Below are 144,179 nucleotides of genomic sequence, written 5' to 3' on the forward strand. Positions count from 1 at the left end.
ATCAACGAAGGATTATCAAGAGCCACTACTCCCTGAGATAATTGGGCTTCTATGGCCTGGGGAGAAAAAGTAGGTTCACCCTGATTAATGATAATACCGAGCAGACTCGCCACCCTACCAGGCGGACTACTATATATAACCCCCTTAGTGTCATCAATGATTCCCCTAAAAATTTCTTCGCTCGCTTGTTCCCTATTCAGAATAGGTGTCTGGTCATTAATCACGTCTCCCTCATCAATTTGCGGAGTTTGGCTGCTAGAAGTTAGTCAATCTACTTGATCTAAACTACAAAATCTATTAGTTAGAGGGAGGACAAAGGGTGAGAGAGTATCATAGTTACAATGTCTATTGTTTGCTCTTTCCACCTGTGGCATAAAATCCCTACCTTCCCTTTGTTGACCCCGACTATCTTAAGTGAGGTGGGGAAGGTGAGGGGGATAAAAATATGTGAAAGAAAGGGACCTTATCCCTGTAGCCACCCACATCTGATACCAATCGCATATATGATCAACTATCCGACTATCTCTAAAGAAGTTAATCAAAATGCAATCGCCATCAATGAGTTTCTTTCTTTGCCCCACCCAACTTACTCTACGAGCAAATAAGATTTCACTGTAAACCTGTGATGGAAGTGGTCTATTAGTGTTTAACCAATGGGTACGAACATGAATATGATTCCTCTTTACCTTGATCCAACCCAGGGACCCCAACCAAAACAACAACATACGGAATTGATTCGGGTGGCAAATCTATGCGTGGCAGGCTAAATCTCTTTAAATCACAACTTGGAAGGTGCCTATGGGAATGATTAACTTTATCTTTTCTCATTGGTTCTGGCCTTGAACCACCCTCCTGGGTAAAAATCGCTAGATTCATGAACTCATTGGATACTCCTTCACTATGTATTACATTGCCAAGATTCCCAATGGTACCAGACTCAACAAGCCCCCTTAAAGGGGCTAAAGTTGTATTGGTAGGCAATGGGAGTGATAAACCAGTAGGGGCAGGGAGATTGGTGATTGAGTTAGAAGTTACACCAGATAACCCAGAATGGCCCCCCCGTGGCAAATTATTGTTCGAGTGATTGTTTGTAAGACATGATTCAAGATGCGAGAGTTTGTCCTCTATTAAAGAGAGTCTTTCAAGGAGTGGTTGAAGGGATAAAGTGAATAAAACTCGCATTTTCGCCAAAAAATCCTCTCCAACTAGATGTGAGTGGGCATCCATTGTATCTGAATTTGACGAGGCCGTCAAAAGAGTAGGTAATCGAGCCTCCATCCCAGGTGGTATTGCTGTATGCTCCGTCAAACCAATTCTAATAGGTAACTAGATCTTCGCGTTTTTAGGATTTTTATTCCTTTGGGGGCGCCCGCCCCGCTTTCTCTTTGTGGCAGGTTCCGGGAGTTGGGCCGTAGCTTGCAAAGAGGAATTACAAATTGACCTTGTTAAAGGATGGGGAGGTGAGCAACAAACAAGCTCTTTAGATGCCGGAAGAACAAGCTTCACAGTAGGAGCAGGCTCCGATAGAGACAAAATGACAAAAAGGTTCTCTGGGACCTGCAAAGGCTGATGGCTTCCTCCAGACAAGGGGGGAGGGTTGCTGTCCATGACAATATGTTGCTCTGGTGACCTTGCATGCATGAGCTCACCCAGAGATGATCGCTTTGATAGAGTAGGGTCCAGTGATAAACGCCGTTCAGTCAGGGCAATTTCGTGGTCCAGTACAGATGTTGCTCTATTTAGGAACTGATCCAATCACCCCACCACTGACCCCCCTGTGACAGAATTCCTCCCCTTTCCTCCTTTGGTGGCCATCGATGGATTCCGACACTACAACTGAACCATGGGTCGAAAGGCCAGATGAAAATAATGGCACAACAGAACAAATCAACTAACAGGCACTGACCTTATAGTAGTAGTTGTGTCAGAGGGGAGACCCGACCCGACCTTTTACGATCTCGAACGGGCTCAAATGGGCCCGCCCTTGGCCCGGGCTTTGCCCGGCGCAAGCCAGGGCGCGTCCCACGCAGCGGGTGCCGCGAGGCGTTAAGTAGCGGCTGACGGGAGGCGGGAGGGGCTAAAGTGCCTCCGGTGATGTGGCAAGTGGCTGCTGGGTTCTGGAGTCCATCTCTGATGCTCCCAATCTCCCTCGATAAAAGTCACCTCCTGAAACCTTCTGCGATGCGCGTTAAGTAGCGGCTGACGGGAAGCGGGAGGGGCTAAATTCTCCTCAGGTGATGTGCCAAGTTGCTACTGGGTTCTGGAGTCCGTCTCTGACGCACCCAATCTCCCTCGATAAAAAGACACCTCCTGAAACCTCCTGCGATGCCACACACCTCCTTATAGTGGAGGATGCCAACTCCTCTTTCCTGCTCCTTATTTGGCAAGAGGAAAGGCAGAAAATTTAGTTAGATGAGAAATGCCCAAATGTAGCCAGCACCACCTCTAAGGTGAGGCAGGTGATGCATATACTACTCTTGCAAATCCACTATTTTTATATGATGGGAAATCAACCTTTCAGGGCTAGGGTAGTGCCCCTTCCCCCTTCCCTTAGTGGATGTAGAACCCTAAAGATAGGTAGCACATTGGTTACTACCTTTCTTCCTCTTTAACCTCCCTACATTTAGTATTTAGGTGGCATTCCTGGACCTAGCAACTTAGATTCAATGGACACAAAGAAGAAATGGACCAAGAAGAGTTGATGCTCGCAAATTGAAGCCCGGCTGCAGAGAAATTGGCTCCTATCCCTGCCTGCTGCTATAAGGACTCGGCCATCGTGGTGTGTTGCCTCGCCTTGCCACTGTGAGGACTCCAAGACTGCCGAAACACCTCTGGTCTGCCAAAGAAACTCTGTTGTGGCAGAGGTTCTGAACCCTCATGAAAGCAGCGAACAAACCGGAGACTCCGGTCTTACCGACTTAATGCTCCCCAGCAACACCAATGCAGCACCTGGACCAGGAGTTGTACACCAGCTCCGAAGGGTCAGATCTGTGTCCCCACACAAATGGAAGACACCAGGATCTACTGCAGTTGTGCCGTACCAATACCCAGGGTACCGAACCCCATGCAACCTGCACCAAGACAAAGAATCCCCTCTGGACTCCAACTGCCCAGGAAGCAATCACCCATTGAGGGCCATCAAGACGCCTGAGACCCACTTTGTAAGTGGCCCAGCTGTCCTGAAATCACCCCGCTAAGGTGCCTACTCCTGACCATAGGGAAATCTTGATGCACGCTGCCTGGCTCACCTATCTACTCTGCACCCGGCCCGACTGACCACATTAAGAATGATCCAGCTGTGCTTCCATGGTCCTAAGGCCCTTGCGACCTCCTTCTTTTAGTGTGCCCCCTAAAACTTACCTTTAAGTCTCTGTTAAGTGTGTTTTCAGGTGACCCACTCTCATGTAGTACTTTAGCTACCAACGACCTCAGCTTCCTGCTCCTAGCTGAATCCAGTGCTCTCCTGAGAATTGGTTGGTGGTTAAACACTGGCCTGGCCTGGCCAAGCTAACTCCTTAGATCAGAAGGATGAACCTTGAAAGTCGACAATAATTTTATATGCATTTTTGTATTTTTTCCCATTGATTTCAAGGGTGCGTAATGGGGCACAAATGCGATTGATTTTTCAAACTGTAAGAATTGATAAATTTCAAAGCACTTACTGTAGAATGAAGATCTTGGTCTGAAAATATATATAAAAATATATAACATTTTTGCAATATGGTCTTGGATTATTTTCGAGTGTGTGTCTCATTTACTGTCTCTGTAAGCACAACGAATGCTTTGCACTACCATCTGATAAGCCTAACTGATCACCCACTCTGCCACAAATAGATCATTATTATTGTCTACTTTTGCCTCTGTAAACCAATAAGGGTAAGTATACTATATAGACAGCCAGCTTCCTACATTGGTGGATCAGCAGTAGGATAGAAGACTTTGCAATTGCTGATACCACTCTGTCAATAAGTGACGACATAAGAAATCTATATATTGTAGTTAGCCTGGTTGTAGTTGTCAATTGGTCTAATTTTTCTACGTTTCTAAAATTTTACTGCTAAGGTCTTGGTTACGTCTCTGAAACTAAGTGGTTAGAAATGTAAAGGTTTCTTACTGTAGTTAAGACAAAGTACATGTGTGTAGGTTTTTTCTTCCTTTCCAAAATGGTCCCAACTTTAGTAAAATAATGGGTGAAACCAATAACCAGGCTCAAGAGCTCGAACTGACCCCTTACATGGAACCGTCCTATGCCAGATGCATAGACATCTGGCATTCAGAAATGGAAATATATAGAAGTATCCACCTAGATTTAGACATAAAATTATACACTTCCTCAAATGAAGGGATGGAAACTCCTACAACCGAATTCACAACCATAAAGTTAAAATTTTAAAAAAGTCATCTGTTTTTGGAGATGTCCACCTATGGGTCAGATATTACTGTAAAACAAAAATAACAGGGAAAATAAATAAAGTTACATAATAATTAATTATACATTAATTTAATGAAAACTATAAAAATATCTTTCCCTAACTCGTTTGTATCTAGGACACCTAGCACTGACCAGACACAACAAATCAGTTTACAATGTTAACGTCCTATTTAAATATATTTGAAGATATTGTTTATATTCAAAATATTTTTTATACAATATACTGTTAATTCCCATCATCAGTCCTAACAGTATCAGTTAAATTCCTTGTATTACAAGCTTTTAACAAGTTATTGTATTGTTATTATTTTTAAATAATTTGAATTTGTTATATAAATTGCTTTAAATTAAATGCAAGTTAATGGTTAAAAATTGTAAATCATGAAAAAGCATTATTTTATTATAAAAACATATAACATTTCTAACATTTAAATAAAAATGATGCAATATATTATTATTGTTTTAAGTGTGTTTTACACTTGTTCTTCTATGTTGTTTGGTCTTTCAATTACCATGTGCACCTGTGCAGAAAACTCAGTTATGAAATCATAGGAGAAGTGGAGGCAGATATCTACATTAGGAGATTTGAAAATTGTATTTTGGAGTATGTAAAGTAATCAAATTTTACACACTAAAAATTACTTTTTGCATACAGGACCCCTAGTGTTATATCTTTAGGTGACACATGACTTGACTGACCATCCCTTACTTATCTCTAAGCTTGCCAAATGTAACACTAATATTTCATTACATTTCACATGTTCTCATTGATGAGGTGAGACATACGTGTACAATATAAGTTAAATATAACATTTGACTAATATATTTATTGGAAGAAATTGGAAATGCAAATTAACTGATCAAGAATGGAATTATTCACTGAATGTTTTATTGTTGCTTTGATATTTTCTGTGCTTCATAAGTAAGGTTTACCAGAATATTCTGTAGCATTAGGGACATCATATTCCACTCCTGTGTTTTCCTTTTAAACCATATTTGAGTCTAACCGGTTTTGCTGACCAGGAATACAACTCCCAAAATGCAACAAGTGACTCCAAAAAAAACCATGACTTGAAAATTGTTCCCATGATAACAAGGGCCTTTCTTGTAAACCTTGTTTATAAAGTTAACCAACACCCTTTTCACCTTCTCAAATCCCTAGGGCACTCTTAAATTGACAAATATTCTGTGATCTTCAAAATTCACAGATCTACATAAACACAAAAGTATGAGGCATAGTAGTACAGGAGAAGTCTTTTACATACTCTCACATGTCTTCGCGAATCGGTTTTGAAACTTCCAAATGCCTATTTCTAAAAGTGCAACATGGGCAAAGTAATTCCTATTTGTAATGGGCTAATATGACTTTTCCTTGGATAGGCTCTTTTTATTACCATTTTCGATGTTTTGGGCCCAATTCACAAATGCAGTAATATGGAAAACAGTACTAGAGGAGTATACTACTTTCCATAATCCCAAAAACAAATTGTCACTAAAGTGTGGTTTAAAAAAAGATATTGACTTGTTTTTGCAACATTTTATGGTTGTGATATATATGACAGAGCTTACACATTAAAATCTTTACACACACGTTTTCAACAGACTTCAAGGTTTCTCTGCTTTTATCAAGGCAAATGTCAGGAAAATCATGGAGATCAGGCTTCAGACTTAATTTTGTGTTTATTTTGCAAATCACAATATTGCAAAAAGCTGGAGGGTCTGCAAAATTCTTTTGTGAATGATTCCCTACTGATCTCCAAAGTAACTGTGTTCACTAGCTGTTTAAGCAAAATCACCTGGCCTACAGCAATGTCTCCTAGCTCTTTTCTAAGTGATCTGTTTTTAGTCTGCAGTATTTTCACTCTCATTCAAAATCTAAGAGTAACGTGTTTATCCTTGAAGAACGCCACTTAGCAACCATTATGAGAAATGTAAAACCTTTTAATGTACCGATGAAATTCATTGATGTTAAATGGGTCCACACCTTTTCAAATGCAACAATGAGCATAATAAATGGAAGGGTAGATACTGATCCTTTTTCTAGAACTAAAATAAATCTAAAAAGGACATGATGTTGACAGAGAAAACATTATTTTGATATGCAGCAAGAAACAGATGAGAGCTTAATGCCGGCCACTGTAAAATATGGCTTTTATGTTGTGTAACATTATGCGTATTTGTATGCTGCACATATCATCCGGGGAGGTATCCTGCAACTCTAGAAGGAGGGGCAGTCCTAGATGGGGCTCATTAAAAGAGCCAGGTTTTCTCTTTCTTGAAAATTTCAAGCACAGCTATGATGGGTAGTGGAGTTGCTTCAGGCTTTAGGAGCCTGGTATGAGAAAGTGCACCCGCTGGCTCTGGCTCTTTGGAAGCAGGGAATGTGGGCGAGTAGAAGGACAACCTAGCAAAGGTTTCTAGTTGGAGTGTGGGAATTGATGTGATAGTTCAGGTGAGTGGGACATAGATTGTGCATGGATTTGATTGTGTGCTAGGAGCTTGAATAGTGCAGAGATTGTTAACTGGGAGTAGATGAAGGTTTGTGTGAAAAGTGAATATGTGGATGAAGGGTATTAGTTTGAGTGTGAGTCTGGCTGCTGCATTTTGGATGACCTTCCGTCTCTTGGTGAGTTGAGTGTTCATGCCCACTTACAGTAAGCTCCTGTAGTCCAACTTGCTGGTGATCAGGGCTTGTGTGATGGTACTTCAGGTGTTGGGCGGTGGCAATCTGAACATTTTTCTAAGGAACTTGATGGTGTGAAAGCAGAAGAGCTATATTAATCTGCCTGGTCATTGAGAGTTGATCATTCACCACTATCCCTATGTTTCGAGCTTAGATAGATGGGTTGGTTGTAGGCCCTTGTACAGATTGCCATCAGGCCGAGATCCAGAGTGAGGTGTCTTTACTAAAGAGTGCCACCTCTTTATTTATGGATATGAGCTTCAGGCATTTGGCCTTTATCCAGTTAGAGACTTTGGACAAGTAGGCGGTGAAATTCGTCTGAGTGTTGGGGGCGTCGTTTGAGTAGGAGAGGATGTGTGATCCCATGTAGATATTGAACATCTTTGTGTTGAGCAAGGATCCTTTGGGGACTCTGCCAATCATTTTGGCATGGTAGGGATATGCAATTCAGACTTACTGGTGAGAATGACCAGTGAGGAAGGAGTCAATGTATCTTAGAGATGGTCCACGCATGCCAGTTTCATGGAGGCATTGGATGAGGATCCTACGTTTCACTATGTCAAATGCAGCTGAGAGATCGAGCAGGATGAGTGTTGCTGTGTCTCTTTTATCCATGATGAGCTGGATGTCATCAGTGGCAGTAAAGAAGGTGGTCTTCGGGTTTTGATTGAGCTTGAATCCCATGTGAGAGGATCCAGGAGGTATTTTTCATTGAGGTGGTCAGCCAGTCATTAGTAGATGAGTTTTTCCAAGACTTTAGCTGGGTAAGATAGCAAGGAGATTGGTTAGTAGTTAGCCAGAGGCGTCAGGCTTGCTAATAGTTTTTAAAGAAGGAGTATGGCGGTATTTTTCCAGGTATCTAGGATAAATGCAGTGGTGAGGGAGTTTTAAGCATCTGTGTGAGTGTGGTGGTGATGGGTTTGAGTCCTTTGTTTAAGATGAAGTGTGGGCAAAGATCCAATGGGGCTCCCACATGGATGGAGTGCATGGTGGAGGTGGTTTGCATCAAGGTGATGGTTGGCTGGAAGGTCATGGCGGTGTTCGGGCTGTCCTTCTCATCAGTTTGGAGGGCAATGAGGGTGAAGAGGTCCAATTGGGTAGCAAAGTTGTTGTATATCATGCTAATTTTGTAAGTGATGTAGTTGGAGTTCTGGGTGCAGGAATCCTGTGATAGGTGACAGTTATGCAACAGGACAGAGGGAGAGGAGAAGCGCTTCACTATTGTGAAAATTTCTTTGGTGTTGTTGGAGCTGTTCTTGATTTATTGATCAGGGATGAGCATTTGGTGGATCTGAGTCACTGGTCGTGGAGCTGGAAGGCTTTTCTGTAGGGTTTCTTTTAGTACATGTCATGCATGTGTCTCTATCAGTGTTCTAGTTCCTTGCAATGCCATTTGGTTAGTTTTTGTTCTTCTGTGTACCATTTGGCCTCCAGTCTAGTCCTAGGTGTGAAAATGGTCTTGAGAGGGCCAGGATGTTTGTCCAGGAATTGAAGCTTGTGACAGATAAAAAGGGTTCTCAAGGTGTAGTGGGTGAATAGTTTGGAGCTCTGTGGACCAGGTCTCCTCTAGGATCTTGTTCCAGTTGGTCAGACCACGTCTGGTGCAGTTCTGTGTTGTTGGAATAGGTGCATGCAAAGCAGTTGAGGGAGTGGTCGGTCTAGATGAAGAGGAGCGGCATGTCCAACATGATGTCAAAGAAGGTGGTAAAGATAGGGTTGAAGAGATTGCTGTCAGTGTTGATGTGGTCCTTCACTAATTATGTGAGACCAAGTGTATTCAAGTCCTTGGCATGGCAAAGTGGTGAGGGTGTTGTGCCTGCGAGTGCTGTATGGGATTGAGTCATGTGTGCAGGTTAAAGAAGGGAGCTAGGGGTTGCAGTCAGGAGACTCACAGAAGAAGCAGCTTGCAGCAAAGGAGAAACCATTGCCAGTGCAAATTGATGAGACTCAGGTGCAATGCCAGGAAAGTCATTCTGTGTTCAAGGTGTTGAGGCTTTTGGGCAAGTGGTATTTTGGGCTGCGGTGGGTGTAAAGAGAACTATGGGTCCAGGTGCTGGCGTGGGTGGGGCATGGAACAAGAGCAGATGGGCTATCTTTGGTGTGCCTTCAGTGTGCCAGCGAGAAGTTCTCTGAGCGTGTCCGCACTGCTGCAGCCATTAAAAGGTTCGAGGAGGAGGAGATCCTGGGGGACATGACTGGGGGTGGGGGTGGCAGGAACAGGTTGCAGGACAGCACAGGCAGATTGGAGAAGCAGAAAAAAGGCAGCAAAGGAGGGAAAGAGGCAAAAAAGCAGCAAATAGGGAAAATGCAAAAAGACGGCAAAAGAGAGATACAAGGTAAAAGGTGGCAATTGAGGAACGAAGCAATAAGAGTCAGAAGGAGGCAAAAAGGAGAACAAAGAAGAAAAAGATTTTGGGGCATATTATCAAGCAGGGCGTTAAAATTATCGCCGCTTTGGCGGCAGAAAACTGCCGCTAAAGTGGCGATAATGGGCTTGATAATATACCTCAGAGAATTCCAATAGAAGCCCATGTTGACACCAGAACATGGGCTTCTATGGGTATTCTCAAGGGCATATTATCAAACCCATTATCGCGATAATTTTAATGCCGTTTCTTGATAATATGCCCCTTAGAGTGCAAGAATCCCAAGCGGGGCATAATGAGAGTGATGGTGAGCTGTTTGAGAGTGGTTCAAAGAGGTGAGCGAAAAATAGGTGTACTAAGAGACAAACAGGTGCAGAAAAGAGGCAAGAGAAAAAGAGCACAAAGAAGTAAAAAGGTGCAGAGAAAAAAAGAGTTAAAAGGAAATTAAAGATACAAAGAGCCACATGGTGCAGAAAAGGCAAGCATGTAAAAGAGAAAAAGGGTAGAAAAGGGGTGCTGGAAGTCTCAGTATGGAGCAGCATGAGCAAAGGGGTCTGGATGGCCAGGGACTGGTCAGAGGACTGAGGCACAAAGTAAGGTAGACAGGCAGTACTGCCTTAATTTTGTCAAACTGCTTGTGCCTAATAGGAACCAAATTGTCACAGCAGCAGCTGATTCCATGGAAACGGGAATGAGACATGTTTTGGCCACATGAAGTATGACTCAAGTAGATACCTACTTTTCATGATTTGGGTCAAATGAAACTCTGAAAATTATCTAAGACCGCAGATTTTTGGCCAATCAGAAGTTGGTATCTATATGGATTTTAGTTGGTGACTACTGTAAATAATATGTCTTAGCAGGATAAATGAATATGAAATATGGATTCTGTAAGAAGTATTCTGCCAAGCTGCATGGGGCCTGTATCATCTGCATGGAGAGAGATGAAAGCATCCTGATTGTTCGGAAAATATGACTTAGTAAACAAAGGTTGTTAGCTTGAGGAAATTAATGTAGGGGTGAGATGCAGATTCAATAGGGCAGAGGCTGCTTGTTAGATGGCTGAATAGCCGTTGCAGGTGAGGTAGGTAAGCACCTCGTTCCCATTAGCAGGTTACAGTTCAAAATCGTATTTGTTGCACTTAAGCTAATGCCCTTTGTTTGTTTATTGAAGCAGGCTAAGAGGGTTATATGCAAAATGTAGGCTTTGGTTGAACTTTGCATGAATGCTTTTCAGAGATGTCATTTAGCACTACTGAAAGAAAAGCACAAATCGAATAGGCTGGTATGGCATGCATCAATGTCTTTTTGCCAGCATATCTGTATTGCAGAACCTGGGTAACTCAAGATTTAAGGACATCAAAGCCATCTTTGCAGATAATGTGGCATTAGCATTGTTTGGGCAACTTAACTTTATACTCATACAGTGCCGATTCTTAATCAGTTTAATATAGGTTATTATTCTGCATTATGCGATGTAGTAAAAACACTCCTCAGAAGAGTAGTGGCACTAATTCAGAAGGTATCAATGTTGTTTAATTGATGATTGTTGTTATAATAAAATTAATTTCTGTTAATGTGGCGGAATTTTATTGGGTGATTTATTGGCTTGGTCAAATGTCCTATTGGATGATCCTCAGCAAAATAGAGCCTTTATGATTGTTGGCAGGTCCTATGCTATAGCATCTCTCAATACTATATCATGGCAGATGTACAATGAGCATCTTGATGTGTACTGTTGCTGATCACCCTTCAGGACTTTTTCCTGCTTAGAGGGAGTTGAGCAGTTACTCTGAGTTGGTGGGTAGAAAGGGTAGTTCCCTGTATTGCTGATTGTCTGGTTCTCTACCTACATTCTGGGCCCAGTTAACAATGATTTAGCATCAGGGTTATATCCCTTTTGTGACATAGGCCTGATGCGAAATCCCTTTTGGCATTTACTAAGCCATGCACACTTAGCCTGGATTACTCATCATACATAGGGTCTAGCATCCTCCTCCTGTCGATTTCAAAATACCAAATTTTTTTTGTGGATGAGCACTCCAATGGGGTTTAAACCGTTATTACCCCTAGTCATTAGTAAATTGAAGGCAAAGTAAGAGTGTCTTCCCTTACAGAATAAATCATAGTAGCACAACACCAATGAAATCGTTCAAGAGGGATTCAACCCATGGACTCAGATAATCATAGAATCTTCACTGGTTTTTAGTGAAGACGTGATTGGATTGGCTTTCTCTCTGAGCTTTGAGAAAGCCCCGGGCATATTAGCCTCAGTAGGCGAAACAAGTGTTGGCTGGTCTCAAATTTTACATCAAATGGCACACACTACTTTCTGAAAATGTATTTATTCATCTTAAAATAAAGAAGAGAATGTCAAACAACAAATGGATGGTCCTTTAGTTTATTTTCTAAGAGAAGATACTCCTACTTTGCTTTCTCTTTGCGTGTATTAGTACATAAAATGGAGCACTAAAGAGCACATATGGCTGCCTTGCGCTACTTTGCACCGGGTAGGCATGAATCCCATGCATCCACCAATGTATTAAAAAACAAACCCAGTTTTACAAAGACTTGTAAAGCTGGGTTTTCGCCAAAATGGTGTGCCTAATAATAGAGCATAACAAAGGGAAATGTTGTTATTTCTCCTTGTTACTTAAAAGCGAATTGCCTCTAAGGATTATTTTTTGTGCGGGAAAGTATCCCTTCCTGCAAAAAAACAGCCCTTCCCTTATTACAAGCACTCTCGCACCATTGTGTAAGGGTGCCTGTGTTGGCGCTAGGCAGACACAGTGTACCAGCTCAAGCGGAGAGCAAAAATAAACCATATCTTTGGAAATATGTTTTTGCTTTCTCCCTTTTCCCGAGCACAACACAGTGCAGCAACAGTCCTTGCTGAGCTGTATTGCCGGAAATAATAGTAAATGAGCCCCTTGATGACTTATGTTTGCTGTTAGACCTGGCACCATTGGCGTGGGTCTCCCCTGCATTTTTTGCCTATGCCTTCTTTTTTTTGCTGTGTGTTGGACTCTGTTTTGCTGGTCTAGGTGCTTTGGGCACTTTGCCACTGCTGTTCAGTGCCAAAGCGCAAGTGCTCCCTTTGTAAATTGTTGTGATGGATTGGTGATTCCATGATTGGCAAATTTGGTTTACTAGTCAGTCCCTAGTACAGTACACCAAGTGTGCCCAGGGCCTGTAAATCAAATTCTGCTATGGGGCTTGCAGCACTGATTGTGCCACCCACAGAAGCAGCTTGTAAATGCAACTCTGGCCTGCCATTGCAGGTCCTGTGTGAAGTTTGGTACTGCCATGTCGACCTGGCAAGTGCACCCACTTGCCAGGCCCTAACCTTCCCTTTTCTTAAATGTCACCCTTTAGGGAGGCCCAAGGTACCCCTGTGAGCAGGGTGCAGTGTCTGTGAAAGGTAGGACATGCCCTGGTGTGTGTGGCATGTCCTGATAGTGAATTACTGCCAATTTCGTTTTTCACTATTTCAAGGCCACTTGTTCCCATGGGCTATAATGGGGAGTTTGCTTATAACATCGTACACACATAACTGCCCTGGGAACAAGGTAGGAAAATAAAGTTTAGTATGCCTGAACTCAGAATGTTAAAATGCATCATTTAGTGAGGGTGATTTTTACATTCTGTGTCTTAAAATACCACTTTTAGAAAGTAGGTATTTTCTTGCTTAGCCATCCGGTGTGCCTCTGCAAAATTTGTGTATTGCATGTCTGGCTTTTGGGTGACAGGGACTGGGAAGGAGCAGTGGCACCAGAGAGCCTGATGAGTCAGGGCTGGGCTGAATAGACCTGGGTTGCATTTAGAGTAGGGGGGGGAGATTTGCTTTCACCTGAATGGGCCTGGTCTGCCAAGGACAATGCTGTCTCCACCCCCTGCCAAGAAGCTGCACCAGATAGGACAGAACCGGTTTTGACCAAGCACAGGCCTTCTCTGCCACCAAAGAACAAAGGGTTTTGTGATATAAATATTGGGGCCCAGACGCCAGAACTTAAGATCATTTCTGGGAATCAAGAGGAACCTTTGCCAAGGAGACGAGCCGGAGAAGCTGAGGAGGAATATTGCCCCGTGCTGTTCTCTTTCTAGGGTTGGCCTGCAGTGTCTATTTGCTGTCAAGGAGAGGAGAAAATAACTTTGCTGTTTGCTGTGTCCCTGTTTGAAGAAGATCTCCAAGGGCTTGAAACTGAGCTTGCCTCCTGGTCTGAAGCCTCAGGGACACAAAGACTTCACCACCAGCCCCCCTGAACTTCCTTGCTGGGAGTTCTGACCTGCAAAGAGGTGCCTGCTGTTGTTTTGGATCTCTAGAGACTGTTTTCCGCTGGGAGCTGGAAAATCAACGCAACATCGAGAAGCGTGACGCATCCGTACCTGTTTCCAACACATCATCGAAGAAACCGTTGCAGCTCGTACCGCGGTTCAAGAAATCGCCACACACCGCATCAAGTGCAAAAATCTCTGAAGTCCGAGATCACAGCACCGATTCTAATGCAAGCCCTGCTGTGAGGCTGCAAGAATCCACGCATCGTCCAGAATAATTGAATCGCATTGAGGCGCCATGTCTGTCACAACATTGGGGGATGCAGTAAGAAACCTACACATCAACTTTCCATGCAGTAAGAAACTGACTCATCACCTCCTCTCCGGTAAGGAACCGATGCATCATCTCTCCTGCGCAGCAGAAAGGAACTGATGCATCACCTCCCCCGCAGCAAGGAACCAACGGATTTCCTTCCCTGAGTGTAAAGAACCGACAAATCACCTTCCCTGTGGCCCATTTTGTTTGTTTGCATGACACATCCAAGATACTTTGTGTGAAAAGTGTTGCTTCTGCAATTTGCTTTGAACTGAAGTATTTCTACCATCTGAAATGCATATTTTTATTGCTGTATTGTGGAATTCTGTTTTTTGGTCTTGTTTTGGTTTAGATAAAGATTACTTATTTTTCTAAAGTGGTGTGGTGTCCATTTGTAGTGTTTTCACTGTATTACTGTATGTGTTCACAAATGCTTTAAACACTGCCTCTGAGATAATCCTGTCTGCTCATGCCAAGCTACCAAGGGGGTGAGCAGGGGTTATTTTAGAAGTTTTTCCCCCTTACCCTGACTAGAAGCAAGCGGCCCTATTTGGACAAAGGTACCTACCTCTGCCAACTAGATACCCCAATTTCTAACAGTTCCTCATCTATTTTGTAATTTAATTTACATTTTATTCATCTTCATCACATTTCCACACACTACAATAGATCATTTTATGTATTTTTTTGTTTCAAAATGCTTTATTGAATAGTCTAGTAAAATACATCATAAACATAATATAGAAATAAACAATAATTTCTATTTGAGTACATTAGGAAGAAGAGCTATTGAAATTGAAGGATATATAAAACAATAAATCAGAAGTAATTTACACCAAATTCCCATTATTTTGTGCTCAATTAACCTTACTTATGGAGAAAAGAAAAAACTGTGGTATGTTATACTATATCTATGTAAAAATCCTACAATCGGTATTGATTAATGAGATAGGGCGATAGTTCCTAGACTGAACTAAATCGTTACCTTTCATAGGGATTAAAAAAAGTTTTTCTTCCGAAAAGGTACCATACACCTTTTTTACAGAAAGTATCGAAATAATAACAACAATTTTGTAAATGAAAAGTGGAGATAATTGAGAATAGAATGAAACAGTAAAACCATGTGGGGCATGAGCCTGATCTTTGGGCAGTTTATGGAAAGCAGCCTTAATTTTGGAAATTGAAAAGTCTGCTTCCAGAGCTGAAAAATTACTTGAGCTGTGCTGGAATTTAGGAATAGAGTCAAACCATTTGTCCAGAGCATCTTTTGATAGAGAATATTCCGGTGTATACAGTTAGGTGTAATAAACCATAGAACAATTCAAAGGTCCCTGATCAGAGATTACCTTGTTAATCATAAACCATAATAATTTTACGTTTTTGCGTTTTGACTTAAAGGTAATTTGTCAGTAATTTACCTGCCCTATAATGTGCACCATAATATTTAGCATTTATTTGTAGTAAGGTCCCCCAAGCACTTTCAGCAGGCATTCTATTAAACTACATTTTGGCCCTAGTTAAACAGACGAAAACATTTTTTTATGATTAGAGGTAAAGTATTTGTGTTCAAAATCTTTAATATGTTGCAACAAAGCAAAGCAGACATCCCAAATAATGTTCATATATGTAACTGCACTTTGATTAATAACAATATATTATGTGGCAAACTGTTCAAATCTTTACACAACTATAGGCTCTTTTTTTAAGGTATTATTAAATCACCATTGTTTAGGATATGTAACATTCCACAATACATCAATATCAACAGTGACTGGAGCATGACCAGAAGTTAGAATAGAACCATTTTCTGCCTTAACTAAGGATTGTAAGATATGCTGGGTTAAAAAATGTAATATATCTTAGATCTGGACAGATGTTCTGAGGAATAGAAAGTGGGGAAACGGCTTTGAACTTGGGTCGGGACTATTCCTATGGCATCGTAATCTACTGTTTGGATAAATATCCAACTGACCCATTTTGATGGAGTCAGTCAGAAATTAATCCAAACAGGATTTACGAATGGTTTATGATGGGCATGGAGGACCCATCTGCCATTCAGAATGGGGCCTTTAATCCCAAGGGCGGCTCTGTCCACCCGAGGGATTGCGATGGCAGATTCATATAGCATTTCTGTGCCGGCCTTTCCAACACAAACAGGCTGTGAGAATCCAACTTTGGGGGCCCCCAGCAGGGTCCCCTTGGGTGCAAGGCTTCTGGATGTTGATCCCTGCACCTGGAGGCATGCCATGGGGTGCAAGGATGAACTGCACCACAGCTCTTTACAATGAGAGCATGCATTCCAGTCGGAATGCATGCTCCCATTGTAAAGAATAGGATTGAAACCAAACAGTGTTAGGTCGCATAAGGGGCATAGCTACGCGGGCTAAGATGGCAGACGTGCCTTGTTAGTGCTCTGCCATCCATCTCCCGAAATTCACAAGTTTATCCCGCCCAAAGGGGACCAGAAGAACAGAAGCAGCCACAAGGAGGCAGGGAGTGCCCTGCGGACCGAATAGGATCAATAACCCACCTGCGACTGACAAAAACAATCCAGATTAGACCGAGGAATGCAGCGAGGGTCGAGAGGCGTGGCCCAGATGGACTGCGCAAGTCTGAGGCTTCGCATGAGAATCAGCGGGCCGCACTGAGAGGCCGAACAGCAAGTACACGATAACCTTCTGTTGTGCCCACAAATTCCGTAGGAAGGCATAAACGCCTGCAAAGGTGCGGAGCAGCCAAAGATGGGACATCGGTGGGGAGCCGTTGCATGCCGGGCGGCATAGCCCAGCTGATCATCGATGAGCAAGCCCACCACTGAAAAGTGAGGCTAGGTGAGATTGGGAGAAGGGGCTCAGACGGATCAAGCAAGTCCGAGCCCTTGCATGAGGCACAGCAGGCCGCACTTAGAGGCTGACTAGCAATCAAGTCAGCAACCCTCTGGCGGGCCCGCAACAAACGGCAGTAAGGCAAAAATACCTGGGCAGGAGAGGAACAACCGGAGCTGGGGCGGCAGAGGGAGGCTGTTGTGTGCTGCGTGGCAGGGCCCTGCTAATCGTAGAGGATCAGGCCCACCTAGTATGACAAGCATCAGTGGAGAGCTGGAGCGGATGAGCCAGGGACTGCAAGGGATCTAAGTTGACTCAGCTTGCAAGGAGGCCACGCGCTGGAGTCGTGCCGCGCACTTGACGCTGGCTAGACACATGGACCCAGCCGCAAGAAGCAGACAGCTGAGAGGGGCCGTGTTGGAGAGGTAAACCATCCTCTCCAGCAAAGCGTGGCCACACGCACCAGTGACGTCTCCCGACAATCCAACAAAAGGGGGAAAACAGAAGGTTATACCAAATGTTCCATAGCACGAGGTTATGACCCAGACCAACCCAGAAGACCACAAGGTTCATAACCTCATAATAGGTTTACACTCTACATTTAGCAGAGAGCAAAGCTAAAATCCCCAAGCAGCGTTACATTCCCAAGGGAGAAACGTTGGTCCCCGCCTTTATACTGGGGGGGAAAAGAGATGCAGTTAACCACCTGGCAAGTACATCCATGTTGTAAGACAGGCGCATGCCCAGGCATACCAGCCAGACCCAAGCCACGGTGGGAGCATAGCGTACATACTGCTGGCGGGCATGAGACAGCCATTCATCCTGCTAGCAAATAGAGGCCCAATCAGGCACTGCTCCACAAAGTAAGGCACCCCTGGACACTTTCATGGGCCTATCGAGCAGAGGGATATACCTAGAGGGGCACTAGATAATAACATTAAGATCGGAGAGAGGCCCTGTAACTATATGATGCTAAGTACGCCTCTGGGATCCAGGACTAACAAGAGTGAACAGTGCCATTGTATTGGCAACATAAGCCTGTGCACCACAAAGCTACAGGAGCTCTTGTGGGGCTGAGGAGCATTAATTTACCATCATATATTCAGGCGGCTCATGTCAGACATGGGCCGACTTAGTTCCAGCGCTGGCGGGCCTGCTGGCCACCCACTTCTGTCCTGTTCCCAGATGGATAAAACATCTGGGGAGTTGTCTATAGACCCCAAGTCGAGCAAACTGGACACAGTATTGGCTGCCTTGAGAACAAGATCGATAAAGTAGCCAGCGACCTGAACCTTTTGCACGCTGACCACCGGAAGCTGGCAGACAAAACCCACAAGCTAGAGATGGCCATAAACGAGCTATCTCCCAAGTCTCAAGCAGCTGAAATGCGCCTGAAAGAGCGGTCGACCCAAGTGAAAATCTTTTAACACAGGGAGGAGGACTCCGAAGGCCGGTCTAGACAAAACAACATGTGAGTGAGATGCCTGCTAGAAGGCAAGGAAGGCAAGAATGCTGCCAAATATGTTGAAAAGTGGATACAAGGATTGTTACCTGAAGGACACTTCGCCATAGAAAGAGCTCACAGGGTCCCTGCAAGGTCACGCCTGTGGGAGCAGGTCCCAGACTCCTACTGTTCCATGTACTATACTACATAGACAGAGACACAATCCTAGGAGCGGTACAGAAACAATGACACTCTTCTGGAAGTGTAACGACATCTCTGTAGCCTTGATCTTAAATATTCACTGTTGTTCCATGCACGCCTGTGAGTAGTAGCGAAAGACAAGACACATTTCTTTGATACCCCTATTGCTGTATGGGACTGGCTAGACTCTAGCAACACAGGGGGCACCATCCCTGATAAGGACACACAGGGGAGACCGCATCTAGGAGCGAATTGGGGGCTCGCATGGGGAAAGGACGCAAGCAGCAAGAATCATCCATGTGCCATGGACTTAACTTGGAGCAAATAATCCAGGATGGGAGCAGTGTGCTGCAGGCAGCAGCTGAAATTAGGAGTCAGCACAGTGACTCGATGTATGAGGAAAGCTTCCCCACCTGAGTGAGCCATATGCAGTCAGTTGATACAGCCACCTACTCACAGGACTCAAGTGCTCTCCTGGAGGCCACACCACAAAGAGCAGATGAGAACATATAGCTGAACATTGAATCCTCTGTTACTATAATCACATGAACAACAATTAAGTTTATGCAAGTATAACAGGGCACAATATGTCTTGATCCACAACCTAGATCCACAACATATATAATCAAGTGTGCAGCTCTGGTTCCTGCAAACAGCCATAATACTGGGGGACATACACTTTTACATTTCATTGGCACCTGGCAAAAGCATAACCCGGCCCCAGAAGCCAATGTTGGCGTGACATCCTGTTTGAAAGTTTGGACTGATGAACATTGCACTCTCACCCTTCTGGTATTTCACATGTTAGTTTATATAAGTTTAGGTAACTAATACACATCGACCCGATTATGCACTCGAAGGGTCACACTACATCATATACCTTGGCCCCACTGCCGTGGCCCTTCCCACAAAAGCTAGCCAATATCCTGCTGCCAGTCAACTGTCGGACTCTACTCTCTTCCCCCACCATGACAGTCACTAAGGTATGCACCTGGAATGTCCAGGGAATACATACACCTTCCTATAGGTACTTAATATCTTCTTGTTGTAGGGGAGTAGGATCTAATTCTTATGGTTACCCCCCACTTTTTGCTGATGTAACAATGTTTTTTGACTTTAGTCTTGCTGGGGACCTGCTATTCAGGACCCCAGACTAGCTGCTTCCTCTCTAAGTTGATTCCTAGTACCTTAGGTACACAACAGGTTGGATTCTGAGGTGCCCTTATAAGTCCCTTGTATATGGTATACTATGTACCCAGGGCATAGGTACCCCAGGGGCCTACCAGGGGCTGCAGCATGTAGTATGCCACCCCTGGGAAGACATCCAACATGACACCACAGGTCTGCTACTGCAGCCTGAGTAAGGTGGTGCATGCACCCCTTACAGAGATATAGGTTCACTATATCTCACCTATCACTGCACATATAAACCTATCAGTCACCCCTATGGAAGGCCTTATCAATCCTGATGGCAGGGTGCTTGATTTTGTGGGAGAGGGTGCCCATGCATGAGCAGAGCCCAACTGCAGCCTTCGGAATCTCTTCTCCGGGGTTGTCTGTGATGCAGCCTGACCATATACTCTTAAGTGCATTATAACCAAACGGTAAATGCTAACTTTGGACTGGCTGCATGGAAACATGTCATGTTTGGTGTCAAACACCTTGGAATCATACCCCCACACCAGTATGATCCCACCCGTCTAGAGGAAGAGACATGACAGCACCGGTATACCCGGTTCCAGGTTGAGAGAGCCCTGGCATCACAAAATGGATGTTGCAACCACAGACTCCTACTTCTGACTGAAATTCTGGCAGGGGAGGCCTGGACAATAAGTTTCCTGTCACAGGTAGGTGTTACCACCTGCCAGACAGGCCTTAGTGGATTAGGGCTGGGTGGGAGCACTCCAGGAGTGCTTTGAAGTCCTGCACTTGGGGCACATGGGGCACTTGGGGCACATTTGGTGTCCCTGTGCATAGTCCAGCTCAAACCAGTTGCAGGGGCTACCAGCCCCTGCTCTGGCACGAAACTGGACAAAGGAAATGGGTGTAGCCACCCCTCTTTCCAAACCCTCCCATAGGTGGGTCCCCTGAGTTAGTCCAACCCCTTCCTTGGGAGTAAAGAAGGAACCTCTGTAACCAGAACTTTAGATATCCCTGGACAAAACTCTGAAACTGAATCCTGGAACTTCGACAATCTGTTCAATGCCAGATGACTGAACAATCTCCCTTGGAGTAAAGGAGTTACTCCCCTGCTTGTCAGGCAATAAAGACTTATCTGTCTGGTCTGCATCTCTAAAGCTCCCGCCGGACACTGAAGACTTTACAACACCAGAAGTAGATTTCCAGACTTTCCAGAGGCCAAACCGAGTCCCCAGCAAAGCTCAGACCTGTAGCCCTTGTGGTTACCGTGGAACCAGAACCCCTGGACACCATGCACATTTGCAAGTGCATCATCTTCCCAACATCTCTCAAGGCTGTGCATTGGGTTACCTGTAGCCCAGACCCTGAGCAAGGAATCCACTGAAGATTGTTGGCCTACCCACTCCGAGTTACCCGTGGGCCACCATTTTGTGATTCCTTTCGAGGTTCCTTCGCTATCCATGGTCCATCGACTGGTGGGTCCCTGTGAAGGCAACGCTTACATTAATTAGGCTTCTCTGGTTGCTCCAGATGTGCCCTGACTCTCCATTGCTTGGGGAGCCCCCAGGACCTTCCTGGTCCGCACCGAAGCATCTTTCTCCTTTCTGCGTGGGTTGCTGTTGCCAAGGCTTGTTGTGTCCAATATGGGCACTGACACTGCAGCACTCGACATCCCTTGTGGGACAGCTGGAATCCAGCTCCTGGTTGTCCTCGATGCCTCCTGGTCCTCATGGCTAAAGAGTCAAGCTTCACCTCTTTCACCTGAAACAACCAACATCGTTGGGCATTTGTTTATCATGCCCCTGATCACTGGCAAGTGACCCAGACTCTGTCCCCTCTGCTTTCAGGTCCTTCACATCTCCAATCCAGGCTTGGATCTTTTCGGACACTTCGCATCTTCCCGGCAGCAGCACATCTTCGCCAGCGGCCATTGAAAACGACGACGCGACCCAACACCATATGTCATCTATGCACCCGGCTTCCCTGGGTAAGGTAACTCGAGTACTCCGGTGCTCCCGTGGGTGTTGACCCTAGAACTGTCTGTGTCCAAGATGGTTTGGTCCTTGTCCATTTCTAAGTGTCCTTTATCTCTAAAAATCTAACTGTGACTTTCCCCATAGAAGCTAACGGGAGCTCGCTGCTGTGTTCTCACACTGCAAACGGCCCCCGTGGGTCCCCTGTGTCACTACCTTGGGTGGTTCCTTGGGGTCCCAGCGATTCTACTGGATCTAGACCTTGTGTCTAGTTAAGGTATGGTTCTTATACCACTTTCTTAGTATATGGTTTGGTCCGCCCCTAGGGCCTAATGTGTATTGTGCTACTTTACTGTAATATTTTGAAGTGTAACTTATGTGCTTTTGCCTCTAGCCTCATAAAGAGACTAGAGGGGTATGTTTAGTAATAAATACACATATTTTATATATATACATTGTGTGGTCTCCTTTCATTTAGCCACTCAAGAGATTATAGACTGGTAAAACAAGCTGCTTTAAATTCCTTCAAGACTTAGACTGAAGGCTCCTCTCCATAGCTACCACTAGGATAGCTTTCAATAAAGGTTGTCTTTAACCTATCATCAATAAGGGGTTATTTGGACTGGTGCAAGGTGCCCACTATAACTAGTGGACAGCATATACCAGGGCATCTTCTCAAACTTGTCTTGAGAGACACCAGGCACAAATAGTTCTCCTTCAAGAGACACATCATACAGCTTCTGAAACAGTGACCTCATAGAGAAGGTGGAGAGGATAGATATATGCCACTGGATATTCTGCTTTTGCCAGGGGCGCCTTGATATGGATTAGACCAGGTTCTTCCCTTTCAAGCAGGCGAATCAGTGATAGATGCTGAGAGGTGATATGCCCTTGTAAAGGGCCGCCTAAATGGGAGACATGTTGTACTGGGCTCAATATACACACCCAACACCGATCAGTCAACATTTCTAGACACACTGTCCAGCAAACTTTCTGACTGGCATGGTATATCCTGGCTGCTATGTGAGGATTTTAATTGTGTGTTAGATGTGTCTCTTGACCGCTGCTTTGCTGTCTTTCCTGGCACACCCAAAACAATTGCTATGAGGGCATTGAATGCCTTGATGACGCAGTAGCAACTTGCAGATGTCTGGAGACAAAGAAATCCCACAGACAAGGTGTACTCCTACTATTCAGGATCCCACGACTGACAAGTTCGGTTGGCTAGGCTTCTCAGCACAAACAATGTCTTAACGGTAGTGACTACAACCGAATATTTGGGGAGAACCCATTCTGACCATAATCTGCAGACACTGCAAATGACATGGGATAATATCGCTGCAGAAATCACCAGGTGGCGCTTACAGCCTGAGACACTGGAAGACAGACCATTTCAGGAGGCACTCAGCACCATATTTACAAGCTATTTCAATAAAAATACAGGCTCTGCGAAATCACCCCTAATCGAGTGGGATGCTTTCAAAGTGGTAATTCAAGGCAACTGCTTAGGTACGCAAATAGGACTTCGTAGAGTAATTGAGACAGTCCTTTAGAGGAGGAGAAAGGGCTCATCCACCTCGAAACACAGGTAGTTAAAGATCCGCTAATTAGTACATGACTTCAGGAGAACAGAGCAGAGCACCTTAGATTGCTAGAACGATTACGATTTCTCAATTATACATTGCACTCAGTGCATACCCACAGTACTGCAGATAAAGCAGGGTGCTTGCTCCCAAGGCTTATCAGACAGGAGGACGTCAGCCCCCCATAACATTGATCCGATCCCCACAGGGCACACTTCTATATACACAACAGAAAATACACTCTGAATATACACAATACTATTCAAAACTGTACAAATCCACCACCACAGCACTACCTGAGGAGATTCAACAATTCCTTGCAGAAACCACCCTTCCCAACATAACCCCTGAGCAAAGAATAGAACTAGACGCACATGTTGCCCATGAAGAAATCTTGGCTAGCATATGTGCTCTGGCCACAGGTAAGTCCCCAGGCCCAGACGGCCTTCCAACTGAATTCTACAAGGCATATGCCATGCTACTAATACCCCAGTTAAAAACGGTGTATGATGCTGCACTGTCAGCCCACACACTTACTCCAATAGGAAGCGCCGTTAATTTCTCTCCCCAACCCAGACAGAGGCCCAACTCAGCCAGGCTCCTACAGACCGCTGGTGCTCCTCAATACCGATTATAAATTCCTAGCCTCTGTACTCTCAGCAAGATTGGCACCGCTGGTACAGTCACTGGTACACCCTGATCAAAATGGCTTTGTGCCAATTTATAACAACTCCCTCAACATATGGAGATTCTTCCGGCTTCAAGAATATGCCACACACACATGGCCTAGTTCGAGATGTTTTGTCCTCAATTTGGTGAAGGCCTTTGACTCTCTTGAATGGCCCTTCCTGTTTGCAGTCCTCTTACACTATGGCTTCGGAGTCACCTTCCTTAGTCTGGTCAAGCTACTGTATACGCAACCTCTCATTTGAGTCCGCGCAGGTCGAACAATATCAGAGAACCTGGCCATAGACAGAGGCACCAGACAAGGGTGCCTGCGCCCCCATTATTATTTTCATTGGCCATGGAGCCCCTAGCTGTGTAACTCTGTCGGAGAGGAGGCGACTGGGGCATCCCCTTGGGAGATGGAATCCACATGGTATCCCTGTATGCTGATAATAATAATAATAATATTGGAGCTTATAGAGCGTGACAGCTACCCCAAACAGGGGTGTCCCGGCGCTGACAGTAGAGGGAGCTAGATAGCCATAAAAAGGTGAGAAGACCGGCCTCCAAAAAGAAAACCAATTAATCTGATCCAAAGAGCCAAGTTTTCATGGCTTTCCGAAAACAGGGTTCTGAAATTGCCAGCCGTAGATGGCTAGGTAGATGGTTCCAAAGTGAGGCCGTGTTGACCGTGAAGGATGTACCACCCCGCCGTGATTTTCTAAACCGGGAGGAGTGGAGTAAGTTGAACGAGTTGAAACGTAGCGATCGCTCCTGCTTGTAGGGACACAATCTGTCCTTCAGATAGCGTGGGCAGTTTCCATGCAAGGCCCTGTAGGCCAGGGTCAGGGCCTTAAAGATAATTCTTTTTTCCACCGGTAGCCAATGGAGCAGTCGGAGGTGCGGAGAGACATGATGTCGGAAAGGAATCCGGCATACCAGTCACGCAGCCGCATTCTGAACCAACTGCAGGCGTTGGATAGCATATTTAGGTAGGCCCAGGTAGAGGCCATTTGCATAGTCCAGTCTGGATGTGACTGTGGCATGGACAATTATTTTCCTACAGTCTTCCGGGAGGAGGTGCAAAAATGTCCATAAGTTTTTTAGATTTCTAAAGCAGGTAGCGGAAACCTGCTGAATTTGAGCCAGGAGAGAGAGATCCGGCTCCCATCTTACACCCAAATTACGAATGCAATTGGCTGGGTGGGGAAGCGGACCCATCTCCTCCGGCCACCATAAAACCGCATCGGGGATACAGCCCGCACCGAAGAACATAACTTCGGTCTTTCCTGCGTTAAGCTTTAATTTGTTGGTGTTCATCCAAATGGCTATATCACGCAGGCAGCCTTTGAAGTTTTTGAAAGCCTCAACAGACTGCTCCTTAAAAGAAAAGAACAGCTGGGTGTCATCTGCATAGGAGATCGCCTTCACACCCCAGTTGTTGATTAATGAGAAGAGCGGGCCAGATAGAGATTAAAAAGTAATGGACTCAGGGCAGAGCCCTGAGGAACACCACACCACAGCGGAAGTGGTGAAGACTCAAATGGCCTGAGGGCGACCTTCTGCGTGCGGCCACTCAAGAAGGAAGACACCCAGGCCAGCGCCTTTCCATCAAATCCAGCACCCTGTAATCTCTTGACCAGAATGGAGTGGTCCACCGTGTCAAAAGCCGCTGACAGATCCAGGAGCACAAGTAAAGAGGAGGCTCCTGAATCCAGCGACCATCTTATTGACTCAGCTACCTCAAGGAGGGCAGTCTCTCTACTGAAGCCTGCCCTAAAGCCTGATTGTGTGTCATGTAGAGCTCCACTTTGCTCAATAAAAGTGGTCATTTGTCGCTGTACTAGTTTCTCGAGCATTTTACCCGGGGCAGGGAGACGGGAGATGGGTCTTAGGTTACCAAGGTCATGCGGGTCACCATTAGGTTTCTTTTTTAGAGGAAGAAGTGTGGCATGTTTCCAAGGGTCGGGGAAAATGCCTGAAGACAGCGAGGAATTCCATAGGTGGAGAAGCGTGTCTGCTAGGGGGGCAGCGAGTATTTTCCACAATTTGGGCGGGCATGGGTCATCTGGAGCTCCGGAATGACAATTCTGAATCGCCGTTAATGCTTCCTTGGAGGTTAGAGGCAAAAAATGGCTAAAAGTTGGAACCATAGACTTGGAGAGGGGTGAGTCTGATTCTACGGTTGATGTCGGCAGGACAAAAGAGTCATAAACCTTTCGAATTTTGCTGTCAAAGTGATGAGCGATAGTATTACAAAGGTTGGGAGAGGGGGTCAACTTGAACTCTATTGCTGTGGGATGGAAAAATGACTTCACTATTTTAAACACCTCGCTGCTAGCATGGTCAGCATTTAGAATACGGTTAGCAAAGGAGTCTCTTCTACCAACTTTGATATCCTTATGGAAAACTTTTAAGGCCTTTTTGTAAGATGTCTTGGTGTGGTCATCATAGCTTGCTCTCCACAAACGTTCAAGTTTCTTGCATTTGCTCCTGGATTCTTTGAGGGAGTGTGAGAACCAGGGAGCCGTGGGAGATAGTCTTGCGGATTTAACAATTCTTGCCGGGGCTGCGGAATCTACTGCCGATGCAATCCATTTATGCACGGAAATAGCATCGGCATTTGGGTCTGAAGACAGGCTGGAGGGGGTAGTCTGTAAAGTGTCACATAAATCTGCATCGTTTAGATTTTTCAAATTTCTCTTAAAAATGAAACGGGGGCCCACAGTATGTTTAAGGACAGGTAGGGGAAAACTAAAAGGAATTAGATAATGATCTGACCAGATTAGAGGGGAGGGAGGCGCTATAGCAACATCGGCAAGGGTGGTGAAAACCAGATCCAACGTGTGACCGGCTGTATGTGTATTGGCAGACACCAGTTGAATAAGGTTAGCACCTTCTAAGGAGGATACCAAGTGAGCGACTTGTGAGCAGCCACCGTCATCCACATGTAAGTTGAAATCACCTAACACCATAAAGTTTGTGTACTTGACAGAAAATTGAACGACGAGGCTACATAGGTTCTGGAGCGCCATTGCCGAGCAATCTGGGGTCTGTAAATAAGGGATTTAAATGAATGCAGAAAAAAAGACCTTCATTGCCTCCTCCAAACGATGGGGAAGAGGACACCAAATCCCAAGTGTCTCTCAGGATAATGGCCACACCGCCCCCCCTCTTGCCCCCCACGCGGTTAGCATGGCTCATCTTGAAGCCCAATGGAATGGCAAGAGCGATGGATGTCACAGTGTCCAGGGTCAACCAGGTCTCAGTAAGAAAAATGGCATCCCAGGACCCGTCACTTAGGAGAGACCATATCTCCGGTGCATGCTTGACTAGGGATCTGCAGTTAATGAGGCAGGCATTGAAATTGGTCTGAGTTTTCGTCCGCGGCCCGCGGCCGCAGGGTGGTGAGTAGCCACATGTGTTGCAGCTCAGAAGGACCGGGACTTTAGCAAAATCGAGCCTCTGAAGGCTGGCGCAGGGAGGGCATCGAAGAGTTAGGAGTGTATCGCGAGACCAATGCAATGATTGAGATTGCTCAGGAATAGCAATATGGCCGGCGCCGGTCGCGGTCTGGGCGCGGACGGGCGCAGACGGGCTTGCCTTTGGCGCGCCTTTGGCTGCGCGGCCGGCAGGGCATCGTCCTTATGTGCCCCGTGACCGGAAATGAGGTCAAGAGTAGGTGGAGTCGCAAGCGTCCCTCCGTACAAACGGCACTTAATTGCCGCGACGGACCGGGGACTGCGACCCAGCAGCTAAACAAACAACTACCCGGTAAGGAAGAGCAAAATAAAACAAGCACAATTAATTACACAGATTGCTAACATTGATTTTAAAACGATGGGGAAGAGGACACCAAATCCCAAGTGTCTCTCAGGATAATGGCCACACCGCCCCCCCCTCTTGCCCCCCACGCGGTTAGCATGGCTCATCTTGAAGCTCGATGGAATGGCAAGAGCGATGGATGTCACAGTGTCCAGGGTCAACCAGGTCTCAGTAAGAAAAATGGCATCCCAGGACCCGTCACTTAGGAGAGACCATATCTCCGGTGCATGCTTGACTAGGGATCTGCAGTTAATGAGGCAGGCATTGAAATTGGTCTGAGTTTTCTTCCGCGACCCGCGGTCGCAGGGTGGTGAGTAGCCACATGTGTTGCAGCTCAGAAGGACCGGGACTTTAGCAAAATCGAGCCTCTGAAGGCTGGCGCAGGGAGGGCATCGAAGAGTTAGGAGTGTATCGCGAGACCAATGCAATGATTGAGATTGCTCAGGAATAGCAATATGGCCGGCGCCGGTCGCGGTCTGGGCGCGGACGGGCGCAGACGGGCTTGCCTTTGGCGCGCCTTTGGCTGCGCGGCCGGCAGGGCATCGTCCTTATGTGCCCCGTGACCGGAAATGAGGTCAAGAGTAGGTGGAGTCGCAAGCGTCCCTCCGTACAAACGGCACTTAATTGCCGCGACGGACCGGGGACTGCGACCCAGCAGCTAAACAAACAACTACCCGGTAAGGCAGAGCAAAATAAAACAAGCACAATTAATTACACAGATTGCTAACATTGATTTTAAAAGATCTTATTTCACCAGTTAAAAACAGAGCGTCAAGCGACCCTATGTGCAAAGTAGCAATGTGCAAAATAGAACTGTACTCAGATTGTCGTTTTTTTTTTAAAAAAGGGGAGGAAGGAGGGCTGGCCTCTCCGCGCGCTCTAGCAGGAACTGTAGCGCGGCCGGCAGGTCACCGTCCTTATGTGCCCCGTGACCGGAAATGAGGTCAAGAGTAGGTGGAGTCGCAAGCGTCCCTCCGTACAATCGGCACTTAATTGCCGCGAAGGACCGGGGACTGCGACCCAGCAGCTAAACACACAACTACCCGGTAAGGCAGAGCAAAATAAAACAAGCACAATTAATTACACAGATTGCCAACGTTGATTTTAAAAGATCTTATTTCACCAGTTAAAAACAGAGCGTCAAGCGACCCTATGTGCAAAGGAGCAATGTGCAAAATAGAACTGTAGTCAGATTGTCGTTTTTTTTTTTAAAAAGGGGAGGAAGGAGGGCTGGCCTCACCGCGCGCTCTAGCAGGAATTGTAGCGCGGCCGGCAGGTCACCGCCCTTATGTGCCCCGTGACCGGAAATGAGGTCAAGAGTAGGTGGAGTCGCAAGCGTCCCTCCGTACAAGCGGCACTTAATTGCCGCGACGGACCTGGGACTGCGACTCAGCAGCTAAACACACAACTACCCGGTAAGGCAGAGCAAAATAAAACAAGCACAATTAATTACACAGATTGCCAACGTTGATTTTAAAAGATCTTATTTCACCAGCTAAAAACAGAGCATCAAGCGACCCTATGTGCAAAGTAGCAATGTGCAAAATAGAACTGTAGTCAGATTGTCGTTTTTTTTTTTAAAAAGGGGAGGAAGGAGGGCTGGCCTCACCGCGCGCTCTAGCAGGATGATGATCTACTGCTGGATGTCATGGACATGAATAGTGTGCCAGACACTATAGCAGAGATCATACACTGATTCACAGGGCTTTCAGGCTTGAACGTGAACTGGAATAAGTTGTGCCTTTATCCCTTTAATGGAGTAACCATTAGATGGCAGCCAACTTCCTTCCGATACCTGGCATCTACGTGTACCACAGTTCAACAGATATATTAGAAGGCAACCTGGTCAGAGCCTTTTCCTCTATCCGGTCCCAAATAAAGTTTTGGAAAGTACTGCAGTTAAATGTGATGTGCAGAATAGGCTTGACTAGTACTATTACCAAGATTATTGTACTATTTCGTAAATCTACCTGTTTATGTCCAGGCAAAAGCATTCTGAGAGTTGGTGCAAGTGCTCCGAGATTTCACCTGGAATAAGGGGCACCAAAGAGTAGCACTTTGGAGACTGTGCGCACCCATAGACGGAGGCAGCCTGGTGGTTCCCATATGGAACTATACTACCTAGCTACACAGCTGCAGTGGGTGACGAAGTGGGTGGCAGGAATACAATTAGCCGAAACTGCCATGATGCATCCATCATGGTCATTATCTCAGATATGTCATCTATTTCACACAATGCCTAGGCCCTCCACACCGCCGCCAACCTCCCTGGCCCTACCTTATAGCTGCTACAGACGTAGCCTGTATCTCCCCAGACAGATGACTCCTTATGCACCGTAAATTCCTCTCCTTGGACCCCGAGGAGTGGAGTGGGCACATCAAAAGGTGCACCAGCATCCTGGCATGTCACTGAGGTGCAAGCCTTAGGTGATTTATACTAGGACGGCCTGCTGTTGCCTTTTGACAGGATGGCCCAAGACACTGACTTGGCACTAGGACAATTTATCTTTTACAATTCCATCATAAAGGCACTGACAATGTCATGGGGAGACATGAGCACTGAGCCCCTGTTTCACCTGGTGATACAATACTTACACGTAATGGGTACAGCAAGCCCTATAGTGTATTGGCAAACAGAAGCATTACCACTGCACACCCTGAACCCCTTAGAGACACTATGTGCGAAATGAGAAGAAGATAGGGGTAGGCCATGGGACGAAAAGGAGTGGGACTTGATCTTAGCTAGTGCTGTATAAATCCCACGAAATGCCAAATTTAGTATCATACAGTTTTATATTGTCCACAGAGCATACCTGTCACCGGAAAAGATAAACAAATACTTCTAACTTATTAGTGCAGCATGCCCTTGCTCCGAGCAGTTAGCAGGGGATCTTCTCCACATGTTGTGGTCCTGACCCTCATTGTGCCAATAATGGCAGGAGGTGACAGCTAGCCTGTTGGAATGCACGGACTGCACAAGACTACACACATGGGAAGAATGCATATCAGGGGTATTTCCCAGATCTAAAAAAACATAAAGCTATTTCCAGATTCATAGACCTAGGCTTCATTGTTGCAAAAGACTGGTTTCCCAGAGGAGGGAAAACAAACATCTTACCTCACCAGAAAGCTGAAAGGGATCACTCTTGGTTAGGGCCCAGGCAGAAAGTACTGCTCTATACAGAGAAGACATGGCCAGTCTCTGAAAATACCCTATTGCACAACATTGGGACACAATAGTGGTGACGGTACATCGGGCAAGAACTGGAGGGGAACATACCGCAAGAAGGGAACATCAGTGACGGTGAGAATAAGCAATGATGGATACATATCCTAGATAACAGTAACCACAAGGTCAGCACCAAAGACATAGAGGGGCAGTCAGGGAGGGGCCTGAGGTACAGGAAAATCTGAATCGCTGATATGAGGACCTAAACTGAGGGGCCTATGACAGGAGGAGAGGGACTCACGCAATAGGTTTGCCGGAGTTGAAATGGTCTGTTTTGATGTGTTAATTTGTTGTATTGAATTTGATGTTAGGACTGCATTGTCACTATCCTAACAATAACAGCAAAAAAGAAGATGTGATGCTTGCAGAGAATTAGCTGCTAGTTAATTTTTACATGTCAATGGATGCTGCATATATAATGTGAACCCCTCTTTTTTTCTACTCTCCCTTTTCTTCTAATACTGGCACCTCAGATATGTGTGAGATGCCTAGTAACTGCAAAACGTAAGATCAGTAAAGTCTATGCTGTAAAAATGTAACAGATACATGCCAAAGATTGAAATTTAATATGTACAAAATATCCTGTGGTTCATGTACTTAAATATAATACAAAATGCAAATAAAAATTATTTTTACAAAAACAGAAAAAAACAAAAAATAAGTGTTCGGTTGCATCCTAATTGCTGGTTTGGGACTGCCAACAGGAGGTCAGCCGATCCCTGTTCCAGATCCATGTCGGACTGACTCAGGTCCGTCCGACAAATAAATCGGTCCCTAAATTGTTATTAGGGCAAGAACATAGAACATTTTAAAAATTATCACAACACTGAGAATACGCACCGATGGGTCTGTACACATTACATTTGGAGAGCCATGTTTTGTTCACTTTGAGAGTCATGAGAAGTCATCTACCCTTGTCATCCATAATGGTAAATTCAGTGTCCAGATTAAGGGATTTATTTTAAAAAAATGAGAGCGATGTTCTTACTGTTATTAGCAGGTGAGCACAAAACTTAACCCATCCATTGTTCCTTACGTGAAGTAATATCCTTTTCCAAAAGATGAGTTTCTTCCAAGAAAGCTTTTTGCAGGTCAATCTAGGAGGTGTGTTCAAACTCTTGTTTTTTTTTAAAGGATTACAGAGCCCATTAACATTCCATGAAACCAACTGGAGCTGTTTCATGAGATATAATAATAAAAAAAGAAAGATGTACACCAAGGTTTTCAACACTTGTAATAACTAAAACATAAACTATATTGAGTTGTCAGAATCCCGCGGAGGGCGATGTACCCGTATTATCGGGAAATTATATGGGAGTACATTCCCCATCCATGTGCGCACAAAGCATTCCTGATGCACAGGTGACATGGTTTTGTGAAGTGGAAATTGTAGATTATTTATAAGGAACACTCTTCATTTTTTGGACTGTTACTAAGCCTGGGCAAAGCACTACGCTACGCTCGCGTAGTTTGCGAAGTTCGCACTTCTTCGCACTACGCGAACTGCACGTAGCACAGTGCGAACATGCGTAGCGTAGTGTTGCGTAGTGCTGCGGTCATTTTTTGCTTGCTCGCGGTCCTCAACGTCATGTTGGCGACCGCGAGCAAGCAAAATGACATCCCGGCGAGACTTTTTCCTTGTTCACGATCAGCAACTTCAAATTGGCGATTGCGAGCATGGAAAATAAACCTCCCGGCGAGATTCTCAACGCGAGGAGGTCAGGTTTCTCATTGCGAGTGGTCGCGTATGCTCGCGACCGCTCGCGATGAGAAACTACCAGTTCGCGTTTAGAAAGCTGAAGCTCGAGTAAAAATCTACTCGAGCAGCAGAAAACTACAGCTCGCACTGTGCAAGATGCCATTTTCAGTGATTGCACAGTGCCGGTTGCTTGTCCGCACTGTGCAATCATTGAAAACGACATCTAGCACAGTGCGAACAAGGTACTACGCAGTTCGCGAAGTGCTACGCGTAGCTCGCGTAGCTCGCGTAGCGCGAACTTCACTTTGCATAGCTTCGCGAAGTGCTACTTCGCGAACTACGCCCAGGCCTAACTCTTACCCAAGTAGGAGATTTGCCACTAACTTCAAATTGAAATTTATGAGCCCTGAGGAAGTTCCAAAAAATTGTTTTGCCTGAACGAAACACGTTGGCTGGACGACTTGTATTTTATATTTCCAATGCGAAAGAAGAAAATAAAGAAATAAACTTGTTACCAATAGACGCTTTGTTTTGAATCCTATTGAAAAGTGGATTATCTTCCTGGTGCACCATTCCATTTACAACAAATTGAGTTGAACAATATGTGTTCAATTCAAGCTACGGCTTGGGAAAAACCTTTCAGAGATTAAAGGCAAATAAAGGGAAAGATACAGAGAGAAAAGTGAGAAAAATGGTCCAGAAGGGGAGACTGTTATACTCCCCATATTAGTTGGAGAGGAGATGGCATAAACCAAAAAACTACAGCCAAAATCAGAAGGTGAGTTTAGAAAATAATGAAAACTGGAGAGGGTGGAGCACAAAGGGAAGACAACCAGCCACAGGAAAGCCCTCCGTAAAAAGAAAAAAGGATAGATTAGTATTTGAAATAAAGATCTCCAGCAACAAAGTAGATACTTACCACTATAAATATACATAACCATGATGAAGAGAAAAGAGAATCACTTACCAAACAGAACTAGTTGAACAGAATAGTGATGACTGTAAAGGTGGGGAGACATGGAGACACAGGAACACAGAACACTTCAGTCCAAACATCTCAAAGATAAATTCTGCAAAATAAGGTGGTGGAATAGTGTGTGTCAAAATGAGTGAACACAAGTAATAACAATACTGTAGAAGGAATTATGACTATGACATAACAAATACTAAAAATCAAGTCTTTCAAATTGCTAATACTTCTTTGTTATGTATGAAAATAAACATCTTCAAATCTTCAGGATTGTCAAAGGTTGTTGCTTTGTCAGTAAAAGTGACCTTAAATGGTCATGGATGAATCAGACCAAAACAAGGATTCCTGGATCTTAACTCCGGATGGAGATCCAGAAATTCCTTTCTCCTGCTAGCTGTTGCTTTTGACCCATCTTGTGTAAAGAAACTTTTCTGACCAGACAATAAAATGTGTTTCCATTGTATGGCATCAGAGAGAACTTTTAATAGATCCAAGTATTGTAGAAAATAAGGAATTATCCCTCGTGGCTTAGCTGAAGGGCTTTTTACCAAAGATTGTGGGCCAACATGATGAGCTCCGACAATCTTAGGAATATTCAGCTGAACAAAAGTAATCATATCTGAGCCCTCGGACTATTGTGCCTATTACGATTTTTTAACCCCTTCCATGCTCATGACGGAACGGTTCCGTCATGAGCCACGGTTGAGCTGTGCTCATGACGGAACCGTTCCGTCATGAGCCCGCCCGCGCTCGAACCCTTCAGCACCGCGGCGGAATTCGCCCAGCGCTGAAGGGGTTAAGACCTCAGTTTGTTTTTTTTAAGTTGAAATATTTCCTTTGACATTGAAAACATTTAGGTGCCGATTACGATCCGGTAAAAACCGGGTACAAACCGTCGGTCGGAGCGTTTTCCCCGTCCGACTCGTACCCGGTCGTAAAACTTTACAAACATGGAATTACGATTCGCACGGAAACACCATTTCCGTACGAATCGTAAAAAACACCGACCGACGAAAATATACATACGAATGTGATCCGGGAATGCTGCGACGTGACGTCGGTACGCTTTCAGGCAGCGTTTCACGACCCAGGAATTACGATTCGAACCGACAGCAGTCCGGACGGCAATATTTTCACGGCACCCAAAAAGTGCCACAAATGCGAAGTACGGCGCGAAACGACCAGAGTAGGTGGCCCGGTAAGCGCCGTACCCCCCCCAGCCCCCGCATGTACGCACCGTACCCCCCCCAGCCCCCGCATGTACGCACCGTACCCCCCCTGCCCCCGCATGTACGCACGTACGGGGGCTGGGGGGGGGTCGGCGCGTACGTACGGGGGCTGGGGGGGTCGGCGCGTACGTACGGGGGCTGGGGGGGGGTCGGCGCGTACGTACGGGGGCTGGGGGGAGTCGGCGCGTACGTACGGGGGCTGGGGGAGGGGTCGGGGCGTATGCGGGCACGTCTCCATGGTTGCTATGGGAGTTCGGTGCGGACGGTGTTTTTTCCATCCGGTTGTGACCTCGGACGCACGGGATGGATCTTGATTCCTCAGTCGGACTTGACTTTTCACGTTTGTACGGTAAATCGTCCGAGGACGTGTCGGACACATTTTCCGACCCGAGGACGTGTGGGGAATGATTCCCAATGCGGTTCGTATGGACTTTTTACCATGCGAATCGTGATTGCCAGTTCGTACGGCACTTGTACGATTCGTACGGTAAAAAGACCGGATACGAGTCGCACGGGGAAATTTTTTACCGGATCGTAATCGGCACCTCAGTATGTTATATCTTGAGCATCACATATTTTCGACTCCATTTCAGAGACCCTGGACTAGATAATTTCTCATTCATTCTCTGAGGAGTGTTATTAGTTTCACAAAAGAAAAGAACAAGGACCCCCTGAACAGCAAAAAGTTCAATTCCTAAGACAGGGTATTTTAGTATAATGAGAATAACTCCTAGGCAATCTTAATATAATGAACCAAATTGTATCACAATAAAATATAGGGAAACATGAAAGAAATTCATAAAAATACTGTAAGGATTAATAATTTATTTTTTTATTATTCATATTATGAAAAAGATTCATGTAACACATTACATTCGATTTTGTTTAAAAAAAGATAAATCAACAAATATAAAAACCAGTTGAACATAAAGTTAAAAAGTGGAAGCTTTTGAATAATCGACGCGCGTTTCGGCGTTCACAACGCCTTCATCAGGAGTAGCCACACAAGTATCTACAATAATAAAAAAGATATATACATATTCATTAACTAGATAAATGAATAAACGATCATAATTACCAATATAATGTATATTAAACATCATCAACATATTCTTAAAAAATATCTATCCTTACATTGTAAACAAATCCATAATAATAAATATTGCAAGGTTCCCTATATAAACAGCATATTTCACATCTTGATATATTATCTGTCATATTTGAGTGCTCATTTCGACTGATATATTGAAAACCAGAAACCTTTACTAGTGACTGGGAAGTAGAGGCAGTTGTAAAACAGGCTGAGTAGGACCATTGGATTTTTGCAGTATTGTTTTTTCCCCTTGTGATTGGAAAAATATATCTAGTCAACGTGAGCATGGAAGACTATGACCAGATCTATGGAGTACCGTGTGAGGTTGTGAAGTGATGATATGTTATAGACTAGTATGGCACAAGAAGCACAGCCCTTTTTACAGATAGAGCAATTGGAGAGGAGAGTAATGAGCGTGTTGCCTAGGGATCCAGTGACTGAAGCTATTCGCCTAAATGTTTAGCTATGTGAAATTTCTAACCAAAGACTAAAATCTTCCTTTCAGACACTCAATGGAGCCATTGATGAATGTGGAGAAGAATCTGGGTAGTTTCAAGATGAAGACAGTGAGAATCAAATGTTTGTGGTGGAAACTCTTTGGGAATACTTGTATAGGCAGATCATGCTCCCCACTGTATACTTGTCGTTACTGTAGGTACCAGTGAAGACCTCGGTCTGTGATTTAAATTTGATTGCTGTGGCAGGAGCGATGTCTTTCCTGACTACAAGGAGATCTAATTTGTAGCTTTCAGTTTAAATATCAGTAACGATGTGTGACATTTGATGTGGAACCAGAGGTTTGATCATGTGTATCTGTCTGCTTGTTAAGTTTAGATTCTGGTCTATTTTTGTCTTTTTTTTTTAAGAATGAGGTTGCTTCTATGTTTTTTATCAATATCTAAGACACGCTTATAATGTGTGGTCATGTAGGAATAAGCTGAAGATTATTAGTTGAAATGTTGAAAGGTGAAGATCCTGAAAGGGCCTAAAGTTGCAATATTTGGTTTTCACAATGTAGCATTTACTATACAGCACAACAGGGCATGTCAGAAAAGTGGTGTGTGGCTGTCCCATCTCAGAGTTTACCTCAAAAGAATGGGAGCCATTCCAACTCTTGAGGATTCACAGGAATATGTAGATAGCTAAGGAAAATGCATGTATGTGCAATATAATAGCTATCTTTGATATTCCATTATGTCAGCTGAGACGGTAATAATGCAGAAAGAACTTTACGCAGTATTTCAACAGTTTTATTAATATCTAATACCTAATCTGAGAGTGTGAGCCTTTGAGCTTTGAGTGTATGCGAAATTTAATCAGATGGCTCTGAGGTGAGTTTGACTAGATTTTTTTTTTAAGTCAAAGATCCCCTCTTTACATGATAACAGTTGCTGCTCTTTGGCTCTAAATTCTTAAAATCAGATAAAGGGTGACATTGTCAAGTTGACGGTCATGTAAACTTGAAAGGCAATTTTTACCATTACATGTTGTTGCATAGTTTATGTTTGAGGTCATCTGAAGCCATGCACTATTTGTTCCATCACCTGAAGGCCTGCCATGTGTACATTATGTACCGTGGCTTACCACACACCTGCACATCAGGAGCAAAAGAAATTAACTTCATCGTCACCTGTGAGGACTAATTACTATGGACCTTCATGGGCTGTTTCCATCCCCTGTATGTTGTATACAAAAAGCATGGTCTGAAGCTATGACTTGTGTGTGCTACATGCACTGATGCAATGCATTTCTAAATGTATAGTAGTGGCTGGGGTGATGGAGTATTATGTTTATTGTTTGTTGCACATACCACATTTGTTGGTGAGTTGGCATATCATTAATTGGAAACCCACAGACTGCTGTCCGGCTTCATGTAAAGGCTTGGCGCTTGTTAAAGATTTGAATGCTGGGAGGTTGTTGGAGCAGAAATCTATGGTTGAAGATCCTGATTTTGTGGTGCATCAGTGACACCATTTCAAGGAATGGTGCACCTGAGTACTGGCACAGTATGTGTGCATTTCAATTTAATTCATTATTCATTTATTAGTTAATAGAAAACATAACCATACACAAAATCCACAACTTATTCATCAATACAATACAATTATAAATCTCTGCTTCAGACTGTTTCCGCATCAATGGGTCCTACAAAAGTGCATAGTGCCAACATCGAAAAACATACTGTACAAGGACGCACAGGCCTAAAATCTGTGAATCTCTGCCTCTACCTTGATTTACACTAGTAAGTCATACTAAATGAATGCGTTGTTCAAACAGCAGCATAATAATAAGGAAACTTTGACAATTTTAAAATCATAGACCTGCCTGTATCCTGTAACAGTACACAGTGAGAACAAACAGAAAGTACATTTTTGTCATGTTCGAAGGAAGTATTGTGTGGAAAAGCAATTCCCTCTTGACAGTCAATGACAGTGCTGCCTCAAAGTAGGGTTACTCCTTACTAATGTTCTAAGAGTATATTACTAGCTACCCATGCAATCGTTTTGTCAATATAGCTTTATCATCCAGGCTGCTTTTCTGCTGTATGCATTTGTTAGCATTTTTCATAAAGTTATAGTCACTTGTATTCAGTTCCCATAGATCTAAGATACCAAGATTCTCTATTCTTTTCTCTAGTTATTTGGCAAATTGACCTTTTCCCTCTTGTCAGATGTATCTCTGCCCACGCAAGATTAGCCAGTGGTCCCTCTGGGGTGCTTTGCAGTCGATGACAACATTTGACGAAAGCCCGTCTCTGGCTAGTGTTTGTTTTATCAAGGCAAATTCCAATCTTACATGGGCAGGAGAGGCAGACTTTGCTATCTGAAACACTTGTTTATTCATTTGTATTACAAGCTTTTCCAGCAGATCCGCATCTTCACCCAAAATTATCTCACCTCTGTATGATATAGTTGGAATCAATTTTGATTTAATAATTATTGTCAGTGCCTTTAAATTGTGACCCAAACACTTTTCCTCAAATTAAAAAAAGGCAAAATTGAACCCTTCAGCTTTTGTAATAATAGCTTTTTTGTGCGGCAAAGGAACTCATTGAGTCCAGTTTGAACCCTGAGTACTTGTAAGTTGCAAGTTTATAAGTGTTGGAACCATTTAGGTGCCATTTCCCTTTTTTCACTATTTGTCATTTTAGGGGTATAACCTTTTGTTCTTTAAGGTTGATTTCCAACTGATTGTTAATTGAGTACCCAGAGAGCCTATTGATCACCCCGTCAGGCCTACTCGGGTGTTACTTAACAACAGTAGATCATCTGCATATAGGATGTCACTCAGCTGTTGAGTCCCGAGACATATAAGTCCTGGTGCATGTAACACCACTTCAGCTAGGGCCACAAGAGATCTGATATAAACAGGTGAAACAACTGTGGTACCAGTACACATTCCTGTCCAATCTTTCTGGATGAATAATACTCATCCCCCACCTTGATCTGTACCCTGGTTTTTGCATATAACTGGAACTCCCTCAGAACATTTTGTGGAATTCTCCAGCATTGTAGTTTCTGTCAAAACAAATCTCAAGGGACGCGGGCAAATACTGCACAAAACAGATGAACAGCAGCATACACCCTTTTCTTTAAGAGGCCCACAGCTATCAAGTTGGTGGTTCCTTGATTTTTGGAAAACCCTGTTTGATTCATTGGCAGCCTACTTGCCACCATCACCCACTCCTGTAAATCTTGCAATTGTACTGTTGAAAAATATTTGATGCCCATGTTGAACATTGATATCAATCTATAATTGTTACTAACTATTATTATTATTTGGGGATGCAGCTACCCCACCTTTGATAATGGGGTGGATTACTGAGCCTCTCCAGCTTTCCAGGATGTTTTCCATCAATAATATCTGTTTAAACATCTAATTCAGAAAACCAGCCCAGGCTATAACATTTTGCTTCGAAGTGCTCTCAATTATTTTTATCAAGGACTCGATTGAATGATCTAAGGGCTTCATTGAATGGTCTAAGATGTTGCTAGGGCCATTGCTATGTATTTTGGGGGTTGCCATCTCATATGGACCTGTACTGGGATCCTCTTTAGGAGGGACCGATCTGAGATCTGTACTTCCCTTATAATTAAGCCTGGGTGGAATTGGGGGAGCTCCACTATGCAGAACACCCGAAGTGACAAAAAAACTCCACCAAGCTTTGCAGAGTTCCGCGAGAGACAGAGTAAGTCACTTCGCACAGTTCGCACTGATTTTTAGTCCCAGGTGTTTGTCCCATGCTGCAAAATCAGCGTAAATGGCATCTCGCACTGTGCAAGAGGCTGCTGCTTCTTTCTGCTGTTTGAGTAGAAGTTCTACTCAAGTAGCAGCTTCCTCAACGCAAACAGAAAGTTTCTCTACGTGAGCAGTAGTGACCATCTGCGACTGCCCGCATTGAGAAATCTTGCAGGGAAGTGGTCTAGGGTTGAAATTTCCTCACTCGCGCTCTGCAACTTTCCATTGCCGAGCATGAGCAAGGAAAAACTCTGCTTCACGTAAACTCCGCAAGCTGCACAGAGAGCAAAAAACTCTGCAAACTCCGGGAACGGTGCGGAGTTCACCACTCAGCTTACTTATAAAGTGCTCTTAAGAAGGTAATCCATTCTGTCTCACTTATATTAGCATTGTTTTCCGCCCTGCGACCCTTGTCAAGCTTGCTGATTAGTTTACAAAAATTCCTATGATTATTTCGATTGGAGGAGTAGAGTAGCTTCACCCACAAGGCTTCTGATCTCTCTTTCTTTAGCAGCCACACTACTTTTTTTATTCTCCTGCCCTCCAATTTCAGGCACTTTAGTAATGCTGAATCTTGTGGTGAGCTCCAAAGTTGACAAAGTGCTTTGCTGATCCAGGACCTCATGAGGCGAACTTGCTTTGGCCAGTTGACAAACCTTTTATTAATAATAATATTTGTGCCATATTAGTGACATTTTGCCATTCTTTGAGCTATTGGCCAGATACCTTACTGCTGGGGTCTCTGAGAGATGCTCCCATTGCTTTATCAGGTTCTGTTCGCTGGTTGTTATTTCTTTCAGGATTCCTTTGGCTTCGCTTGACAAGCCTTCAATATTATCCAAGCTTAATTTTAGGCGTTTTAGATTTTCAATGTAAGTTTCTGCCTGCACTATCTGAACGTGACACAAAATAGTTGTGGCAGTGCTTAGCCAGAAGTTTTGAGGGTGATGGTCACTCTCTGGTCTATGATCAATTTTGAAATCAACTATCCCACTCTACAGACTGGCAAAAACCATTCTAGTATCACGGTAGGAAGTTATTTTGCAGAAGTACCTTATCCATGCAGGCGGAATGTTCCCTGGAAGGCATCCAATTAGCATTACCAGGCCAGCTGATTCACAAGACTTCAGGAGTTTTTTCCCAAGATTGTTATGTCGTCTAAGTGGAGCATAACTTTTGGCTGACAAAAGCTGTAGCATTTCATCACCATCCTCATGTCCATCTTGAAAAAGATTCTGGTTAAAGTCTCTGGTGATTACCAGACTTGCTATCTGTTTATCTCCTTTCAACTCCAGGAGCAGATTAATCAGCTTCTCCATTACCTTTATTTTTTTGCTCAAATTAAGATAAATATTAACTAGGACCAGTGGAGTTATCGACTGCTTGTCCCACTCATGCAGGAGTAGCACCAGTAACCAGGATTTATTTATATCGAGCATTGTAACCTTTGCAGTGAGTTTAGAATTCATGTAGGTCATTAGCCCACCTTTTGCTCTTCTGTGAGTCCTACTTTTATGGGCCCATCTATTGTATTCAAGGAAACTAATGAATGGGATGCTGTATTGTGCCCATGTTTCCTGCACTGCAATTATATAAAACTTTTAGTTCTAACGTTGAAGCATCTTCAATTTTTGAGACAAGTCGTTCCAAGTACAAATACTCAGCTTACCATGCTTTATTGTGTGATGCCCCATGGGTTTCTCATGTCATTCTTAGTGGCCCTCCCCTGATCAAAACCAATGGTAGCCAACTCCAGTTGTCCAATTCACCAAATTCTGTAACTTGTCTTGACCCATGGCCTTCCTCTGCATGTGCCTTTGCTTCTTGTATCTTCATCCGAGAGTTTCATGGACGAAGACCAACCCACAGCACCTTTTAGAATTGAGGGTACCTGTTGATCCAGACCTTTCTTTGTTTCAGGATGGGCGGTGTATGAATTCCACTGTCCCTTGCAGGTTAGTATGGTGGTAGGAGCAGGGGAGGATAACAACCTTCCTAGAAGTGCACTATTTTTATGCCCCAGCTCTTTAGCAGCTCATCACAGGCCATGACTTTACCTTGGATCTATGGGCAGTTGATCGTGACCAATGTGGCTTCAGATACTTGCTTTCGGTGTGATGCCAGGGATTAGATGTAGATGTCTTGAGATTCAACTTCCGCTGGACCTGGCGAGACCTTGATAGCTTTTATATCTTTGAATGATTTAAAATATCATGTGGTCCTCTGGATCTGTATCCAGGGATCCACAAAAGGCTTGCCTTTGGCCCAGTGTAGACAGCAGAAGCCTGAACATTCTCTAAGGTCTTTCGGAAGGGGCATTTGTTCTCTTCTTGGGTGTTAATCCCCTTGGGTGTATGAAGTCATCACATGATGCAACAGCCTTTCCTCTGGTTGACTCCTGCACTGGCAGCAGATCAGCCTAGAACCGGGACTGGATTCTGTTTTCTCGTTCATTTGCAATCAGATACTGTTATCCCCTTATGCGCAGTTCAATACTATGTGGTGGTCTGACACAGGTTCTCCTGGGTCAGGGGCCCAGCCATGCTGGCAAGAGACATCATTGCTAATCATTTCTGGTATAGAACTTCCATTTTTGGAGCCTACCAGGGGTGCTACTACTCTGAATAGGTCTCCTGTTTGCAGGGAAACTTTCTGCCACTTGCCCTTTGTTGCGGCATCATTTTTAGGGATACCATACACTCATTCACAGTCTCTTGCTGGCCCTCTTCATCCATAGCCAACTGAAAGAGCCGTGGGGGATGCTCCCTATCTTCACCCTGCATAAATCAATTAGTTGTAGCAGCATACCCCCAAATGGCAGGTATCCTCTGGCACCGCACCCAGAACACTTTCCCCAATCAGGTGCTAATCCTGTAAAGCGGGGATTCAAACTTGATAACAGTGCCACTGCCAATGTTCATTATTAGTGAACTGTCTTCGTCCCCTGGATAGCTAGAAGGAGCTAGGATGTGGAGGGCACCCCCCACCCACGTGTAAGAAATTATTGTACAGCCCTGTCTTCATTCCCCAGGGTGAAAATAGTAACAATGTGAGTGGACCCGATGACAACAGCATCATGTTTAAGATTCCCCAGTCTCTGTTGCAGCTTCTCCAGTAAGGAGGTCCAGCACATGCCTGGGTATCCTAGCCAGACAATGTCTGTGGCCGTGAGACTGTGTCTCCATTTCCTGCTCTCAGGCCACCGTGCCAATCGCAACACGCCCGAATGTCCAATCACCCAAACCATAGTCCCTGTTAATTAAAGAAATGAAAGTTTGCAAGGTTTTATTGACTCAATTCACATCTACAAATACAATGTACTGCACGCCACCGGCATCAGGTGCTGCAAAATAGTTCTGTATGTCCATCAATTGTTCACCAAACATTATATTGCCTCACTGACTTGTCTACAATCACGTAACCTTATATATCACCCTGCACACCACAGGCTTCAATAGCCGCAAATTGTTCATGCTGTTCCACGCTTGTCACTGTCAACCCCTTCCCTAGTCCCCAGTCCCAAACAGGTCTTCAGGGACGGATGTATTTTTTGTAACACTGGGACTCCCAATGCCCCACTTGCTTAATGCGTTCAGCTGACAGTCCTGCCCTAAACGCTGTGGTGGCTGCCCCTATGTGGAATGAATGGCTGCAGAAACGTTTACCCTGTACGCTGTTTCCTAACAACGATAAACATGCCTGCATGATCCTCTGTACTTGGAACTTGGTGTGGGGGGTACTGTCTTCATGTATCAATAGGTAACCTTCAGTTGCTGGGCAGAGCGCTAGGTAGGGAGACACCAGGCGCACTGGGCAGTATCTGTGAATCTCAAGCTGATGCAGCACAATTACCCTCCCCGGCTTGGTACGTCTTCGACCTCCTTAACCATATTGTGAGGGCGTCTCCGGCCAGGCTGGCATCCTGCCTGCTCAACGCAACACCAGATTTGTCCTGCTTGGACCTCGCTACCAACTCGCCTACTCTTAGGGCCCCAAAAAATGCCAGGCTGAAAGTGGCCGACAACAGTGCTGCTTCAAATGGAGAATTTGTGGCCCTATGCACACAGTCTAGCATCCCCTGCAGTGTTTCAAAATCAATCGGGGACCTAGTGTCTGGCAGTCGTGGTTCGCACCTGGCCCATCGCTTAAGCGCTGCCCTGATTAAGAAAGATTTTGTTGGATGATCCTGCCCCAGTAGTCTTGCATGGTGGCTTATTGCTGACAAATGGCTCGCTATCCAAGGGTGGCTCTTCCCCTCGTCCCGGGCCCAAATAACAAACTTCTGCACCCTGCACTGTAGAGATGCTTTCCCTACGTCCCAGGCTCCTGTTACTGTACAAAACTTTGCCACACACGCACGGCTGCGCTTACTGGTCCTTGGTGCCAGGGACAGCTCGCCCAGTCCCCTCAGTCGCCTTTCCACTTCAGCAGGAACCAGAGGTGAGGCGGGAAAGGTGTCATGTTCTCTCTCGCTCTCGGCCACGCCTCCCGGAACCGGCGCCACTGAAACCGAGAGAGAGAGTCAGCTGCAATGTTCTGCACCCCTTGGATGTGTCGCACCCTGCATTCTACATTGTTGACTAGGCAAACACGTACCAGCTCCCTCAACAAACACAAAACTAGGGGACAAGTCGCCAACTGAGAATTGATGGCCTGGACCACAGCCATGTTGTCCGACCAGAACACAACCCTTCTTGCTGATAGTACTGCCGGCCAAAGATGCAGAGCTAACACTATAGGGAACAATTCCAGGACTGTAATGTGGGCAGTGATTTTCTTTTTGTGCCAAGCATTGGGCCATTTCTGCATGCACCACTCCCTGTCTAGGATCACCCCAAAACCTTCTCTACCTGACGCATCTGTATAAAGCGCAAGTTCAGTGCTCTCAGCCCAGGGTGCCCTCCATATAACTGAGCCGTTGAAACTTTCCAGAAAAGTAGCCCACATGGAAAGGTCCTCCTTCATACCTTTGCTTAGCTTCACCATGGTATTTATTCTTTACCTTAGCCGTTGCCCTGGCTAGCCTACGTGCCAGCACCCTCCCGGCTGGTATCACCCTGGCTGCAAAGTTGAGTTTCCCCAGCAATCCTTGAATTCAACCCAGGGATGCCTTGTCCTGACCTGATATTGACTGAATCTGGTTCTCTAAGTCCTGGACTTTGTCAAGTGGCACCCTGGACTCTCCTTTTATGGTGTCATGTTCGATCCCTAGGAAAGTTAGTACCTGGGCCGGACCCTCATTTTTTTCTGGCGCGAGTGGAACACCCAAGTGATGAGCCAACTCCTCAAAGTTCTCCAGGGCCTCCCTGCAATCCTGAGTGCCCTCTCCTCCTATGAAAAGGATGTCGTCGAGGTAGTGCGTGACGCCTGCCACAACGTAGCTTGCTTGCAGGACCCATTGGAGGAAAGTGCTGAACGCCTCAAAATAAGCATAGGATACTGCGCAACCCATGGGCATGCATCTGTTGTAAAAGTATCTGTCATCCAGCCTGAAACCTTGCAGGTGTTGGCTGCTCGGGTGGACTGGCAGCAAGCGAAACAGTGATTCAATGTCCGCTTTTGCCAACCAAGTCCCCTTGCCCGCCCTCCTGACTAAGTCCACTGCTACATCCAGCTTACAATACGTGACAGAGCAAGATCCCTCCTCCAGCCCATGGTTGACAGATTCTCCCTCAGGGTAGGACAAATGATGGATGAGTCTGAAAGGCCCTGGCTCCTTCTTGGGCACCACCCCCAGAGGAGAGATAACAAAATTGTCCAACGGTGGCCCCTGAAAAGGTCCCGCCACCCTGCCCATAGCCCTCTCCTTTTCCACCTTAGCTCTGACTACTGCTGGATGTTCCCTTGCTGACTTAAGATTGTCTGCCTCCCGACTCCCCAGCGTGCCCACATAGGGAATCCTGAAACCTTCGCTGAAGCCTTGCAGCAGTAGCAAGCCGTCCTGCTTATTTGGGTACCATCTAAGGAGAGGCATGAGGTTGGCCAGGCTGACTGGTGAAGGGCCCTTGACTACCTGCCTGGTAACTGGGGTGAAGTCCCAAGGGAGGGGTTTACTGCTGGAGTTGACAGAAGAGACAAAAGGGTGCTGCTACTGAGAGGGGGGAGGATTGTGACATGGTGTTTGGTTGTGTCTAGGTCCTCAACAATCCTGCTTGCCCTTTGTGGCAGGCAATTTCTCCTGTTGAGTGTGACACTTGACCGCAGGGTGTGATCCACCACAAGAGTTGCATGCATGCTGGAATTTACACGTTTTGCCCCAAGAGCATGACCCTTTGTTGAACAATCGGCATGTCCCTGGGGAAAGCCTCCTAAAGCCCCCTCTCTGGCCACCCCTTCTGAACCCCCCCACCCCCCCGAAATGTCTGTTTAAATCCATGCGATTCCGACCAAAAAGAACTTTTGCCGGTCCCCCGCTCTGCCTCTGCCTTGCCTTGTGTCTCAGTGGTTTGGTGTGCACAGGAACCCATGTGGTCCAGCCATAGCTGGACCTCCTTCTTGTCCCACGACATTTCAGGACACATGAACATACTCTTCCTGAACTCTCTGTCGTAATTCAACCATCCACTTCCACGCCAGTTCATCGCCTCCTTGTGGATTAACCTTCCAAATTGCAAGAGCCCCTGCGCTACCTCAGGTTGTTTTTCTATGATGACTGCCGACAAAATAGAGAAAGCTTCAAGCCAATTTTCTATGCTCTTCTCAGGCCAGGTCTGAAACTTTACATTTTTGTCTTCTTCCTTTACCCCCGCTTTCCTGGCGTCTATGCCATCCTGGCCAAGTAATAACAGGGAGAAAATGTCTATCAGTTCACGCCTCCAAATGGCTTCCTTGGCAGCCTGGGGCACCTGCCATGCCAGAGAGCAACGGCCTAAGAGCAGTGGCACTGCTGTAACTAACTGTTTGGGGGCGGGAGGCTTGCACAACTGCTGTGGAGTTACCAAAGCGGGCACAGGACTAGGAAGAGACCCTGCAGCAAGGTCACTAGTTCCAGAAAGGGGAGTGACACTAGCAGCGCTAGTGGGCGGTAGCGCCCCCCCCGTGGCCGGAGTGTCCATGCCAGTACTAGCTGTCTTTGTGAGAGGCCGGCTGACTGTATTCGGTGCACTTACTTCTCCCCCCAATGCCCTAGCCGGATTAGGAGTAACTTGATTTGTCTCCCCTGTTAAAACCAGGGACGCAATAGCAGGGACCACTTGAGGTGCTTGGAGGCCACAACCCTGATTACCCCAGGCCGCCGCAGCCACCCGCGCCCCTCCTGTATCCAAGCCTGGCTTGCCCCCCACCTGGGGTGAGCTTGGGCCAAGTTGCCCTGCTCTGACCTCTGCCATGAAGTTCCTCATTGTGTCCAAGATCTTACCCAGGTCTTCCTGGGTGGCGAATTTCGCTGCGGCCGGCCCGCTGTCCGGGGAGTTAGACGATCGGCTGCGAACCGTTGTCTGTAGTTGCAGGCAGAGCCCTGGTCTTGGGGGGTGGCGGATCCGCCAGGAAGTCCTTAGTCGTAGGCTTGCATGCCCGCTTGGGCCTAGATGAACCAGACTCCAAAATGTGCTCTTGCTCAGGGATAGGGGCGTCGACGACAATCCCTGAATCTTCCGGGTACCTTGCATTCAAGAGAGCCGTGGCCCTTACCAAACGTTTGGTCTTGGCCATCAAGATAAATGCTGCCCTCTGAGCCTCCTGGGACGTTTCGGGCAGGGAGTCTTCGACCTGGGACGTCTGCAAAAATAGGGGGGGAGAACCCTGGCCTTCCATGCCGTCTCACTGGCCCGACCGGCACAACAATCTGAGGAGACAAAATAGGAGTCAGCAAAACCACCACTGCATTCCCCTTGTTCTCCGTTAGACCTACAAGGCCTGAACCGCCTGTCATTCATGTCCCTTCCCCTCTTAATATACACATGTTCTGAATAGTCCGGTGGACCTTATTCCGTGTGCCTCTAATCCAGATTCTGTGTGTTCTCTGCGTGCGGAGATGTAGAGAAGCAAGTTAAAATACGCCTCCGGGTTAAAACCGGAGTCATCCCCCCCCAAGTGACCTGTCCCCTTCCAGTAGTCGACCGCACTACATTGATAAGTCTGCCTGCCTGTCTCCCCCTTCAGTGTCACCCTATCCATACCTGTCCTTGATCTCTGTCAACGCTTCCCTGCGTGGTGACTGTCTCTCGCTCCGGCCAGATCTGAAATCATAATTAAAACATTAAAACACTCTCTGCATTATTGTATCCAGCTCCTTCCGACCCTGTCCGGTTTTCACTTGGAACCCATTGTCCCAGTTCCTGATCCCTGGCCTGCCCAGGCCGTGACGTTTGTCGCCATGCTTGTCGCTCTCGTGAAAGTGCTGAAATGGAAACCAACAGGAATTAACATCCCCCATACCTATTAGTTAGCCTGTTCCTTGGCACTTTCCCCTTCCACAGTTGAAAATAGCTGTACCCCTTAATCCCTGTCCATGCATACGAGTACACAGTTTTTAAAAAGTTTTTTCATAGTTTCTCCCAGTGTGGCCTTCTATACTTGCCCCTTGCCGGATGTCCCATGTGGCGCTGCGTGTGACCTGTCCTGCACACTGCCTCATGTAATGCAACGTTTGCCTCAGTGTCCCGAGTGTCTGCCATATATTGCAGGACCATACCTCCACTTGCACTCTGTATGCCCCTGCAACATGCACATCATGTCACCTCTACCTCCCGCAACGCAACACTTGCTACCTCTTGTACCTTGCCTGCTCTTGATACCTGTACAACTGCCACCCTTGCCTCTTGCAACAAACATTTGCCCTTGAAAACAGGCTCCCATGCAATTCTCTCCTCACTGATCAGTGCTGCCCCCACTGTGGGCGCTCTGACACCCCATGGCAAAGTCTGAGCGACAAAAAACGCACAAAATGTGTCAAACAAGGTGATTCAACAGGGCCACTGCCAGTTGTCGACACGGAAGAAATTGAAAACAATGGGCGCCTGTGATTCCAAAGTGCGTCGCTGCCACACAAGTACTACCCGGCTCACCAACATGGCACTCCCAAGGTCACAACATAGGAACATCTTCCTGTCACCAAACAAAAGGTCTTACCCCCTGACTCACTCACTTCAAGCACCCAATCCGCCAATGAAGTGAGCGCACACCGCCGCACAGAATGGACCCGCGGGGCTGCCTCGAACAGCGAGCGAGACCCCTGCTGAGGCACCGACGCCCATGCTCTCCTGGGAGCCCCGACAACAGCCGGTCCAAAGCCACCGATGAGGCGCTGCCTGCAGTCTCGCACTGGAAAGGCGCACGAGCAGGTATGCGGGCCTCAAACAACCCCTGAGGCCCGCAAGCGCTGGCAGCCCGCCGGTGCATCTCCTGCCGACGGTGAACGATTGACGGTGAGTAGGGGGCAGCGCTCCCCTTCGAGAGGAGGGGGTGGGCGGAGGATGGGCCAAAGCGGGCCCCTCACGCTCAAGGCCCCACCCGCCCCCCAGTCCCCAAACTCATCCGGTGCATGAACATCCGGCACAGGACACAGCAGATCCGGTTGGGCGCCCGCCGCTGCACCGGGGACCCACCATGCATGATCCCAGTCACCCGCACACGACCAGCACCTGTGCTGCATACACATGCCTCCCAGCCCCCTCCCCCACATGCGCCCTGCCTCGCGAGTTGTCCGGAGCAAGGCCAACCTTCCTGCAGGACCTCCCCTTGCGGTGAAACACATGGAGGGCCAGGAGCTAGAACCGAAGGGACACATGAAAACGAAAACGCACGGCCGACCCCGGGACTCCCTGCCAAGGGCCCCGGTGCGAGGCCCCGTTGCCCCAGGCCGAAACGAGTCCCCGGCACTGCCGCAAACCCCCTGCGGAAATGCGAGGAGCACGCGGGCAGGGGCCGGAGCCCTGTTCCCCACCTCTACCTAGCTCCGGGTGACAGTCCCCCGACCAACCCTGCACCCCCATGCAATCCCCAAAGCACTGCTTCCCCCGGTCCTACACAGCAATGCCTGCGGACTGACCCCGTCGCCCCCATGCCGCGACCCCACCGCACCCCTCCTCCCTCAAAATCATTTCACACAAAACACCCGCAAGGGGGTGGGGGGGGTGCGCAGCAATGCTGCCCAAAGCACCAAACCAACCTCGTGTTTCCAGCAGCAGCACAGCAGCGGTCGTCCAAACGGCGTCAGGGTCGTGGAAAAGAGGGCATCCTGTGGGCAGGGGAAGGTATAAATACCTCACCCCCCGCCCCTCTCCCCAGAAGTGACGTGACACCTACTTGACCCTGGAGGGTCCCAAAGACTGGGTGGCTGCTTCCTGTGCCTTCTTGTGGCACTAGAGCGGCCGCCATCTTATCGTGTCTCCTGCGTTGACCCCGGGCAGCCGGCATAGAGTTCATCCTGAAGCCATGTCTTGTGTATGTTACATGCATAGATGTAATGCATACTTAAATGTACAGTACACAGCATTGGTGGCTGATGGAATTTGAAAGGAGTGGGGTACCTCAAATGCTTTTAACATGTGGGAACATTCCAGGACCCTCCATTCCCCCCATGGTCCCACTTACTTGGTAAATTCTGATCTGGAACATGCACAGAGTCTTGAAACAGGGTGTTCTACTGCTGTCTAATCCAGGAGTGGAGGCCTGAGAGTACCAAGCGTGCCCTTTTTAGCCTCCAATGCCTACATGATACATACATATATTCTGTGTGTATGATAGCATGCATGGTGTATCTGGCGCCCTCTAATGGCAGCCGCTGCTGGTACACAGAACCTGACCTTTTGGACTTACCCTCTACCTACGTCATGCAAAAGTATAGGGCATACAAGGCATGGACTACAGCCAAGCTATTTAGCTATTTCAGAGAGGACTTAGGATGTAGTTGTGCCCGATGCATGCTGCATGCTGGTGAATTTAATGCCAAGTGAGTACTATACCGTCTTTTTTGCCCTAAATATTTGACCCCACTTCAGAGGAAATAGAGCATGACACTATGGATGCTGCGGGATGACATTTGTACACATTTGTGTCATTGGGAGGGGAAGAGTCAACAATTGATTATGCCTTTACCTCTCGGAATCTGAATTCATTGATAACGGGAAGAGGTTCTTGCTTCAATCTATAGTGATCACAACCCCTTTGCACTCCAAATCGTAATCCCCATAATGCTCCTGCATACAACTGTTGAGCATCACCAGGTATTAACTACTAATGATGCATGGCATAGGCTGGTATGGCACTCTGCTGATATGAAGTTAGTTATGAATTAGGTAAACAGTAGTTGTGCTGACCTGGTGAATTAATGTTCTAAGGGCATTAGAGGTTCCTATGTTGCCCTAAGCACCTTATTTGAACTTACTAACTAAACCTATAGGGAGGGGCCCAGTCCATAGTAAGTCTTAGTTTAACAAAGATTGTAGAAAAGTTAACAACAGTTTGCATGAAGCATTGAAGCAAATCCCTAGAGAACAAGGCACAATTTTGGTATGCAGGAAAGCCAACACTCTAGCTCTGAAAAAAAGGAAGTTGGCCCTCAAGGAGGAGAAATGAGAAGCTATTGTGGTCGCCTGTTAGAATAAAGATTCCCAGACTTGGTGGAAGGCTATTCATGCCGGTCTTGCCCCCGGGCCCCATTCAGACAAAGTTAGTGTCCACATCACTTCTGATGCATAGATAGAACATTTTTCGGGCATTTACATTTGTAATACTGCAATCCTAGAAAGGGGTATGGTAGAATGCCCATATCCCGCAAGCCTTTCCTTTTCTGAAGAAGAGGTGCTTAAATCTATTAATAATAGCCCCTCAAAGAAGGCCCCAGGCCCGGACAGAATTCCTTTAGATATTTTTAAAGAGTATCCTGGGATCTGGTCTCCTGTTCTAATTAGTTTTTTTAATTCGGCTTGTCAGGTGGGTGATCCACCTTTTTGGTATATGTATGTCGTTGTACCCATTTTCAAAAGGGGAAAAAGGCCATAATCCAAGGTGTTATCATCCAATATCTATACTTGATTCTACCAAAATAATCAGGAGAGTAATTTTGGATCATCTTCTTTCTTGGCTAAGCAAGAGTACCATCCTCTCCCCAGTACAACATGGCTTCAGGATGGGTCTTAGGACGATCAACCAGTGTCTAGTTCTGCATCACCATGTGGCCAAATACAAATATGCAAAGACCCCGTCCATACAACTCTCATTTCCTTTCCATACCTTGGGTTGGTATTTGACAACCCATGTTCCTGGCCCCCTTGTCTTACGGGTAGGTTGGCTTATTTCCTGCATGCTGTGGGAATAACTTTTGCACTTGCTGCCTGTATTGGGAAAAAGACCCGTTGCACTGATTTTAGAAATGTACAAAAGAAAATGCCTCCCCACCATTGCATATTGTATGGGCAGCTGGGGTTGTTGAGATGTAGGGGTCTATAAAAGGGGAAGAAAATCGATTTTGTCGGTACCTGTTGGGAGTACCCCTTTGACTCCACATATTTCCTCGCACTTGGAATTAGGTTTAGAATATGTACGAGATCTCATGAATTCAGCCCCATAGATACTCTTGTGCTTGATTTGGGAAAACAAGGATGCAGAACTTAATCGGGCAGCTATTACAGATTTTTTCTCCTGTAAACTTGGGCATAATACCCCCTGGTTAAAATATATAAGAGAAACAACCATAGCTTGGGTTGTGTGTATCTCTCTGAAACACGAGAGACCATCACAAAAAAGACAAAGGGGCATATTCTCAAGGACTCATCGCCAATTTAGCGACACTTTTTGGCCACAGGCTGACGGTACCAACACAGCGGACAACCAACATCCCTCCACAGACAAAGGTGCTGGCTGTGCGGCACATGTTGCCCTCTGGTACCTTCCAACCCACAACTGCCAGAGTCAGAGGAGTATCACAGCCAGCCCTATCAAAGTTCCTCACACCTGTCTTGGATGCCTTCATCAGCTTGATACTCAAGCACCTTAACTTCCCCCACACTTTGCAGAAACAGCTGGAGACCATGCAAGGCTTCTACGCCATAGCTGGGTTCCTGCACGTGTTGGGGGCAATTGACTCCACACATGTCCTACTTGTGCCTCCTGCCCACACTGCACACAATTACCGCAACAGAAAGCACACACATTCCATCAATGTGCAGGCAATAGTGGACCACCGGGGACTGTTCACCAATGTCGTCGCCAACTTCTCAGGCATTGTGCATGATTCCTACATATTCCGACAGTCCATCATCAACCAGTGCTTTCAGGATGGCACCTATGGAAATGGACTGCTCATTGGTAAGTACCAACGGAACATACCACACACCTCAACTCCACAATCATACAACTCACAACTGTGGAAATGCACACGTAACAAAATCACACTCAAAATGCCAAACAACATGCCCACCTACCAGATATGACAACACAAGTAACTGTGGTAACAGGGGCCAGACATGTAGACAACCCATCCACAAAGGCATAGCCCCTCTGCCACACAATTGCAGAATGTGGGGAGAGGTGGGAACCAAGAATGTGCGAAGGAGGCAAGTGACCCATGAATAAGAATGTTCACAATGCCAAGTGTGGTGGTGATGTGCTGGACAGTCTTGAGTATGCAGAGCAAAGACATGTCCATGTGAACATATACTGCTGGTGTCTGTAGTGTTGTTGACAGTGGACGCAACCATGTTACCTTAGACAGTGGGGAAGACCTTGGAGATGTAGCTATCTCGCCCACCCTGTAGGTGTACGCATAGTGGGCTGGGCCGGCGTGTGCCAGTCCAGCGTAGGAGTGTGAATAAATAGCCTGGGGCTCTGGGCGTGGTTCACTTCCAAGATGGCCACCAAAGTAACTACTGTGTGTCTCTGTATCCACCATATCCTGACCATAGGCCTACACACACGTGGCCGACCACCTTCAATGGCCAAATTTACACCGGTGACGAGGTGGCTACATCACATGCCATCTGGTGCTGGGGCGTGTCTGCCAGGGTGGTGCCCCTCACCCTGCCATGAGGCCGCCGCCGTTACCGGTGGTGCCTGCGCGATCCTGTGTGCCTGCTGTTGCCCAGCCTGCGGGACCCCAGACCCGTCGGGGGCCCAGCGGTGATTGCCCTCCCTTGTGCACCCAGGCCTCACTGCTCACCTGCCACCACCGGCGTGTCTCCAAGAGGGCTCACCACGTGCAGGTGCAAGCTTCAAGCCTGAGGCCTACGAGCTTGGCAGCCTCCTCAGCCGATATGCGCAACAGGCCCCCAGCGCACCCTGCACCGCGGAATTCTGTGTGTGCTACACTGCAGTTCAGCAGGTCTCAGACAAATCCATTCCAGTCCGGACCCACAGGCCCACTGCATCATGGCAGGCTGCACACCCGCTCAGCTCTTCAGGTGGGCCCAACTCAGTGCACCGCAAGTCATCGCCACATGGCGGTAGGCCGGTGCAGGATGCAGTGCCTCAGGTGCCACTACCTCTGTGCACCACAAATCACCGTCCCGTGGGGCTACCCCACAAGTCCGCCTCCAGTAGCCAACAGCATGTCCTCGCTAATGCCACTGGAGCCCTTCACAGTCAAGGGCCCCCCCCGTCCCAGGCAGGCCGCTGGAAAGCCTGGGTGGAACGTCTGGAGATGTACTCCGAAGCGCACGACATCCCAGTGGCGGCCCACGTATAGGCGTGTGAGGAGTGTGAAGAAATGGCCCGGGGCTCCGGGCGTGGTTCAGTCCTGGACTCTGGGCGTGATTCAGTTCTGGGCTGGCCACAAAAGTTACTCTGGCGTGTGTCTCTGTTGTAGTGTCAGCACCACCCGGACATTAATTGACAATGTTGCAATGTAGCATACGCCCAGGGGTGGGCTCACCTGAATGGATAAATAGAGGAGTGCAAGACCGCTCGGGGTCTTGGCTCATACATGCCAAATGTTGTGTGTATATCTTCATTGCCGCAGCATAAGCCAAAGGTCTAGCCTCAATCGGATACTTGCTTGATCATAGACATGACACATCTGTGTGAATTAGAATGTTCTAATCACATTCAGTGGAGTGTTGAAGCTGGACTAGTACATGGCCATGCAAACCCCACTTTACATTGTTGCCCGGTGGAGGGCCAGCCAGAGTGCTTTAGGGATTAACAAGTTCATCGGAAGAAGAAGAGTTCAGTCCGCGGTCTGATTGCTGTGTCATTGGTAACCAAACCAAATATGGCAGTCCATGTCGAGGGCCAAGGTGAGTGTTACAGAGTGTATCTGGGGACAGTGGAAGGTGTTATTCAATGGCATGATGCAGAGGGCAGCACCAAGCTGAAACAGGCCATATGGCAGAGATGAATGCTACTGCTTCCTTCTTACCACAAAGACAGAATCATCCACATCATCGTCCTCTGATGTGTGATGTGCCTCACATGTGGGTGGTGGTGTTTTGTCTGCAGCACTGTGTGGCACTGACACATCAGGGGCCGGGGGTGGAATGTCTGCCGCACTGTGTGGCAAAGGTGTGGATGGAGTAGTAGCAGCAGCATTCATCTGCGCCAGGCCTTGTGGCAGCAATGCCATGATGAGGATCTGCAGGGCATGGAAGATCCCAGCTACATCTCACTGGAGTGCATCCATGGCAGCCATTCTTTCCGCCTGCATCCGCTCCATGTTCTCCATGATCCTCTGCATGTGTCCCAACTCCCGGCCGACATCGCTGGAGCCCCTCTGACTAGATAGTTGTTCTTGTCTCAGAGTCAGGACCACAGCGATGTCAGCCATGGATCGTTGGAGAGCATGGAGCGGACCGTGGGTGTCCGTTACAGACTGTAAGTGGTCCCTGATGGGACTTAGACACCCACATATGCCATCTAGTTTGGCTGCCATGAGGACGAACCCCACCCGCACCTGATCAGCCATCTTCTCCTGGCACCCTAACACACGGCGTTGGAAGGCCATGTGTTTTTCGTGGGGGTCCTGGGAGACAGCCGTGGTGGTGGGTGCTTCCTGCTGTGTGGCCTGTGCAGGGGGTGGAGTCTCCTCGATGCAGCTAGGCTGCCCTGCTCCTGGGTGTGGGGTGCTGAGGGTGTCCATAAGCTATTGGAGGGCGTCGTGGTCGATGTTGGAGAGGTCCTCTTCATCATCAGTGAAGAGATGTTCGGTCTGCTCTGCATGAGGTGTTGATTCTCCCTCTGCAAGGTAAAGGGGAGATGCAGTTTAACAGTGTGTTCCATATATGTTCACGCATTGGACAAAGTTTACAGACAGACTGCATGACAATGTACATTGTGACTGTTTGGGAGAAGATGCCTATTTGATGCGGGACAGTGGACATTTCTTCACCATCAGGGATATGAGGTTGTACTTGTACATTATCATCTCACAGTTTCCTGCTATGCCAAATGTGATTGGCCAGTTTCTACACACAAGCGGCAGCAGTTGTGTCCTCTGTTCTGTTGTGTAAGTGTTGCAATTTTTGACCTCATTGTTGTCAATGTTGATGTGCTCTGATTCTTATGAGTGTGTACTGCATTGTGGGAGTGTTGCCCCAGCAGCTCTGATTTTACTGGCCCTTATCCATTTCAGGTGGTGTGCCTTACACTTCTGTGCTCATACAGTTCTGAGACTTGGGTAAATTGGGCTCTTGGTGGGAGTTGGGACTCTTGGGCATGGTTTGTCCACAGATATCTTGTTGACGACAGGGGTTGTTTGTGCACGTGGATGGGTCAGAGTGCGACCTGCTCCTTTACAGATGTAGTCCACACTCAGCCACTTCAGTGTCATGGCGTGCACCATGTCATGATGATTGGACTGCAGCCATGCTAATCGTCATGCAGTGTCACTTGCATTGTCAGTGTGGCTCATGGACCCGCAGATTTGCTGTGTTCAGCACATGTGCATGGGTTTGTTGTGAGATGAGTGATGTGTGGGGAGGGCCCCTTATGGGCACATTGTCAATGGGGGCCTGTTTGCTGTTTCTATGTGTGCTGCAGTATGCCAAGGAGATCAGGGACATGATCCTTAGTCATTGTGGGTTTGCACTGTGCTATACTTAATTATGCATGTATGCCATTGTGTCCATCTCCCCCCATCCCCCCAGTCCCTGGTCGTTACTCACCCTGTTGCTGTTGGGTCAGGTCATGTTGAGCAGTGTCCGGTTCCCTAACTCCTGCCACAGTCTCCCCACTGATGACTGTGGACACTATTTCCTCCATCTCATCCAGCTCCTGCTGTGGTGCTGGACTCCCTCCTCCAGTCTGCATTGCTGCTTTCCGGTTGTTAGCGAGTTTCAGCTTGGTTTTGCACTTCACATCATTCCAGCGCTTTTTGTAGACGTCCACTTCCCTTCTCTTTACTCCGACTGCATTCACCTTGGCCAAGATGGACTGCCATGTTGCATTTTTAGGTTTAGTTGCCAATGGCACAGTGGAGGTGATGAACAGTTGTTGGTGGTGTGCTATCACTTCCGTAATCAGGATCTTGTTTTCCTGCGGACTGACTTGCAGGTTCTCCTTGCCCTTCTCCTTCCCCAAGGTCCCTGGCTGGTCCTCTGGGGGGTTTGTGGGGTTCTGGTTGGCCTCTGTCGTTGCTCCAGCTTCCTCCATGGTGCTTCTCAGTTGTTTGTGGGGGGTTTTTTCTTTGTATTTTGCAGCTTTTATGGTGATTTTTTCCCAACCTAACGTCAGAATAGCAGGCCTGGCACTGATTATCGCTGATATTTTCATCACTGTTGGGCCCTTTGCAACTGTTTTCACGTTCGGGTTTCCTTTTTTTTCAGCGTCCTGGTAATTTTAACGTGGACATTTGACGCGTTATCGGGAAACTATCGCCTGTTGCCAGCGTGTTGAGAATACTCCGTTAACACGGAGTTAGTTTCCTGCGATAGACGGCATTATGTAAAATTGCGTTAACCTAGGTTGGCGATAATTATCGCCCTTTTCTTGAGAATATCCCCCAAAGACTGGTTTAAGGACTGTTTCATTAAGCACAGTCAGGCTAAAAGGGAGGACATGGAAGTAATGAAGCCAGCAGTGAGAAAATATTGCCTAATGTAGATGTCAGCTGGGGTTTCCCTTTATTTGCTTTTCATACAGAAAGCCTTGGAGCAAATGTTATTAACCTGGTTTACATTAGGATCCATTCGTTGGCAGACATGCTTCCTACAAGAGCCATTTTCCAAGGTAGATATATGTACTTGCCCATATGATGAGCAGTCTCCCCAGACTATCCTACACTTTGTACTATTTTGCAAATACTACCTCCTTTTACTAGGAGCTATTTATTGCCTACCTCCCTTTAGTTAGGAGATGTTTAGTGCACCTGTTATGGAGATATAGGTTTGCAAGTTCAAGGTCGCTTTGCTCTTTCTACAAAAGCTTGAAGATTACGGCACCTGCTATTCAGTTGGCTGCTATCTGAAAAGTATTTTAGGCCTGAGGAAAATCGTGTTGTTTTAATTGATGGCATCAGCATATAACTCTGTATCTTAGGTCTTGGCTCTAACCGACCTACCCTTTTTCTTAGTAACAAATAAAAAAATGTTGTACATTTATTGGTGATACAGTTTTTAATGTATAAGGAGATTTGCATTGAGGGAATGTTTTTAACACATTTAGTAAAAATTGTGACAGTGTCTTAAATTGTTTTATTTTCTGTATATATTTTGCTAAATCTATAGCTTCTTTTAGTGTCTTTTTAATATTGTGCTTTTTTTTCAAAATAAATATGCATCTCTTATGATCTACTTTTGTATGAGCGAATCCAGATTATTGACTGATTTATGTAATATTTGATACCATTATTAATGTTATCAATTATCTCATCTGTGATGCACTGTGAGAGGTCATGAGCAGGAACTTCGAGAATTCTGGATGACTAATTATAGCTCGGAACTGTAAATATGTTTTCAGGTTTTAGATCATAATCATAATGCCTTTTATTTGAAATGATTTCAAAGAGTTGTAAAGTTTACAAAAAATACTTTGGCGTGTGGTTTGAGCAGAGGAGCAAAATGTAAATTTAACAACATTCATTAGTAACTTGTTTTTTATATTGATATAATTTGACCGATTCTTACAAAGCACAAAAGAAAGATATTGCTGCCTCTGCCTCTGACTGTCTTGTTCCCAGCACAGATGCTCACAGTGCCTACGTTGCATTGCAGTAGTCATTCCCTGCAACAATAGTCTGACTGAATATCCATGCATACAGTGCCTGCAAAGCAAGATCTGCAGCCATAGTTTTCTTTTCTACAGAGGTATGGCCATTTTACCTGCCCTCTACACATGTCCATAGTAGCAGTGGCACAACGCTTATGTGAATGCCCTGCAGGTGCTTCAAAGAGGACGGACATTTCTTAGTGCAATGTGAGCACCGGTCTCCGTGGCAAAGCCCTTCTGGCAAAGGGAGCACAATGTAGCCTCTGGCCAAGCGCTTCACCGAGTCTTTTGCCTCAATAGCCCTCAAAACACACGCCCAATGGCGTGGCCTATGACCTTGTGCCCTGCCCCCTTTCCTGCTCGAGTAGTTAGATAGTTTGAAGTCCTGCTCCTCAAGAGCTGTATTTAACTCCTCGGACTGCCATATCGGACCTCTGTCCAGCCCCTCAGTGTTTAATACCCATGGTAATTGTCCTGTAATCACTCCAAGGACGGTCTAAACACAGGCCTAACCACAGCCCCCGCAGAGCATTGCCTGCAGTCAGACACAGTGTCCACATTTTCCTACCATTTCTAAGTCTTTGTGGTGGACAGAGTTATATGTTGTGATCAGCTATCAAGAGCAGTTTTGAACCTCCCTAGGTATGAATATGGATGGACGGTGCTACAGGGAGAATTTCCAAACATGAGATATTGATCAATTTTTTTGCACTTGGGAAGCATTCCAGAGTTGTTTTGCAGCTGAACATAAAAATAAGCCCGCAGTCAAACACAGGTGCTTTTAGGAGCATCGCCAGAGGCCAAACAATATATCTACCTTGACGGTAATTGCATGATGATAATTACCATGCTTGAGCCCCTAAAAGTGCTCTTGGAACCAGCTTTGCTCGCGGCGATGTGTGTGTGTAGCACCTGCCTGCAGGGTCCTCCTGGCAATCTAGCAGGCAGGTGCCCTACCGAGACCCCCTCACAGGGGAACCTGACTGCAAGCAGTGCCAGAGGCCGGCCAGTGCAAGTACTTTGGGGCAGATTTACAAGCCCCTTGCGCCACTTGTGCGTCACTTTTAACATGGTAAAAAGGGACGCAAAAGTGGCGCAAGGGGCTTGTAAATCTGCCCCTAATTCCTTCGGCCAGGACAGTGCTGGCGGCACAAGTATTTCTCGTTCCTCACTGCTGGGATCGATGACTGTTTGTGCTGGCAGCTTTCCACGTGAGTTCTGCTTCCTGTAATCCATGGCTAATGCATGTAAAACCAGCGGGAATCGATCGCTTTGCCTGAGGTTTCTAATCTGTTCACCACTGATTAAAAAAGAAAAATCGCCTACCCTACTACCCTACTAATGAGAGGCTGGTTCAAAACGAACAATTGAGGTTTGAAGACAAACTTAGTGGAAAAAATATATATACTTTGAATGCTTTGACCTCAATCCTAGCCTTAGAACAACTGTTTTCTAGTGCAAGAAGTCCAGAGGCCAATAATGCAATTCATCTCTTGGCAACCAATGAAATAGATCAATCAATCAATCAATCATAGCATTTGTAAAGCGCACTACATACCCGTGAGGGTCTCAAGGCGCTTGGGGGGGGGGATGCTGCTACTGTTCGAAGAGCCAGGTCTTGAGGAGTCTCCTGAAGGTTAGAAGGTCTTCGGTCTGCCGTAGGCGGATGGGGAGGTTGTTCCACGTCTTGGTGGCGAGGTGGGAGACTGATCTGCCGCCGGCGGTCACTCTTCGGATGCGGGGGATGGTGACGAGGGCATGGTCTGCGGAGCAGAGCTGGCTGGCGGGCGGGGGTGTAGAGGCTGAGTCGTCTGTCGAGGTACGCTGGTCCGGTGTCATGGAGTGCCTTGTGTGTGTGGGTGAGGAGCTTGAAGGTTACCCTCTTGTTGATGGGGAGCCAGTGCAGGTCTTTCAGGTGGGGTGTGATGTGGCTGTGGTGGGGGATTTCCAGGATCAGGCGAGAGGAGGCGTTCTGGATGCATTGGAGTCGTTTCAGGAGTTTGGCCGGGGCTCCTGCGTAGAGTGCATTGCCGTAGTCCAGTCTGCTGCTGACGAGGGCCTGGGTGACTGTCCATCTAGTTTCGGTGGGGATCCACTTGAAGATCCTGCAAAGCATGCGGAGGGTGTTGAAGCAGGAGGAGGAGACGGCGTTGACCTGCTTTGTCATGGAGAGTGTGGAGTCGAGGATGACCCCTAGGTTTCGTGCGTGGTTGGTGGGTGTAGAGAGTCATCCCAGGCCGAGGGGGAGGAGCCGAGGATGAGGACCTCCGTCTTGTCCGAGTTCAGCTTCAGTCGGATGTTCCTCATCCAGTCGGCGACGGCCTTCATTCCTTCGTGGAGGTGGTGGGGGTCCTTGGTGAGCAAGAGGATCAGCTGGGTGTCGTCGGCGTAGGAGATGATGTTAGGTCGTGCTGTCGGGCGACGTGGGCGAGTGGTGCCATGTAGACGTTGAACAACGTTGGGCTGAGAGATGAGCCTTGGGGTATGCCGCAGATAATCTCGGTGGCTTTTGAGCAGAAGGGGGGGAGGCGGACGCTCTGGGTTCTCCCGGAGAGGAAGGAGGTGGTCCAGTCCAGGGCCTTCTCTTGGATTCTGGCGTTGTGGAGGCGTGCTCTTAGTGTGCGGTGGCAGACTGTGTCGAAAGCGGCTGACAGGTCCAGTAGGATCAGGGCCGCGGTTTCTCCATTGTCGACTCGAGCATGATCCTGATGTCGTCGGTGGCGGCGATGAGGGCAGTTTCGGTGCTGTGGTTGCTGCGGAACCCTGACTGGGATGGGTCCAGGATGTTGTTCTCTTCAAGGAAGCTGGTCAGTTGTTTGTTGACAGCCTTTTCGATGACCTTCGCCAGGAACGGGAGCAGGGAGATGGGTCGGAAGTTCTTGAGATCCTTGGGGTCCGCCTTGGGTTTCTTTAGTAAGGTGTTGATCTCTGCGTGCTTCCAGCTCTCTGGGAAGGGCGCTGTCTCGAAGGAGATGTTGATGGTTTTCCGAAGGTGGGGTGCGATGGTCCTACTGGCTTTGTTGAAAATGTGGTGTGGGCAGGGGTCTTCCGGGGATCCGGAGTGGACGGTGTTCATGATCTTGATGGTGTCGTCGTCGTTGGTGTTGATCCAGGTGAGCAGGCGATTGGTGGGAGTGGTGGTCGTGGGAGTGGGGGTGTCGGCTGTTGCCGGGGTGGTGACGGCGTCGAAGCTGTCGTGGATGTCTGCAATCTTGCGATGGAAGAAGGTGGCCAGCGAGTCGCACAGGTCTTGTGACGGTGGGATGTCATTGGTGTTGGAGCTGGGGTTGGAGAGTTCCTTCACGATACTGAAGAGCTCTTTGCTGTTGTGTGCGTTGTTGTCGAGGCGGTCTCTGAATGTGGTCCTTTTGGCGGATCTGATGAGTTGGTGGTGTCGGCGGGTGGCGTTCCTGTGGGCTGTGTAGCTTTCCGGTGTTCTTTCGCGTGTCCAGTTTTTTTCTAGTTTTTGGCAGGTTCGCTTGGAGGCCTGAAGGTCTTTGGTGAACCAGCAGGCTCTCTTGCTGGTGTGGGTTTTGGAGGGTTTCTTGAGCGGGGTGAGGGTGTTGGCACAGTCGTTGATCCATTGTTTGAGGTTGCGGGCTGCAGACAGTTCACATTCAAATTTAGACTCTTAAACCAGTTTGGGCAATAACTTGAATTATGTCCATCAAATTAGTAGCATTCTGACAGACACCTTTAATCCATGTTTAGAGTCCTTCTGTTTTTTCTATTCTACATTAACCCCTCCCCTGCTCATGACGGAACCACTCCGTCATGAGCCACGGTCGCCGTGTGCTCATGACGGAGTGGTTCAGTCATGCCGCGGCCGTTGGCGACCGCTCTGCCCACGCGGCGCTAATTCCCCGCCTGTGCGGGCGATTAGCGCCGTGGGCGGAGTCATGACGGAACCACTCCTGTTTCAGTACTGTGCTTGGCCATACGTCTCCAATTCTGCAACGTGATTGGGGTAGAGCAGAGAGGATGGTGGGGATCTTAATCAGGTTATTTAATTTCACTTTCAGAACTGTCAATATAGGATTGTGGTAGCATTCCAATGGTGTGGAGGAATAATTAATCAAATTAATCTTTGTATCATATTCATCAAGCGATACCTACATACCCTCTGATAAAATAGGAAAAATTATGGCTGGCTTCGATTTTTTGTTAAACTTCCAAATCGTCTGATTTTCTTAGAAGCTCAGCAGGGCTGTTCTAGTGTTATTGACTTCAGTAGATAATTTCCCAAAACTAGGGGCAAGGTTTCTATTTTTCTATTATGGTTGCTTTAAGTCAGTCCCCTTCTCCCATTCATTGTTGGCAATGTAATTCGATTAGATATGAAGCATTTTCACTTCACAGCAAATGACCATTTTATTGACAAGTATGAGTCCACCATTAGAGTTTTTTCCTAGTAATGCATAGACTGTGAAATCTTTTCAATGGAAGCCCATTATTATGTAGCCTATTGTTGCATTTGTAAGGCCTAGAAACATGAGGCTATTTCCACCTGCGAAACGTTCGCTCGGTCGAGCTAGCTCCTATCAGTGCTGGCCGAGTACAGTCAGGCAGAAGGAACTATTGTCTGTCTTTTCACTTGATTGCTTTGCTTTCCAGGATTAGGTGTTGCATTTATTTCTGCGCGGAACCATGAAGTGGCATGTTTAAGATGGAGATAAATGAGTCAAATATAGACAGCTACACAGCATGGTGTAACGGGGCAAAGGGAGCTACATTAAGCCTTTCAACAGGGTTACCGTGATTGACCTAGAGCAATTCTATTTATGATAAAGGGCACTGTTTTACCTTTTTTCTGTTTCTTCCAGGCTTGCCCCATCATCTCTTATAGTGCCCATCTTACTAGCACGACCCTTCTGAGTGTGTTCTAAGATCACGGTGCCTCAAAAGCTGTTGTTACAAAGGCCTCGGGCATCGGGGAGAGGTGCACACCTGCCTTATGTAGCCACATCCTTAAGCTGCCAGCTCGTGCCATGGAAATCAGGTTCTGGGAGGCAGTGCCCCAGCAGACACCCAAGAATTGAATTAGCTGTGGCAGTAGACCACTGCCAGTGCCCCTCTACACCATACTGTGAGGCCATCCAAAGCAGCCGATATCAGTAGAGTAACCAGTACTGGTTCCAATGCTGATTGGATAGCTCCGGACTGACCAGAGAATCACTAACGCAACTTCAAAGTGAATGTATCAAATACCACAGAGTAAACCAGCGGAAGCTCGTAGTGACTCCTCCAGCCCATTTACCCACCCACCAACACCAACGAGTACAGCTCAGGGACCTGGGAATCAGTTTTGACAGTTCCCAGATAGGATGGGGCTGGGACTGTGGAAGAAAAGGAGGTTTGCTACCCCGTCATCTCTAAAAACCAGAGTCTGGCCAGTACTTTCAACAAGTATTGGTTTAAAGCACTTTAAAAGACTGAAGTAAAACTCAGCAGAATGCCATACAGAAAGGGCCTGGCCTACCCTATGGAAAGCAACCCCAAAACATTATTGGTAAGCAAAATAAAAATAGATTGCCCACAGGAAACAGGAATGATGAGTGATGCAGTCAAACAGCATTCTATTAATAGCAATAAAGCACAACATAGCGTTAACAGCAGCAATATAAATGACATAGACAGTACACAAATGATTCCATTCAGTTCTGCAGATGGGCAGAAAACAACAGAAGCAGATTTAATGGAGTTCAAATCTGAAAACAGTTAAAAGGAAGAAGTATGTAATGAAATCCACCAGGACATTCAAGTATTAATTTGAAATGCGACAGGGGAAGTTCAAAGTGGTTCACTGATTGAATATCGATTCCCAAAATATCTCCAAACACACATATCGATGCAAAAATATCGATGTAAAAAATATCAACAGCCTACATTTAAAATTGTAAGTGCAAAAATATCTAAACAAAAATATCGATGTAAAAACTATAGAGATACAAAATATTGATTTTTTATTTAAATAAAATTTTATGTTAAATATATTAAATAATCAAAAAATTGTTCAGATTTAATACACATTTGAACAAATATAATGAAATAAATGTAATTAAAAACATGTAAAGATACATATATAAAATGTAATATATATCTGTTTCCTTTAAAACAATTGTTGTTGTTGTAGTCACTTTATTCGATATAAAAACAATATCATAAAAGTATAATACAGTGCATATGAAACAATTTAAAACCCACAACAACAGTGACTTTGATCTATATACAATTAAAAAAGAGAACAAAAGCAGTATCTATATACATACAGAATTTACACAGTCCCCCGTTACGTGATTTAATAAACAGTAGTATTCGTACAGGGTCAAGAGGATGGATAGTTAGCTTATAATTGGTACATCTGTAAAAAGCTTGCGTCTTATCCTCCATGCCCAGCCCAGATATTTAGCTGTCCCACAGATTAAAACAATTAATAAACTATTAATCTTAATTTATTTTATAATTGTACAAATATACAAAAAAATCAAATAAATATATATATATTTGCATACACTTATAGCATACAACCTAATAAAAAAAATTATATTATAAATTAAAACATTAAAATAATTTAATAGTCTTTAAAATTTAAATTTTGCACTCTATTGAGTGCATAGTTGGGGAAGTGTTGGATGACGGAGGGGTAAAAATAGCTTTTCCCACTCCAGTGAATGCAACAGTAGGAAAAGTGTTGGATAGAGGAGGGTTAAAAAATACTATTCCCACTCCAGTGGGTGCATGGCGGCGGACCGCAATGGCGAAAGGGACCGCCCACCATAGGTGTAGCAGTCCCGCCATGCCAATCGGGATGCGACCGCCACCACGGTGGTCGCATCCTGCATTTTTTTACATTGCGACGGGCAGTGCTGTAAGCAGCACCCGCTGCAATGTAAAAAATGCATGTTGTGCATTTGCATGCACAACGTGACAGGCACCGCGCGGTGCCTGCCACCTTCTTCATGCAAATGTAGGGGGGTACCATGGGTACCCCCCAAGTGCATCCCCAACACCCCGGAGGCCCGCACCGTTCCCCCAATACAAAAGGCCGCATGCCTTTCCATGCGCCATGGAAAGGCATATCTCTGCCTGCATCATATTATGGATGGCGGAGTCTTGCAGACACCGCCACCATAATATGCCCCTTTTCTGCTGGGTCGACGCTGCGGACCCCTCAGCCATACTAATATGGCAGGGGGTCATTCAGGCATGGATGACGGGCGGATCCACCCGCCATCCTAATGGGCCCCTTCCTATTCCTACTCCAGTGAGTGCAACAGTAGGGAAAGTGTTGGACAGCGTAGGGGTAAAAATTACCATTCCCACTCCAGTGAGTGCAACAGTAGGGAAAGTGTTGGATGGCGGGCGGACTTCACCGTAACGGTGAACGGGCCCGACCGTGAGAGGTGCGGTGGTCCCGATGTGCCCATTAGTATGTGGCCGCCACCCTGGCGGTCTCATCCCGCACATTTAACATTGTGGCGGGCGGTGCTGTAAGCAGCACCTGCCACAATGTTAAATGTGCATGTTGTGCATTGGCATGCACAACGTGACAGGCACCGCGCGGTGCCTGTCACCTTGTGCATGTCAATGTATTGGGGTTCCATAGGTACCCCCCTAGTGCATCCCCATCACTCGGGGGGCCCGCAACGGGCCCCCGATGCCGCCATTGAAAGGCCTTCTCCGACAGGCATCCTGATATGGATGTATAAGGACGGAGTTCCACCCGGCAGGCAATTGGAACTATAGCCTGCCAGCGGAAATGCGGCAGACGGTATTTCCGTCCACTGCTGTAACCCCCGCCATTGTAATATGGCTGGGGGTTAATGGAGGGCGGGCGGGGAAAGATGTCGGGCGGATCGCCACCGCCAGTCGGGCGGTGGCAATCTGCCCGACATCATAATGGACCCCTTAGTTTCTGAATGTGTACCAGACAGTACTGCAATCCAGTTGCAGAGGAAATCCCTGCTAGACATTAGATGACGCTCTGATTTCAAATTAAAGCTTTTGGAAAATATGAGAAATAGAATTGTGCTCTTTTTAAAATTTAAAGAAATCTTGGAATCTGCCTCTCTATTCACAGTCTGTGAAGCCTGTGAAGTGACGATGCACGGAAAAATACTTACTTTCCAAGCAAACATAAAAAAGGTAGAAAAAACACAGGATGCTTTACTGTAGAAAGAAACCCAGCAGGCAGGATTAAAATCCAATCAGCTTAATAATAAACGGAACATTCAAGCAAGAGAGATTTCCAAAGAGAGAATGCAGAGCTTTTTGCTAAAAAAATAATTAGTCAACACACGCACATTCACGTATTGTATAGAAGGAGGGTGAATTTATTGGGAAATTATTGCCATGTCAAAACTAAAGTCTGAAAAACACATATTGCATAAACAGGGACTTGAATGAATGAATGAATGCAACTTAAACTGCGCACAGCAACTCCAAGGAGTGTCCCAGACCCAGGCATAGGTCAGAGGTGAAAGTAGATCTGAACATTTTAAATCCTGGGCAAAAAGCCATTTTTCTGCCATTTTTTAAACATTGTCACGTGGCTTATGGCGTGGCTCTCAAGAGAGAACTTATTCCAAGTGATTGCTCCTAGATGAGCAAGAGACCTGCCTCCCACTCTAGCATGACAAATTCTGGATTTCTCTGCTAAGAGTATATATCAGCGAACCTCAGGTTTCTAGATGGAACATGGAAAGTTAACCTAGTTCTGAGGTAGATTGCACCAGTCGGACACAGAGCTCTTTGAACTAACACCAGAGCCTTAAACAAGATCCCTTTCCTGATAGAAAGCCAGAGAAGGGCAGCCAGATGAGGGGAGATGTGCGTTCTGGCTGACAGATTCAAAAGAAAGTGAGCCCCCTCATTGCGGACCACCTGAAGCCTCTCCAGCAGATACTCTGGCAGACCAAAGTAGAATTCATTGCCATAATCCAACCTCGAGGTTATTAAGGCCTTGAGCCCTTAACACTGAACAATTGATTTTTGATTTTTTAAACAATGTGTGAAGAAGAGATGAATCCCACAGATACTCTATCGGTTCTAGTCCAAACACAAATCTCTTTGCTGTCTTCAACTGAATCTCTTGATTAAATACTCCATATCGAACAAGCAGAGGTAGTGAATGTAGTTAAACATCTAGCAAAGTGTAAAGCTGCAGCTCCAAATGCTATAAATGTTTTATCAAATAGTTGAAGAACCCATTAAATCAATAATTTAATGAGGTATTAAGACCTTTCCCAGCCTTCTTCAAAAAGGGAACCCTACTTTTTTCCTAAGAAAGAAAAGATGTCAAAGAAAACTCATACTACCCAATACCTTTAATAAATATCAATCTGTGGGAGATCGGACAACTTGGAAAAACACGGTGACACTTGGGGAACGCTCCTCAGGAGCCTTTTTAAAGGAGAAGACCACACCAAACACGCCAGGCGCAGATTACACCCCTGAGCATGAGTCCAGCACCTCGAGGACACTCTTAATAAGGCAACAGATCGCAAAAGGGAGAAGATAAGGGACCCCGGACTCGAGCAACCGCCCTCCGGCACTGTTCACTCCGAGGGCGGTGAAATTGGCAAGTGCCCTGCAACCTCTATTTTTGGATGTCAGATCACGGGGTAGGATTCCAGAATCATGGAAAGGCTATAGGATTGCCCCGATTCACAAATGCGGAGATAAGGACTTGCCGAGAAACTAGCATCTGGTGGAACTGATAGACCATGAGGCAAAATATTTTGCGGGCACCGTGCTAGAGGAACTCACAGCTTGGGCAGACGCAAATGAGATAATACCACTAAACCAGGCAGGATTTCGCCAAACGTCAGGCACAACAACAAACATCCTGGCAATTTCTATACTCCTTGATGCAGCAAAGACCACAAACCTTCTATTACACCTCTGCTTTCTTGATTTCAGTGCTGCTTTCAACTATGTTGACGGGGCAAGACTGTGGAGGAAACTGGCCCGATGGGGCATTCCACAAGCTCTTCCAAATATGTTGACACTTCTCCTCACAGACACGTGGGTCCATGTGAAATTGAGAGCAGGCACTCACCCCTCCAGAAGAGTGCTAACAATCAAAGGCCTGAATTAGGGCTGTGTGCTCATGCCCACCCTGTTTAATCTATTCATGGCAGACTTACCGCAAGAACTTAACACCTCTAACTCCCACGTGCCCAAGTTGGGAGGCAAAACCCTGACCATTCTTCTGTACACCGACGATGCTTAGTCACACCCAGATTGGCCTGCAACATCTCCTCAACAAAATGAAGAACTATGCTACAGAGAACAACCTAAAAATCAACTTCAGGAAAACAAGGACAATGTCCATTAACAACAAGAGGAAACAGCAGGGGGTCTGGCACTTGGGCGGCACACAAATAGAACCTGCAGTGGACTACAAGTATCTAGGAATCAGCATAAATAACGAAGGAGCCTTCACTCGACAGAAAGTTGAAATTAGAAGGAAATGGCTGGCATTAGCAATAACACTGAAAATCCTCACATCAGAACTGACTGGCCCACACTGAGCCCCCTCCTGAAGGTAGCAAAGGCCAACATTCTCCCTACAATAACCTAGAGCAGTGAATGAATACATGGCAGAGATGCCAAACTATTGGACAGCAACTTAGCTAAAGCGTTCAGAATCATGTTGTGTCTCACAAATTATACATCACCAGGTCAAATAAGGCTGGAATTCGGCCTATTAAAACAATCCTAGACCAGGCACAGCATCCACATCATCTGCTGGAACAAGATCAGATCCTCCAACCCAAACACCTTAAACCTATTCTTACGGCAAGAACATTAGCAGAGGGACATATTTCCTGCAAGAAGCTATCTTCAGAAATCTTTGACAGACGCCAGGTTCTCTTGTCTCTGGAAAACACAGATCCACCATTTAACCTTTAAGAAATCGGTTTTGAAATTGCTATAAGGATTCTAACTGGTGGAGGACAAAGCTGCCTTCTTGGCCAGGGCTTACGCCTGAATGACTATAAATCAATATCAAATGCTTGCATCTCATAAATACTTCAATCATGCCTATCCTAAATCAGTAAAAATAAAATTATTGAGGCATCGTCTGGTTCTACTCCTGTGCACCCAGAACATTCCACTCTAGTTGAGGGCGACCCTAACTTCTTGCTGCTTGTGTGACAACAGAATAGAAGACATTTTGCACCTACTCAGGAAAGGAGGCAGTTGCTGAAGGCCCACATCAATCAGAGGGGAATATGCTCAAAGAGGCAAGCGGTGCTGGCCTGCTTTGATCCAGGGGACCCACAACTGAACTGCAGACTGGTAAGATTTCCTATGCTAGCTGAGACAAAAAATGGCACTAGCCTCTGACCGGAGATGAAGCAGGTCACTAGTTGAAGACACACTAGTAATCCATTGCTGGGGCCTTAGAAACCAAACATACCCAAGCACTGAATCCACGGCCCAATAGCAGCCACACATACTTGAGAACTTAGCATCTACTACCCTATAAGTAAGAAGATGCAGGTAATCTGAGACTAGAACCTTAAACACTCCTGAATGCACGTTTTGCACAGTGTGTACCTAAAGCGAACCCAGCACAAGCCCAATTACAAGGACTCTGGCTTTTAAATGACAATGCTGCTTTTTTTATTACATTTTAAGCAACTACTAAATGTTTTCACGATGATTTCTGTAGGATGCTTTTTGTATTGCAATAGTTTTCAGTAACTATGCAAAGGAAAATAAACTCAAACTAATTAAATATTGAATGTTAAATCTTCATGAAATTATACCATTATGAGTGGTGGGAGCAATCCCTAAATTCATTCATAAAAAACTGAATTGCTTCATACCTGCTGTTAACTGCATGCTAATGCTCACTATTTAGTGGAAGGCATTGATTATTTTCATCAAGGAAGCACCTGCAACAATTTAATTTTAGATGCGTAAAAGACATTCAAATTAGTAAGGTGGAAGTTTTTATTTAAAATCCTTCAAGTGATGGGTTTCCCTCTACAGGTCGGTAGGCAAATTGGTAATATTTATAAAGGGTAGAATGATTCAGTGGTACAGAATTGTAAGTCTACCGAAACCATATCTATAACACATGGAACCAGACAGAGGTGCCCAATCACAATTTTTATTGAGCCTAGCCAGTGCACTAAGATGCAGTGAACACATAAGACCAGCCTTACCTGGCACCCCTAAGATTAAACTTTATCTAGACGATATGGTACTGTTCTTGCATTCTGATATCAAAGTTATTGAATACGATGAGGACGAGAAAGGAGAGCGGCCATGGCAAGGAGAAGTCAGCCACAGCAGGTAAGTGCCTTTTTTATTACTTTATTATTACTTTGGGAGAGGGGAGGGTGCAGAGCGAAGTCTCACGGAGTTCTTTTCCAACTCTGTGGAACTTTGCGTAGAGGCACTACGCCACCTCTGCCCAGGGTTACTCGAGAGTAGATGGAGGGGCAGCAAGACCTCAGCAGACCAAGCAGTCTTCAAAATCACCACACACCACCACCTCATCAGAGCCACCAAGAAAACTTCCATACTGGAACGTATCAATGCCAATGCACACAACAGCAAAGAACTCTTCACTGTGATCAAAGAATTCACCAAACCCAGTACGAATGCCACAGATTCCACAGACACCCCCCTCCCAAGGCCACCTTCTTCCATCGCAAGATCATAGATATCTATGACGGCTTCAAAACCCACCCAAATGCTCCAGATCACAGCAGACCCTGCTCAGCTGGACCACCCTCACCACTGAAAACACCCTAAGGATCATGGAAAACATTCACTCTGGAGCCCCCTCACACCCCTGCCCCCACTGAACCAGCGCCACCATCGCCCCTGAACTCAGCCACACCATCAACTGCTCCATCGAGTCTGCTACCTTCCCTCAAGACTGAAAACATGCAGAGATTGACCCCCTGCTTAAGAAACCCTCCACCAATTCGATGGACATCAAGAATTACACAGCCATCTCTCTGCTCCCATTCCCAGCCAAAATCATTGAGAAGGCCATCAACGCCCAACTCACTGAATTCACCAAAACAAACCACACCCTGGACCCCTCCCAATCAGGCTTAGGAAGTAACCACAGCACCAATACTGCACACCTCACTGCAACAGAAGACATCCGCACTCTCTTCGATCAAGGCGAAACCGCAGACCCCATCCTCCTGGAACTCTTCTGCCTTTGACATTGTCTCCCACCACAGCCTCTGCACAAGACTCCACGATGCCGGCATCCGCGGCTAAGTGGATCCTCTACTTCCTCACCACAAACCCTGAGAGTCAAGCTCCCACGGTTCTCCTCAGAACTTATAGAGATCATCAGCTGAGTTTCTCAGGGCTCCTCTCTGGTCCCCACCCTCTTCAACATCTACATGGTCCTGCTTGCAACCATCATCAGAAAACACAGACCTAAAATTGTCTCCTACGCTGACAAAACCCAGCTGATTCTCTCCCTCACTGACGAAGCAACAGCTGCTAAGAGTAACTTTCACAACGGGATGAAGGCAATCACCGCTGGATGAAGGACAGCTTCATCAAAATCAACTAGTAGGTAAAAGCTTATAGAAGTAAGTAAAAGCTTATAGATTACACAAATGCTGAGGCATCTTGGCCCTGTAGCTGGAAACAAGTTAGAGAAGATTGAGTGCATTATTTCTGTAAGGGGAATAGCCAGGTCTTCAGCATTTTCCTGAACAGAGGTCTGAAAGGTTGTAGTCTGATGTCGTCTGGCAATATATTCCATAACTTGGATGCTCGATATGTCAGACTGCAGCCTCCCCATCTAGCCTTTTGTATTCTAGGTATCTGAACTAGACCTTTATTTACAGATCTGAGATTAGGCTGTGGAATGTACCCACAGAATAGTTTCTGTAGATCTGCTGCTCCACCACAAAACAGTGCTTTATGTACCTGGCACAGTGCTTTAAATTCAATTCACTGTTGAACTGGCAGCCAGTGAAGTATTCTAATGCTGCTAGAAAGGTGGTGGTACTTTGAAATGTTGAGTAAAATTCTAGCTGCGGCATTTTGAAGAGATCGTAGTTTAGACAGTTGGTGCTTGTTTATGCCCAGGAAGAGGGCATTACAATACTCAACATGTGAAAGGATCAATGCGACTACAACCAATTTACTCTGGTCCAGGGGAATAAAAGGCAAAATGTTGTGCAGGATTTTTAGTAGAAAGAAGCATGACGATTTTAGCTGGCCTTTACTGGGTATTGACCTGCTTCTGCCGGCCACCACTGTTAGTTCCAAAGCGGTGTCCCATTCCCAAACTCCATGACCTCCGTTTTACCCATGTTTAGTTTAAGGTAGTTCTGATGCTCCATTCCATGATATGCTTCAGACAGCCAAGAAATCTCCCTGCCACAGTTTCCCCACTCGAAGAGATGGAAATGACAATCTGAGTGTCATTGGCATATGATACCAGTGAGAAACCAAGCTCCCTGGTCAGCTCAACCAAATGTGTAACATAGATGTTGATTAATGTTAGGGACAGTGCTGACCCTTGGAGAACTCCACAGGGGAGCAAAAACCTATCTGATTTAAAATTGGCCCAGCACACCCTCTGCTCCTTTGCCGAGAGGAACAAGGCAAGAAGGATTAGAGCCTCCCCATTGATTCCTACTGCCTTCAGCCTTTGTGTTAATACCAGGTGGTTAACGGTATCAAATGCGGCTTATAGGTCGAATAGGATCACAATGGCTTTTCCTCCCTTTTTCAGTTGTCTGCGTAATTCCTAGGTGGCCATGATTTGGGCTGATTTGGTAAAGTGCTGGTGTCAAAAGCCATGTTGGGTGTGGTCTAGGATGTTATTAAGCTCAAGATATCCATTTAGATCTTGATTCATAGATTTTTCTGAGATTTTAGCTGCTAACGGTAGGCAGGATGTAGGCAGATAAGTTTTGACCGCAGAGGGATCCAAGGAAGGCTTCTGTAGAATCGGCCTAATACATGCTTTCTTCCAGGAGGCGGGGAAGATTCCTGCTCTGCTTCAGAAGTGGGGCAAGTTGTTTACTGATCTTATCTGAAACCAGATGTATTATAGCCAGAGGGCAAGGGTTGGGGACCCAGATTTTGCTGATAATAGCAGATGATTGACTTTGTCCGCTGATAAAAGGGTGAAACTACTCATTTGGCTAGCTGTACTTGGGAAATTAGGGTCATGTGACCCTGGTGACCTAATGAAACTCTGATTCTGGGCAATACTCCCTCTGCCTGGGATGGCTACTGGTGGACTGCAGCGCTCAGAGCCTGCCACATCCACCGACAATGCACATAACTACGGCATCATCCTCAACTCCTTGCTCTCAATGAACCGCCATATCAATGCCATCTCACCCTCCTGCTTCCACACGCTCCGCCTGCTTCGGAAGATCTTTAAGTGGATCCCTAACCAATCCAGGATAACGGTCACCCAGGCGCTCATCAGCAGGAAGCTCAAATATGGCAACGCACTCTATGCAAGCACCACCCAAAAACTCCAAAAGAAATTGCAGAGCATCCAGAATGCCTTTACCAGACTGGACATCCCTGACCACAGCCCCATCTCCAGTCACCTGAGAGACCTTCACTAGCTCCCGACCAACAAAAGAATCACCTTCAAGCTCCTCACGCACACCTACTCTGCCCTCCACAAAGTTGGGCCTGTATACCTCAACCACCACCTCTCATTCTACACACCCACCAGACATCTCTACTCCCACTCTCCCACAGATCCCCAAGACTTTTCGCCGGAGGAAGATCCTCTCCAACCTCGCTGTAGAGACCTGGAACTCTCTACCTCTACATCTCAGTCAATCACCTTCACTGCCTCAATTCAGGAAAGACCTCAAGACCTGGCTCTTCAACTCAACTGCAGAACCTCCCCCCCAGCACCTTGGTAATTAGCCACACTCTTTGGGAACCCTGATTGATTGATTGATTGATTGATTGATTGGTTGATTGATCCTAATATGGATAACAGTGATTATTTGGACTGATTATTCATCCCTCTCAACTAATGTCCCAATTTACTACAAGGCAATATGAAATAAAATGAATTTTTAATTTGTAACATGCACTCATACGCAAGAGTGTCAAATAGTTATGCAAAGCTTTGGAAAAAATGTATGAAATTATAATTATGCACAAATGCGTGAAATGCAAAAGTGGCATTTCACACTGTATTTTAGCACATTTTGGATATGAGAATACATTTCATGCAAAATTACTAAAAAGCAACACGAACAACAGCTATTTGTGTTCTATTGTTCACTTTTTCTGGTGTTAAATATTTATTGTGAATGGTGTGTATTTACACACCATGGGATAACTGCATAACTTCAGGAAGATTGTAAAATAAGAGTAACACAAGATTACCAAATTCTCACTTATTATGCTGGTGTAACATAAATTTCAACAAACCTTCTCCGATCCCAGCAGCAACATACCAAACTGCAGATTGCACCTGGTCACCTGCCAGGCAGCCATAAAGGAGCCCACTGGCTTCTGGGAGTCATCTTCAGAGTTCAGCACCAGGAGAGAGTCAGTGCCAAGACAGGAGTGTGCGAGTGGAAGGGGAGTGTACGTAAGTTGAATGAGGGTATAGAACAGAGAGCTCAGTCTTTAGCAATCTTAAATAACTGTGTAAATGGGTGGCAAGCTACTTCCCTGCACTTCTACCCATGGCCTGTCTTCCAACAGCCTCCTTCAGGTAGAATACATAACACCACTGACAGAGTCTCTAAAGAACATTCTATTGGAGTTAAACTCTATGCAAATCTGAAGTTGCCCCCCTGTCTTTGCTTGAGGAAATATATGGTGTATAGCAGTACTTCTATGCTTTTCATCCAGTTCTGGTAATCATAGAAAGTTGGGGGAGCTGAGACTTGTGATAATTCTTGGTATAAGGTGAGCATTCATGGTGTGATGATACCCGCTGTGGCTAATACTGGCTCTTGGATGAAGGGGTGAATTCTTGTCTTAGTGAGGGCATCAATTAATCGATGGTACCCAGTTTGGCTAATGCTGGCCCTTGCATAATCTCATATTCTAAATGTTAGAGTTAAATGAACTTAATGGCCGTGTCCCTCTCACCCACTAAGCCAATAACCCTTCTGACTAACAATTTACTATACAACTGGTTGATGTGGGGAGCACCTTGTTCCACGTGTAATGAGTTATTTTCACAGATAACGTATACGCCTTCACTTTATTAAAATAATTAATATAAATGTGTTACATACATTCATAAAACATTAGTACATGTATACAGTCATAAAGCCATGTATTTCAATAAGCAGTTCAATCTCAAGTATGGAGTAAATAATTTGGAGTAAAACTCAACTATGCTGGATATTAAACGTGGTTTTGAACAATCCTGTTTTTGCAGTTCATAGTATAATTGAATTCCTCTCCGGTTTCCTAACTGTTATTCTCACAGCCCTGAAGAAACAGTGTTGTTATCTCAAAACAAGTGTAGGCTGTACCCTGTGAGAGTCAGTTACATAATGAAAAGACAATCCATTTGGAATATTGAGCTAAAATTATGAAAGGCATTTTCAATCTTTGGAAGAACAAAATGATGTTACTGTTAAGGACTTGAGATTGAACTGTTACCTATTATATGCAGACGATGTTATCCTACAAAGTCAAACAAAGGTAGGGTTACAACATCTGATAAATAGGATATCAAATGATGCCTTAGCAAATGGCATGGTTATAAATGACACCAAGACAAAAATAATGGAAGTCAACAAACACACAGTGACAAAGTATAAGCACAAATGGTACCTCCAAAATTGTCAACTAGAGCAAGTAGGTACATATAAATACCTGAGAATACTTTTCAATGACAAAGGACCATTCCAACGACAAAAGGTTGATATGCAAAGGAGAATTAACACCCTGTTGACTCCATTTTGCACCTTGCAGAGATCCCTAGGGGGACCTAGTTATCTCCCATTTTCTGAAGGAGATAACAGCAAAATTATTACCAAGTCTAACATATGGTAGTGAAGCACTGTGCGGAAAAGACTCTAAACATAAATAATGACTTGACTAAAACCTTCAAATCATTTTTCCGTCTTCCACACAATGCATTGTCTACCCAAATTAGATTATAACTTGTGTTATCAAACCAGCTAATTGCTAGAAAAGGCCAATTCATAAAACTGTGGAAGAATAAAAACAGACAACACTAATCAAAAGTGCCAACTGTAATGGCAAGAAAAACAAATAAATTAGAAATCTCAATTTTGGAAGTATTTACAAGCTGTCTTAGATGAATACGCAGTTGAACAAATGGGGATAAGCCTATACCTCGAGTTTTTCAAAGCATATATGATTTCTACTCAGCACATGCGAATTGGGATATGCCTATAACGACAGAATCTTTAAAAAAAAATATTAATAAAATGACAAAACAACTATCGATGCATAAAGATAAAGACTCCCTTGCAAAAAGATTACATGGATGGACACTAATGAATGAGTACAAATCTGTCAAAGCACAATCCTATTTAGAAACTTCTTGGTCGTTAAAGCTAAAAAACATTTTTTTAAAGCATGATTTGGCATTTTACCAGGATCATCTCATGCAATGCCATGGCTGAGTGCAACAGAACTGATACCTTGCCGATTATGTGAAGAAAGAGAAGAAATCTTTATCCATTTGCTTTGCATATGCCAAAAATTGAAGGAAGAAAGAAGAGCAGCACTTAAGGGCCATGTTCATACCCGTGAAATACAGACTTATCAACATATATAAGATTATAAAATGCCTAAAATCACCTGACATCATTTTGAACTTTGCATTTGTAAAATTTATACTAATGATAAGAAAGAAATTGGACTGTGATGATTTGATCAAAAAGAATACATAGGACATGTTTAATAGTCAATTTGCACAATAAGATTTGCACTATTCAGATATGCTACATTTTAAAATGTGGATGTCTTTAATTAACATAATAATTATTTTTTAATAATATGGATCATTGTTTTTACATAATGTATGATTTTAAATATTCAAAGAATAAAAATAAATTGAATTGAATTGAGATTGAACTGTTCACTGAAATACATGACTTTATGGATGTACAGATGTACTAATGTTTTATGAATGTGTGGAGAAGTGTGGCTCAATGGTTAGAGCGGCAGACCCTGATGCAGAGCTCTGGCCCGGGTCTAGGGTTCAATTCCCGCCTCGGTGGGTCTTGGGCTCAATTTCCTCGGACCTGTTAATTCTCACCTCGGTTCCTATTCTAATCATTTGTCCAACTCTGGGCAATAGCTTGCTTAATCTCCACAACGGCCCCAACAGCGCCAGGACACCCTAGGGTAACAGTTAGGGGTGGGCGGAATTTGCGAAATTAACTTCACAATTTATCGCGAAAATGCTAAAAATCGCCGGAAATATCGCAAAGATGCGGAAGTTTTTTTCCCGCCTGTTCGCGGTATTTTTTGCGTGATCGTGGGACGCCAACTTACCCATGCGGTTGCTCACGGGCGCGGCCATCTTGTTTTCACTTGTCCCGCCCTCTCGCGATGCTTACTTCCTGTTCCGGGTCACGCAATGCATGTTCGCGCCCGTTCGCGGTTGATATTTCCTGTTCGTGACCGCTTTTACTTGATCGTGTTGCTTTTTGCTTGCTCGGGGAGAAAATATCGCGCGAACGTGCGCAAGTGGTCACAATGGGCGCGGCCATCTTGTTTTTCACTCTATTGCATGGTTCTGGGGCCTGTTTTTCAATCCTCTCCAAATCTTTTCAATCCTTGGTTTAAACCCACTTTTTTTTTATCTTTCCTATTTATTATTTATTTTACTATTTTCCAGCTTCTATATTTTTGGTTTTTGTCTCCTTTTTTTGTTTTTTAGCTACTTTTTCTCTTTCTATTGCCTGCTATTATTTATTTCCTTTACTTCTTTCATTTTATTACCTTTTCATACCCCAGAACCATGTCTAAGGGTAGGGATGGTGGACGTGGACGACGCAGCCAGAGCCGCAACAGCCTTCCTTGAGGCAGGCGGCGCCTACAAGGGGTGCAGGCACGGGCCTTATTTGGGGAGGTGGAGTTGGCTGCACTAATTTTCTTTGTGCAGCGCCACCTCCCCTCAACCCTGACATCAGGTGGCAGGCCTGGGTCCGGGTACGGCCTCCGGGAGCATCGGCAGCGGTGGGGAAAGGTGCGCCGGGCAGTGTCGCGCTTCTATGGGGTCCGGCACACCCAGGCACAGCTCACGCACCGGTGGTCCGACATCCGGGACCGTGAGCAGGACCTTCTGGACCTGCTAGGAGTGGAGGTCCCGGGGCTTGGTGAGTACCTATTTAATTATTACAACTTTGGGGTCGATTCCGATCCTGGAGAAATATTCCCCGTACGAATCGTCCCGTACAAACTGGCAAGTACGATGCGTATGTAAAAAACACCATACGAATCGCATTGGGAATATACCCCAACACGTCCTCGGGTCAGAAAAAGTGTCCGACACATCCCCGGACGTTTTTACGTACGACTCGGCAAACTGACGACCGAACGTGCAAGTACGATCCGTCCCGTCCGTCCGAATCCACAACCGTATGGTAAAAAAACCACCGTGTGGAGCGGACCTCCACAGCAACCATGGAGACGTCCAAACATGTGCCCGCATACGTGCCAAACACCCCCCCAGCCCCCCCGTATGTCCGTGACGTCCCCCAGCCCCCCCGTATGTCCGGTGCGGACCCCCACCCCACCCCCCGTATGTACGGTGCGGACCCCACCCCACCCCCGTATGTACGGTGTGGACCCCCACCCCACCCCCCGTATGTAAGGTGTGGACCCCCACCCCCGTATGTACGGTGCGGACCCCCACCCCACCCCCCGTATGTACGGTGCGGACCCCCACCCCCATATGTACGGTGCAGACCCCCACCCCACCCCCCGAATGTACGGTGCGGACCCCCAGCGCGTAGCGCTGGGTGTCCGCACCGTACATACAGGGGTGGGGGTCCGCACCGTACATACGGGGGGTGGGATGGGGGTCCGCACCGGACATACGGGGGGCTGGGGGGACATCGCAGACATATGGGGGGGCTGGAGGGGTGTCCGGCGCGTACCGGGCCCCCTTTTCCTCACGCTTCGCGGCATAGTTAGCTTTACCGGCACTTGTTGTGTGCCGTAAAAATATACAATATGAACAAAAACCTCTTCTCAAAAAATAATCAAGATACGGGGAATATCTCCACAATCAATATACGACAACAACCATATACCACAGAAATGGATTTATAATTCACAGTTTTATTAATCAAACAGTTTAAACATTATTTGTATGTCATTACTTTTATATTCATATTTTTTTCTTTTTATACATTTGCAAACACAAATTTGATCATGTGTTAATTGGCTAAAAAAGGGGAATCAAAATTCAAGTGTGAGACACAAACTCAACATTTAAAGTGAACACAAATTGCATATTACATAACAAAACACACACACAATACAAAACATTATATGCAGAAAAGAGTCACTTATAAAAACATATAATGATACATTCCTAATATATACACATAAAATGAAAATGTCGCCACAAAGGATGACAGTTGGAGCAGAAAGAAGCGCCGACGCGCGTTTCGGAGAAGGATCAAAAGACCCACAGTTCCTTCGTCAGGGCGCAATAATCCTTTGGAGGTTCGTGTCAATTTAATTCCCAACTTATTTCAAGGTCTTGTACAGACGGGAAATTAATTAAACAATTGCTTAGCGGGTGTGTATTAGTACTTGGTTAAACATTTTCATAACCAGTATGATCGGCACACCGCTTCCTCTAGAGAATAGGGCCAACCAATACTTAGTAGAGTATAGCCTCACCGCTATGGGTTAAAAGCGATAGGTTTACGCATGTCCGATAAATGACATAATATCCGGACGGAATAGTCCTCCGGCTCGGGGGTAGATGAAACGGGATGAATAAATCAGCCCTATACGGCGGCAGGCAGGGTTCCAAGATAGAGCTGGGATAGCGGTGTCCAAGCGAGCGAAGTCCGTATATGCGGACCTCCCACCTCGCTTTTAACCCGTAGCGGTGAGGCTATACTCTACTAAGTATTGGTTGGCCCTATTCTCTAGAGGAAGCGGTGTGCCGATCATACTGGTTATGAAAATGTTTAACCAAGTACTAATACACACCCGCTAAGCAATTGTTTAATTAATTTCCCGTCTGTACAAGACCTTGAAATAAGTTGGGAATTAAATTGACACGAACCTCCAAAGGATTATTGCGCCCTGACGAAGGAACTGTGGGTCTTTTGATCCTTCTCCGAAACGCGCGTCGGCGCTTCTTTCTGCTCCAACTGTCATCCTTTGTGGCGACATTTTCATTTTATGTGTATATATTAGGAATGTATCATTATATGTTTTTATAAGTGACTCTTTTCTGCATATAATGTTTTGTATTGTGTGTGTGTTTTGTTATGTAATATGCAATTTGTGTTCACTTTAAATGTTGAGTTTGTGTCTCACACTTGAATTTTGATTCCCCTTTTTTAGCCAATTAACACATGATCAAATTTGTGTTTGCAAATGTATAAAAAGAAAAAAATATGAATATAAAAGTAATGACATACAAATAATGTTTAAACTGTTTGATTAATAAAACTGTGAATTATAAATCCATTTCTGTGGTATATGGTTGTTGTCGTATATTGATTGTGGAGATATTCCCCGTATCTTGATTATTTTTTGAGAAGAGGTTTTTGTTCATATTGTGTTTCCCTTCCCTGCTTCCCTCTTCTCATATTCGTACATCAGGGACCCTCTTGTTGTTTAATATAATGCCGTAAAAATATAGCCATCCGGAGTGCTCTCGGGACGAATCGTACTTGCTGGTACGTAAAAAGCTGCCTAACTCCGTCCGCATGTCGCGTACGCGCCGTCTCGGATCACATTTGTATGTGTTTTTGTGTCGGTCGGTGTTTTGTACGATTCGTACGGAAATGGTGTTTCCGTGCAAATCGTACTTGCATGTTTGTATGGTGTTTTTACTGGGTACGAGTCGTACGGAGAAAACGCTCTGACCGACGGTTCGTACCCGGTTTCTCCAGGATCGGAATCGACCCATTTGTGTCTGTTCTTCTGCTCTGTGTTATATATTGCGAATATCTTTTTTTTCTTCCAACCAGCTAGAATGTTGCTGCTTACATTCCAGGTTAATTACGTTTAAAAGTCTTCTGAGATTATGACACAGGTGCTCTTCTGCGCTACTACTAATCTTACCTGTTTGCAACTTTGCGTTTGCGCTTGCTTAGCGTGATTCTTTACGAGTTTATTTTAGAGAAATTAAGTTACGTAATGCTACAGTGACTCTAGTCCACTCCTTACTTTGTCCTGTCACTAATAGATAGGGGCGGATTGATACTTAGGTTTAGGTACTTTGTATGAGCTTCTAATTTGTTAGTGGTATGCGTGATGCCTCCTCAGTTATGTGACGTGCTGCTAGTACGGCAGTCTTTATTAGAAGTTTAGAACCTTTTCTAGTTTGTTCAATGAGTGGTGGTAATTGGCTTAGTACTAGCAGAACATCAGCATCAATCAATCAACCCAAAATTTGGTGTATACAAAAAATGTAGTCATGTGTCCTCCATGATTTGACCATATGCATTGTTGAGGAATAAAGTGGAAATGCATACTTAATGTACAATTGGCATGCCTGGAATAGGTGGGCTAGGTTGGGTGGTACGTCGTACTTAGGCTTAGTTGTAACTTAGTATTCTGGAATCAGAATGGAAGACTGGATTACTGTTGATAAATAGTAACTTAAGTAGTCGATCTGCGAATCCCCCGATATTACTTGTTGACCAGATGAGATCGGTCAATTTAGTTATTGCAATTGTTGTTAACATAAGGGTTTTTCGACCGTTGTTGAAAAATATTGTATTTGTTTGACACCATCCATCAATGTTTGTCTCTTTCTTATATCTTTCCTGTTCATCATTCAGCACCCAGGGGCAGACAGACAGGGAGTGGGGGTTCGGCGGGAAAACAATCCGAACAGCACCAGGGGGACACCAATGAGGGCTCCTCTGCTGGCCCCAGTAAGTCTTCTTGTTTTTAATAATATTTCTTATTCCATAACTTTTACTGCCCCGTATTTTTCGCGAACTATTGTTTGTTTACAAATGCTATTTTTTTTACCAACAATTATCCTTCGACCTGTACGGTTTCAAAAATCTTACCCCTGCCTCCGCTATGATGACTCTCAGTACTACTACTACTACTACTACTAATACTATCAGTCTGTCTGTACTGTAGTGGCTAGTCTTGCCCAGTTGGGCAGTGCCACTCTTTATGTGAAAGGTTGTAATATAAAACTCATATTCACCAGTAACTCGAGCCATTGAGTCCAATCCTTTGGGTCGTCGTCTTGTACTACTTCTACTCTTATTGATCTTGAGTCTTTGTTAATATTGAGGCTTTGAAAATTCACAGCAACAAAAGCCCAACCAGATTTATTACTATTTTGATATAATAGCCTATAGGACATACTACTACTGTTGTAGGGATCTTGCACATACACAGACATTTGCACCAGAAAATAGGATGTTGGTGATGGTAGGTTGGACTTTCCTCACACACCTCAATCAGAAATTCAGCACCCACCACAATTCCACTGCTCGACTATAGTACTGTCTTATCATAACTATTAGGTCTCTGAACCCTACCCCCAAGATACCCAACAAGTAGACAACCCAGAACATAACACACCCAACCTCTCAGTCGTGAAAGCAATGCACATGCCCACCCTTACTTTAATTTGCTCACTCGTGTAAGTTAGTCCACACCAAATACCACTAAGTCTATGTAAGTTCAAAATGTTTATTTTGAATTGAGAACGAAGCTCTGTACATTGTTTTATTATAAAATGCAGCACCAACCGGAAAATCAATAACATTAAAACAATATACATTGTTACACTTATACAGTTGGGAATTAAATCATGATAACTGAACAGTGGTGGAAGGCAGCACCACCATCCCCTAGGAATTTAGTTTATATAAATTTATAAATGAAGATGTGAGTGAAGGGACCCCTCACCTTAGAAGAACCTAGTACTGGTAGTTGTTGCATCATTCAGAAGCTCTGGTTCGTAGAAGGGAACCTTCCGTCTGTAATGCGAAAAATAAAAAGGTGTGCGTTAGTATATTGCAACTTGCAAGCATTTCTCAGCCGTGCCAAAAAGTGTAGCATTTATGGATAAGCAATATGGACTAACAGTACACCAGTACTTCCTAAAAAAGTGGCTTGTTAATGTTTTTGTTGACCGCTTGTATGCAGCACGTGGACTAGACAGTAACAGTGTGAGGCAGGTCATGTGGGCTCAAAGGTGTCTTATACAAGAAGCTGCAAGGTAACGTCACATGTGCAAAAATAAAAGACACAACGGTAACATGGTAGCATGGCTAGGGCTAATTAAGCAAAGGCTACAATGATCATATATAACTATTAGTGTCTACTCTACTACTACCTGATTTGTACTAGTGATGTATGTTAGTATTAACTCCGTTTTCAACCTTGCTACTGATCAATAGGGGGGAGGTGTATATGACGCCTAATAAATGTGTAATGTTTTCTAGGCGCACTACCGACCACCATTGCCGGGGCCAGCGAAGGCGACGCGGAGGGCGAGGATGCGGCAGTTGCTGCAGATAGCAACGGAGCGGTAGGGGGAGCGGCAGCACCAGTGGTGGGCGGTGGTAAGTTAGATTCATAATCCTTAACTATTGTTGAACTTGACAGTACACTCACTGCTAGGGTGTACTGTATGTATATGTATACTGTACAGTTGCGACTTAGAGCCCCATTAGGATGGCGAGCGTATTGCCCCCGCCGAGCCGGCGGTATTCACTGCCAACACCGCAGGGGCAAACCTCCCGCCATCCCTGTAGAAAATATTCAGACCCCCCACATGTCGACCAGGCGGAAAAGGGTTCAATATGGCGGTGGTGTCTCTCTGAACACACCGCCAGCCATATAATCTGCATTTTGGAATGCCTTTACGTGGTGGCATTGCCGTCCGCCACGGAAAGGCATGCAGACATTGCAGAGTATGCTTGGGGGCCCCCATGGAGGGTACTACCTACCTATGCTATGGTACCCCCCTGCCTTTCAAAGCAAAACGTGACAGGCTCCATGCGGGGCCCGTCATGTTGTGCTTGGAAAAGCAGCACAACATGTATTTTTAGCATTGCTTTCGGCAACGCCAACCTGAATGTAAAAAAAAACAGGATGCGCCCGCCACTGTGCTGGGCGCATCATCCTAATTAATTGTCCCCACGGGACCCCCACCCATTTTAGCGTGAGGATGGCGGGCGGACAAAGTCCGCCTGCCATCCGATGTCGTAAGTAAGTATGAGTTGTTCGGGACATTTGAAGAGTGAACTAGAAGACTAGAATTCCCTTTAATTGGCATAGGAGCGGGAGTATTGAATGACCAATGGCCTCATCTATCTGATTTCAAGTCCGCTTTGAAAGTTTTATGGAGAAGAGCACCTGGTGCACTCACTGTTCAACTAAAAAGTGAAAGACGGGTGGAAGGAAGAAGGACGGATGAGATTTAAAATGTTATGTACTATTGTGCTTTATAGACAGTGCTACTCTACCATGCCACTATGTGTATAAATAATTAACTTGTCTTACTGTTTTTCTAACAGTATATTTTACAATTGTCTTGTTTTTTTCTTTTTGATACACAGCTACTCCGAAACTAAATCGTAAGGAGTTGGCCGCCAAGGCACGGCGCCGGAAGCTGGAGGCAATCCAGCGGGAATACCGGCGACTGGTGGTCTTAGCCGAGGAGGAGACTGCGGCAGCAATTCTTCAAGCCTCCTCCAGTGCCCCGGGCCCCAGCCACCGCCCTCCAGCGGTACGGTGCCACTGTCTGGCGGCTGCCCGCTACCACCGTAGTGCCATCTCCGGTGCCCCCCCCACTGTGGCTGCAACTGCCGCGCACTCAGACGCCGCGTCGCCCGTTTAGAGGACCAGATGCATGTCCTCCTTGAGTCACGCCCCACACCTTAGTCCCTGTCATCTTGTTCTGCCCCTTTTTTAATTCTTGTTTGGGTGGGTGGGTGGGAACTTGTATGGGCGTTACGGACTTTTTCTCCTATGGACATTGGTTGGGGTTAGGGAAGGGGGTGGGTCAGCTTTTGTGGGATTAGTTTATTTTTGTTAGGGTAAATTAAATATATTTTTCTATGTTACATGCAATGTTGTTAATGTTTTGTAGGTGGGGTAACTGTTTTACATCACACTGTTTCCTTGCTGGTGCATGGCCGCCCATAGCCTGTGTTTGATTTAAATAATTGGCTGACTGTATAAGACACAAACAGATAGATGCGACACACCTCACTCATTGACTTGTCCTTCTAGTACTTTCAGTCTGTCCTCTAGTCTATGCATTCTTTATCTGGACTGGTGTGTGAAAATGAAATCATTGACAACATGTCCATTATTAATTCTGCCTCCCCCAAACTTCTCTCTTACCGGTGCTTGATGTTTATGTCCAACTGTGGCACAGCAATGGCTGCATGGTGAAGATGGTTTCCTTTTTCATACATGCCATGATTGGGGTGGTGGTGGTGGTAGTATAGTAGTAGTAGTAGTAGACACTGGCAGGGCGGCAGCATTTGCAAAAAAGAAAAGAAGACAGTCAATCACCTTTCAGAGACTGTTAGAGGAGTAGTAGAATGAAGTACAGTACAGAACTTACCGAGCAACAATAATATGCTCAAATATTTGACAACAAAACATAATGGTGGTTGGGATAGCCTACTAGACAGAGTTACAAACTATAGTTGTGTCGAGTCACTTGACTAGGCCTACAGCCTAACAGTTAGTGCTGTATATGAGGAATGACAACAAACAAATCCAATCAATGGCAGCAATTCATGCTGAGGTATATGTTCCTTTGTTAAATAAAATAACCTCTGAAATATCCTACTCATGGGTGGGCAACTGGGCAAGCAGAAGATGATCATCGCTCTGCCTTGAAATTGAAGTAGTGTTGCTTTCGCCACATCCGCCCCACAATAAGTCACACAGCCCGGGGGAAGACGGTTAGGGTTTGTTGAATGGATGGGAAGGGGGTTTTTGGGAAAGGTTTGACATAGAAAAACAGTATGCATGGACAAACAAACGACAATCATTGAAGACTACCATATCCATATGTTAAGGGAGAAAAAGGAAATGCAGGATGATGATGAGAGACCCGGATTACATACACTTCTAGTTCTTGTTCTGTTGTTCCGGCCTTAATACTTTTACATATAGCAAATAGAAATTTTAAATATTGGTAGGGAAGAATCGTAAACACAGAGCAAACCTAATGATGATAATAACAACTCCAAGAACACACTGTTGTAAAGATTGTATACAAAATATTAATCAAATCATTTAAAAGAATATTAAAGTGGATACTGTTACTGTGTTATCCTGGTAAAAAATGTGGACTGGATTTGCATCTCGGCATTCCTCTTGCTCCTCTCGTCCATCAATCTTGGGTGTGTCGCCTCGCCACTCGCCACTGCCCGGCTGGAAAAAAAATGTTGATTTATTGGTAAGGTAAGTGTGCATTGTAATGTTTTCCAAAGTATAGGGCAAGTCCCGGCCTGTAATTGTAGATGGAAAACCAAAGGGGATATTGACAAACAAAGTTGAAACAAATGCACACCTTATGGTGTAGTACAACAAGAACACTTTCCGAGGTGGCATGTATGCATCCTCTCAGTCTACTCTAGTCTGTTTCCAGCATTGACCTTCAACAATAACAGGAGAGAGCAGGCCCACAGTGCTTAGCAGTAGCACATCCTACGTTAAGACTTTAGAGTACTTTTTTTTTTTTTAAAGAGTTGGACAAACACAAAGCACATTATCCATTCCATACATAGCATTTTACAGTTTAAGTTAGTAAAATAAATGCACCGCAGTAATCCCACCGCTACACTCTATTCCACTTCTACACAGACATTTGGGTGTGCTGTGGTTGTTGTTGACGTGTTTACCTTTAGGCTTTTACGTTTTATGCCACTCATGAAACATCCTCCTGACTTCATCATCATCTCCGATACTTTTACTGACTGACTGTGAAGATCGGCCTGCAGTATAAGTAACATTTTTATTACACAACAAGAGTAGAAATATTACTGACTTGAGTCATTCTTTAGTGTGTACAGAAAGATAGATTACTAGTACACTTTGACTTCACTTTGAGCACAACAAACAAACAACAAACACACAAAGACCAATCTCTCAGAGTCAGGTGTCCAATGCATGCCATTAATTGTCATTACCTGTTCCTTCTCATCTTAAGTTAACGGGCCGTCTATTTCGCCATCATCATGATGGACGGTGCTGTTGTGTCAATCATACTCATTGCGCAGATTGAGTGAGTCCCCTTCCTGTATTGAATTAAAAGCAATGTATCACCTAGCTGTAGGAGAAGTACAAATTTAATATTTGCAAGAAGGGTAAAATTGAATTTACCTTGAGTTAAGTTTAGTGTGTTCTGTAGAAAGTTGATTAGTGGCAGTGCACAATTACATAAATTTATGCACAACAAACACAACAAAATCTAAATCATTCAGTCTGCGACTCTGCGTCCAATGCATGGCCTCAATCATTACCTGTTCCATCTTATTTTCAGTTAATGGCCAGTCTCTCTCGGCTCTGAAAGGAGGATATCTATCGTAGTCATGTGATTCATGCTCCACTTCTTTTGGAAGGACTAGGAAAGTTTGAATTTGTTGTTGTATTATTTTACCATCATCCAATCATCATTCATGAGGGAAATGGAATTGAGCAGGAGATTCAGTATGATGGAGCGGAGGAGCTGGATTCGGAGGACTGTACTGTCAAATTACAGACACCTGAAACTTTTATATTAAATTAGAAGAGTAGAAGACGGTGGTAATGGATTTGTTGTGATTCACAAGTTTGTAACCGGAACGACAGACACACAAAGAAAGGGGGAAAAAAGGGAGGAAGACAGTAAGTTCAAGCCTAATTGTCAGGGAAGTATAGCTCGTCCTCAAACTCTGGGGGTTCAGCCAGTAGTAGGTAATCATGTGACACAATACTTCCGTCACCTGAGCCGCTGTCCTCATCTTCCTCCATTGCTTCATGTATTGTGTAATTCGGTGGTATGAAGTGCTGATTCATTTTGATCATTGTTAACCTCTCCACGTTTTTTGGCGATAGACTGGTCCTTCTCAATGTTACAATGGAACCAGCAGCACTGAAAACACGTTCGGAAGAGACATTTGCGACAGGGCAAACCAGATAGCTTATCGCCAGCCTGCTGAGCTGTGGCCATTCAGACCTTATCCTATACCAATACTGCAATGGGTTTTGATCAATGTACACCTCTGTTGGGTCGTCCAGATAGGCCTGGACCATCCGCTCAATGTTCAGGGTTGCTGCTGGTATGGTTTCGGGCTCTTTTCTCTGTGCATCATCACTGTGTTTATTAATGCCTAACTTTACATACCAATCGTGTAATGATTGTACTCCGCCTACTGATCTAGTTATTGTTGCCGTGGTCGATAGTGATGGTGAGTCTTGTGATCCAAACGCACTGCCCTCAGCCGACGAAGTTGCACTTGATCCTGCATGGCCTGCTGCAGTACTTCTTGTGGGTTGATCTTGCGGGCTTTTAATTAGCAGCCGTTCGTTTTTCAACTTACTGGCCGCTTCAGCTATGCAAGTTTTGTAGCGGGCAACATCAATCTCGGAAAAAGCAAAGAATGTCTTCAGTCCAAATTTTGCATGTGGATCCAGAATTGTAGCACAAATGTAATGTTCTTGTGACAAAATTTTATTTTGTATCCTTACATTTTCAGCTAAGCGACGGGATAAGCTCTCCACCAAGTCATGAGCTTCCCTTTTGTCCTCTACACCTTTGTAAGATTCAGACACATTATTCAGCTGATGCTCTAGAATTTGCAATAATGGGATAGCTTGGCCCATTGTACAGTCCTCCTTGCTGACTTCACGTGTGAAGACCTCAAAAGGACAAAGCATCTCAGTCAGGCATTTAATTAGGCTACATTGCTCCAGCTCAAGGTTCATGCCTTTAACGGTAGCATCCCCTTTTCTTTTCCAGACATATTCATGGAGTGACCTGTACTGCTCATGCAGACGATCAAGCATGTAATACGTTGAGTTCCAGCGTGTTGCCACCTCCTGGATGAGTGCCTTGACTAGCATTCTATGTTCACGTTGGATGATCCTCAGCTGCTTCCGAGCTTCAAAAGAATGGCTGAAATGAGTGCATATTCTTCGGCAGATGGCCAGTAAATTGCTGACTATGGGTTCTTTTTTCAGAAAGTCTTGAACTATAATGTTTATGCAGTGCGCCAAACACGGAACCCTGAAATAGGAACCAAGTGCCATGGCCTTGAGTACATTACTGCCATTGTCTGTGGCAACAAAACCAATACCAAGCCCTCTTGGCCGCAGCCATTCAAAAACCTTGCTGCGAAACTCGTGTAAAATGTTTTCAGCCGTATGAGATTTCTCCATGGCGAACATGGCTACAGTTGCATGTTTCCGAGTACCTTCAAAAATCACAGCTGTGTCAACAGCACCTCGTGCAGATAGCTTATCTCTAACCCCCACAAAAGAGATCCAGTGTGCAGTGATGCACATGTAATCTGTGGCTTGGCAACTGGTCCACATGTCTGTTGTCAGGTGGATATTGTGAACAGCACTCTGCTGCAAAGCTTGTCCAACCAATTCCGGCACATCATGATGTAGTGCCGGAACAGCAATTCTTGCGAAATATGACCGGCTGGGAACCTTCCATTTAGGGCAGATGGCAGACACAAATTCAAGGAAACCCACCCCTTCCACAAATGAAAAAGGAAGAAGGTCCAGCGCTAACATTTTAGCCAGCTTCGCATTGTACAACCGTGCCGTTGGGTGGTTGCGTCGGAACTGCCCCTCCAACCTAAACATGCTCTCAATGGTAGGCTGGATTACTTTCCTTTGTGGTGCTGTTTTCATTAACCCACTTAGGCTCAACGACACAGATTATCTCATTGCTGTACTCGGTCGCCTTGGTGTCTCAGCCTGACTCAGAGTATGGCTCTTACTGCGGTGCCACTCTGATGTTACTGAGGAGGATGTGGGCGATACCACTGCACTACTGGGGACAGGGCTAGAAATGCCTCCCTCTTCTTCACCTTCCACCGCAATAATATTGCTCCCTGATTCTTCCTGACCAACTTCAATGGGTTGAGTTTTTCTACTTTCTTTTAACTGAAGTAGGTGATTCTCCCACACGATAGTGTGGTGTATTCTGAGATGACTTGCTTGTCCTCCGGTACCATAGTTTGTACCAAGCTTACCACGGCGAACACCTTGACGACAAATTGAGCATATAGCAACGTTCTCCTCCTTAGTGCTAACAGAAAAAACTCCCAAACTGGGGAGGAGAACTTTCTGGCACTGCTGGATGTGCCACTTTCAATACCAGATGAACTGGAGGGTGTGCTTGAAATGTGACCCTGTGCACCTAGACTGTGACTTTTACTACCACTACCTACTGAGATGGTTGAGCTGGATGTAGGTCCCTGCCGGGCCTTGGAAAATATGGCAGCTGGAGGTAGTGGTGGTGTAAGCTATGTTGGTGATATTCGTGCTACATCCCGCTCAGTAGCAGCCTTTCTGGATAGGGTGAGAATGTTGGTCTCCAATCCCTTTGGGGCGGGAGTAATGTGTGTGATGACTGGCTCGTCTTCATCAACATCATCATCATCACCCCCCTCTTCTACATCTACCTCCATAACTCTAAGTTTTTCTGGGACCTTCCTTTTCAGAAGCATTGTCTTGTGGCGTATATCACTCTCAGACTGAGCTGGTGGGACCCAAGTGGCATCACGATCATCAGAAGTGGGGCTTGAAGAAGAAGATGATGGACTAAGCCTCCTTTTCCTTGCTGGTGGTCTGGAAGACAATAGATCTTCTGAAACAGTGGTTTGACTTTGCTCCACTTTGTCTGCAGGAAGCTCGATTTCCTGAAATGCCCCTACGTCAGGAGCAACAACTACTATGGTGGGCTGTTGCAGCTGCTGCTGTTCTTGTTGCGGCTGTTGCTGTTCTTGTTGCGGCTGCTGCTGTTCTTGTTGCGGCTGCACACTTATCTGCTGAGTTTGCACCTGCGTTGAACTTGATTGTGTACTACTTTGTGGTAATGACATTTCTTCAACATCTCTGCTCGTTAGTAGACTGGCTACCTCTGCGACACTAAAGCCCTTAGGCCTAGGTTGGTGTGGTTGGACCGCTGTGCTGCTCCCAGCTTGGTTCCCGGACAATGCTGCTGCAGGCGTAACTTTTTGGGTGCCAAAAAAAACATTGGCCGGCACACCACCAGTCGTGGTTAATGGCACTTCCTTTTTCTGTTCCTTCTTCTGACTGGCAACTTTCTTGGTACTGGACCTGGTAACTTTCTTTGGGGCCTTCTTCTTCAGATGTCAGGCAGGATGCAGATGCACAACAAGTTCTGGTCACACGTGGACGTGATGCGCAGCAGGACTTCTGTCTGGCTGGCAGTACAACGGGTAGACGGGTTATGCTGATGACACCCCCTCCTCTGTCTTTTGTGCACCTAAAACCAAATAAGCCAGGAGAAGAACATCAGTGAAATGTTGCATTTGTTGTTGTGATTCAGTTCCTTAGTACTGTACTAGTGCAAACAAAAAATATAGTCTAGCCATTTATGACTTTTTTTTTAACAAGGGCTATGTTATACTACTGTGTACAGTCACACACTATACTCTCAGGAAGGATAGGAAAGTTAATAATAACCACCAAAAAAAAAATGTAATTGAAGTGGGGTGGACCCTATTTGCCATTACATTTTTTTAGCATCTCGGCATCCATGGAGCTGCTGCTGGCAAAGGGGGTGGATGGATGGAAGCAGTAAGCCAAATAGCCAATAGGAAAACCATGCAGGCCTATGGCAAAAAGCAGGACAACAATAACTCCCAGTCCAAACACAAAATAAGGCCACCAGCCACATGGACATTCACAAAACACAAACAAGCAGGGGGCCTGGGAAACACCAGGAGCTGACAAAAGGCCTATAAAAGCCAGGTAAAGGCTGCATTCTAAAGCACACTGCTCTGCCTTTTTAATGCAACAAAATGGAAATACGAACATTCACAGGCCCCAAAAAGGTCTGCAGGGTGCATGCATTGCACACCAACACACCAGACACATACAACAAAAGCATGTCTTTAAGACAACATCAGAAAGGCCACCCCAAAAAAACACACTTCCCCAACTCAATCCAATGCCATCCATGCCCTAAATGATGTCTAAATTCAACAGACAACACAGAAAACACTTGATTAATAAAGCTGTGGCTACCTGCTCTGATCCTAGTGGATGAAAAAGCAGGCCTGTTGGCAGACAAGGCCAGGCAAGCTTGCAGGCCTAGGCTTCAAAATGGTCACCAGCCTCATGGCCAGGCCCAACAACATCAGAAAGGCCACCCCAAAAAAACACACTTCCCCAACTCAATCCAATGCCATCCATGCCCTAAATGATGTCTAAATTCAACAGACCACACAGAAAACACTTGATTTATAAAGCTGTGGCTACCTGCTCTGATCCTAGTGGATGAAAAAGCAGGCCTGTTGGCAGACAAGGCCAGGCAAGCTTGCAGGCCTAGGCTTCAAAATGGCCACCAGCCACATGGCCAGGCCCAACAACATCAGAAAGGCCACCCCAAAAAAACACACACTTCCCCAACTCAATCCAATGCCATCCATGCCCTAAATGATGTCTAAATTCAACAGACCACACAGAAAACACTTGATTAATAAAGCTGTGGCTACCTGCTCTGATCCTAGTGGATGAAAAAGCAGGCCTGTTGGCAGACAAGGCCAGGCAAGCTTGCAGGCCTAGGCTTCAAAATGGCCACCAGCCACATGGCCAGGCCCAACAACATCAGAAAGGCCACCCCAAAAAAACACACTTCCCCAACTCAATCCAATGCCATCCATGCCCTAAATGATGTCTAAATTCAACAGACCACACAGAAAACACTTGATTAATAAAGCTGTGGCTACCTGCTCTGATCCTAGTGGATGAAAAAGCAGGCCTGTTGGCAGACAAGGCCAGGCAAGCTTTCAGGCCTAGGCTTCAAAATGGCCACCAGCCACATGGCCAGGCCCAACAACATCAGAAAGGCCACCCAAAAAAAAACACACTTCCCCAACTCAATCCAATGCCATCCATGCCCTAAATGATGTCTAAATTCAACAGACCACACAGAAAACACTTGATTAATAATGCTGTGGCTACCTGCTCTGATCCTAGTGGATGAGAAAGCAGGCCTGTTGGCAGACAAGGTCAGGCAAGCTTGCAGGCCTAGGCTTCAAAATGGCCACCAGCCACATGGCCAGGCCCAACAACAACAGAAAGGCCACCCCAAAAAAACACACTTCCTCAACTCAATCCAATGCCATCCATGCCCTAAATGATGTCTAAATTCAACAGACCACACAGAAAACACTTGATTAATAAAGCTGTGGCTACCTGCTCTGATCCTAGTGGATGAAAAGCAGGCCTGTTGGCAGACAAGGCCAGGCAAGCTTGCAGGCCCAGGCTTCAACATGGCCACCAGCCACATGGCCAGGCCCAACAACATCAGAAAGGCCACCCCAAAAAAACACACTTCCCCAACTCAATCCAATGCCATCCATGCCCTTAAATGATGCTTGAAAATGAAATACATTCAAAAAACACTAAAGGAACAGTTGCTTCATCATGCACACACATACACCCATTAGGCCATGTCCATGACTAGCTCGGGCCTACTACTGACTAGTACTACCCACAACATTTAAAAAAAAAGGAATAATGATAGTTACCAAAAATAAATTGTAGTTACAAGAACTGCAATGCCCCCAATCAAACAGACACAACAACCACTTACTTGTGAAATATCCAAATCAAAAAATCCTCAAATCCAATTGCAATGATGTAGCAGACAAAAAGAGTGATCTTTCCAGCTCAAAATCCAAAGGCAGAATGAGCAGTAGATGGACAAAGCACTGGGAGGAGCCTGCTGGACAGGAACTGGAAGTTGGAGATTCTGTGTCACTTCCTCCCTCTCCCCACCTTTTTAAAAAAGGTCTCCTTGCACAAAAAAGGACAGCCAAATGTCAATCTGAGGAGTTGTTTTCATCCAAAATCATCATTTGCAGAAGGTTTCATGCTGCTAGAGCTGATATTCTTCTCCAAATTGAACATTTTACATGTTCGAGTTCTCAAGCTTCACATTACTTCCGCCAGATGTCGATGGCATGTCGAAAATGACTTGATCGCGTTCTCTCGCTCCCTGTCGCGTTGGATATGACGTGTTTGGGGTCTCTTTCTCCTTTTCCCGTTTGATTAGACGTGCCCGCGTCCTCACTCTCTCGCTTGCGGTGGAGAATGACGTGTTCGATATCTCAATCTTCTCATACTCTCGCGGTGCATGATCGCGAGAAGAAAGACGTGATCGCGCGACAAATGACGTTAATGCGAGACAGCGCAAAATGGCTATCAACATCCAACATCTCGTGGAGAACGCGACCGGTTCGGGAATGCTTGTCAGCGAACGTGGGGATTCAGGTAAGGCGATCGCGTGCACGCGAGAATGTATTTTTTTACAGCGCGAGCAAGAAGCAAATTATCGCTAAGCTAAGGAATGCAGAAATTTTGACATTTTTGCGCTTTCCGCGGAACGCGAAAATGCCAAACTATCGCAATTTCCGCGAACGGAACGGAATTTTGGCCCAGGCCTAGTAACAGTGCGCTATACAAGTACAACACATTACATTACATATGAATGTATGTATGACGGCTGAAATGCCAGAAACCGGTCCTAGGAAGCTTGTTTCCGGTCCAGGGAAGACATGGCTTGGCAGTTCGGGCTGGACTGTTCCCATGAGGCACAGGGTCAGACTGATTTGCATATGGCCATGTCTAAACTGGGGTGGCAGAGTGGGCTAAAGAACGGTGATGGATTAAACCCAGATCAGTTGACTGGGGGTGAGTGCTTGCAATGTTCAACACTCCGTCCATCATTTCCTTTGGTTTTTGCTTTGTTCGCCATAAGTTGGCAGGGTATGCTCAGACGTGAGTCCCTTGCTCACTTTATCACTGGATTCAAGCAAGCCTGGCTGAAGACGGCTGAAATGCCAGAAACCGGTCCTAGGAAGCTTGTTTCCGGTCCAGGGAAGAAATGGCTTGGCAGTTTGGGCTGGACTGTTCCCATGAGGCACAGGGTCAGACTGATTTGCATATGGCCATGTCTGAACTGGGGTGGCAGAGTGGGCTAAAGAACGGTGATAGATTAAACCCAGATCAGTTGACTGGGGGTGAGTGCTTGCAATGTTCAACACTCCGTCCATCATTTCCTTTGGTTTTTGCTTTGTTCGCCATAAGTTGGCAGGGTATGCTCAGACGTGAGTCCCTTGCTCACTTTGCCACTGGATTCAAGCAAGCCTGGCTGAAGACGACTGAAATGCCAGAAACCGGTCCTAGGAAGCTTGTTTCCGGTCCAGGGAAGACATGGCTTGGCAGTTCGGGCTGGACTGTTCCCATGAGGCACAGGGTCAGACTGATTTGCATATGGCCATGTCTGAACTGGGGTGGCAGAGTGGGCTAAAGAACGGTGATGGATTAAACCCAGATCAGTTGACTGGGGGTGAGTGCTTGCAATGTTCAACACTCCGTCCATCATTTCCTTTGGTTTTTGCTTTGTTCGCCATAAGTTGGCAGGGCATGCTCAGACGTGAGTCCCTTACTCACTTTGCCACTGGATTCAAGCAAGCCTGGCTGAAGACGGCTGAAATGCCAGAAACCGGTCCTAGGAAGCTTGTTTCCGGTCCAGGGAAGACATGGCTTGGCAGTTCGGGCTGGACTGTTCCCATGAGGCACAGGGTCAGACTGATTTGCATATGGCCATGTCTGAACTGGGGTGGCAGAGTGGGCTAAAGAACGGTGATGGATTAAACCCAGATCAGTTGACTGGGGGTGAGTGCTTGCAATGTTCAACACTCCGTCCATCATTTCCTTTGGTTTTTGCTTTGTTCGCCATAAGTTGGCAGGGTATGCTCAGACGTGAGTCCCTTGCTCACTTTGCCACTGGATTCAAGCAAGCCTGGCTGAAGACGGCTGAAATGCCAGAAACCGGTCCTAGGAAGCTTGTTTCCGGTCCAGGGAAGACATGGCTTGGCTGTTTGGGCTGGACTGTTCCCATGAGGCACAGGGTCAGACTGATTTGCATATGGCCATGTTTGAACTGGGTGGCAGAGTGGGCTAAAGAACGGTGATGGATTAAACCCAGATCAGTTGACTGGGGGTGAGTGCTTTCAATGTTCAACACTCCGTCCATCATTTCCTTTGGTTTTTGCTTTGTTCGCCATAAGTTGGCAGGGTATGCTCAGACGTGAGTCCTTTGCTCACTTTGCCACTGGATTCAAGCAAGCCTGGCTGAAGACGGCTGAAATGCCAGAAACCGGTCCTAGGAAGCTTGTTTCCGGTCCAGGGAAGACATGGCTTGGCAGTTCGGGCTGGACTGTTCCCATGAGGCACAGGGTCAGACTAATTTGCATATGGCCATGTCTGAACTGGGGTGGCAGAGTGGACTAAAGAACAGTGATGGATTAAACCCAGATCAGTTGACTGGGGGTGAGTGCTTGCAATGTTCAACACTCCGTCCATCATTTCCTTTGGTTTTTGCTTTGTTCGCCATAAGTTGGCAGGGCATGCTCAGACGTGAGTCCCTTACTCACTTTGCCACTGGATTCAAGCAAGCCTGGCTGAAGACGGCTGAAATGCCAGAAACCGGTCCTAGGAAGCTTGTTTCCGGTCCAGGGAAGACATGGCTTGGCAGTTCGGGCTGGACTGTTCCCATGAGGCACAGGGTCAGACTGATTTGCATATGGCCATGTCTGAACTGGGGTGGCAGAGTGGGCTAAAGAACGGTGATGGATTAAACCCAGATCAGTTGACTGGGGGTGAGTGCTTGCAATGTTCAACACTCCGTCCATCATTTCCTTTGGTTTTTGCTTTGTTCGCCATAAGTTGGCAGGGTATGCTCAGACGTGAGTCCCTTGCTCACTTTGCCACTGGATTCAAGCAAGCCTGGCTGAAGATGGCTGAAATGCCAGAAACCGGTCCTAGGAAGCTTGTTTCCGGTCCAGGGAAGACATGGCTTGGCAGTTCGGGCTGGACTGTTCCCATGAGGCACAGGGTCAGACTGATTTGCATATGGCCATGTATGAACTGGGTGGCAGAGGGGCTAAAGAACGGTGATGGATTAAACCCAGATCAGTTGACTGGGGGTGAGTGCTTTCAATGTTCAACACTCCGTCCATCATTTCCTTTGGTTTTTGCTTTGTTCGCCATAAGTTGGCAGGGTATGCTCAGACGTGAGTCCCTTGCTCACTTTGCCACTGGATTCAAGCAAGCCTGGCTGAAGACGGCTGAAATGCCAGAAACCGGTCCTAGGAAGCTTGTTTCCGGTCCAGGGAAGACATGGCTTGGCAGTTCGGGCTGGACTGTTCCCATGAGGCACAGGGTCAGACTGATTTGCATATGGCCATGTCTGAACTGGGGTGGCAGAGTGGGCTAAAGAACGGTGATGGATTAAACCCAGATCAGTTGACTGGGGGTGAGTGCTTGCAATGTTCAACACTCCGTCCATCATTTCCTTTGGTTTTTGCTTTGTTCGCCATAAGTTGGCAGGGTATGCTCAGACGTGAGTCCCTTGCTCACTTTGCCACTGGATTCAAGCAAGCCTGGCTGAAGACGGCTGAAATGCCAGAAACCGGTCCTAGGAAGCTTGTTTCCGGTCCAGGGAAGACATGGCTTGGCTGTTTGGGCTGGACTGTTCCCATGAGGCACAGGGTCAGACTGATTTGCATATGGCCATGTCTGAACTGGGTGGCAGAGTGGGCTAAAGAACGGTGATGGATTAAACCCAGATCAGTTGACTGGGGGTGAGTGCTTTCAATGTTCAACACTCCGTCCATCATTTCCTTTGGTTTTTGCTTTGTTCGCCATAAGTTGGCAGGGTATGCTCAGACGTGAGTCCCTTGCTCACTTTGCCACTGGATTCAAGCAAGCCTGACTGAAGATGGCTGAAATGCCAGAAACCGGTCCTAGGAAGCTTGTTTCCGGTCCAGGGAAGACATGGCTTGGCAGTTCGGGCTGGACTGTTCCCATGAGGCACAGGGTCAGACTGATTTGCATATGGCCATGTCTGAACTGGGGTGGCAGAGTGGGCTAAAGAACGGTGATGGATTAAACCCAGATCAGTTGACTGGGGGTGAGTGCTTGCAATGTTCAACACTCCGTCCATCATTTCCTTTGGTTTTTGCCTTGTTCGCCATAAGTTGGCAGGGTATGCTCAGACGTGAGTCCCTTGCTCACTTTGCCACTGGATTCAAGCAAGCCTGGCTGAAGATGGCTGAAATGCCAGAAACCGGTCCTAGGAAGCTTGTTTCCGGTCCAGGGAAGACATGGCTTGGCAGTTCGGGCTGGACTGTTCCCATGAGGCACAGGGTCAGACTGATTTGCATATGGCCATGTCTGAACTGGGGTGGCAGAGTGGGCTAAAGAACGGTGATGGATTAAACCCAGATCAGTTGACTGGGGGTGAGTGCTTGTAATGTTCAACACTCCGTCCATCATTTCCTTTGGTTTTTGCTTTGTTCGACATAAGTTGGCAGGGTATGCTCAGACGTGAGTCCCTTGCTCACTTTGCCACTGGATTCAAGCAAGCCTGGCTGAAGACGGCGGAAATGCCAGAAACCGGTCCTAGGAAGCTTGTTTCCGGTCCAGGGAAGACATGGCTTGGCAGTTCGGGCTGGACTGTTCCCATGAGGCACAGGGTCAGACTGATTTGCATATGGCCATGTCTGAACTGGGTGGCAGAGTGGGCTAAAGAACGGTGACGGATTAAACCCAGATCAGTTGACTGGGGGTGAGTGCTTGTAATGTTCAACACTCCGTCCATCATTTCCTTTGGTTTTTGCTTTGTTCGCCATAAGTTGGCAGGGTATGCTCAGACATGAGTCCCTTGCTCACTTTGCCACTGGATTCAAGCAAGCCTGGCTGAAGACGGCTGAAATGCCAGAAACCGGTCCTAGGAAGCTTGTTTCCGGTCCAGGGAAGACATGGCTTGGCAGTTCGGGCTGGACTGTTCCCATGAGGCACAGGGTCAGACTGATTTGCATATGGCCATGTCTGAACTGGGGTGGCAGAGTGGGCTAACGAACGGTGATGGATTAATCCCAGATCAGTTGACTGGGGGTGAGTGCTTGCAATGTTCAACACTCCGTCCATCATTTCCTTTGGTTTTTGCTTTGTCGTTTTATATGACCTCAAATAATAGTGTGGGATAATGGTCATAGTTCTTGCAATAATCTGGGTATTTATGTCATCATTGTGCCATCTGTAGCACACTGCTGTCCTTCATACTAGTTCTTATTATACTAGCTAATTCTTTATATCTTGTAGAGCGGCATTGCATGTTAGCACCAACTTGTGGCATAATGTTGCAACTATTACAATGATAGCAATTCTTATCATACTGTGGATATTGATGGCAGAAGGTGCCCAACTCTGTATGAAGCCGACCCTAGAAATACGGTGATAATTGGTGGCATGATATTGTGATCTGTGAATGATGGCCCCATCTTTAGTAAAATGTTTTCTTTTACATAATGATGGAGGTGCATGGCATACTGTGGACATCCATTGCATGATGACACCAACTTGTGACATAAAGCTGTTTTAGGCATAATGATTGCAGTTCTAAGAACATCCAAGGCATGATGAGGCGCACCTCTGTGATAATGCGGATCTTGGCAACATTTTGCTTATTCTTGTTAAAATATTTTCATGTGTGCAAACCTTGCCAACATGGTGGCAAACTTTGAAATAAAGTGGGTATCGATTTACATGCACTGGCATTTTCATGTTAGTAAATCTGCGGATAGTGTTTTGTAACAATATTTCTCAGGTTAAGCAACAGAGGCCTATGACATCTCACTTTGTTGGGGACAAGGCATGCTATAACATTTTTAACAATTGACAATTTTCCACCATTTGATGCCTTTAAGTCAGCATTCTAAGCACTCTCTTGCCTATTCACCCTTCCTTCCATGTACTCAATACCTCATCCATTCATCACTCAGTCACGTAATTAATAATCGTATCATTAACACATCCTTACATTTTCCCACTCGCTCATTAACATAATCAAATAAATTCTCCAATCGATCGAAGAAGAAAACATTCAACTATAAAAACGCAGGCCTATTGGATTTGCATTCGGTTCTTTTCCTCTGAACCAAAGCCGAAGGTGCGCCAAAGGCAAGCCTGTCAGCGCCCGTCCACGCCTGGACCACGCCTAGAGCCAGAACCCCTGCAAGTTTTTCTTACTAATCAAAGCGTATACATTACACCAGGGATGAACTATTCAGGCTGAATACAAACTACATAAACTCTTGTTGCCCTTTACTAGATCTCCAGAGAGACCATAAGCAGTGCCAGTACTGCAAACTATAGCTCAATTTGACTTAAGTTAAGGCTTTAACACCGCAACAAAAACCATCACACAAAAAATCTACTAAGGTCTTCCAGGCCATGCTGATCAATATGCGGTCACTATCAAAACATAATACCGAGGTTGTGGAATTGATAGGCGCACACAAGCTTGATTTGGCATTCATTACAGAAACTTGGGCAGATGAGTCTTCAGACCCTGATCTTGCATTAGCCCTACAAGCAAGATATTCCATTATCAGAGCAGACAGAGCGATCAAGCGGGGGGGATTAGCTTTAGAGAAGATCTGCAAGTGGCTGGATCGTCGGCTGGAAGTTCCCAAGACTGTGAAATGTTAGCTTTTCAGAACTCACACAGTAATAATTACACACTAAAAGGCCTTCTCCTATACAGGCCTCTTAGGACACAACCTCTTTTTTTAATGTTATCAGCCCCTTCCTTGAATCCAGTCTAGATGCATCCGATTTCACGTTACTAGGAGATTTTAACTATCATCTAGAAAAGTTGGCAGATCGTAATACTGCCTTACTAGTCAATTCAATGGCTAGTTTTTCACTGACACAGATCGTCAAGCAAGATACTCATGCCGCCTGACACACCCTAGATGGGATCTTCACTTCAAATCCCTCGCTTAAAGTATAAGAAGTGATTCCTGTCCCCAGGTAAGACCATAAAGCTATAATGTTCTCCCTAAGCGCAGATCAGCACCCTCCAGTATCTGTAAACGCACCAGTTTTGGTCACCCGCCAAGGCTAGGCCAATATTAACCCTCCTACCCTTCATGAAATATTATTTGGCACCAAACCAGACCTTATGACAGACATTACCTCTTCTGTTCATAGGTTATCCTCATGGATCAAAACAGCAGTAGACTTCGATTCTTAGCCCCTACGTTGAGCTGCCTCTCCCGGCAGAAAATCCTTCTGCCGGGATAAACTTAGAGCTCAAAAACAAGCATGCAGAAGGTCAGACAGAAAGTGGAGAGTAAGCTACGATCTGGGTGAAAAAATGAAGTATGCAAAATCATTGGCAGTTTACAAGAAAATGATTGTAGAGGAAAAAGTAAATACTTTACAGCAAAAATTCTTGAGGAAAGGAACTCTTGCAGTCAGCTCTTCTCAGCAGTAAAAAAATTCACTAAACTACCAGTTATACCTCGGATGGAAAGCAGCGCTGAATTCTGCAATAAACTGGGACAGTCATTCATAGATAAAGTTGAGACGGGGAATAAATGCTTTAGGGATAGTGTTAACTCCGTCGCTAAGATCACTACAACAGCCTCGGATTCCATCACCGCCATTTCAGCTTTCACCTTTACCTCCCCCACATTAGAACAGAACATTCAGGTGGTGAAAACATCCAAATCAGGAGCCCCCACAGACCCCTGTGCTCCTAAAGTGCTGCATCTGTTCCCAGAAATACTAAGTGAACGCCTACGTTTAGTGTTCAATGAGGTAATTCAGTCGGACTTCTTCCCAGATGCTTGGAAAATAGCCTCAATCCTTCCTTTTTTAAAAAAAAATAATCTTGACCCTAAGGATCCCAGCAGCTATCGTCCTATCTCCAGAATTTCATTTCCGGCTAAAGTACTTGAGAAACGACTTAATGCACAGCTTACTGCATTTCTTTCCTCTAGGAACATCCTGGATCACTCACAATACGGGTTCCGGGAGGGACATGGAACAGAGACAGCGCTGGTCATGGCGCCAGAGTAACTCAGGGCAATACTAGATTGAGGGGGTAAGGCCGCATTGATTTTGCTAGATCTATCGGCGGCCTTCGATACAATAAACCACAAAATACTAGCCAGTAGGCTAGCGGAGCTGGGGATCCAAGCCCCCGCCCTCACACAATTGTCATCCTACTTAGCTGCTACAATATTCTCCATCAAACTAGGTGCCTTCTCATCCAAGTCTTTCAAATTGCCATGTGGGGTGCCTCAGGGCTCATCCTGAGCCCCACACTGTTTAATGTATATGTGGCTCCTCTGGCCTCGATCATTAGGCAGTTTGGGTTTTCAGTTGTAACCCAGCTGGTGGTGTCAGTCTCAAGCAACTTGGAGGAGACAGCTGACTGTTTCAACTGCTGTATGACGCAGGTCAACGATTAGATGCAATCCAACTGACCAAAATTGAACGGCGGAAAGAATGAAGTCCTGCAGCTGGGCTCTTATTCATCCATCTGGTCACCCAGATGGTGGCTGGCCAGTCTGGGCGATGGTTCAATTCCAGTGCCCAATGTCAAAAATCTAGGATTCATCTTTGATGATAAACTGACATTCAATAGTCAGATCAACAGGCTCTCCTCTACCATTTGGTTCATTTTTAAAATGATCAGGAAAATCCGTCCATTCATCCCCCGATGCACTAAAAACACTGGTTACAGCATTTGCCCTCTCCAGATTGGATTACGGTAATGCCCTATACATGGGTATCCAATCCCAGTATCTATTAAGACTGCAGAGTCTGCAGAACGTGACAGCCAGAATAGTACTAGTTATCCCTAGGTTCAAGCCAGTCTCCCACGGATTAAGAGCCCTCCACTGGCTTCCGGTGGACAAAAGGATCATGTTTAAATCCTAATGCCTGGTCTTCTAAGCTCTACATGGCACAGGGCCTCAATTTTTGAGGACTCACCTCAAATGGTATGTGCCGGCCAGAAGTCTAAGATCCACTCTGCAAACACCTAAGTTCAAGAAGGCTCACTGGGGTGGAAGAAGCTTCCTGTTAGTGACAGTTAAGACCTGGAACCTACTTCCAATCTCCATAAAGAGCAGCACATTGCTTCTGTCTTTTAGAAAGGTGCTAAAAACCTGGCTCTTCAACAACTGATCCAGCCTGTATACCCCACCAGCACCGCTTTGACCTAACGTCTGATGGAGCAAGGTTTCGTGAAAAGAAACTTGCTTGGATGCAATCCTCTCAAATAACATGTATAAATGTAACCAACAAGTCTTGTAAATACTAATATTGCATTACATACGAACATACTGTATCTAGGGGAAGCTTTTCTATGTGTATTATTAACAAGTATTCCGAGTGACTAAAGATGGCCGCCAAAAAAGCGGGATTTCTATTGTGTATGCGTCTACTGCATCTACGTAGTATGACACTCTCTATGCTTTTGGTGGGAAACTTTGCAGCTGCACAATAGAATTAAATATGGCCGCTTGAAACTCACATGTTAACGTATATGCTGCTGCTTGAACTAAAACTCGTAAACTCTACTAAGCACTAATGCAAAGATTTAAATAAGTAAATGGGGATAGAGTAGAGATAAGTGGTATACAGTGAAATCATTTATTTCCATGTTCTAATGTGTCTTTTTCTGACTTTATTAGTAGTCTAAATTTGGGCCTCGGAGGGTGACTGAATTCCCTACCCATCTGATGTTCATGCAGGCACCCAAGAACCTGCTGGAACCCTGTGACAGCATCACTCGAAACCCAGCCAAGGCCACATCGAACTGAGACACCTGGGAAAAGGAACTGATGACCTGAATGCATGAAGAAATTTATATTTTGTTGCAAAATTTGTATTAACCATAACGTGAAATGCGGGTGGGAATAAAGCTATGGGAAAGTAAATTAAGGGGCGGGAACATAAACAATGGCCCAAAGAGAAAACATTACATTTAATATGGTGTGATGAACTCACCTCCTCGCCCTGACCAATCAGAATAGGAGAAAACACAAATATTGAAACTTTTGGGGGTGGTTCATGAATAAAGAATAGTATAATTGATGTAAGTTAGCTAGAGAACTTGTCCGACTTGTCAGAGCCGTCATTCCGACTCGTCACTGACCCAACGCGTATGCTGCTCCAGACTCTGTCTGAGATGCTGTCTCAGACCCTGCTGCTGCCCGAAACTCTGCTTGAGAAATTGAGATACCGATCGATAATTTAATCATCTAGAAGGGGACTTCGGAAGAGGGACATTCAAGGAGAGTAGTACCAGAGAAGGGTGCGATGCTGGCGCTGCACATTAGAAGAGGTCACCTTTCCAGATCTTAATCTGCCTGATCTTCTGTCTGCATTCCTGTCCTAGGAGATTCTATCTGGCCCCTTCTTTAAGGAGTTGGGTTCATCTATGACCATAGGTAAATATAATTATGCGAAATATGTCTTTTGTGCCTGTGCTCTCTCTTTCCCTCCATTTTTCAGGTACCGCCTTCATTGATCATTTAATGACTTGCTATATTAGACTTACTCTGCCTTTTTTGGGTGAAGGTGGTCACTGTAATTGATTCTTGACTCACAAATTATTGATTTAGATAAAGATTTTCAAAACTCCTTGAGTCTGTGGTTATTCGAAAGTAAAAGGTTAATGTCACTCTACCTTAACCTAACTCAGCAACCTGATTCATTGAGGAGAGGAAATTACTGTTACGATAATCGAGTTGGTAAGATTTTGTAAAGGTGAATATCAAATTTCAGGCAAAACACAAAAATTGATGCCAGCGGGTTTTACCAGTTTATTGTGTGAATGTTTTTTTGGGCCCAGGTGTGTATTAAGTATGTGTGTGCAACCAGAGCTGGTAACCGCGCTCCATCACGTCTCTAGCGCCTACACGCCCTCGGGCATTCGTGCGCTCTACAAATGCACTAATCAAATCAAATCAAATCAAATAATCATAGCCAGAATGCAGGCTTAGCACCATTTATTCTCAAGAACACAGCAGAGGCTCGTGTCCCCAAGCTTTAAGCATACCTGCTGTTGCCTAGCTACAAAGATCAAGCTAGAAGGTTGGTACCCTATAAGATGTAGAATTATGGTTTATACAGTCATGCCTTTTATTCCAGCTGGCACTTCTCCAGTGGACTGGAGGCCTTGAACGCCGGTTTTGAATGCTCAGGGCCGCTTCTGGTGCCTCTTACTTTCCCCAGCTCACCGAGGTCAATTATTGCAGGCATGGGGACTCTTCGAGACAGAGGGAAAGAGAGGGTGGAAGTAGGAAAGTAGAGAGAAAGGGATCAGGAAGGGAGAAGAGTAAGAGGAGAGAATGAGAGAGAGAGAATGGATAGAAGGAAAGATAGATTGCACAAAGAGACAAAGGTTGAGCTTTTTTGCCAGGGGTGCTTTTGGTTCCCCAGCTCAGCCCTGGCTTTAAAAATAGAACATGGGTAAGCAAAGAAGGTACAAAAGACATTTATTACGGTGAAGAGAGGTTTTGGATTCCCCAGGAACGTAACCCAATCCCTAGGTATTCTTCCCATCACATAAAAAATGATTTGCAGCGTACATGCCCTTAGGTACTGAATCTCTTTGTACTTCATCTCTTGAAAGACAAATGGAATCTAGGGCTCAACTCTCACTGAATATTATCCTGGAGTCAACTCACTGTGTTAGCTGCTTAACTCATCAGGAATACTTAATTGCCTTACTAGCCCAGACATGTAGGAGTGAGAAGAAACCAGGCCTTAAGTCTACATACAGCATCATATAATTTCATACAAGATGATCTTCCAAGTTCAGTGATCTCCTAGGTGTTGTTGGTACCCAAAATTTCAGCGCCCCAACCTTCAAACACATTGTGATGCAAGTCCCATAGGATTCATATGGAGCGGGCATGCGGCATTTAACAGCCATTTCCGTCGTGTGGTCAGGCCCTATTGAGCTGCTGTGTTCAGCATAAAACATAGGAATAGACAAAGGACACACTGGGATGAGCATATTTGACTAAAACTGGTAGTTGATGGGCACAGGGATAATCTGTAGGAAGCCATCAAACCCATCACGATGAAACGTGTTGGGATAGTTGTACAACAATGAAAGTAGTGGTGCAGTGATTTATGGTGATATTAAATATATTTAACTTGTATGAACATTGCAAACTAAAGAATATATTTTCACTTACAAGAAACTAACAGAGATTGATGAAAATGTTTTCTGTGGTGATGAAAATGACGGGAAATGACAGCTGGGAAGAAAATGGCAGATGGTATATCACACCGATCAATGGTAAAAAAACGCCACGAAGGTGCTCTTTCCCTATAGAGGTGCAAATTGCATGGTATTGATTCTCCCAGGTGTCAGGTTTCCTTGCTCTAACAAGGCTCATTTTATTTCCCGAAGCATACCATTCAAATGCAAATGTAGCAGCAATATTTCATGAAATATGTTTTGTGTTACATAAATTCTCAGATCAATCGATTAATCGATAGCACGTGAAAAGTATGCTCTTTGCTGTTTCTAATTACTGAGACAGGCTAGGCAAGTCAGTGATAGGAAGGAAATGAAAAAATAAGACATACGGCCAAGGAAGTTGAACCTGCTTTAGCAAGGAGGTGACATTACAGCGGCGAATAGCATTCATTGGATTTACCTGGGCCATTAGACTCCTTGCAGACTGCGGAAAGACATTTAGATAGTTCACTGGTTCACTGCTGCTGCTGGCAGTTGTCGCATATTTGACACAGCAGACACCACGAGCCCGAGTCCAATTAGCAACAAATAAAGGTTAATTGGGAGACGATTGTTCTAATGAAAGACGTGAAATATTACCAGGTGACCTCAACCTTAAACTTTGTCTCCTAAGGTCTTAACGTTTTCATTGTCCGCCGAATAAACACTGGTGAGGAATTGGTGGCTGTTTCAAAAATGACTCATTGTCTATGAGGAATTTGTAAAGTTTTACTTTTCCATGTTAACTTTTAGGGCCACGCTACGAATCATGCATAACCGCATTTATGCAAGTTTTCGTGTGATAATATCATGTAATATTGCATGCAGAAGACCACCGCAAATACTCAGTAGGTTCCATGCTTTGGTACACCTAACAAAGCTAGCTCAGGTAGTAATACTGGTTATAACTGCATGTGAAAAGTAGCTTCACTGCAATTGCAAGTAGCTGGGTGGTTTGAAAACCCTCAGCTTCCGAGCAGTTGGTAAATATTACCAATCCCAAAAATAACAAGAATAAATAATCTATCACACTTCTAAGGTCTACATATCCCAACGCAACCAAGCTTTCATTACAAAAGTTGAAATGTTTATAAAAATAAAAATATAAAACTTCTCCACACACCATTAATTACACTAGAACAACTAGAAACATCTTAACACTGGAACTATGCAGCTGGTGAAGGTCGTATTATACAGCAAGATAAGTCTAATTATGCGGCATAACGCAGCACATTTTGTTCTTCATTATTTTGTCATTTTTCACTTGTTTAGGGGCATATCAGCAACACCGGGCGATAATTATCGCTCAGCGCTCTTAGCGTGAAGATAATTATCGCCGGGTAATGTGGATTTTTATCGCTGAGATAGCATGCTATTAGCAACGCTTATCTCCTCAGCGTTAAAAATCCTCACGCTAACTGCCTAACGTGAGATTATCGCTGGAAACCCAGCGATAATCTCACGTAGTGTGGCGTTGGCTTGCTGATAGGGACTCACAAACTTAGCCATGATATCCACGTTCCATAGGATATCATGGCTAAGTCAGTCCTGAAGCAGGTGATGCATCGCCTAAAGGTTTTGAAATTTGTAGGGGTGCATCATATTCACTGTTAGTTGGCACCCGCATATAATCAATGTATACTTAGATGTGTCGTGCGAAATGTATTAAGAAATTTATCAGCTATATCGCAACATAGAAGTGCTAGAGATGTGAAAACGTATTGTGAATGTATTCAGTAAAATGCATGCCGATTAGTTTTCGTTCAATGCAATGTATTAGGTGAAACGTGTGACATGATTAAAATTACTCATGTAGGTCGCTTATTCATGTATATGAAAGTAAAAGCACTAATGCTTAGAATGTGATTTAATAGCGTGTTTAACCGAGTAGAGGCCCGAATGCACATATATCGTTGAGAAGAAAGGCCTGTTATTTTCTTATGTTAGCTGAATGCGGTAGGCCGCAAATGATTTATTCTGGTAGAGGTTTTGGGCTGCAGTAAATTGTAAAGTTAAAGGATGAAAAGTATTTCTCCATCCCATGATCTCACCGCAGGTGCAAGGACAGTTGGTTCGTTAGTAGAAAAGGTCTTTGTCTAAGAGTTGAATTATGGGGGAAGCCAGACATGGGAGTACTTTGGAATGTGCCAATCGCAACTCCTAGTGCGGACGGTGTCTGGGACCCAAGGCCAAGCTGATGGACGATGGAGGATGGACAGCTCTGGATGGAAAATTACTGGAAGAAGACCTGGTCGAGGAGGTGTGCCGGAGGGCGTGTTCTATGATTTGGGGTTTTGTATTAGGGACAGCGCCCCGTGGGTTGAGCAGAGAAGAGGTGGGCGAGGAGCTAGAAGGAGCACTTTAGATCGAGCTCTCTCTAAGTGAAGACTTCTTAGGAAGTTCACTTCTGACTCCTTTTCACGATTTCTTGGGTCTTAAGGGAATGCTAAGTAGGGATGTCATCTAGCATAGAGTAGGGACAGAGATGCTTTTGATCAATGATTCCTAATATTGACATTGGCTTGGGAGTTATCTACCTCATGCTTTTAGAAGTTGTACTTTTGTTTATATTTAGTCGAATGCGGATTCTTCGTAGAGTAGCATTTGTGTTAGTGCCTATTTACCTGTTGTGCCTTGTACTAAGGTGCCGATATCTGCAGATGTTTATGTTGATAATAAAATCCCGAGAGCAATAGAGATTGAGTTTCGAGTCCTTAATTATGTCAAATTGCGGAAAATATTCTCTGATAATTGTGTTTGCTCCCTCCACGCTATTGGGCAAGTAAAAGGGTTCAATCGACCAGAGTGGGTTCTTGGAGATAAATGGAAAACAAGAAAGTGGGCCCCAGCACAGGCGTAAGGAAAGTAGCGATAACAGGGGTTATCGCTACTTTTCCTGCCGCTATGCTTCATAGCGTGGGGCTTGATGATAGGAGAAATGTCGCTTAGAAACATTTCTCCTGTCATGTTAGGTCAGGAACGCCCACTTTGCATCTCATTAGAGATGCAAAGGTGGGCGTTAGGAATCCCCACGCTAAAGCAAGGTTTCACGCGTTAGCGTGGCTTTGCTAATTAGGCGATAAAATTATCGCCGCTTTTTGGCCGAAAACGGCCGCAAAAGCGGCGATAATTTTTTATCGTCAGCTTGTAAATATGCCCCTTAGTGTCTTGGCTTGGGTTGCACTTCAAATACACAATAGAAAGATGAACAGTTTAAACTTTGCAAAGGTCCTTTCACTGCGTGTCAACACGAGCAGCTGTGTTTTTAGTAACTTTTGAACCGTTTGAGCTGGAAACATTTTTGGGAGGGAAATCTGTCTATTTTGAGCCGCGGCCGCACAATCGCATAATTCCAGTTGCCCAGTTTACAGGTCACTTCCGTTACTCGCTCACATCCCTCACTCCCAGCAAGCACACATTGACCAGGCTACGTGTAAATACAAAAATATTTTACAGTAAGTAATACTGAGGCTGCTGTCCAGTGTCAAAGGGCATTGTCACCCCCTTGGTGCAGGAGATGCCCGATGCAGATTAGGAGATGCCCTGAGCACCTCGGTATGACTACAGCCTTTTCCCCTACTCGCCGTTCCTTCTGAGTTCCACTTTTGCTTGAAATTAATATTGTCATTATAACTGCCATGTCGTATGCAATGAAAGTGATTGTTGTGCTACATTTATTTTGCTGCTCTGGGAAACTAGAGGCCAGTTGGACATCTGCCTGCCATTTCACTGAGATTTTCAGTAGGTGTCGAGCCAGGTAATATTCGCTCTACTTACTCCCCTCCCCCAAAGCCTTTTTTTCCTACTGACTCCCAGATATTGAATGAAGTAAAAGCAACGTTCTATGGCATTGCAGTCTTCCCCTAAGTTACTGCAGCTCCCAGGCCTACTTAGCAAATTTGTAGACACTGTAAAATGCAAAGTACCATCAGTGTGCAGATGGCATGTGAAGCAAGGCTGGTATTCACACACTGTTGCAACTGTTTCCTCAATCTGCCCATGACTTTCTGAACCTGGGCAACAGCAGAACCCCATAAAGGCATATCCCCCACTCAGTGCATGGCTACTAGATGAGAATACCACAATGTTCCTCACTCACAGGTTAGGACAGGGAAGAAGTGACACAAGACAGGAATTCAGTGTCACATTTATGATTGTGTTAAAGTGCACTAAGCTGAGAACCTTCTCACACGTCATACAACTGGACCAGTCATGATACTTCATAGGACTTGTAGTGGCCTAACCACATTACCACGATCATTTCCATTTGTAACATGACAGGATTGATATGTCTGCACAGATATAGGGGTAGTGGGTAGGCCTGGGCGGTAAATTCCGTTCCGTTTGCGGAATTTGCGGAATTTGGGTAATTTCGCGTTCCGCGGAGAACGCGAAATTGCCCAAAAATCTGCGTTCCGCGACTTCGCGAAATTTTTTGCTTGTTCGCGTTCTCAATATGCGTGTTCGCGAGATATTTCACCCCGAGCACGCAAACAGCGATCGCGAACAGGAAAAAAGTATCGCGAACAAGCAATTCCGCTTGTTCGCGGAATTTCTGCGTGTTCGCGGAGATTTTTTACCGTTTCGCGGAGATTTGCGTAACGCGATTATGCAAATTCCGCCCACCCCTAGTAGTGGGTCAGATCTTTGATTTATGTTCTGCCTTAACAAGTTCTATGGATGTAGATAACACATATACAGACACATGCAGACAATATTAAGAACAGCTCTCCTTTATCTGACTCAATTTCATGTCCATGCATTGCCCCAAGGCACTGCTTTACTGTTATACTGGCTAAATGATTGCTACTATTCCACCAATGACTGCAAGCATGTCATCTGTGTAGATTGCCAAAGTTAAGAACTAAAGAACAGCACGAGGTATGTGCTAATCAAATAAACCCATGTAATGAACATTTGCATATACACCCCCCACACTGCTACTGTAAGGCTTCACTTCCCCCTCAAGGTCCAGGTCAGTGAATGCCCAAGGCTGTTACTTTTATCCATTGAGGACCTGTTTGAAACCTTTCTGTATGAACCGGGAATGCTGTGGTACAAGCTTCTAAACGAATATACACCAAGACACCCAATAGTAGTGATCCTTCATTTGGGATTTGAAAGTCCATTTCTAATGTCTTCAGTGCGCTAGCGGCATCTGGACATACGCACCAGACAAGGTGGGTAACCTTACGTTCCTTTGTTACCTTCAGCATAATATTGCATGCCCCTGTCATAGAACTGCATAATATTTCTGTTAGAAGAATTGTGGCAAAGTCAGATGATGAGAAGCTAAAGGATAAGAGGGTCCAGTGCAAGAGCACCAATGCTGCCGGCATCTGGGGCAACCTAAACTTTGCCCACTCTTCTTTATTTGGGTCTAACCAGCTCCTATGAACTGAGCAGTATGGGCAGACCTCCTGCAAAGGAGAAACCTTCTGGGATGATTGGGAGGGTGAAGAGTTGGCATTCGAGTGGTGGCAGTTGTTCCTTGTCCAGGCTTTCAAGTTTGGCCTGTGCGGCAGTCATCATGGCCATATGTTGCTCTGCCATTGCCTCATGGAGTTACTGATATTATAGAGTAGAGGACCCTTTAGAGCCCCAGTCCTCTGTCACGTGCAGCTTATGGTGGCTTTGGGCTTCCCTCAAGTCCACGCATTGCCAGAACGTAGGATGGACAACAGTCCAAGTTTCCTGTCTCTGGACTTAAAGTAGCTCTGTCACTCACTCTAACACCATTCCATAAGCTCATTGTTAGACCTGGCATCTTTGGTGTGTTGTTCCCTTGTCTTTTTACTTCTGACCTCCTGTTTTTGACTGTGTGCCGCATTTCGTTTTAGCTGCTTTTAGAGCTCTGGGCACTTTACCACTGCTGATCAGTGCTAAAGTGCAGGTACTCCCTGTGTAAATTGTGATAGTGATCGGTTATCCATGATTGGCATATTTGATTTACTGGTAAGTCCCTGGTAAAGTGCACCGTGTGTGAGCAGGGACTGTAAATCAAGTGCTACTAGCATGCCTGCAGCACTGAATATGCCACCCATATGAGTAGCCCTGCAAGCCATGTCTCATACCTGCCATTGCAGTGCCTGTGTGTGCAGTACTGAACTGCCATTTCGAACTGGCAAGTGCACCCACTTGCCAGGCCCAAACCTTCCCTTTAACTACATATAAGTAACCGCTAAGATAGGCTAAAGGAAGCCCCATGGCCAGGGTGAAGTGTATTTGTAAGGTAGAACATGCACTGGTGCTTTTTAAATGGCCAGATACTGAAATATTGCTAATTTCGTTTTCACTATTGCAAGGACTCTCTCTCCCATAGGTTTTCATTGGAGCTCCTTTGTAACCTCTTACAAGTGTACCTTCCCATTGGGATGAGATAAAGATTTGGAGCTTGGGGTCCTTGAACTCACAATTTAACAATACATCTTTTAGAGAAATTGTTTTTTAAATGTGTGTTTGAAAACGCCACTTTTAGAAAGTGGGCATTTTCTTGCTTTACCATTCTGTGCCTCTGACTGCTTGTGGAATCCACGTCTGGTTTAGACTGACAGTTGGGCTTTCTGTGCATTCACTCTAGACAGTCACACAAAGGGAGCTGAGGTGTGCCCTGCATATCCTGATGACCCATCACCTGGCTAAAGGGTCTTCCTGAGCTAGAGTGGTGGGAGGAGTTGTAACTGACACCCGAATAGGGCTGTGCCGGTCTTCACACAAAGCTGTCTCCACCCCTCTGTAGTGTGTGTGGAGGCAGATCAGGCAAAAGTAGGATTTTGTGCAATACAAAGACTTTCCTTTGAAGTTTGCCTACTTCAAGAGGAGAAGTTGCTATAAGTACTGGAGCTGTGAAGGAAGTGTCCCAATTCGGGTCACTCTGGTCACTCACAACAACCTCTCTGCCTTGAAAAGTCGGTCAGACAGTAGAGAATACAAACCAATAGCAGTTTATTTAAAGTTCGCTCAGGGTGGAGCCCTGTCTGCACAGTCGCTAAGAGTGTTGCAGAGAGAGTCTAACTTCAGAAAGCATAACAATACATTGGGCCCGATTCACAGAATTAACTTAAGACAAAATCCTAAACTTACTACTTTTGGTATTCACAGAATGCACTTACTACTTTTGGTATTCACAGAATGCACTTCCTACTTTTGGTATTTACAGAATGGATTTATGACTACTAACTTTACGTCCGCACTCGGGCCGGAAATTCCGGCCTGGAGGCGGAGGTTCCGGCCCGGAGGCGGGGCTTCCGGGCCGGAGGCAGAGCTTCCGGCCCGGAGGTGGGGATTACGGCGAGTGGTGGAGATTTAGCCATGGCCAAAATCTCCACCTCTGGGCCGGAAGCTCTGCCTCCGGCTCGGAAGCCCCGCCTCCGGGCTGGAAGCTCCGCCTCCGGGCCAGAAGCTCCGCCTCCGGGTCGGATTTCCGGCCCGAGTGCGGATGTAAAGTTAGTAGTCGTAAATCCATTCTGAGAATACCAAAAGTAGTAAGTGCATTCTGTGAATACCAAAAGCAGTAAGTGCATTCTGTGAATACCAAAATGGTAGTAAGTTTAGGATTTTGTCTTAAGTTAGTTCTGTGAATCGGGCCCATTATGTACATTTCAGAATCAATGAAAACACGCTCACCATGGAATTTTCCAGAGAGATGCAGCTGGACAGTAAATTACAAAGGAGTATGTTTAAGTTCTGAAGCCGGACACACATTATCTATCAGTCAAGGTCATTCCTACCTGTGCCCGTCACTAGACAAGTGGGAGAGGGCTTACATCTAGAGGAAAGGTATGCGCTAATAAGAACAGTGCATTCATTAGTGTGGCAGAACTCAGCTCTGAAGAAACATAAGCTAGAGAAGGCTGTTTCTAGGAAATGGCAGATAATTAGTTTAGTTCATAATACACAATTACACCGGTACACAAAATGGTGCTGCGAATGCTAACTTACATAGAACAATGTGAAAGCATAATTTGTATTCTAACAGACCCTCCTTTTAGCATGACCTAAGCAATTGTATATAAAAACAAAAGAGACATCTTACATTACCAGGACAGGTGCGGGGAAACAAGATGGAGTTATTTAATATCTACGCTAGAGGGACCCAGGGAGGTAAAATGTCTTGTACTTTTACAATTTTGTACCAGGCACTAGCTAATTGCCCACCAAATTCTAAAATACTTGTGGGGGGGGATTTTAATTGTACATTTGAACCCTTAAGTGAGGATGACCCCCTGGGTTTAGAGGAGGACGACGCTAGCTGGTCTATTCCCGCATTGGCACTACCCCCGATTAAAAATTGGTCTGCAAAGGCGCTACAGATTAACGCCCTCACGGTGGATCATAATTTAAGAGCAGTAAATGGTAGATCCCTTTCCGATCGGGACGGGGCAATGACGTTTAATAGACTCAATAGCCCGTCCAGAATTGATTATATTTTATTGGACGTCACTATGTGGCGTGACCTGGTTGACATGGAGGTGAGCCCCTCGCAGGATAGCGATCACAATCCCTTATGTATGTCGTTGAGGTGGAGGGATTTAAAAAGTAACCAAAACCCAGCCCAATTGAAGATAACAAAGGAGGTGATCCCATATGACGGCAATCGAAGATTGAAATGGGAGAAGGTAGGCTCTCACCCAGATAAACTGGCAAAGATTAAGATGCACATTGATGGGCTGATTACTGAGCTGAAGGCTATAACTATGGTGACAGGGGTGGTCCATGACTCGCTCTTCCCACAGATTTATACTAATGCTATTGAAGAAGTTGGCAAATTATTTTTAACCCTGGAGCTCTAAAACAAATGCTCCTAAACCCAGCAATCCCTGGTATTCTACAAAATGTCGGGCAAAAAGACGTGAGCTAACTGTTGCCCTTCGTAAGAAGAACCAATCGCTGGTGAGAATAGTTAGGAGGGAGTACGCGGAAGAACAAGCTCGGGCAAAAAAAGAATGGGAGGAACTGTATTGGCAGGACCTTAAAAATGCATCTAGAATGAAAAATGGTTCACTGTTTTGGGATCTGATCAATAAAGCCAGAAATTATAATAGGCCTCTGATGGCTAATCACATTACTAGCCAACAATGGTATTCCCATTTTTCAACAATTTACGGTGACCATGATGCACCCAAATATCTTTCTCGAGATCCAGTATTTTCGGTTGAGAACTCATATGAGCCTTCCGAGGTTGTAGAGGCCATAAGACACCTAACCCCTAAGAAGGCAGCAGGCCAAGATGGTATTCCGGGGGATCTCCTCATGAAAGAACCCGTAGTTTGGGCTACAGTCATTGCATTAATAATGAATCTAATATCCAGGGGCCATCCTGTCCCAGACTCGTGGAAGGGGGCCGAAGTAATTACGGTCTACAAGAAGGGGGACAGGGATGACCCTGCCAACTACAGACCAATCAGTCTGATAGACGTGATTCAGAAAGTGGTTGGCAGGGTCATCATTTTGCGAGTAGGTGCATGGATGGATGAGAAGCAGGTTCTTTCTCATTATCAGGCCGGATTCCGGAAAAAAGTAGGTACAATGGACCAGGTCTTCCGCTTTTTTGCGATCTACTGAAAACCGTGTCAATTAATCATGGTAGTCTTTACCTGGCCTTTATAGATCTCAGGATGGCGTTCGATCTGGTCCCTCGTGCTAGGCTATGGGAAGTTTTGGAAGAGCTGGGCTTGCCAGGTTACCTTCTGGACCTTATAGATAAGCTCCACGAAGGTAACTACGCAAGAATCAGATGGGGTACCCAAGGCCAATTGACTGAGAGGGTGCCCGTGAGGAGGGGAGTCCGCCAGGGCTGTGTCATGGCGCCGACTCTATTTTCCCTATTTGTGAATGGTGTGGTGGACCACCTGGGGGAAGAGCGGGCGGATGCACCATCCCTGGCTGGGGAAAAAATACCAACTCTCCTCTTCGCGGATGACACCATTCTGATTTCAAAAACCCCGACAGGTCTCCAAAAGCTATTGCACCGATTTAGCGATTTTTGCAATGATAGGGGCCTTACAATTAATACCTCGAAAACTAAACTTATGGCCATATCCCCTTCCAGAAAAATTTGGAATAATTTTTCGCTTAATGGTGAGTCCTTGGAGATGGTGGAGTCCTTTGACTACTTGGGAGTTAGGGTGAATAGTCGGATGTGCTGGACTGACCATCTGGCTAAAATGTCATTAAACTTTAAAAGAGTTGCAGGGGTGGTAATGCGTGAGCATAGAGTGTCAGTGAGCAAACCCATGGCCCCGGCCCTAGCTATTTACGAAGGCCAAATATTGCCTAGCGCTCTGTACGGCTCTGAGCTCTGGGGGTTCGAAAATATTCCGGATTTAATAACCTCTGAAAACAAATTCTTGAGAGATTTGGTTGCCTTACCAGTTTCCACCCCATTGATACCTTTACGTCTAGACATGGGCAGGCGTCCCCTTAAGGATATTGTGCGCTTGCGCCCTTTACCTTTTTGGGCCCGGCTGAGAAGAACTGAGGAGCTTAAGAACTACGCTGCTGCATTGGACGAACTTATCTTGTTGGATAAAGGTAACAGGATTAAGTGGTTGTGTAACCTGCGGCAGCTGGTGGGATCTATGGGTCTTAGCGATCTATGGAAGAACCAATCTCCCCCACCTAAACTAGTTATTAAGAAGCTTTATTGGGAGTGGGTCCAGCTGGAGACTTCTCGTAGTGGCACTGGGGGTTCTCTCACTGAGCGGTTTTTGGATTATAAGGGGTCAAGGCTATTTGAACCATTTCTTGACTACATTGAGAAACCCCTTGACAGATCACTATATCTAAAAATTAGATTTGGAACCCTCCCTGTAAATGCTTTTACTTCTGGGTGGAACTCACATGGTAGTTCAACAAAGGCGTGCCCGTGTTGTGCAGCCCCCATTGAGTCCATGGCACACCTTATGTTTGCCTGCCCGGCTTACAAGGTACCCAGGAGGATATGGCTAAAACCATTATGTAGGGGCCTGGGCCTTCGTTGCCACGCAATGGCCTTGCGAGTTCTTTGTACCGATACATCCTCCTCTACATTGGTGTGTGGTCTCGCCAAATTTATCGGAAGTGCTTGGGTGATTCGCATGAGGAAACTTAGGCCTCAACTTACTACGTAGACCGGGATTATTGTGTTGTAAATGTAGAGCAAATGATGATTTTTAATATGTTTTTTTTGCAATGTGAAATTTTATGTGTTATGTGGTATAAATTTTAGCGATTATACTGTTTTTTATCACATGTCTAAATAGGTCATGTTACTGTATACTTACTTTTATGATGGAAATTTTTATCGAATAAAGTATTACTGACTGACTGACAAAAGAGATATCATTCAATCAGGCATGATGAATCGATTTGGGAGCATTCCATATCTTCAGCTTCAGGGAGAGAAACAGTAAAGAGGGAAGACTTCTCAAAAATTCCCTCGTCTGTCTGCATAAGATTGTTCACTTCCTTCTGGATCATAAATGTTGCATTGGTATCATGGATCAATATTCTTTTAGGGGCAAGAAGGGTGGTGCAGTAAGAGCAACATAAGGGGAGGCACTGTACCAAAACATAGCAAGCAATCAGAATCACAATGAAATAGATCACCCTTTCAAGGATCCAACCCATCCACCAACAAGGGGCCAACTCCAATTTCCGCTCCCATTACTTTAACATTTTCCAAGATGTCTAAAATATGTTGGGTAATGTTCTTTTCCATATTAGTAATCCCGACTACACACTGGTCTCCTACTACAGTGCACACACCACCACTCTTAGCTAGGATGAAGTCAACAGCATATCTGGTTTGCTCTGAATGAATCTGCATACTTTCTAAATGGGTGATGATGTCACGCAGAGCCGCCACTGTGGAATTAGACAGTATCTGCAGCTTAAATCCAAAGTATTCCCTAGCCCTTTGACCCCTGGCCATAGCGGTACCACCAAAGGAAATAGTGGAGGAAAGAATGAACCCAAAAGTGATAGCATTACTATAATTGTTGACCTCAAGGTCTGTCACCCCTTCACAAAATTCCTAGGTCAGTGTTCTTTTAATCCATCTGACCTTAGGCTTTGCATGTTAACAAGGCATGCCTAGAGGCAACACCATCCCAAGGGACACATCATTTGTACCGTCGTGCATATTAGAATAAATCCCATCAGATAAAAAGAAAAACCCTGGGTGTACATAGATGGGCCTATCATAATGTACAGCAGCATACCTAGAATTCCACCCAATGGTACTGGGGTCTTTTGGGTTTACCCTAGAATATGCACCCTTGCGCAAAACTATTCCTGAGCAGTTGACATACAAAATGAGATCAGTAAAATTAACAATCGGGCAACATGCAGGGTAATAGCTAGCCTCTTGGGGAACTGTCAACTCCTTGTCCAGCCAACCCACCAATGTTACATTCTGTTTCTCCATATACACATTATCACAATAAGTATTGTTTTTACGCCATGGGTAACCTATACCACATGGCTTCTGATAATATGACATGGGCCTGGATAACCCAACCCAAATGTTCCTTTTACTTCCACGAAACCGAGGGGCGAGTATAGGTATAACTAACAAGTGACAATGGATATGCAGTCCATAAGCTAGTAACAGACTCAGTAGGGTAGCAAGCAGTACCTTCTCCAAAGAACCTTTTATGTGTGTCTAGAAATACATTGCTTGGGGCAGTCCTTTTTGTACAAACTAGAGAAACAATCTTGCGTTTAGTACATGATGGTGCATTCTGATCACATTTCAAAACCAGACACCCCACCCAGAATCAACAACAGTAGTAACACAAGAGCAACACAAAGCACTTTTTGCTTAGTAGACCAAGCTTTTCGTACATGCTCTTCGTCTGCAACCATTTTGCCAAAGGGGTGCATATCAAATAATAAAGCAAGGGGGCAAATTGCCAGCAAGAGAAGTATACAAGTTCCCAGTGTCAATCACAATCTCACTGGCACAGGCTCCAATTGTTCATCAAACTGTTGGCGCTCTTGAGCACCGGCGGTGGAGCTTGCTTTGTCCTAAGCTCTTAATGTGTCCCACGCCGATCAGGATAATGTACCCCCCTCCAAGGGAGTACGTTCAATCTATCTTGCCCAACGCTCAAACAGTGTACACGCCTCACATCACCCTAAACTAACTCCATTGGTACTATAGCAAAGTACATTCTAATTAACACAGTCCATCCCTGGCTAATCTGACTTCTCCTTTGGTGCACTATTCCTCAGCCGAGGGCGCAAATTGTACCTGGTGACCCCAGGCACAGAGGGATCAGTAAAAAGGGGCTCCTGGATAGCTCGTTTTTGTCCAAGTCAGCTTGGTGTCACTGAAGGGGACAAACTGAGGCACCATCTCACACTCAGAGTCCCCTACTCCATCTTTGATCCATTGGTCATAAGGCAAAGGCCAGGACACTCTCTTGCAATGAGTGCCATGCACCCAATTCTTGCGGCTGGTGACCTTGACTGCGGTCCATGTAACCAAGAGGACCTGTTCCAGTCCTTTCCAACGCAGCTCTAAACTCTTCTTCCTCTGAAAATTCAGAACCAGGATAAAATCACCAGGCTGACTGTGGGGTCTTGGCCCCTCTGGTGTGGCTGGCAGGGCTTCCCGGACCTGTTGATGAATATAAAGCAGATCATCAGTTAATTGGCACAGGTAGTCGATCAACAATGGATAGTCAATATCTGAAAACCGCTGAGGACGTGGGACGCCCCAGACATTTGCCGGGCGTTCAAACATGACCTCGTACGGTGACAATCCTGTCCTAGAATGTGCTGTTGTTCTTGTCGACAAAAGATCTGATGGTAAAGCATCTGACCACTGTAATCCTGTTGTCTTCTGAATCTTTGCAAATTTCCGTTTGAGAGTACCATTGTATTTCTCAACCAAAGCCGCTGACTGTGGGCGATTGGCAGCATGAAAAGTCTGTTTTATATGCAACCCATCGCAAATCAGCCAAATCACCCGGGAACTAAAATGACCTCCATTATCACTCCAAATCAAACTGGGCAAGTTAAAATGAGGGAAGAACTCCTTTAGGAGTATCTTTGCAGTCGTAATGGCTGTATTATCTTTAGTGAGATAAGCCTCCACCCATTTACTGAATGTACAAACCATCACCAAAACATACTTCAAATTGTTACACCTTTCCAGTTTGATATGGTCCATTTGAAGGACTTTGAAAGGGAAAGTGGGTGGTGCAAAATTACCAGGAGGTGTAAGAATACCTTTCCCAGGATTATGCATCATGCACACCATGCAATACTTCACTAAATGTGCAGCCGTCTTTGCGATATTATCATTCTGCCAAACAGGGTCTAACAACTTGCAAATACCCTTTGCATTAATATGGGCTGGGCCATGAGCCATCGTAAAAACAGGGAGAACATATGCATCTGGCAACATCCATCTTTGCTTCTCTGAGTTTTCAATCCAACAGCCCTCATCATTCAATTGTGCTTTATTTCTTGCAACACTGCTAACTGTACTGTTGTGGCTACACTTTGAATCTCCTTCACATTCTCAAGTGTGTCCTCAAACATGGTGACTTCAGGCACACACCTAGCAGGACCTGCTACGAACATGCTTTTCATTTTAGCCAGGGCTGTTTCTTTAGCTGTCTCATCTGCACTACACTTCACAATTGCCAATTTCTTAGGGAGTGTCAAAGCAGACAAAAGCCTCAATATAAGGTGCCCATGTTGGATCCTTGTGTCGTGTGAAGTAAGAAAACCTCTCTCAGCTCAGAGTCGCCCAAAATTATGGCCGACTCCAAAGGCATACTGCCTATCAGTATAAATATTAACAAGCAGTCCCTCGCTTAATTCGCAAGCTTGTATTAAGGCAACAAGCTCGGCAGCTGGTAGGGAACTTGTGATGTCTCAACTACTGTATGCAATGTAGTGATAAGGTAAGCCGCAGTTGTAGTGCCATCTGGTAATTTAAAACAAGAGCCATCAACATATAGTTCCCCTTCTGGGTCAGATAAGGGAACAGCGGTCAAGTCTACCTGTCCTTTCATCTCTTCTTCCGTTCGGAAGATACAGTCATGTTTATCAATCTCATCACTATCAGAAGGGAGGGGCAGTAACGTGGCTGGATTCAGAGTGGCACATCTTTTGGTTGTGATGTGTTTTGCAAACAATATTAATTTGTAATCTGTCAGACATGCACTGCTTAGGTGCTGTGTCTTAGTCTTCTTCAAAAGTGTATCCACAGCATGGGGTACCATAACTGCGAGGTCAGTATCAAGTACGAGTCCAGCCGATTGTCTTATCTAGATGGCCTCAGCTGCGACCGCTCTTAGACAGCTCGGGAGGCTTGTGTGACAGGGTCAAAGACAGCAGAGAAATAAGCACACTGCAGTTGCTTATCTCCAAATTTTTGTGCTAAAACAGAAAGCGCACAACCAGCCATCTCATGGACGTACAACACAGATGGTTTAGCATAGTCTGGGGTGCTGAGTACTGGAGCTGAACAAAGTGCAGTTTTCGGTTGCTGAAAAGACTGCTAACATTAAGGCATCCAAAGCAGGGGCTCATGCACATCTTTTAACGTTAGAGCAAGCAGGGGTTTTATTAATAGCGAGTAGCTAGGTATCCACTGCCGTTAATAGGAAGTAATACCTTTAAAAGCATGCACATCTTTCTGAGTTTGCGGAAAGGGCATTTTAACAATGGTACTGATACGCTCTGGGGTCAATCTCCTACCCTCCTTTGACAGTAGGCGACCTAAATAGGTGACCTCCTGTCGACAATACTGAAATTTAGAAAGGGAAACTTTATATCCGTGATGTTCCACATGCAACAACAACTTAACTGTATTGTCCCTAAAACCTTGTTCTGTGTCAGAAGCAATGAGCAAATCATCAACGTACTGCACCAATGCATTACTTGGGGGAAGTGAAAGGGAGTCCGATTGACTCTTTAATGCTTGACTATAAATGCTTGGACATTCTGTATAGCCCTGAGGAGCTCAACAGAATCTAAAGCTTCTGCCGGCTAGGGTAAAACCTAACAAGTACCTACTATCTTGATGACTAGGAATACTGAAGAATGCGTTTTTCAAATCAATGACAGGGAAAAATGTAGCTGTAGAAAGAATCGTTGTCAAAAGAGTAGTAATTTCAGAAACCACTGGAAACTGAGGGACCACTATTTTGTTAACTTTACGCGAATCAATCCCGAAACGATAAACATCTTCGTGGTTATCAGGGATCCTAAGGGTGTCCTTTTAAGAATTGGAAGAATAGGGCTACCTGCATCGAAACCGGCAATATCGGCAACAATCCCACTTCTGTGTCACCTGTCGCCCACAGAGTGGGTGGCACATCTTTAAACTCAACAGGAAGGGGTGCTCCCAAATGCTAATAAGCATAGCAGACATATGCTTAAGGGCATGCTGTTGTAAAAAGGGCTCATAATCTTTCATCACGCTCCAAACATTTTCCACACTATGAGATAACCCATCACCCCACTGCACAGTCTGATTGGCCACTAGCTTTTTCTCTTCATCCCCTACTTCAGACCGCACAAATGGACCCATACATTCTTTAAACTTTGTCTAACCTCCATCCCCAAACCCACGCACAGGTGTCCAATCACTCAACAAAGCTGAAGGATGAAAAACCAGAGAAGGAGAAGCAACGGAAGCGCCAGGTACTATCGATGCTGAAGGTTGCGTCGCAAGAGAAAGAGCTGGCGAGAGGGATGCTGGGACAATAAGTGTAGCAGGAGTACCAACCGTTGCTGTCACCACATATGGCAAAGAAATAGATGAAAGAGGAGGAGTGGGAGCCAAAGCCACAGCCTTTGAAGTAACACTGGTGAACAGAGACAGTAGACGCAACTGTAGTGTGCGGCTGTGAGGGGGCCGGAACAGTATGATATATTCTCCGCTGGGCATATGGAGGTGGGGGTCGAGAATCCAACAATTCTTAGACAAAATATTCATCTTCCTCCTGAGCCACATATGATTTGTCAATATGTAATGGAAACCTTCTATCTTCACATTCAATACCCTTCTCCTGCTTTTTCCTGTCATATGCTACAGCCTTCTGAGTCAAAGTCTGTATTCTCCCTTTCCGGGCCTCCTTCTCTGCTTTCATTCATCTCTGCTTAGCTTCTTTCTGCCACGTTCTGAGGGAATCAAACATAGACTGCCTACTTCTTTTCTTAAACAACTGTTCTTGTAAATGCTCAATCTTTTGTTAATCAAAAGTGCCTGTCAACAGCATTGTCCCACGTATATTTGTGCTATAATGTACTAAACATAATAGGGCCAAGACCATGCTTCACATACATATCAAAATTCTGAGTGCCTTCTGGAGGCACCAGCTGAGTTTCTTCCAATTGAGCATCAGTAGAACAACGACGGCATAAGGCAAACAATTTGCTAAAATTAGGCATTTTTAAGAGAAAACAAGTTCACTATTTTATGCCTAGCAAAACAATTGCAATTGCTTTTGTCCTAAAGACGGTCCTTCGACCGTACCAAATACAAACCAAAATGATACCATATCCACAAAGAACCTACACAAACTCACCTGATATATGCCGGTCAAAACAAATCTATTCTCCACTGCCAACTCTTCAGACAAAACGGTCAGATCAAAGGGATTCACCGTTCAGGATCTAGTCGGGATGACCACTGGACGAGGCACTGACCGGCCAGACAAAAGGACAGCTGCGAGTATCAGAAACTCTCCGTGCAGGGATCCCTGATCCATCCACCTGACATGACGACGACCTCCACCTCCCCCCCCATCCACAGAAGGGGATGGGTCACTCACCTGAAGGAGTCCCTGTTCGATCACCAATTGAAAGAAGTGGCCCGATTTGTGTCACTCATGACCACCTCTCTGCCTTCTACGAAATGAAGAGTTGGTCAGACAGTAGAGAGTACAAACCAATAGCAGTTCATTCAAAGTCGCTCAGAACGGAGTCCTGTCTACTCAGTCGCTAAGAATATTGCAGAGAGAGTATACCTTCAGCAAGCATAACGATACATTATGTACATTTCAGAATCAATGAAAACACGCTCACCATAGAATTTTCCAGAGAGATTCAGCTGGATAGTAAATTACAGAGGAGTAATTTTCAGTTCTGAAGCCTGGCACACATTATCTTTCAGTCAAGGTCATTCCTGCCTGTGCCCGCCACTAGAAAAGTCAGAGAGGGCTTACATCTAGAGGAAAGGTAAACACTAATATATACAGTGCATTCATTAGTGTGGCAGAACTCAGCTCTGAAGAAACATAACCTAGAGAAGGCAGTTTCTCGGAAATGGCAGAGAATTAGTTTCGTTCATAATACATAATGACGCCGATACACAAAATGCAAATGCTAACTTACATAGAATAATGCAAAAGCATAATTTTTATTCTGACAGCAGTGGCTCCACATTATTAGAACCCTTCTGGACCAAGAGGAGATTCTGCCAAGAAGAAGAGCTGGAGAAACTGCAGGAGGGGAACTGCCACTCAGCTTGTAGCTGTGGTGGGCTGGCCTGCTATTTGCTGCTTCTCCCTTGAGAGTGAAAGGTTTGCACTTTGCTTTCTGTGTCCTGCTTGCCAAGGGTACCAGGTCGAGTTTCTTGGAATCTTGTGGTTGGTGCTGCAACTCAAAAAAAGCAACACTGACGCTGTCAGTTACACCGCTGCCTGCACCGGAGCAGAGCACCTCAACTCCCCTGCGCAGCAGTAAGGAACCAATGCCTCACCTCCCCTGTGAAAATAAGGAACCGACAACGCCCCGGCACCAGCGATGCCTCACCTCCACCCACCTGTGCAATGTCATTGTTTTCCTGCCTCTCCATGACCAGACAAGTCAACAGCGTCTCCTCGGCGTGCTTCAACATCCTACGCATGCTACGGAAGATCTTCTGGTGGATCCCCACAGAGACCAGGAAGACCGTCACCCAGGCCCTCGTCACCAGCCGACTGGACTACGGCAACGCCCTCTACGCCGGGACCACCGCCAAGCTCCAGAAGAGACTCCAGCGGATCCAAAACGCCTCAGCCAGACTCATCCTCGACATCCCACGATCCAGCCACATCTCCGGACATCTGAGAGGCCTTCACTGGCTCCCCGTCAACAAGAGAATCACATTCCGCCTCCTCACCCACGCACACAAAGCCCTACACGACCAAGGCCCGAGCTACCTCAACAGCCGAGTCAACTTCTACGCTCCCAAACGCCACCTCCGATCAGCTAACCACGCCCTCGCCGCTGTCCCCCGCATCCGAAGAGCGACTACAGGAGGAAGATCCTTCTCCTACCTGGCCGCCAAGACCTGGAACTCCCTCCCGTCCGACCTGCGCCTGACCCAAGACCACCTCTCCTTCAGGAAGAAGCTGAAGACCTGGCTGTTCGAGCAGTAGCGGCACCACCCCTCCCCAGCGCCTTGAGACCCTACGGGTATGTAGCGCGCTCTATAAGTGTCACTGATTGATTGATTGATTGATCACAGTAAAGGCACTGTTTCTTTGGAGGTCCGTGTGACTTCATTGCCGGCCTGCGCACTTCGCGGTCAGTGCTGTAATGATGATTGGTTGGAGCTATTGTCTTCTAAGAGCTATATATTTACAGTTGTCTTTCCAAAAGTGATATCTCAAATTGAATATGTTGAATTTTTGTTGTTTTGGTCTTGTTTTAATCAGCTAAAGATTAGTTATTTTGGTGTGGTGTCCATTTGTAGTGTTTTCACTTTGCTACTGTGTGTATTTTGTACAAATGCTTTACACATTTCCCCCGAGAAAACCCTGACTGCTCATGCCAAGCTACCAAGGGGGTGAGGAGGGGTAATGTTAGCTGTGTAATCCCCTTTCCCAGACTAGAATAAGGGTCCCTTCTTGGACAGCGTACAAGCCACTGCCAATTAGAGACCCCCATTTCTAACATTCATCTACCACCACAATAGCTGCAGTGGATTCCCGTGTGTTTTTTCGGAGGATGCATGATATGATTCAGCTCTAGTAATTTGTATCTTCAATGCCAACAAGTATCCTGCTGTATGGCCTTTTCAGGATGCAGCTGCTGTGGCAGATGCACCAGCAGTGTGTACCGGGTGAACAGTAGCAGGTCTCCAGGTGTCAATATCAGCCTCATTCCTTCTGTAATGTAGCTCTCTTATTAAGGCTTGCAGGCCTGCATGGGTAGAACGGCTACTAGAGTGCTGGTATCAGTGGCTGTCAATGGGACCACAAAGGCAGGATGCTATTAGTGGATACGGCAAGTGCTGTGGCTATACAGGCCATTTCAGCCAGGGTAAAAGTTTACTGCTGCTGGCAGATGCTATGGGTGCAGCAGCTATGATAGTAAGGGTGACAGAGGTCCTTGTGGCATCATGTCATAACCACATAAGGAGTGGCTATCGAGTTGTAGGTGCATGGTATCATCTGCACGGCAGTGAATGGCTTGTAGAAAGTATATCCTTCCTCTTCCTGTAAGGTGTCACCCACAAGGGGAGTATGGTGTAATCCTTCAGTTAATAGGGTTTAACAACACCTTAGAAATATGCTGTGTAGTATTTTGTTGATGTTTTTTGTGGAACGCGTTGGTACAAGCTTCCCTCGTGCCAGCCTGTGCCATCATAATGTGTTATGAATTTTCTCTTTGACAGTTGGTTTCCTGCCATTTATTCATAAGCATTTCTCTACTGCTGGGGCCTGCTGTACTAATAAACTTACTTTCACATTACTTCGGAGTGAGCTCTTCACTTCATCTTAGTGAGGATTGCAGTCCCCAGGCGAATTTAGCACATCCTGTGGGGAGACCGTTTTTCATGCTCGTCTGTAGTTTGCCTGCCTTCTGGATTAATCTTCGCCATTGGCGATCTGCGCACCAGGTCCGACTTCCCTTCATTCTCATCGTGTGTGCTGCTCTTGACGCCCTGTGTTGAAGTTTGCCACCCAGCATTAAGTTGCATATGTGCGACAATCGTGAGAGTGTTATCTTCGTTCTGGAGTGCTCCCGTGCTGCATCATGCTGCAGCTTGCCACCCGGCACTTCGTCAATTCCGTGCAGCCATTTTGGATTTCACTTTCAGTGCGATCAGCTGATTGTGCTTTCTGGAACATTTCCACTGGCACTTCTTCGATTTAATGTCTGACACAAGGCTTTGGTGTGCTTCCTTGTTTTATTTGTTTGGAGTACTGTGACTGTTTGGTGTTAAGTGAGAAGGAGAGACTATGAGCTAGGGGTAAGCACAGCTCTATTTTAAGGCACACTTTGTTATGTACTTCAGCTTAATACTTTATAGCAGATGGTTGTTTTTCTGGCTAGGTCAGCATGTAGCAATATTGAAATCTTCCACCAGCACTTTTACAGAGTCCAACTGATCTGCCCATTAAATGACAAAAGCGGTTGAGAATCTTTCATAACTTTGTGATTGTAATTGATGCAAATACGTTTTAAGCTGCAAGGAAGAAGGGTCTGCTCTTAAACACAACTGGCTCTGAGGCACAAGAAATCTTCGTGCATTTAACTCCCATTCAACCTCGTCCAGGTGTTGAGGATTATGATGATAATGTTTGTGAGGCCAATGACAGACTCAAGTTACTTTTTTGTGTGGAGCCTATTATTGTCATAGAGAGGTTTCATTTGTATTCACGCCATCAACTTACCAATAAGGTTATTGAGAATTATGTGGCAGCTTTGCATATATTTGCTTCTTCTTTGTGAATTTAGAACTCTTGTGGAACAATACATTAGGGATAAAGTCATTTTGTATTGTGCAAATAAAAAAAAATCAGGAGCAGCTGCTTCACCACAAGAATCCTAAACTCAGTGAAGGGGTAGAGATTGGCAAAGGGATTGAAAGCTCTATGAGGTCGTGTAGAGCGCTTAATGAGGAAGGTCATTCAAATATAGAGATGGTGCAACGTGCATACAAGGGTAGAGGCAGCAAGATTAGTCAGTGCAAGTCTGCTACTAAGCAAAAATGTTCTAGATGTGGCTCTTGTGTTCATTCTAATAAGCAGGGCCGGACTGGCCGTAGCGGGCACCGAGCAATCCCCCGGTGCGCCGCACAGGTGGGGGCCGGTTTTGTTACAGGGCCGTTTTTGCAGCTTAGCTGCAAAATCGGCCCCCCTGTAACAAAATCGGCCGAAAACCGGCCCAGGCAAAGAGTTCGGCGGCACCCCCAACACCCTGCGGGGGTGGGGAGGGGGGCGGCCGAGCACTTTGCCACGGCCGGTTTTAGTTCCCAGTCCGGTCCTGCTAATAAGTAGGCCTGTCCAGCGTTGGCCAAGTCCTTTGTCAAGTGTGGAAGATCTGGTTACTTTTCAGTGGTCTGCAAGTCTTTATGAAGCGTGAATTTGGTTTCCGAAGATCATCTGGATAATGAGCAGAATCCAAGAGAGCAAAATAATATGATCTTGTCTGTTCAGGAAGCTACGTTTAGAACTCGGTCTGAGATGTTTTTTACGCAGGTGGACACAGACACTTTGTAAAGTTCCTTTGTGTGAGGTATCGTTGGATGGTGTCAAGACACAGATGCTGATGGATTTGGGATCTCCTTTTTCATTGGTGTCTAAGGCATTTTTCAAGGAACTAGGAATAATAGAGTTCTTATGGAGAATGAGATTAAGGCTTTTGGTTATGGCAAGTGTTAGACCTGGCATTTCTTGGCGTGATTATCCCTGACTTTTTGCCTCTAGCTCCTCTATTTGACTGACTTAGATGCTTTGGGCACTTTGCCACTACTGATCAGTGTCAAAGTGCAAGTGCTCCCTGTATAAAGTATAAAGGTAATTGGTTGTTCATGATTGGTATGTTTGCCTTACTAGTAAAGTCCCTAGTAAAGTGCACTATGGGTGCCAGACCTGGTAATCCATATGCTACTAGTGGGCCTGCAGCACTAATTGTGCCACCCACACCAGTAGCCTCAAAAAGGGAACTCAGGCCTGCCATTGCAGTGCCTGCATGCAGTTTTCTTAAACTGCCATGTTGTTCTGACAAGTGCACCCACTTAGCAAACCTTACCCTTCCCTTTCTATGCACATCAGACACCCCTATGGTAGGTCCAAGGTACCCCCTGGGCAGAGTGCAGTGCATGTGAGAGGTAGGACATGTACTAAGGTGTGTACCCTGTCCTGACAGTGAAATATTCAGCATTTCGTTTTTTACTGTGGAAAGGCCATCTTGCCCGTAGGACAGAATGGGGAGGCTGTGTAATATGTTTTCCAGCCTATCTTGCCAAAGGCTTAAGATGAAGAGGTGAAGTAATGTGCCTGAACACACAATGTAATAACACATCTTTTTAAGAAGGTGTTTTTTGCATTATATGTTTAGAAGCCACTCTTTTAGAAGTGGCTGGGTTTTTGTGCTCTAACATTGCTGTGTGTCTCTGCCTGGTTGTGTATTGACTGTCTGGATTTGAAAGCGATAGGATCTGGGGGATGTCTTGACCCAGGGGAGGAGGTGAGAGAGCAACAGGCTGCCCTGCATCTGGAGTGTAGGGGGAGGAGTAGCCCCTAGAGGTAAAGAGGCCTGGGTTGCTGCCATAAAACAATTGTCCCATCTCCTGCTGAGTGATTGATAATCCAGACCCCCACTAATCATAGGAAGAAGGTGTCACTGGCAGGGAGGCACCCAGAACTGGTTTGAACAATGGGTCAGTGCCCCCTGAACACAAAGACTTCAAAGCCATTGAGGGGTATAACTATAAGAGCTGAAGCCCCTGAACTTTGGAGAATGGCTTGATCACGAATTAACAAGACTGGACCTACTTCATGGTCAAGAGGAACTTTTGCCAAGGAAGAAACAACTGAAGGAAAGGACTTACCCTTGCTGTGTGTTCTGGGGCTGGCCTGCAATTTGCTGTTTTAACCAAGGAAAGGCTAAAGAGACTTTGCTGTGTGCTGTGTCCCCTGCTTGAAAGGACTTTGCTGTGCTGTGTCCTGAAGTAACATATCCCCAAGGGCCGGAGGTGAGCTGGCTCCCTGTTGCGGGATATCAGGAACACAAAAGTGTTCAAGAGAGTCTCAGCGACAATGTGTGCGTGAGCTTTTTGCAGCCTGAGACCCTCGTAAGGAGTGCCCTTTGATCGTGGGCACCTGGAGTCCAAGCAAGTCTCAGCGACGCTGTGTGTGTGTGCTTTTTGCAGCCTGAGCCCTTCGTGAGGACCGTCCTGTTATCATGTGCACCGGAATCCAAGTGAGTCTCAGCGACGCTGTGTGCGTGTTCTTTGTGCAGCCTGAGACCTTCGTGATGATTGCCTTGTTAAGATGCATACCCGGAGTCCAAGTGAGTCTCAGCGATGCTGTGTGCGTGTGCTTTGTGCAGCCTGAGACCTTCGTGAGGATTGCCTTGTTATCGTGCGCCCGAAGTCCAAGTGAGTCTCAGCGACGCTGTGTGCACGTGCTTGGTGCAGCCTGAGACCTTCGTGAGGATTACCTTGTTATCGTTCACCCGGAGTTAAAGTGAGTCTCAGCGTCGCTGAGGGCGTGTACTTCGTGCAGCCTGAGACCTTCGTGAGGAGTACCCGGTGACCGTTCACCCGAAGCTCAAGTGAGTCTCAGCGACGCTGTGTGCGTGTGCCCTGCAGCAGCCTGAGATCTTTGTAGCAGTAGCATCCCCGACTGGCAGCCCCTGAGAAGCTGAGCTGCCAGCCCGAGCCCGCTATTGCCAATTCACAAAGATTGCATCGGAGGCCCAAGTCGCTGGAAGAGGAGGTAGAGTGAGGTCGCACACCCTCCAGGTAACGTGTGTCGACGCCTGGGGCAGGGTTCAGGCTCGGAGGGAGATGCTCTCGGCCTCTCTCTCATTCCGGCAACATGAGCCTCTGCTTCACCTCGTATCGTGGCCCGTACTGGCCAAGGGATGTGAGTACCGGGGCCGGAGTGCGGAGCTGCACTTTTTGTTATACCATACCTGTGTTGGGGGCAACTGTTGACAGAGGCTGACTGCGAGTCAGCACGAGTGGCGGGGAGACCGCCTAAGGCACCGTGATCAGTGCTGGAGTGTATTACGCATTACCTTATTTCTGCATAACAGAGTACCTGATTGTCGTATTACACATTGCATTATTCCTGCATGACAAACTACCTGATTAGTGTACTACGCATGGCATTATTTCTGCATAACGAACTACCTGATTGTCGTGTGACGCATTGCATTTCTGCATAACAAACTACCTGATTAGCGTATTACGCATTGCATTATTTCTGCATAACGAACTACCTGATTAGTGTATTGCGCATTGCATTATTTCTGCATAATGAAGTACATGGTTGTTGCGTTACGCATTGCATTATTTCTACATTGCAAAGTGCCTGATTGTTGCATTACGCATTGCATTATTTTTCCATTGCAAAGTGCCTGATTCTTGCATTCCACTGTAGTCCTAATACAATGTTATGCAGATTGTATTAGGACTACAGTGGAATGTTTAGAACTGCTCATTGATATCGCCAGAGCCTACAAGGGCTGACTGGCCTAACAACCAGCCAGCAGGAATATTACAAACACTCATATGTTGGATCTATATTGTGTGGTCTTATCGTATATCTTTTTATATAAAATGTATACTCGTTTTTATAAAACTCGTGTGGAGTCCATTTGTGGTGTCATCATTGGGTTGCTGTGAGCATGATTGCAAATACTTTACACATTTGCCATGAAGATAAGCCTGGCTGCCTGTGCTAAGCTACTAAGGGGGTGAGCGGGGGCTATCTCAGAAGGTGTCCTTCTTTTCCCTGACGTGGAAACGCGGGTACCTTTTTGGCCTAAGGTACCTACCTCAGCCAACCAGGGATCCCGGTTCTAACAGCAAGGCTATTATATGTTTTTTCGCACCATTGTAGGTAAAGCCTATGTGGGCGAGAATGGACAACATTTGTTGGGCTGGAGGCAACAAGGCACTTTGTGTCTCGTCTTGGATCCCTTGTCTGATATTCCTGATTATTGTATGATTATTCAAGAGCAAGGTATTGTAAATGGGATCTCTAGTTTTAAAAATGTGTCTAGGAAAGAACTGGGTGAAGTTAAAGGATTTACTCATAAGATCAGGTTGCAGAAGGGGGCACATCCTGTTCGGCACAAACTTAGAAATGTTCCCCTGAGTGTAAGAAATCATCTGAGTAAGGAATTGCAAAAACTACAAGCTGCGGGGGTAATTGAGCCTGTAGGTGCATCACAGTGGGTTTTTCCGATTGTTTTAGTTAAAAAAAGTGGTTCTTTAAGTTTGCATGCAGACTTGAGGTCACTTAACAAACAAATTGTAGTTGATGGTCACCCCTTACCCACAATTCATGAGTTTTTTGCTCAGCTAAAGAGTGCTAAGTAATTCACGTCACTTTACCTCAAGGCTGCATATCATCAAATTGGTCTGGATGAACAATGCAGACAGTGTACCACGTTCATTATTCCTGATGTTGTGTTCAGACACGTACGCATGCCCTTTGGGTTAGCTTCAGCCTCTCCAGTGTTTCAAAAACTGATGTTTACATTATTCAAGAGTGTGCAAGGGGTTATAGCTTTCCAGGATGATATCCTTATTTTTGCTGATTCTGTAGCATTGCACAATTCCCTTTCAACAGAGGTATTATCTATTTTGAAAAATAGGGGTATGGCACTCCAAATGGAGAAATGTAGGTTTCTGACTACAGAAATGGAGTATCTTGCGCACGTATTTTCTGGAAGAGGGATTTCTCCTAAAACTGATCTTGTTCAAGCAATTGTTAATTTATCTATTCCTAAAGACAAGAATCAGTTACTCCCATACTTAGGATTATGTGAATTTTATTCCAGATTTGATGACACATTTTGACATATTGCCTTGCCTTTTAGGAATCTCCTTAAGAAAGGCGAAACATTCTTGTGGAACAAAGAGCATGATGATGCTTTTTGCAAATTGAAAAATTCCATTGTAAACGCTCTTGCATTATTTCCTTTTGATAAAATATTCATGTGTTGTTTGCATGTGGATGCCAGTGCAAGAGGTTTGGGTGCCATGCTGTGTCCAGAAGTATCAGTGTTCAAAGAGGAAATAGCTTTCGCATCTAGGCCTCTGTCAAGTGCTGAACCAGGTATTCCACTATTGAACATGAGGCCTTAGCATGTTCTTTGGCAGTGGAACACTTTAAAATGTATCTTTGGTGACATCTTTCACGTTAAAAACTGATCACAAACCTCTTTTGTCTTTGCTTAACAGCAATGGCACTGGAAGGGAATCTACAAGCTTGGTTAGGATTTTATCCTAGATATATGAATTTGTTTTAGTGCAGATCACATAAGAGGGGTTACAAGTGTGGTGGCAGATTGTTTGTCCAGATTACCGGATATTAGCAGTGTGTGTGGCAAAGATTAAGCTGAAGACTGTGTTGTGTCTTCATTTGGGGAAATGCTTCCTTTGTTTGGGATAGAATTATCCAGGAAGGCTTCATGAAGAGTAGTCAGGAGGATGAAGAGTTGTTAAAAATTAGGGACTTTATCAGTAAGGGTTGGCCACGTGAAAAAGTTATTTGTTCCGCTTTGCAAGTTGTGTGGAAGAATAGAGATACCATTTCTTTGGAAGGCTATTTGGTGCTCAAGGATCAATGTGTTATTCCTCTTAAAAGGATGCGTGCTGAGATTTTGCAGTTGGCCCATTATGGCCATTTAGGAGAAACTCTCACAAAAAAGGAATTAGAGAAAGTTTTTGGTGCCCTAATATAGATTCAGAAATTTCAATGTTTGATAAAAAACTGTGTTACTTGTGTTAATTCAGAGAAAACACTGATTACTAATAGATCGCCTTGCCACAGTTCAGAGTTTCCTCAAAGGCCTTGGAGTAAACTAGCTCTGGATGTTTATGTCCCTTACAAGTCTTTTCCTGCTGGAAACATCTATGCTTTTGTACTCATAGATTACTTTCCCAAATGGGCGGAACTCAAATGGGTCTCTCTCCCCACTAAGGAGAGTATCATTTAGTTTTACAAGAAGCATTTTATAAGGAGTATTGCATCTAATAATGGCAAACAGTTCATTTCTGAAAAAATTCAAAGTTTTTTGAATAACTGGGATATTGCACATCTCAAGACAGCTAAGTATTCTCCTAACATGAATGGTACCTTAGATAGATTTAATAGGGTGGTGGTTGAGACAGTTCAAGCTGCTTTAGCTAATAATTTGGATGTTAAAAAGCTAGTTTGTAAAAATATATGAGCATATCACTCTACTCCGAACCTTGCCACTGTTTTTTCTCCTTTTGCCATGCTTAGAGGGCGCATTCCCAGAACGTCTTTAGTTCCATCTTGGCTGACAAAAGAGTCTTATTTAAGATTTATCACAAATGTCTCATTCATCTGTAGAAAATGTGCATAGAAAAAGGAAGGAGGATATAAGTTGTGGTCAGGGTAAGCTGGGTTCTGAGAAGAAAGGATGTATTCTTATGGGTGACTGTTTTAAAATCAAACTACCTTTCCATGCCAGGAAGGGTATCTCAAAGTTTTCAAAGGTTTTCTAGGTGATCAAAGTGGAAAAAACTTCAGCGAATTTCAATAATGGGTCGTGGTGGAGTCTGAATAGATTGGCAAAGGTTTCTCATAATTTGTGGTGTGATGAGGGTGGATAACTGTGTTGAGGATAATGTTGCTAATAGTGAGGATGGTGTTATGTGTGGATCTGTACATTTAGACGTGAGATCACAATGTTTTTCTTTTACAGGTCCTAATAATGTGTTTCCTTGCGGAAATGTGTCTGAAAATTTGTGTGTTACCTCTTTTGTCATATGATAAACAGGAGATTGAGGGAGATATTTCTAGTGCTGTATCTCCAAGAACTAGTGATTTGGAAGGGTGTTCTACGCCAACTGTAAGTGATAATTGACCCAGAAATTCAGTGCAGTGATAAATTTGGTGAGCTGTATGGGGGGATTGCTTGGTTGGATACCGTATTAAAACATGAACATGTAGGTGAGTCAGTAGGGATTTATGTTCGGGGTTCAGAATTGTAAAAATAGACCAAGAAAGTCTTCTGTTCTCCCAAAGAAACTTGATGATTATGTTTAGAGTTAACTTACTGTTTTCTGTTGTTTTTATTATTGTTTAACATGTTTTTATGGCCATTTTCTCTTCCTTATGTTCTTCCTCCATGTTTCACTTCCTCCTGTCTGCTAGCATTTATTGTAGCATTGTTATTATTATAGTTTGTTGTTGATATTCCTTACTTTCCTTCTGCTTTTTGTAAAGGAAGAAGATGTGTAGTATTTTGTTGTTGTTTCTTGTGGCACTTGTTGGCACAAGCTTCCCTCGTGCCAGCCTGTGCCATCATAATATGTTACGAATTTTCTCTTTGGCAGTTGGTTTCCTGACATTTGTTCATAAGGTTTCTCCACTGCTGGGGACTGCTGTACTAATAAACTTACCTTCATACACCTTCCGAGTGAGCTCTTCACTTCATGCTGTAAAGAAGTTGTCTAGCCTGGTTGTCCTCACCTGGGGTAAAGGCAATCTCCACATAACCCAGACAACAATCTTATTCCTGTTAGATTCACATTCTTCCTGGCCACAAGGACAATTCTTCAGAACCCCTTCTGAGCATTCAATGTACTGTTCACATGTACTGTTCACATTCATATCTTTCAGCTTGTTGCACATAATGTTTTGAAGACCCAGTAATTTCATAATCCACTGACCTAGAGGTTTATGTATTGATTGTAATGGCGATGCTTGTATCACAACACAATCACATTTGGCTAAGTTTTGCCCATGTGTCACATACTGCACATTGAAATATTTTTATTGTAGTATGTGAGAGCTTAACATTTATATAGGCATTGAAGCTTTTATATATATGATGAAATTATACACTATTGCTTCCCTTACCTGCATCTTCTCCCCTGACAGCAATGCTTCATCTTTCTAATCCCTCAAAACCAGCGAGATTAGATATGAAACCCATTCTGTCCTTCCACCATTGGAGCGTGAGTTCCAGTGCTAGCCCACGTCAAGTGGCCAGGGTCTCCAAATATTTTATGCAGTTAGACTGGCAAGCTAAAACAAGAGACCTTAGTATGGGAAGCAGAGGATTACCGGCTAAAAAAAAGACTTTCTTTCTCTGCTTTATGCAGTGCATGTTAAGAAGCTAGCAATTACAGAAAGGGCTGAAAGACTCCTGAAAAATCCTTTTTGTAATATTGAATGCTCAAGGGCTTTGAAGCTCCTAAAATATTCAGCGAGGACATTCATTGATTTGAATTCATTGTACCACAGGCAAATTATGCAATATTCTCAGCACATACCATCACACATTCCCATTAGGAAAAGGGTGCCAATTCACCATACCAACTGAAGAAGGCGTAAAATATTGTTTGTTCTGAAAGAAGTTAATAGAGGCACTCTTGAAAATGCCATGGTTTATGAGGAGAGCCTGGCAGATCTCCTAGTCCCTTCAAATGCACATGTCTGAGGATGATTCAATCATCATCTGACATTATAGCTAATTTGTTGATAACTGTTAGACCTGGCATCTTTGGTGTGGTTTCCCCTGACTTTTTGCCTCTACCCCCTGTATTTTTGACACTGTGCTGGATTTCATTTTTGCTGGTTTAGATGCTTTGGGCACTTTGCCACTGCTGATCAGTGTCAAAGTGTAAGTGCTCCCTAGGTAAATTGTTATATTGATTGGTTATCCATGATTGGTATATTTGTTTCATCTGTTAGCCCCTAGTAAAGTGCACTGAATGTGCCAGGGCTGGTGATTCAAATGCTACTAGTGGGCCTACAGCACTGAATGTGCCACCCACAGGCGTAGCCCTAAAATGGTGTCACAGGCCTGCCACCGCCGTGCCTGGGTGCAGTTGCTAACTGCCATGCTGACCTGACCAGTATCCACACTGGCCAGGCCTAACCCTTCCCTTTCTGTACACCTTGGACACCCCTATGAAAGACCCTAGGTACCCCCCTGGGCAGGGTGCAGTGTATGTGAAAGGTAGAGCATGTATTGGTGTAGGTGACATGCTCTGGTAGTGAATTTCAGCCATTTTCTTTTTTCACTATTGAAAGGCTATCTTGCCCATAGGCTATAATGGGGAATGCTGAGTATAATGTTTACCTGCATATCTTCCCATAGGAGCAAGATGGAAAATTAAAGTCTGGTATCCCTGAACTCAGAATTTAATAACACATCTTTTAGGAAAGATGTTTTTTAAATCCTGTGTGTGAAAACAGCACTTGGAAAGTGGCTGTTTCCTTTTCTGCCCTTTCTGTGTGCCTTGGCCTGTTTGTGAATTGACTGTCTGGTTTGTGAATGACAAGGACAGGGGTGGCTCCCAGAGGCTGAATGAGTCAGCCCAGGGCTGAATAGGGAAATTCCCCTGTAGATGGGTGGGAGGAGTAGCACCTGTGCCTGAATAGGGCTGTGCTTGCCTTCCACAATGCTGGCTCCACCCCCTGCTGGGCCGCTGACGACCCTGCCCCTCTCTCTCAAAGGAAAGAAGAAACCAAGTAAACAGAGTGCTCCAGGACTGGCCAGAACTGGTTCTGACTAGGCCAAGGCCCCTCTTCCTTCAGAGGACATTTTGGGGTATAAGTATTGGGACCCAGACTACAGAAAATTAGATCATCCTGGAATCAAGAAAGAACCACTGCCAAGGAGAAAGCTGGAAGACTGAAGAAGAAGGACTGACCTGCTGTAAGGCTGACCTGCAGTTGCTTTGCTGCCAAGGAGAGGGGAAGGACTTTGCTGTGTGCTGTGTCCGCTGGCTTGAAGGAATTTCCAAGGGCCTGAGTAGAGCTGGCCTCCTGTTAAGAAGTCCCAGGAACAAAAGGACTTCACCCCCAGCTTCCCCCTGAACTCTGCTGTGTGAGTTCTGCCCTTCCTAGAGTGCTTGATCCAATTGTGGGGCCTCTGGAAGTGGTGCCTGCTGTTGGGAAGCTGACCAAGAGAAAAGAAGTAAAAGATCTGCAACGATTTCACGCACCGCCGGCTTAGTGAGAGAATTTCCGTCGCCGCGAAGATCGTCGCAGCGCCTGTCACCACTGCAACGTCAATGCCGCGTTCATCTTCGGAGCACATCGCCCCCGGAGCGGGAAGATTCCCCTCGCTGCGAGTATCGTCACAGAGCCTGCTGCTGCTGAGTGAGATCGTCGCACCGCTTATTAGCGGGCCGTATTTCGTCGCTGCGAACATCGTCGCAGAGCCATCGAAGATTGTCCCACCGCTCGTTAGCGGGCCATATTTCATCGCTGCGAACATCGTCGCAGAAACATCGAACATCGTCGCATCGTGCCTTTGCGAGTAAATTTCTACCGGAGAAGCTATGCCTTGGAATCCATACAAGTATCGCCTCACTCCCCATACAGGCCAGATTCGTCGCATGCAGCGGGGTTGTCGCATCGCCTCCCCAGGGTCTCAGGACTGACGCTGTTGCTTGTTTTTCAATGCCTGAGCGCCGCTAGGAACTTTTATCGCATCACCAGGTACTGTTGGCTAAAATCAACGCTAATGTGGATTATTTTGTCGCTGAGCTAAGAACTCTTTTGAAACCATATTCTTGAACTGTGTATGTTGGATTTTTGTCGTATTGGTCTTCTGTAGTTTATATAAAAGTACTTTATTTATCTACACTGGTATGGAGTCCATTTGTGGTGTTTTCACAGTGTTACTGTGAGTGTTGGTACAAATACTTTACACGTTGCCTTTGATAAGCCTATCTGCTCGTACCAAGCTACCAAGGGGGTGAGCAGGGGTTATCTAAAGAGTGTATCCCCCTTACCCTTATGAGAAGTAAGGGTCCCTATTTGGACAGTGGTACCTACCTCTGCCAACTAGAGCCCCCAGATCTAACATTGGTGGTCAGCGGTGAGGATTAGAACTTGTATTTGTACTTGACCCACAGTCATTGGTGTACATCACTAGTTTAAGTGCAGACCACTACGCAACGACATACTGTGTTTTTGGTTCTATTTTTGAGTAACTCTTCTAGAGCATCATGTCTCAGGTGGCAACAAGTGAGAGGGCAGGATTGGAGTTTTCCATTGAGGATCTGTATTTGTACAAATTTCAGGAGCTCAAGCAATTCTGCAAAGACCTTGGTTGCCCTGTGAAAAGCAGATCTAGAAAGGATGTGCTACAAAGAGTCTTGAAGGCCTGGTGGGAGGCCCAAGAGGACGATGATGCAGGTGAAGAGAATGGTTTTGTTCCCTAAGATCTGCCGGTGGGCAGACCAGTCTCAAGGGCTGGCAGCTACCATTCCAGTAGGAGCTTCACCCCAGAAGAGTTAGAGGAGAACCAAAGGGTGAGAGAGCATGAATTGGAAATCATGCGAATGAAGATGAAGCAATTGAAAGTAGAGAAAGAAGAGAAAATATTGCTTTTGTCACATGAGCTGAGCATGAGAAAACTGGACATCAGAGCCAAACAGGTGGAGACCAGTTCCAATGGTGACAGCGCACAGCCAGTGCAAGGGGGTAAAGTATATATCCCCAAAGATTTGGTGCAGAATTATAATAGGAGTGAGGATATCTATGCCTGGTTTACCTCGTATGAGATTGCATTGAGGATGAATGGTGTGCCTGATCAGCATTGGGGGGCGGGCCAGTGGAAACATTTTGAGGCTTCTGGGAGGAGTGCTCTAGAGCCCTTAGAATCAGCAGGTGCCATGACCTACCCCAATATGAAGGAGGCCCTATGTCTCAGGTATGGACTTACTCCAGAGCAGTATAGACTGCAGTTTAGGAACTCCAAGAAGAAAGAGTCTGAGACTTGGATGGAGTGTGTGAATCTGTACTCGCGTGCACTGGAAGGTTGGATGAAGGGCAGCAAAGTAACTGATTACAAGGGGTTGTTGCATTTAATTAGTTGGGAGCACTTGAGTAGTCTGTGTGTTCCAGAGCTGCTCCAGCATCTTTTAGACAGCAAACTGACAGACCCAATTGAGCTTGATAAGGAGGCGGACAGCTGAACCAGTACCAGGGTCCACAGAGGAATTGTGGGTACCACAGCCAAAGGTGGGCAGGGTCCCCAGCAAAAGAGTGGTGGGGACAAGGGTAACCAAAAGGAGTTCTCTCAAGGGCCCCAAAACAGTTCTCAGGGAAAGGAGTCCCAACCCCCCAAGCCCACACCAACCTGGCCCCCTAGGGGCAGGCGGGACCCCAGGGGCCCACCTACCTGCTATCACTGCAAAGAGGTGGGGTTCATTGCCCCTAGTTGCCCCAAGAAACCTCCAGCACCCACTGGTGCTCCTAAACTGGGTTTAGTGAGTATAGCTTTGTGGGAGGATTTAATTTCTTGTGAAGGGGAGGGATCATCAGTTATGACCCTTGTCTCTTTAGGAGACCAAGAGATGGTCCTGGAAACCTGCCTGCCCGATAACACTAAGAAATACGGGCAGTGGGTGACCATCAATGGGAGAAGGGTGGAGGCTCTGAGAGACACAGGAGCCAGCGTGACATCTGTGAGTTGTCAGTGGGTGTCTGAAGAGCAGGTCATTCCCAATATACTTCACCCAGTAGTTGCAGCTGACAACTCAGTGCGCCTCTGTAAAGTGGCACAGGTTTCCTTTGAGTGGAGGGGGGTCTCAGGTCTCTTGAAGGTTGTTGTGAGTCCATCCATGCCTGTAGACTGTCTGCTAGGTAATGACCTGGAGAGTTCCCCATGGAAGGAGGTGGAATGCCAAGCTCACATGCAGATGTTGGTTTTGCCTGAGTGCATCTGTGTGACCACTCGGTCTATGGCAGATAGTAGGGGTGATTTAGCAGACCTGGAGCCTGAAACTGTGGCCCAGGTACCTGCCTAGAGGAGAAGGAGCAGTGGGCTTGGGAAACCAGCCCCCACCGTTCCCACGGTCCAGAAAGGAGCAGAATCTGAGGGGGATGTCCTGGAACCTACAGGGGAACAGGTGGCTGAACTGGGGGACCAACCTGAGCTGACCCATTGGCAGCAAGAGAGTGGCCCCTCCAGGGAGGAGTTCTGCAGGGTGCAGAAGGAATGCCCTTCCCTCATTGGTATGCGGCAGCAAGCTGCAGACCAGGCAGCAGGTGGAGCGGCCAAGGATCATCTCATTTACTGGCAGGATGTGTTGCTTTATAGTGAGCCTAAGTTCACTGAGCCCGGTGCAGCCCGTGTGCTGGTGGTACCCGAGCGCTTCAGGGACTTTCTACTGGGTCTGGCTCATGACGTGCCTCTCGCAGGACATCTGAGGCAAGACAAAACCTTCCAAAGGCTTGTCACCCACTTCTTCTGGCCCCAGATGAAGAAGCACGTCGGGACATTCTGTAGGACTTGCCAGACTTGTCAGGCAAGTGGGAAGAGTGGAGGGAAGTGCAAGGCACCCTTCCAACCCTTTCCTGTGGTGAGCACCCCTTTCGAGTGGGTGGGCATCGATATTGTGGGGCCACTGGACCCCAAGACAGCCTTAGGCAACAGGTTCATCCTGGTATTGGTGGACCAAGCCACCCGGAACCCGGAACCAGTCCCTCTCAGGACGATTACAGCACCTGTGGTGGGCCGTGCATTGATAGGGATGTTTTCCCGTGTGGGGTTCCCCAGAGAGGTGGTCTCCGACCGGGATACCAACTTCATCTCTAGGTACATGAAGTCTCCGTAGGAGGAGTGTGGGGTAACTTATAAATTCACCACTCCTTACCACCCTCAAGGAAATGGGTTGGTTGAAAGGTTCAACCGAACCCTGAAAGGTATGATTATGAGCCTTGCGGAGCCCATGAGACTTAAGTGGGACGTCTTCTTACCATGCCTGTTGTTTGCCTACAGGGAGGTGCCTCAGGATTCCTTAGGGTTCAGTCCCTTTGAGCTTCTGTATGGCCACCCTGTTAGAGGACCTCTTACTCTGGTGAAGGAGGGGTGGGAGAAATCCCCCGAGAAAACCTCCCAGGATGTGTTCAGCTATATGCTGGCCTTCCGCAACCAGACACTGTGCTTCAGGAAGCTCACCCAAGAGAACCTAGAAGCCAGCCAGGAAGAAATGAAAAGAAGGTACGACCAGAATGCCACTCTGGTCGAATTTCAACCTGGGCAGAAAGTGTGGGTAATGGTGCCAGTGGAGCCTTGTGCACTCAAGGACAAGTGGACTGGGCCATATGAGGTGGTGGAGTGCAAGAGCGAAGTAACCTACCAGGCAGCCCCTGATGGTCTTACATGTGAACTGCCTCAAACCCCACTTCGAGAGGTCTGATGTAACCATGCTCCTGGCTACAGATGCTGGAATGAAAGAGGACAGTGACCCTCTTCCTGACCTCCTGGCAGCCAAGGAGCAAGATGGGTCAGTGGATGGTGTGGTCCTCTTGCCCACCCTGACCCTAGAACAGCAGAGGGACTGTCGCCAGGTGTTAGTTTTCCTCCCTGTTCTCCCTGACCCCAGGTGTCACCAACTGGTGCATCCATGATGTGGACACTGGAGATATTCTACCTGTAAAGCAGAAATTCTACAGGGTAGTTGACAAGGTCAGGGCCAGCATCAAGGAGG

The 144,179-nt window shown here is 45.6% G+C and overlaps 1 long non-coding RNA gene across 1 annotated transcript; it reads left to right on the forward strand.

Annotated features, from left to right (window-relative positions):
- The first annotated feature begins 83,237 nt into the window (after positions 1-83,237).
- Positions 83,238-86,337, forward strand: LOC146810172 (uncharacterized). The gene is made up of 3 exons (XR_014965634.1): positions 83,238-83,339; positions 84,879-84,998; positions 85,998-86,337. It is a non-coding gene; the product is annotated as an uncharacterized LOC146810172 (long non-coding RNA).
- The last annotated feature ends 57,842 nt before the right edge of the window (positions 86,338-144,179 follow it).

The sequence above is a fragment of the Triturus cristatus genome, chromosome 7, assembly GCF_964204655.1.
Source record: "Triturus cristatus chromosome 7, aTriCri1.1, whole genome shotgun sequence".
In the NCBI taxonomy this organism is placed as follows: Eukaryota; Metazoa; Chordata; class Amphibia; order Caudata; family Salamandridae; genus Triturus; species Triturus cristatus.